The sequence below is a fragment of the Anastrepha ludens genome, chromosome 2, assembly GCF_028408465.1.
Source record: "Anastrepha ludens isolate Willacy chromosome 2, idAnaLude1.1, whole genome shotgun sequence".
Classification (NCBI taxonomy): Eukaryota; Metazoa; Arthropoda; class Insecta; order Diptera; family Tephritidae; genus Anastrepha; species Anastrepha ludens.
The window spans coordinates 130,208,081-130,330,103 of NC_071498.1; the positions used below are offsets into that span (position 1 = coordinate 130,208,081).

At 38.7% G+C, this 122,023-nt stretch overlaps 3 protein-coding genes across 10 annotated transcripts; 2 read left to right on the plus strand and 1 right to left on the minus strand.

The window, feature by feature from the left end:
* The first annotated feature begins 1,372 nt into the window (after window positions 1-1,372).
* Window positions 1,373-78,860, plus strand: LOC128855320 (mucin-2-like). Its single transcript, XM_054090126.1, has 3 exons — window positions 1,373-1,689; window positions 71,819-78,000; window positions 78,066-78,860. Exons 1-3 carry the CDS (start codon window positions 1,419-1,421, stop codon window positions 78,354-78,356), a joined length of 6,744 nt encoding a protein of 2,247 aa, XP_053946101.1. The 5' UTR covers window positions 1,373-1,418; the 3' UTR covers window positions 78,357-78,860.
* A 4,850-nt stretch (window positions 78,861-83,710) lies between these two features.
* LOC128855321 (protein TRC8 homolog) lies at window positions 83,711-92,438 on the plus strand. Of its 5 annotated transcripts, none has more exons than XR_008453710.1 (9): window positions 83,711-84,311; window positions 84,387-84,830; window positions 86,822-87,392; window positions 87,471-88,011; window positions 88,078-88,252; window positions 91,127-91,323; window positions 91,400-91,585; window positions 91,650-92,006; window positions 92,068-92,438. XR_008453710.1 is itself a non-coding variant. In XM_054090128.1 (9 exons), the coding sequence occupies exons 3-9, from the start codon at window positions 84,398-84,400 to the stop codon at window positions 91,824-91,826; spliced, it is 2,280 nt and encodes a 759-aa protein (XP_053946103.1). In that variant the 5' UTR covers window positions 83,711-84,143; window positions 84,209-84,311; window positions 84,387-84,397; the 3' UTR covers window positions 91,827-92,438. The 5 variants fall into 5 exon arrangements, 4 of the variants coding, with proteins under 4 accessions (XP_053946103.1, XP_053946102.1, XP_053946104.1 ...); XM_054090128.1 differs by having other exon boundaries at window positions 83,711-84,143; window positions 84,209-84,311; window positions 91,650-92,438; XM_054090127.1 differs by having other exon boundaries at window positions 91,650-92,438.
* Window positions 92,439-96,236: 3,798 nt separating this feature from the next.
* Window positions 96,237-118,759, minus strand: LOC128855323 (F-box/LRR-repeat protein fbxl-1). 4 transcript variants are annotated; one of them, XM_054090135.1, is made up of 9 exons: window positions 118,701-118,759; window positions 118,551-118,583; window positions 109,200-109,314; window positions 102,353-102,677; window positions 101,670-102,288; window positions 96,911-97,078; window positions 96,746-96,853; window positions 96,566-96,661; window positions 96,237-96,491 (listed from the first exon to the last, which is right to left on the minus strand). In XM_054090135.1, exons 3-9 carry the CDS (start codon window positions 109,284-109,286, stop codon window positions 96,356-96,358), a joined length of 1,539 nt encoding a protein of 512 aa, XP_053946110.1. In that variant the 5' UTR covers window positions 109,287-109,314; window positions 118,551-118,583; window positions 118,701-118,759; the 3' UTR covers window positions 96,237-96,355. The 4 variants fall into 4 exon arrangements, with proteins under 4 accessions (XP_053946110.1, XP_053946109.1, XP_053946111.1 ...); XM_054090134.1 differs by having other exon boundaries at window positions 118,643-118,747; XM_054090136.1 differs by having other exon boundaries at window positions 118,706-118,732.
* Between the last annotated feature and the right edge of the window lie 3,264 nt (window positions 118,760-122,023).

Here is a 122,023-nt window from a genome sequence, read left to right on the forward strand (position 1 = left end):
TTACCAATCGCCCAAAGAATTAGTGAAGTCCACAGTGCGTCGGCCTTTGGGAATCGCTGCGGATAGCAAAATAAGAAGAAAACACTAAAACTCTGTAATTAAAATGTTGACGCATGGAAAATAAAATGAAATCAAAGACAGCAGCAGCAATCGCAGCACAATGTCGTCGAGTTGACTGAATGGCGACAGTCCATAAAGCACAGCGGGCAACTGGCGTAAAATGCTGTTCGCACTACGACGCTTGCAGCTGCAGCTAAAATGCGGCAACTTTTCTCATTTGCAACTCAAGAAAATCAAAGACAGCACAAACGACAGCAATAAGAAATGGGCAAGAGAGAGCGACCCCAGATAGAGCAATAACTGATGACTTTGTTGTAGTGAAAATGAAATGAATGCGCGTGGAAGGAATGGAGGAGCGTGCGGTTAAATGGTGCACAACACAATTCAAAGCCGGATCAGCAAACATACACAGCTAAGACTGCATGCGGAAAACTAAAAACTGGGCACAGAGAGCGTTAAACAATTTAAGTGTAGAATTAACAGTTAAATTATTGAAAGCGTTGTTAAAATGTTGTACAACGCCAAAGAGGCAATGGAGTGGAAGTGGGCAAGACCAAGTGCGGAGGCATAGCTACATTCTATGATATGTATTTATGTATGTAGGTCTATGTGTGTGTGTGTGTATTTTGTACTTAAAAAGAGCGCACTATGCACGCAGGGAAATGAGGAAGCTCTACAGCTGGAATTTAGTGCCGTTGAGTGGCTTTGCAAAGCATTTGCGTAAAGCAATTATTTCATAATTCATTTATGCAGTGGATGATGGCGGCGGCGACGACGACGACGACGACAATCAAAGGGCAGCAGGCAGGACGGTGTTGTGTTAGTGCTAGTCATTTCCCGATTGAGAATGCTGCGAAAACAAAAGCCGACATCGAAGTGCCGCTAAATTTGTGTGCCATTTTCCGCACTTCAATTTTGTTTCAATGATTTTTACCCACTTTTTTTTTTTTGTTGTTTTCTTTCTTTTCCGCTTTTGATGTCACACGTTGGGCCTGCCATTGTGCAGAGTGGCAACTTTTTAATTAGTAAAATTGATGGGAAATTTATTGCGCGCAAAATTATTACGAAATATTGTTTACGCTACTCGGTAAAATGTGCGGCACTTTGCCGTATCGGTCGCTGGCCCATTTGCTTTGTTGCCAAAGCAGCCACTGCGCACAACAAAATGAACTTTTAAGCGTAGCGATTCGAGGAAAATATGCATTTTATTGAAATTTTTGGCAATACACACTTATTTAGTTCACACACAAACTCCGATTTTTATAGTGTAATTTTTGTGTTTCTTTTCAATCTTTACAGCCAACACATTTACTACGTGCACGAACTACATTTGTGGGTACTGCATTTTTCGCACCATTATGGCGTCACCAACACAAATGGCGCCATTTCCGCATCCGCTGCACAAAAGCAACAACAACAGCAACAGCAACAACATTGCCGCCAACAAACTGCAGTGCCACACGAAAACCTCATCACAATCACACCTGAGGCGTCCACAATGCATCACCACCACCACCACCACTGCCACTACCACTATTAGGGCCACACTGTTATTGTTTTGCCAGTTTCTCACGGTATTCTGCATTCTTCTAATGGCGACCGGAAGCGTGCGAATGGCACAAGCACAAGGTAAGTTGCAGCACAAACGAGAGGGGCACGGGTGAATGGCGCATAAAAGAGGCAAAATGACAGCGAACAGGAAATCCTTGCTCTGCCACTGACAAAACACTAACTTCTAGAACGAACGATGTGTGCTTTTTGTCTCACATTTTAATTATACTGTTTGTAATATTAATGCAGTGCAGCAAAGGATGTGAAAGGACGTGAAAGGGTGACAAAAAAGCGAAGTAGTTAGGTGGTGTGTAAAAGCAATGCAGTGAAATGTATTGTATAGTAAGTGATAAGTAGAAGGACAAAGTGTTAAGAAGCAGCACAAGGACATTGCCGAAAATGAAGAATTTTTAATTATTTTAGGGGACTTTGGAAGAAGCAGAACTGTATGCATATTAAACTCATATACGAGTATGTAAACTGGCGCATGAATGGCATTGTTGAATGTTCAAGCGAGTTGCTCTGCCAATTTGTGATGCTCTTAAGCAGCCTTCGAAGGTTGGTAGGTGAAGTAGAGTGGTTGTCGTAGTGACACACTTAGACCATTCGGAGATCCATTATGATACCACTGGAACTTATCTTTACACTATGGGTTCCTTTTTAAACCACTCTGTAGCTTTTATAAGCGAGCAAAGCTTCATTAGTTGTAGATGCGTTTTATCCGCTACATCTAATGAGAATGCAGTACCAAGAGAATGTACGCAAGAGCGAATGTTAAGAATGTAGGCAAGAGCGAACGAAGCCTCCTGGCCTCTGGCTAAGCCTACACACTCACATAGTAAATGTCTGATTGTCTCCTTTTCTTCCGTGTTAAGACAGCTTCTACAAAAATCGTAGTATGCGAGTCCTAACCTTTTGGCGTCGTTACCTATTAAACATTGACCAGTTAACTAATGACAGTTAAGTTAACACCTGTCATGTTTCTTGTAACTTCTCCATTAAATCTCAATAGGCTTTTTGAGCGACCGCGGTCTATTTCGGCATGTCTGTGCACTTTGATTGAAAAGTAATGAGCCTTATTTTTTTAAGCAGTTTTATTAAACCTTTTGGCTTATACACAGTTTTTTGGATCGCCTCGATGGAGTCAAAACGCCTCCCCTTCAGCTTTCTTTTCAGGCGCGGGAACAAGAAGAAGTCCGGAGGGGACAGGTCTGGGCTGTATGGAGAGTGAGGAGGCACCGGAACCCCCATCTTGACCAATGCAGAGGTGCAGAGGATGGCGGTGTGTGCCGGCGCATTGTCGTGATGAAGGGTCCAATTGTTGACGAGGTCGAGCCGAACCCGGGCTACGCGGTTTTTCAGCCGAAGGAGCACTTCTTTGTAAAATGCCACGTTTACTGTGCTTTCTGGATAGGTATCAACAGTTTATCCAATTGGATATCAAGAGTTGCACCAATTCGAGCAAATTCATTTGCTTTGCAGTTGCCTGCTATGTTCCCGTGGCCTGGCGCCCAAATAATGTGTACTTTGTCGTATTGAGATACGTCATTTAGACGTTTAAAACATTCTGTGACTGCTTTTCACGAGTGTGCTTTGGATTGTAGCACTTTTATAGCTGCTTGATTGTCTTGGGTAAATAAGGACTTCATTTGTGCATAATTTTCTCGTTTTTATTACCGTAAGTCCTTCTTTCATAGCAGTGACTTCCGCTTGAAATACACTGTAATGATCAGGTAGGCGAAATGATTGGCTGACTCCAAACTTATCGGTTTACTCCACCTACTTTGTTATCTAGTTTTGAGCCATCTGTATAGATGTTTATATCTTCGTTAACAATATGTCCGGCCCCGACAAAGGCCCCGAAGATGCAAAGGCTGGCCACCTTTTGTTCATGTTCCATGGTCTTTTTGATGTATTTCTTATATAAAGCCGGTCACTGTACTAGGGCACTCGAAGTGTAAACAACTTCACACCACTCACGCAGCTGATCCCCAAAGGAGTTGCTTCGCTTGGCCGAAAGCGGTCAATTTCCGAACATTATGTTTTCTGACGAGAAAATTTTCCAAATTGAGCGATATGGTTTATTTGATCGACCGTTCGTACGAAAATTTGAGTCATCGATTGGCCACCAGGAGGCAGCACCTGCCACAGATAATAGTTTGGGCCACTATAACTGCAGATGGGTACTCTCCTATCGTTTTCATCGAGCCTGGCGTCAAGGGATATTATCGGGAAAGTATTCTGGAGGTTGCTTTGAAGCCGTGGGCAGACAAATATTTCAGTGGTAAACCATAGACGTTTCAACAGGACTTGGCACCGTCCATCGCAACATAATCGATGGTTAGGTTAGGTTAAAAATGGTTAAAAACTGGTCAAAAGCAAATGGGCTAAGCGTCAACTATAATGAAACTGAACTCATCTTATTTACTAGGAAACACAGAATTCCAAAAAAAATTTAAATCCTTTGACGCTAGGTGGTACCATCGCAACATCATTTTGGGTGTAACCTTTGACAATTTGCTCTCCTTCTCAGCGCACACAGCCGCAATTGCCACTAAAGTCCAAAACCGCAACAAGGTCCTCAAATCGCTTGCCGGCAGCACTTGGGACAAATACAAAGAACTGTTGCTATCGACATTTAAGGCAATTGGTCGGCCGGTTCTGAACTATGCAGCGCCTGTGTGGTCGCCTGGAACTAGTGACACGCAGTGGATAAAGCTACAAATATGCCAAAATACTGCCATTCGGACAGGGACGGGATGCCTGCTGATGTCCCCGGTTCAACACCTACACAACGAGGCACAAATACTTCCAGTAATGGAGCATAACAAACTGCTCAGCAAGCAGTTCCTGCTGGGATGTTACCGCAGGTTACACTCCTGTAGACACCTGCTTGAGCCTGAGCCTCCTCCCAGGCACGTCAGGAGACATCTCTTAAACTACGCTGTCGAAATCCAGGACAAAACTGACCGAAATCTACTGGACCTGACAGTGTTTAGACAGTCAATAAACGACATCCACCGGGAGACCGTCTCCACCTTCTTAAGCTCCCGTCCTGTGAATGCCGTAATCGGAGTCCAACCACCACCTACAGCAGATGAATAGCTCCAGCTTCCCCGTGAGACTCGTGTAACACTGGCACAATTACGTTTTGGATATTGTAGCAGGTTAAACTCCTACTTATCCAGAATCGACCCCGACATACCAAACACATGTCCGGCATGTGAAGGCACCCCGCACGACACTAACCACCTTTTCACATGCCCCTAAAACCGACTCATCTAACACCCCTCTCCATCTGGGCCCATCCCATCGAAACAGCATGTTTCCTGGGCCTACCTCTAGATGAGCTAGACGAAGACGACCGGTGATATGCCCGACACGGGCGGGGCGGGGCTACTATTACTGTTAACAAACAAACAAACAAATCGCAACATCATCCGCATAGGCTACGATGTGTGTCCTCTCTTCTCTAAGCTCTTCAGCAAGAAGTTTATTACCAAAACCCATAGCAGAGCGGATAGCATTCCGCCTTGAGGTGTTTCTCTACTGACTCTATTCCTGATCTTCAAGGCTCTTAGGGTTGCGATCACAAATCTACTCATGAGCATGTTTTTGTTGAACTCAACCACAGCCTCAGAGATTCTGAAATTGGTCAGTGCTTTATTATTGTGGGACGTTGTTGAACGCGTCCTCGATATCAAAGAAGGCGACCAGTGTGTATTCCTTATTATAGATTGACTTTTCAATTTCTGTAACAAGTGGGTTAAGTGCGTTTTCTGTGGATTTTCCTTTACAGTACGCATGTTGCAATATCTAAGCTGAGTGGAGTTGGTATTAGTAGCTTTAATATGCTCTACTATAATTATGTTCTACGAAAACAACTTTTACTTCTCTCCCTAAGGATGGAACGCAATTGAGCTTGAAAGTAGCATTGAATGTAACAGTAAACCACTCCATAATATAGTCGAGTAAGTTTTGTATTTGAGCCGGGAAGAATCCGTATGGACCTGGTAATTTAAATGCTTAAAATCGTTCTCTGCCCAGGTTAGCCTAGTTTTATTGATTATATCATCAATGGCCCAATTAGATTTTTATACCAGATTTTTATCTAATATGTTAGGTAGGTCCACTAGCAGTTTTAAAGTCTCCTTGCTCGAGATATGCCAACTCTTATCCAGTTTTCGAAGGTATCCGGAGGAATAATGATTCTTTGTTAGGATTTTACGCTGTCTAAATGCTTCTGTGGTTCCTTCGATTTCTCCACAGAACGTTCTCTAACCAGACCTTTTCACTCTCCTAACTTTCTTTTTATATATTTTAAATTTAATGTAATAGCAGTCCCAGCCTTTATACTCTCGTGTTGCTTTCGCTATATTAAACTGTCTTCTGCAATAAATTCTCAAGGTTGTTAGATCTTCAGACCACCAGGGCGGTTTTTTCTTTCCCTTATACTTAACTATATGACAGATTTTATTTAGCGCTGTTCCACATACAGAGGTGAGGATTTGTATGTGTTCATTCAATGATTTTCTATTTTCAATAGTGATAGCCGCCGAATAGAATATGATTTTTTTCGTCCGTTTTTTGCGAACCTTTTTATGACACAAACTCAACTGGGCTCTCGTAATTGCAAGCCGGTAGCAAAAATTTATTTTAGTTCCATTTCAACAGTGGGCAGCAACTGTCCGTAAAGCACAGCGTGTCCGCTGGCGTAAAACGCTACTCGCACTACGACGCTTGCAGCTGCATCTAAAATGCGGCAAAAAAAAATTTGAAAAATTGTATATTATGTCAGTTTTTATGCTGAAAATTGCAATAGACCTCGCAGTGGTAAACCAGTCAGCCACTGAAATATTGAAAAAAAAACAGTTAAACCGGCACATCAGTAAAAACTACAATGAGCAAATAATTTTGAGGCACTTGAAAAAAGTTGGATATAATAACAACATTTGTGAATGATTTTTTTTTTTTTGTCGGGACAACTTGCAAGTACAGCACTCAGACAACATAAGTCCAATGCACTGCGCCTGGATTCCAATTTTAATTTTCTTTAAATCTACCCGATTTCCGAAGAAATCTATGTAGATCTTGCGGTGCCCAGGAGCCAGCATGGTCGCTTCTTAACACTTCAATGCCAAAGAGCTCAAACTTGATTTGAGCGATGGCCGGGCAGACGCACGGAAAGTGACCCGCCGTCTTATCCTCCTCTCCACATGGCAGGGTGCACTGTCTGAGATGCCTGCCTTTTCCATGTGCTTCGCCCATAGAAAATGTGCCCATCATCAGCCTACTCAGCTGCCTACAGTCCTTTCTATTTAATAACAGGAGGCTGAACTGCGACAGCCGGTCGTACATGATAGGTAACATCACTTTTGTCCATCTGCAGCATCTCTCAGCCTGCCAAGCCGCTTGTAGGTTGAAGTGACCCGTTTGCTAACCGTGGCTTTGATGACTGCAGAAGGGAGTGATAGAACAAAGTGAAGAAAATGTTTATAGATAAGACTTAAAAGTTATAATTTTCAATTCCATTAGTTTAGTTTGTAACATGACCGGTATTAACAAACAGACTAGAGGTATACTATTCCCCTTACTTTCAATGTAAATGTTAACAACAACTCCCATACTTTACAGTCTAGAGGTATGCAATTCCACTTACTACCAATGTAAATGTTAACAACAACTCCCATACTTTACAGTCTAGAGGTATGCAATTCCACTTACTACCAATGTAAATGTTAACAACATCTCTCATATCTCTCAATTCTCCTTACTGCTAATGTAAATGTTAACAACATCTGCCGTAACAGCGCAATATATGTAAACTAACAGTAGATAGCGTCATGCTGCGATTACTGCCCTGCTCAAGGGTGGATGCGCAAATTTAGCATCCGAAAATGAAAAAATATTTCGTTAAAAAACATGAGATGATAATAATAGATTGAAACAGGCTGCTTATGACTACATTGAAGGCCTATACCATACATTTTTGCTTTTAGATGATTTAAATAAATGTTATTTAAAAAAAATTAGAAAATTATTAAGCTTAAAATAATCATACATAGAAGGAAAAATAATTCCCTTCTTAATTTTACACCGCTTACTCTTCATTTTAGTTCTACAAAATTCTTTAAAGAAACATAAACAAAATATTTAAAAATTAAATCAAAATTAAGGGGGAACCCCCCAGTGAGGGGTAAAAAAATAGTCGATTTTTTGGAATTTTTTTTTGTAAGTAGGAATGATTAGTCGAGGATCGGACAAAAGGCAATTTAGTATATATGTATTAAACTATATTGATGTAAATTTTTATTAAAACATATTGAAAATTGACAAATTTATGTAAATAAACGTAACGAGTTAAAAAAAATGACGTCATCTGGTGGCAGCGGTACAGCAATGACTAATCATCTGAAATCAAAACACCAAAAATTGTATTAAGTTTTTTAGTGGCTATCGTTGCACGTAGCCGTTTTTTCGTTTGGGTTTTTTTTTTTGACAAAATGGTGGTTATTTAATTTCGATGTGTGTTTGTCACCATTTTTTTGATTTTCAACAGGCCCAAAATAATAGTTATTTTAAAAATTTTGAAATTCGGCTCCGTACAACGATAGCCAATGCGTTAACAAAAATTATGAAAAAAAAGAAAAATAAAATCGGCTCAGTAGTCCTCGAGAAATCATTGCCACCGTATCAAAGAAAGTCGTTTCGAGAAATACGCGTTTGAAATAAAGCATCGTATCGTAAGCGCCAAGGGGCCGAACCAACGGGTGCACACTTAAGTGAACATATAATCGGGATTAAAGCGAATTTTGCTTTTAAATTTTTACCACATTTTCTTTTATTTCTCTTTCTAACAATTTATGCAAAAAAAAAACAGTTTTTGAATTTTCACAGTGGCGTTCCCCCTTAAGAAATAAATAAAAAATAAAAGCGATCATTTTAACTTTTTAAGCTGGTGGAATTAAAATGTGTTTCACAAAAACCTTAAACTATTTTTAATTGCAACATTCAAACAAAAGCGCATCACAGATTTGATGATATAGCATTAATTTTTTTAACATGTTTTTACACATAAAAATCCATATATGTAAATAATTTTAATATTTCTCCCGCTTAAATAAATAATGAACGCCTTAAGCTCGCATATTTAACGGTATTATCTTATAAATTATACAAATATCTATGAATTATCGCATAAATTGTTTACTCAGTAATATTTAGTTTGCATCGGAGCAGCGGAGTGAATGGATGTAGTATTGGGCACTGACTACTGGTATTAAGTGCAGGCCCATGCATTTATTTATATGTGTATGTACAAATGTATATATGTATGTATGTATGTACTAATATGCGGGATTAAATTATCATGCACGGTGTGCAAATAAATGCAGCATAAAACGGTTGAGTTTTTATGTAATTCGAAATGAAAACTAGCGAATGACTCGAAATTCATACAAAAATGAAGTAAAAGAAAAAATTCGCTCTATTTGAAAGTTCAAACAGGCATTGGCCGTTTTGATATTTTAATTTAAAAGTTTTAGTTTTATACTTTAAATTTTTACTAATAGGCACGCACACCTGCTTGTAAAAAAATTGGCTCAATTCGCCATACTCTGCAATCAAAGAAAACCTCGAACCAAATTAACTAAGAGTTTCAGCAGAAAGCAAAAAAAAAAAAAACAAAAGCAAAATAAACCAACAAATTTGCTGTCACACATTCAAATTTCACGCCACGCTGGCATTACGGCATTCCGACGCCAAAAGTATCACCAAAAGTGCAGCACATCAGGCGTGCCAGTATTTCCAATGAAATCTATAAATTTGTTTCCTTTTGATTTACTTTATTTTTAACTGCCACGCGTTGGCTTTATTTTATTTTTAATTTGAAATTCTTTTGCAATGTTGGCATAATTTAACGCACCAGCGAAAATGTTCAATGAAATGTCATTCATTTACAAAAAAACAAAAAACGAAAAGAGCTTCAAAAAGAAAAAACGGTAAAAAATGTAAGCGAATAGATAAATTGGACGTCAAAATAAAGTTCGATTATCGGCAACCAGCACCGTAGAAACAGTAGGCAATGTTTTTGTGGTGTTGTTGCTTTATGAAATCATTGTTGTTTTAACATCAAACAGGCCCTCCCCAACAGAGTGGTGGGCGGGTATCATGCAACGTTTTTTTCGACAAACGTGTAGCAATAAATTTTAAAGGCTAAGGACCAAAATTAATGAAATGGGAAAAAATGAGTAAACGTTAATTAATTAAAAAAAAAAGCGAGAGTTTAAATAAAAAAAAAATTTTTTTACTTTATAATTTGGCTTTTTTTATAATCCCAGCAGATTTTATACTTTCAACGTTTGTTTTTTTTTTCTTCTTTTTCCTGCGTTTTTACGAAATTTGTTTAAAATTAAATGCAAATAACCTGGCATCACAACAACAAAATGTATGGAGCCCATTTTAACTTGTTTTTTATGAAGTACTACTGGAAACACAGTTTCGAACAGAAGTGAATGCTACGGAGCCACAACTACCATTTTTTGTAGACTGCACCAGAAAACTCGTGCGTTTGGCTTAAGTCGAGTAAATTGACGTGCTGTGCGGCAACCAACCTGTTGAGCGATTGGTGCTGGAATGCTAACATCAAAGCAATGACTTTTTAAAATCCAATGTTTTAATTAATAAAAAAAATGGCATACATTCACAAAAATTCGACTTCTTGCCACGAAATCCGACTACCTAAAATTGGAAGAACCCACTTGCGTATAAATCGGCGCTAATCGAAGTAAGCGAGCAGGTAGCCTAATGAAAATTAGCATTACACAAGGGCTAAAAGACCCCGGGCCTAACAAAAAATCACTCTTTTTATTCAAAATTTGTTTTATTCATCCACGCTGCTCTACGATTTCACTATCACTTTGTCGAACGATTTATCGTTTGCCTCAAAACAGACCTCAGTTTCAGCGATAACCTCTTCAGTCGGGCGTAATTTCTTACCGGCGTACATTTTTTTTTAGATCTGCCAGGTAGGAACAGCTAGTTGAAGTGGGAGCAATTCGAAATTCAATTCATGTAATTTTGCCATTGCTTCGAGCGACTTGTGACTTCTTATTTTTGGTCAACAGCGAGCAAATGCGGCACCCACTTTGAACAGAGATTTGTCATAGTCAAATGCTTATGCAATATAAAGTCAAAAGGTTCTTTTGATGTCTTTACGACGTCAGTTAACTCTCGCAACTTCACTTTGCGATCAGTCAAAACTATTTAGTGGATTTTTTTTTATGTTTTCTGGTTTTACCGCCTCATTTGGACGTCCACTGCGTTGTGCATCATCGCTGTCTCAGCGACCACGTTTGAAGTCAGCAAACCTTCTTTTTATTGTTGTTTCTGACGGAGCGAATTGAGCGGACACTTTTCAAGCCATTTCTTAACTTGAACGGTATTTCACCCACCAAGAAGCAGTGTAAAATTAAAACACGAAATTATTTTTTATCTTTTGTTTTGAAGATAACAAAGGAGCTTCATTCGGTGTTTGCCAGAGCTCCTCCTCCTATTTGTCGTGTGCGTTTTGCTATTGTCCCACAAATGGCTGGATCTGCGGTGTAAAGCAGACTCCGAATAGCAGATATTTTTATTAGCAGGTTTCTCGTTACAGAAATACCCGCAGTGGTTTGCCTTTACCTACTTAGGGACGACTGCTATTAGAAAAAAAAAGTTCTATCATTTGGTGTTTGCAGCACGGAAATTCGAAGCCGAGCTCTTCTGAATGGAAAGTCATGCCTCAATCCATTCGGCCGTAGCCGAATTCAGTGTTTATGCTGAAATAAATATAAGTGGTGGCTAAAGTAAGCTTCAAATTAAGTAAAGATACACTAAAATGCCTAACCGAAGATTCCATGTATTTGAAATACTAGGTTGTTCAATAAGTTTCGCAGTTCGATAAGAAAAGAACAATTTCATGGTTTGAAATACAATACATGTCTTCCTGAACATTAATGCATTTCTTCCAACGAAATTCCTATTTATAAATTCCATACCTGAAGTGAGAATTTCGAAGAGCTACAAAATGCACTTCCACAACTGTTATGACCTCATCATTTGATGAAAAATGCCTTCCACACATGCATTTTTTAGGTCTGGAAACAGATAAAAGTCGCTAGTGACCAAATCTTGTGGATGCTCCCACAATTCGAACTTTAATTCATGGATTTTAGCCATTGTCAAAATGCTCTTGTGATGCTAAAACCTTCTAATAAAGCCAATCTTGTTATATGAGGTCGTTCTCTGGTGGAACTCACTGGAGAGGATGACATCAGTTAAAAAGCTAGAGAGAGTTCAAAGGTCTGCACTCATTGGAATCAGTGGGGACCTTCGAAGTACCCCTACTCTAGCGCTTAACTAATGTTAAATGTGGTACCTATTAGACATCGCAGGCAGAATTGCCGCTGCACTTATCGCAATCAGACTTAGGGGCTTGGGCTATAAGCTCAATCTCACATATAGGTACTCAAGCATTCTCAGAAACTTCGAGTTCATCCCCTCGTCGACGGATCAGTGTGTGCCCTCGCTCGGCCCTCGGATGGCTCGAAGTTGGGCGGTAGGGTTGGAGGAGGAGTATTCTGCAAAGAGCTCCCCATGGAACTCAAATTCAGGTTACCGGATCACTGCAGTGTGTTCCAAGCAGAAGTGGCCACAATCAAAGAAGGAGCTGACTGGCTACTTACTTGCGTAATAACTGTTTAGAAGGTAAATATTTACTCCGATAGCCAACTGGCAATTAGAGCCCTAGGCTCTATTATGGTGGTCAGGGAATGCCTGGTCTCTCTCCCGATTGCATCAGAATTCTTCGATATAAAGATAATTTGGGTACCAGGTTACACTGGCATTGCTGGAAAATGCGAAGCCGACGAGCTGGCCAGACAAGGGACATGTGAGGTAGTATGCCCGCGAAAGGAGAGGATCGAGATCCCCTTGACAACCTGCGCTGTACTCCTGGTAGGATGGGCCTTGCACCAACTCAGCGAGCGCTGGGCAAGTACACGAACGCGCAGTTCTTCTGACCATGTTTGGATGTGAAGCGTTCCGAGGGGTATACATGCCATGAGACTCGGAATTACTTCGATTCCTTTGGTGGAATCATCTCAACACCTTCTCTTTAGCTGCTCAGCTCTCGCGGGACTAAGATTCAAGCAGCCTAGTTCTCCCTTCTTTTCTGCGCCTGCTGATATATAAGGTCTTGATAACAAAAATCTGATGAACTTCCTCAGCAGCATAAAGAGGCTAACACAACCGCAAATTTGTCACCGTTCATAGTCCACAAATACTCAACCCTCTCCACCCCTTTCCTTTTCGTCCTATCGTTATTTTTTTCCCTTCACCTCTTTTCCCCTCTTGCAATGGTATCACAAAGGATGAACCAAACTTCTTTCATCCAAGTGGGCCCACTCTCTGGGCAACCATTACTACCTAACCTTCTTGGCCGATTTCTGAACACGAACTCTTTTCTGAACCGAAGAACCATTCTTTAGCCTTTTTTCTCGATTTAGGGTCATGGTGATAGACCCAAGTCTCGTTCATAGTTATGAATCGATGCACAATCAATGCACAAATGTTGCTCAGAAAGCCGCTGACGCATGTGTTTTTGTGCACACAGCTTTCTGAAACCCAATACTTCAGTAGAAATATTGCTTGCACTGCCCAGTGAGACGCCTAGGACTTCTACTACTAAATCTCTTTCAGTCATTCGACGATTTTTCAAGACGATTTCTGGTGTTTTTGCTGTTGCTGTTTTTGGACGCCCTTAACGTGTATCATCTTCAAGGCTTGTACGGCCTACGATTTAAGTTCAGCAACCTATCTTTCTGCTGCACTAATTGATCGCGAAAAGTCATTATACACTTTCAACATTCGTTCATAAATTTCCTTTGCTTTTAAACCTTCCAAAAATAAAAATTCAATCACCACACTATTCTAATAGAAACAACAAAACTTATTGAAAAACTTAGTAGATCCCCGCTTTCATTCCAATTTAATTTCAAGATTATCCGTTGTCTAAACGATTAAAATCAAATTTTCATCATTTGTAGATTCTAGAGAAGTTTATTCCAGCTAGAGCTATGAAATCTCCCACTGTTGACTGAATAAGATGCTCACATTAGCTATAAAGCCCTAATAAGCCGTAAAAAAGGTTCGTTTCTTCATTTCCCAAAAACAAAAAAAATATTTGCAGCTGATTGTAGGCATTTAAAGATTTAGCTAAGCTTTACTCGGTGACACTATTCGTGATATTAGTATTTTTGAATAATCATTTTCAGTTTGAATTCAAACCCTTGCAATCGATTGCATATTTGAAATTTGGAAATAAATGCATCCAATTTAATTTAAATTGAATTCTCTAACAATGCAGCTTCTGCATTTGCATAAAAAATACCCAATGCGCTCTAATGAAATATGTTTACCAAAGAGATGTGTCACTTTTAACAACGCAACTAAATACAATCGTTAAAATAAAATCGCTATTTTCCTTAAAATGAAATACCAAAAATGTTTCATAATTTTTGTCACAAACAAAAAAATGAAAAAAATAAAAATAAAATGAAAATGAAAACATTCACTTGATGCGAAAAAAAACGAAACGTTGGCGCCGTCAATGTTGAAACTGGCGGCGCCACAATGCATTTGCAAATAAAATAAATATGTATATGAAATAACAGTAAATCAAAAAATATTACTAAGCATTGAATAACACTACGGCACAAAAATTGCATTTCATATATGAAGATATGCGCAACAGAAGCCCTGCAGGAAAACTTAGCAGTTCTTGCTACTTGCGCAACTCCGCCAAGGAAAAAAATTATAAAAATTAACGAGATATCTTAGCAACTTGAAGCTTGTATTTTGTTATATACAACTTGATAAGCCATACAGCTGCATACCAAAAGTATTTCTAGGAATTCCAACTAAAACCCGTGGAATTTGAAATTAAATTTTTTTGGAATTTTTTCGAATTTTCGCATAAATATGAATATTTTTCCTACTTGGTTTTCGTTAGACCGAGAGTTATACTTTTATACAAAAAAAATTACCATCCAAAAACAAAAAGAAGTAGCCAACATTGGCTGTTTCTTGCATTACATTAAAACCAAAGGAAAACTACGGGCTTTCCTGCTAGTTTAGAATATGTTTCTGATAATATCCAAAGTTCATGTAACTTATTTGCTACATTTTTTCAGAAAGTGTATGATAGATATAACACCACGTTATCTCCTACCCTACCAGCTTCACATTTGTAAACTATCAGCTGCTTTGAGATTAGTTACGATGATGTGCTTCTGGCGTTTTCTAAACTAAAGCCCAGCGCTAGGTCAGATAGTGAGGGATTCTCACCACATCTTTTTAAAACTTACGCCGATTTACTAGCTCCTCCTCTTTTATTGATATTCAAAATGTGTTTAAATAGTTGAACTTTTATCAATACATGGAAACTTTGCTGGATTGAACCAGTCTATAAATCAGGGAAATGACGTCTGCAACTATAGGCCTATTGTCAAACAGAGCGCTATTGCTAAGTTATTCGATCAAATAATACAAATGAAGTTATTTGATCATATAAATTAGGTTATATCACATTGCCAGCATGGATTTTTTCCCGGCAGGTCTACCTGCTCTAATCTTCTTTCAGCTACAAATCAAATAATAAGTGCGTTTAAAAACTGTTCCCAATTAGACGTAATTTATACGGACTTTTCGAAAGCCTTTGACAATACTTTTATATAAGTTGGAACACAATGGGATTGATGGAAATCTTTTCAAGTTCTTCGCCAGTTTCTTAAAAGGTAGGAGACTATTAGTGAAAATCGGCCCATTGCGTCTAAAGTCATAGTCAATGCATGGTCTGGTATACTGCAAGGAACTCATTGCGGGCCATTTGCAAATGACTTACCTTAACATTTCAAGTTTCCAAATTGATTGATAAAACTCCTGTACATAACTTAAAAGATAATCAAAACTGTTTAACAATCGGATTTTGTTGCCTTTCAAAATTGGTGCTCATCAAACCATTTATTTCTGAATGTCAATAAATGTTTTATTTTGGCATATACCAGGAAGCTAAATTACTTTTCTGTTAACTACAAATTAAGTAACTGGATCCTAAGTAGGAAATGGGAAATGAAAGATCTTGGTATTATTTTTGATACTAAACTTTCATCCTCTAAACAGACTGATTATGTAATATTTAAAGCATTTGCAGTGGGTGGTTTCATCAGAAGAAATTCCACTAAATTTAGAGACCCTCAAAAGGTTAAAATCTCTCTATATTGTCTTAGTACGATCTCGCATAGAGTAGTGTTCATTAATATGGAAACCATACTATGAGGTTTATTCGAGGAAAATCGAAAATGTACAAAAGATTTTCACAAAAACAGCGTTGTTTAAAATGGGCTGGCGAGATTATTCTGCCCCATATATAAGTCGCCGAAAATTATTTGGCTTACAGTCATCACATGTTGGGCGAATATATCATACTTCTCAATAATCTTTGTCTATAATATCATTAATTGCAATATCGATTGAAGGGAGTTATTAAGCCAATTTCAACGCGATATTTCTTTTTTTTGGGCTAAGAATTAATCATTTATTCAACATTTCTAATAATACCACTAATTATGCATTTAATGAACCTCTTTTGCGATCTGCGCGATTGTGTAACAATTATTGTAACAGCATTAACTTTAATAATAATATTGCAAAATTTAAGCTTGAACAAGAAGAACAACTTTAACTTATATCGCACTTGTCCACTCAACACGTAGAAATAAGTAAATTATATAAACCGGAAAACAGAAGAACAAAGTGCCACATACGCCAGGCTTTGAATTTAACGTACTGTGAGGGCGTGTTTTTTTCTTTTTTTTTAGAATTACATTAATAACTGCAATTCTAACATACGTATCAAAAGCCAGATGTTTGCTAAATATATGTACATATGTGGTATTGCTAAAATATATAGCTTTAGCGCAATATTGAATGCAAAAGCAAATGCATCAGCCTTAACATATCATTTTTACGCCTCTGCTACCTTAACTTACATGCTAAAATACCGCCAATGAGAAAATGTTATTTCGTACATATACACAAAAACAATAGCAGTGTTGTAGTGAGTAAGTCTCTCATTTAACACGCCGCCTGTTACCATCACAGGCTTATTAACATCAACATACACATGACCGGTAGTCGGGTGAAACGAGCATATGTTTGGAGAGCAACAAAATTTTAACAGAGTGTTTGGTGTTTAGCATGTGCGAATAAAAATAAACAAAAAAAACAGTAAATGAAACACTTATCACTTTGCTGCGAATTGGACTGAAACTTTGACATATCACCGTCCAGTAACAGTAATATAACTCGCTCAGCTTTGCTTTGAAATTTCAAGACGTAATTGCACAAGCATCAGACTTTCTAAATATGTGAAAATCATGCAAATCAATTGTCAAACACAAAAACCGTCAAATCTCCTCAGAAAAAGTTCTGTAACTCCCTCAATTTTGCTCTGATTGGGACTGAAACTTTGACATATAACCTTCCCGTAAAAGTGCTGTAACCCGCTCAGCTTTGCTCTGATTGGCTTGAAATTTCGAAACTTAATTACACAAGCGTCAGGCTTTCTAAATATAATATGTGAAAATCATGCAAATTAGTTGCCAAAAACCAATACTGTCAAATCTCCTCGAAAAAAGTTATGTGTACACTCCGCACTCTATTATATTAGTTGCAATTATTACATTTTTATTTGTACTTTATTACTTAGATATCATTTCTTCATAACCCAAGCCATCAGCTCTTCGCTTATGCTGTGTGAAAGCTTGATTAATAGTAGCTAACATAATTAGTAATGTTATGGAAGCTATGAAATTCTTCCAGCAAACAACCGATATAAAACCAAAAAACAAAATAAATAATTGGCGCGTACACTTCTGTTAGGTGTTTGGCCGAGCTCCTCCTCCTGGTGTGCGTTTTGATGTTGTTCCACAAATGGACCTACAGTTTCAAGCCGACTCCGAACGGCAGATATTTTTATGAGGAACTTTTTCATGGCAGAAATACACTAGGAGGTTTGCCATTGCCTGCCGAGGGGCGACCGCTATTAGAAAAATGTTTTTATTAAATGTTTTTATTATTTAAACAACCGATATACTTATGTATATATTCTATATACCAGCTAACTGTTTTTTCACATTTCGTTTAAACACCTGACTCGGGTTCAGTTATATTGATAATGCGTACAGCCGGTAGTTGTATGAATTAAAGAATTGGATTTATATTTTTGTATTAATGACTCATAGTTCTAGTTTCGGTATGTTTTTCTCTATGTATTTATTTAGCTTTTAGATGGCGTTTTACTTGCAAGTGGTTGAGCAATAAATCACTCTTTTGTCACCGTTGCAGTTCATAGAGCGAGAAATTTGTTTAACATTCGATTCGTCGGCCTGACAAATACTAGTTTGATCGAAACGTTCTCGGAACAACCGTCAGGTGGCGCTCTAAGTTAGTTGACTTCAGTGCTGTTTTCCCCCTTTTTTTTGTTAGGTTGCCACATCTGTGATTAACATTCCTACAAAATTTGTATCGCTATTGCTTGACATTTGTAAAAGTTACGCCGTCTTGAGTTAAGCTACCTCTGCACGTGTTTCGACTTTTCACTCTTCATTTGAGCTGCTAAAACTCAAGTATGAACTGCACAGAGAGGAAATGTCACTTCTCGCGGCAAGAGTAGGTGGGTAGGTAGATGGCTCACAAATTGCGATGTATAGAAGTGAAAAAGTCCTTAATCAGAATTTGTTTCTTCAGATAAACTTTTCCCTGCTGGGAAGTTGAAATAGACCCATACACCCTATGTATGTGTATGCGCACGTACTAAATATATTTGGAGCCGATATATTTTCATGTATGTGTAGACGATTAGAAAACTGTCGATTGCCGCCGCGATATATATTATTTAATTTTATTAAAACGCTCTCACTGACCATTTTTGATTACAAAACTTTTAATTTTTTTTCTTTTTACAAATACTCGGTTTAAAACTTTAATTTATTTGTTAAGTGGAGCTTATCCTATGTGTAATATTTGAACTCGGTTAAATGTTTTTGAAATATTCATATGAAATGCTCACAAAGTTGACGAGACTTTTACATCCAGATAAGTCTACTTTGATTCTTCTTCTTCTTGATTGGCGCGATTTTGACCGAGTTTAATAAAGGGCGCCACTAGTTTCTTTCTCATGCTAACCGGCGCAAGTTGGAAACACCAAGTGAAGCCAAGTCCTTCTCTACCTGATCTTTCTAATGCAGAGGAGCCTTCCTCTTCCTCTGCTACCACCAGCTGGTACTGCGTCGAATACTTTCAGAGCCGGTACGTTTGTAAATGTACATTCGGACGACATGACCCAGTCAACCTAGCCACTGAACCTTTATTCCCTGCACTATGTCTGTGCCGTCGTAAAGCTCGTACAGCTCATTCTTCCATCGCCTGCGATACTCCCCATCGCTAACATGCAAAGGTCCAAAAATCTTCCGCAGAATATTTCTCTCAAGCACTCCAAGGGGCACTTCATCGCATTAAGTCAGACGTTCTAAAATCAGCAGAAAGTTTTAAATATTTTCTACTTAGCGAACCCAATACTTCGATGTCAATTTTTGTGTACTCGTATATATTTCATTAACCCCTGCATCGACATAGCCATAGATGGCGCTTTCAATAATATTAGGGCTGAGTCAATTGCCACTGCACTAAACAGGCAATAGGTAGAAATACCTAACCATCTCTGGGTATCGTCCCTGCTAGGCTGTAGGGAAATTAATGTTGTAGCAGGAGGGGTCAGAATCACTAGAATCACTCTCCCCTCTCCTTTGGCTAGTAACTATTGACGAAGTTCTAACTCGCCTAAACAGGGGTGGTGTAGAGGTGGTAGCATACGCTGATGGCCAGTAAGACGGTTTCAGGACCCTTCCATTCAGTCATGGCTGAAATTTTGGAACGAGCATTGGCTGTACTCAGTCGATGGGCTACCAGTTGCGGTCTTAGAGGCAACTCTGATAAAACGGAGTTCATGCTGTTCATCAGGGAGTACAAATCTCCACATTTTAAACTTCCTAGATTAAATAACCAGTTTCTTCCGTTCTCGTCGGAAGTCAAGTATCGTGGTGTAATATTTAACCCGAAGCTCCATTGAAAACTGCACATCGAAAATGGAGTTAAGAAGGCTTCCTCCTCCTATTCGTAGCGTGCGTCTTGACATTGATATTGTGCAGTTTCAAGCCGAATCCGAACGGCAGATTTTTTTAAGAGAAGCTTTTTCATGGCAGAAATACACTCGGAGGTTTGCCATTGCCTGATAAGGGGCGACCGCTATTAGAAAAAAACTTTTTCTTCACTTGGTGTTTCACGAAAATTCGAATCTACGATCTCTGAATTCTGAATGTTAGTCACGCACCCACCCATTCGGCTCATGTTTTACCATGTACAGCAAAAAATGCGGTCTCAAGCCATGCGTCGCACTCTGTCTGATGTGGTTCTACCAATTTGACATACGGATGCCGCGTTTGGTGGGTAGCTCCTCGGAAGGGCTATAACACCTCTAAATTAGAGAGCGTGCAGACGACTGCATATATTGACATCACTGGGACGTGTAGTACTCGCCCCCTTAACACCATTCTGCACTTACTTCCCGTTCAAGTTTTCAAGTTCAATCCATTGCTGCTCACAGCGCTATTAGTTTGAAGGAGGATGGCCTCTGGATGCAATCTTCTGAAGGACATAGTATCAATTTCCTTCCTTCTCTATACTTCGTACAGATCTCTCCATCCGCAAACTGGGTTTTGAGGATTGTGTTGGGACTATCTTTCCAAGCAGGCTGGATTGGAAAGAGGGGAGAGTCTTCACGGATATATGTATATCTTTTTTCACCGACGGATCCCAGATGAAATCTGGTGTTGGAGTGGAGGGGAGAGTCTTCACCGACATATATACCTCTTTTTTCACCGACGGATCCCAGATGAAATCTGGTGTTGAAGTGAAGGTTTTCTCTCAGCCGAAATCAGCCAAAAACTAGTAGTGTTTTTCAAGCAGAGGTATTTGCGATCCTGCAGGCATCCAAAATGCTTAGGGATCGCTGTTGAGAGGGTGACATAAATATCTTTGTAGGTAGTCAAACTGCGCTCAAGGATCTGTCGTCACCATGTTGCAGCGCTCTTCTAGTCATAATGGTATCAAAACGGTGCTTTTGTGCTGCTCGGGGAGTGTCAGCGGTGTACCTCAACCATTTCACCACTTACCTACCTACAAAGTGTGTGGCTATACGGCCATGAGGTTCAGAACCGTTTTCAATGGGTTAATGCAATAGAGGTGCGAAAGAAGTAGAGTTCCCTTAGAACGTCCTGCATTGCACCTCGAAGAAAATCCCATTTTTTGGGCGATCTGTACAGCTTAAGACAATACAAAAATTAAAACGTCAAACTGGTTTTAACGTATTTCATAAGTGGAATCATCATCATCATCATTGTGAGTTTTGGTTTGTCGCACTTGGGATCTCCATACATCTTGATCGCTTTCTCTCGACTTTTTTCCAATTTCTTATCCCAAGTTTATTGATGTTCGTCGACCCATCTTGTTCTCGGTCTTCCTCTTGCTCTAGTGTTGAACGCTCTGGCTTCTACAATTTTCTTCTGCGCCCTGGTACCCAGCCATCTTAAACGGTGCATTTTGATTAAACGTATAACATATTCGCCATTATATTTCGCTGTTCTAGCTCGTCGTTCCACTTTATATGTCACTCGCTGTGATCTTTGATCGCTCCAAAAATATTCGTCTGAAGATTTGCAGTCTCAGTCCACGATTGAGCTCCATGGCATAAGACTGGTCTAATGATGTTTTGTGGATGAATCAATTTGCATTGTCCATAAATAGAATAGTATCAGCATTCTCTTCCTACTAATATAGAGTAAGTGGGTGCTGGAAATAACAGCAAAGGAAAAAAAATCCAAACATTCGATTCGTCTTTTGGCTGTCAACGTATAACTACAGCTCTTTTACTCTCAACTTCCAAAGGCAATGCTGCCATTGCTTTGATTAGATTTGCTTCACTTTGCCCGAACATCGTTGTTGCTATTTTTCAATTTCTAATTTACTGACGTGCAAGTGGTCCTTCACACAGATGCCACTACATACATTTTCGGTGTGCGAGAAGATGCAGCAGAACAAGAGCGGGCAAGCGTTGAGCTAAACACACATACATTCGTATAGGTATGTAAGCATTGAGTATAAGTGTTAGTGCGTGCAGCTAATTGATAGCAACAAGCAGCCATTTGCCAATTGTGCCACGGGCCAAAATCTGTGGCATGTTGCGCGCCACAAGACACATTCACACAAGGCAACACAGACCACCAAACGCCATACGCCGAAATGCAGCACTACATTCACAATTATTTTTTCCCCCCCAAAATAGCACTCGTACGTATGTAGGTACTTACTCACACCACCGTTACCAACAATGAAATTCTGAAATTCTTACAATACTCACGCAGCCACTGAGTTCGAACCCTGACGGCGTCCGTGTATTTGTATGTGTCGTCCGATTGCTAAGGCAGTTGTGGTAGATGATAATGGAAAAGCATCGACTGGCTGTTGAGTTGGACATGGCAGTAATGCAGTTAAGCAGTGGCTCGCCGCCTGGTAGATTGTCACTTTTATAGCGCAACACGAGGCAGCAGCGGTGACGCGTTGAAGGCACTATTGATGGTTGGTTGACGCGGTGGCTGCTTGGTTGATCGGTTGGTTGGTCGGTTTGCTGTCTGTTCAATGGTTAGTCGCATGGCTGAAGTCGCATCAGAAGGATTCCTACCGAAATTTGCTAATTGAATTTTAATTTGTTTAATGTTACATGACAAGGACCAGCAGCGCTTTAGGGCTGCTGCTGCTGCTGCTACTTCTAAACGGTGTCCGTAGTCAACGAAAGTGGCTCGCGAAATTAGCGCGCGAAGGAATGACAACTATGGCAAGGGTAATGAAATTAGCGAGAAACAAAATATCAATTGTTCACTAAAAAAATTAATTGCTCAGCCAACGTGAAGCTGGCACGAATGCTGTGTCAATGCCGCTTCATTTTGCCATTTTAAGAGATTTCTTACGTGTCATAAAATCTGATTTAGTACTCACTCAAGACGATACGAAGCGCCTACGGTTATGCTTTTACATGCCGTAAGTTTTGATGTACAAAGGGTCTTTCAAGTGCGAGTTTATTTTTTTAAATTAATTTGTTAGTTAATTTTCAATTGATTTATGAATTTAATTAGAAACTGGCGAGTGAAAATAAGTACCGTACGGAATAAAACCCTTTAATATTTTTTGGAACAGATTCTTCTAAAGGTGTTTTTGAGCATATTTTGTTTGATAACTCTATTGTAAATTCTTTCTTCATTTAATATTTCCAATTTTCGCTTTTTAGATAGCAACCTTTCAAAAATGTATGTACAAACCGATATATTTTATAGGCGTACTTCTATATTGATTGATTATACCACAAATTTTTCAAAGTATTTTTCGTTCGAAAGCTTGCAGTTTTATGGTACTTTATCGGCTTTAATTAGCGTCCACGATTCAGCTCCATGGCATAAGACTGGTCTAATGCTAGTTTTGTGCAAAATCTATTTGCATTGTCTATTTAGTAGTTACGATTTGAAGAGTTTCGTGAGTGCCGCGTATGATCTGTTGAGTTCTCTGCTTGAGGGCATCTAGGCATCATCATACACTTCGTCTTATGTTCATTGATTTTAATGCCAATTCTACCAACTGCAATTTCAATATCCAAAACCACACATAGGAAATTTATCTACAACGAACTGGAACTCATTTTAGTATATTCTAGTGTTTCTACTTAGAATCTGACAAAATAAACTTGAACTTGAAAGTCCCTCTACCTTACAGAACAGCACAGGCAGACTCAACCAGAGTTACACAGTTCTATAATGGCTCAAATAATTTGAAATTTGTGACGACTATTAGTGTGACAGTTGGTTCGAATTTAAGTGCAACGCGGTGGAATGCCTCCATTTGTATCTACTCACATACAAACATAAGCAATTAGACATTTAGTTAAATAGAAAAGAAGGAAAAAGCTCCTCATAAAAAATATCTGCCTTTCGGAGTAGGCTTAAAACTGTAGGTCCCTCTATTTGTGGAAAAACATCAAGACGCATGCCACAAATAGGAGGAGGAGCTCGGTCAAACACCTAAAAGAAGCGTAAGCGCCAATTATTATTATTATTATTTTATTTTATTTTTTTTTTATATAAAAGAAGGAAGTGGGAGAAAATTACAGAACGATTTCAGTTGCACATAAAATATTTTATTTAACTGAACATAAACTTAAGCAGCAGTCTTATTTTGATACGGTCAAAATTGAGCCATCTGAATTTGGAGAAAAATTGTGAGCACCACAAAAGTGTGTCAGAAATGAAAACTGCTCATAAAAAAAAAAAAACAAAGCAAAATAGTTAATGTACCTAATTAAATAAATTTATCCCAAATTTTCTTTTTCTCAAAATGAAGCTATGTTACTTGGTGATCTAGAAATGGATATATAAAAGTACAAACATTTTTTCATATTAAGTGATAATTTATTCCTCAAACTACAACTGATTAGATTTTTCACATCAAGTGGCATATAGAGGACATCGGACGCACAAGTTTTTCTACGAAACTATTTAAGATTACCGCAAATATCTGGAATATTTGAAATAAACGCCAATATTATTGGAACATCAGAAGAAGCAGTAGATCATTTTTTTTAAGGGTTCCTTTCAATTTTAAAAGTTTTTAAATTAATTCTTTTGATGACTACCTCCATGACGTTTCGCGTAATGTAACGCGTAATGGTGCGCTAAACAAAAACTTTATTTACTTTAAAGTGATCGAGCTCACGAACAATCGCTGGCTGTGATTTTCGAGCCAAATATAATGCAATGAGACTATTACGTTTGAAATCCATTTCTGATTGTCTTTTTTCGCGTTTACTCTCGACAAAATGCTTCCGCGCGCTTGTGAACAGTACTCTGGACTGTCATTTAGCCAACTAACAGACAGCTGATGCCCAAGCATCAAGTTGGTTATACAACGAGTGAAGTTGGTTACACTTCGAGTGCCGGACCCTATATAGAATGGAATAATTTTGTTATCTCGAGATTTTGTTATCGGCGGCTTGATAGATAGATAGCTATACACATATCTAAGCGCACGAAACTAAGAATATTCGAATCCAATGTCAAGACGCTTACCTTATACGGATGCGAAACTTGAAACATGTACCCAGAAGGAAAGGAGAGCTCGTTTTAGTAGCCACACGACACGACGCAGTAGACGACGGTCGCTGTAAGTGCGAAGGCAATTTGAGCCCTACCTCACCCACCAAAAAAAAAACTAAACAAATGACCTACAAGTTTTTATCAACCGCAGCCTTCGTACGGTCATGCAAATTTTTTGGCCTAATACCGTCTTCAACAACAATCCCTGGGGCTATGAAATATTATGCATTATGGCTATGGCCATACTTTACGGAAACACAATGAAGACTTCTCCGAAACAGCACCAGACTGAAATTCACAAGGAAGCCGCAGATGCGGCAGACCATCGAACACGTGGAGGCGGCTATTCGAAGCAGAAGCGCTACAAGCAGACCACTTATGGCGACAAGTGAAGTTTCTAGTTTCATTTAGGAATGACGGGGAAAAAAATATATACAAGGTGAAGTCCAAAATAACCATCTTTTTGATGAGTTAGTGCGTTGGAAGTTACATCCCTAGCTGACTTCTGACTATTGCGTCTAAAGTGTCGGTAGGTTTGTGTTATCGGTATAAAAATGAGTTTCGAACAAAGAGCTATTATCAAATTTTGTTTTAAAATCGGTAAAACGTTTACCAAAACATTTGAATTGATGAAAAAAGTTTATGGCAGTGATTGCTCGTCCCAGAGTTCATTAGTGGCTTACAAGTTTCAGAGATGGTTGTGAGGACATAAAGGTCAATGAATATGAATGAAATGGGCGGCCCGTCCAAAGTCAGTAGTCACTGAAAACTCCATTGTTCCTAAATGTATCAAAAATTAACCGAAATCGTCGTTGAAATTCATGGAATCGGAGTTCAATATCTCCAAATCATTGATTTATGGCATTTTAACTGATCATTTGGGCTTACAAAAGATCTCTGCACGTTTCATTCCGCACAAGTGAACTGGGGACCCAAAAGTTGCTCAGAATTCAACATTCGAAAGTCCTCATTAAGGAGGCGAGAAAAGACGAGAACTTCCTTTACAACATTGTAACTGGTGATGAAACGTGGTTTTTCCAACATGAACCTGAAACTAAGCTTCAAAGTGCCGATTGAAAGACCCCAGACGAGCCACCACCCAAAAAATCGCATTTGGACAAGTGAATGCTGATTTCTTTTTACGATTCCAAGGAAATTGTCCACAAGGAGTTCGTGCCAACGGGCCAAACCGATTTTTTGACTAGAAATCGCATTTTAACCATCAATCAGTCAGCGAGTTCGCCTGATATGGTGAGGTGCACCTATTCGAAAAATGACATTTAGCCATGAAAGGAAAACGTTTTGCGTCCGTAGAGGCCATCCAAAAGGCTTGTACCGACATCCTGAAGGACATTCCGGATTCCCGAATGACCTGAAACACTCTTTCAAAAAGTTTTTAGATCGCGCAAAACAGTGAATCGAGAATAAACGAATTCAAAATTATCAAAACAAAGCTCGTGTCGTTTCTATTTTAGCTCGGTCTTGTTTATTTTGGATTTCACCTTGTATGTACATATAAAGGGTTTTCCAATAACAGGTGTTACAGGTGAATGGATTGCGCTATCGAGAGATGATTAACGATTTTTTATGACCGGAATTGGATGTCATTGATCTGGACAACGTTTATTTTCAACAAGATGGCGCTACATGCCACACAAGCTACGAAACCATTGATATTTTACGGGAAAAGGTCCGGACCGTGTTATCTCTCGAAGAGGTGATCACTATTGGCCACCGGGATCCTGTAATTTAACACCTTGCGACTTTTTTCTTTGGAGCCACGTGAAAGAGAAGATCTACGCCAAAAGCCCAAGGACGATTCAAGACCTCAAACATGGAATTCGTGAGGCTATCGAGGGCATAGGGCAGCAACTTTGCAATTGGGTTATGGAAAATTTCATGAAAAGGATATTGTGCTGTAAGCGTGGTCGGGGTGGTCATTTGCCTGATTTTATTTTCCACTATTAACGGCATACCTTCCTCCTTATAATGAAATAAACATCCGATCATTTATATTAAAAGATGGCATTTTTCTTTAAATATCAAAATAACACCTCTTATTGGACAACCCTTTATAAGAGCGCTTTCACCCTTTATTAGGTGATTGGCCGAGCTCCTTTTCTTATTTGTGGTGTGCGTCTTAGCATTTTTCCACATTGCCGCCTCCGAGGGGCAATTGATTTTTTGTAAGGCACTTTTTCGTAGCAAAAATACACTCTAAGGTTTGCCATTCGAGCAGCAACCGCTTTTAGAAAAATCTTTTTTGATCATTTGGTGTTTCATGACTGAGGTTTCAAACCCATGCACTTCTGAATGGTAGGCACGCACCAACTCGTTCGGTTACGGCGGCTGCGATTAATTAAGCTACTGCTCAACTTGAAAAATTTTAAACAAAGCAAAACATTTTTCTTATTTTGTAGTTTACAGAGCGAATTATTAAACAAGGTCCTTTGAATATTTAAGTTTCTGTGTATTGTACAGCTGTTTGTTGTGTTTTTTTTTGTTTTTTTTTTTTTGGTTTTTTTTGTTTTTTTTTTGTTTTTGCCACCTCTTCACATATAAATTATTTTTGCGCTGACATTTTAGGTCTAAAATTTCTTTGAACCCAATCAAAGCTGCGTGTTTCCACCGCAACCTAATGTCGTATTGTAATTCATGGCGCGAATGCTTAATCAAAGTGGAAGATTCACAAGAAAAAAAGAATAACAAAACCTCAAGCAAATACCACAGCTGCCAAGATCACGGTCAGGATCATGGTCAAAGCCATTTGTAAACATTTTTCAATGTTATTCACCACCGACAAGTCCGCAATGCAAGAGACCAAAACTCTCGAAACCTATGCATGTATATATGTATGTGTGTTTGTATGTATATCAAAACACACACATATACAAGCTTTTGTAACGCATTTTCGCCACTCTGCACCGCTTTACTATTTATAGCCTCTTTCGAAACTACGCGGCTTTGCTGCAACTCCTTTGCGACATACGTACATATACATACGCATGTATGTATGCGTGTACAGTCTGCACCTATTTATCTGAATATTAGCAACGCATCTCAGCTCGTACGGCGCATGTGCACACGCATCGCAGCCTGTCTTGTGGCAAGATGATATGGCAGCTGCTCACACGCAAGTCGACAGCTTCAGGTGGCCTTCTGTAACTAAGTATGTAGTAATACAGCTTAGCAAAGCAAACCCACAACCAGAAGACAGCAATCGGCAAATGGCAGTCAGCAGTCAGCAGTCAGCGGTAGGCGCAAGCGAAACCAATGCAAAGTCTTAATTTAATCGTCGGTTGTCTGTGCCTTAAGCTGCAACAGTCATTAATGATAAAGTAATACTCAATCACACACACACACACGTAGGTGCACTGCAATTCACAGGCGAAATCCCATTTGTGCCGCTTCAAAGTGGCAAAGCAGTCAGTCAAAGGAGCTGCTTGAACACTGCTCAACTAGCAAACAAGCGTGTAAATACCAGATAATAGCAAAAACAATAACAACAGCAGCTATATTCGCCTGCCACTTAAGTTAATGATCAGCTCTGCAAATGCTTGCTGACTGCGGTTTGGTGTTTCATTAAATCAAGGCCTGTTGCATGTTGCATGTAATTGCGTGCAATAAGCCTGGCTACCGACCAAGCCACCGATCAGTGAAGTCCTAGTATGGCGCTGCCTACTTACAACACTAATTTGTAAATACAACCATCCAACAACAATAACACTAATTCGTACACGTAAGCAGTAAATTCGATTTGTGGAATAGTAATTCTGCTTCGAGTTGCCTTCAATTGTGCAACAAGCAAGAAGAAGCTAAGAGTTATAAGTCGAGTAAGTAGTTTATTGATTTTTAATGCGCTTAAATAACGAAAGACTTAAGCTGGGAACTCTATGTATTATGAAAACACTCATGAGATGGCAGGGAAATTGATTATCAATCATTCACGCACTTCAAATAGTCAGTCACCCATTTGGAGGTAGTCACGAAGTCCTTTAGAGAGATGAAGAAAGCCCAACCACCACCATCAATGGTGATGGGTATAGAACCATGCTCAACGAACTTTTGTAAGAACAAAGATGCATGAAAATGGTCTGCAAGGCATCTATTCTCAGCAGAAGGTAGCCTCCACGTTTCTTATGAGGGTTTACCCTTTTTTGCTCGAAAAATATTTTTCTACACATCTAAATATTTTCAATTCACTTGTGCCGACAATTTTACCATTCTCCCGAATCACTGCTAACGATGCGACCAAACATTTCTTCCTATGACATGACAAAAAAATCGTGCTTGGCGACTTCAACGCCAGGCGGGCCAAGGAGGGAATTTTTGATCTCGCAGTCAGCCTGCCCAACGAAACATCCGATAATGGAAAGAGGCTGATCAATTTCGCCGGGGCTCGAAACTTGATAGTCTGCAGCACAGGATTCCAGCATAAAAAATACACTCAGCTACGTGGCTGTCTTCTGATCGAAAAACGCAAAGCCAGATCGATCATATCACGATAGATGGAAGACACGTTTCGGGTGTTTTAGATGTACGTATGATCCGAGAAGCCAACATCGACTCGGATCATTACCTTATTTCAGCCAAACTGCGCACTCGCCTCTGTGCAGCAAAAAATGTTAATCTAACTACGCAAAGAATTTTCGACATCGGAAAGCTGCAATAACAACAGACAGCCAGAAGATTCGCCTCTCGACTCTCACTTCTGCTCTCAGAGAGTACTATCCAACAATCCGATAAGCACGAGCAATGGAGCAACATTTCTCGACCTTTACGTATTGCTGCTGAAGAAGAATCCGAAAGAATAATTGGTACGACGAGGAATGCTATGCTACCGCTCAAAGAAAGGATGCTGCCTGTAGAACCACGCTGCGATCGGACGCAACGCGAGCTATGAGGGATCGATACCGGGAGCTAAAAAAGGAACAGAGACGTATTATCAGAAAGAAGAAACGAAAGACCGAAATATGTGACGTTTGGCCGAGCTCCTCTTCCTACTTGTGACGTGCGTCTTGATCTTGTTCCACAAATGGAGGGACCTATAATTTCAAGCCGACTCCGAACGGCAGATATTTTTATGAGGAGCTTTTCATGGCAGAAATACACTCGGAGGTTTGCCATTGCCGGCCGAGGGGCGACCGCTATTAGAAAATTGTTTTTTTCTTTTTCTTATATTTTGGTGTTTCACCGAGATTCGAACCTACGTTGTATCTGTAAATTCCGAATGGTAGTCACGCACCAACAAAACGAAGTACCTCCTATCTTCAAACAAACAGTCGGCGCACTTGCGTATCGGCACCCATGTCACTGTAGACAGTTATAATTTCGAGGTTGTAAAAGACTTCGTTTATTTAGGAACCAGCATTAATACCGATAATTATGTCAGCCTTGAAATCCAACGTAGAATCTCTCTTGCCAACAAGTGCTACTTTGGACTAAGTAGGCAACTGAGCAGTAAAGTCCTCTCTCGACGAACAAAACTAACACTCTACAAGACTCTCATCATGCCCGTCCTAACATATGGCGCAGAAGCTTGGACGATGACAACATCCGTTGAAGCGACGCTTGGAGTGTTCGAGAGAAAGATTCTGCGCAGACGATGGAACGATGAGCTGTATGAGCTTTACGACGACATAGACATAGCGCAGCGAATAAAGATCACGCGGCTTCGTTGGCTGGGTCATGTCGTCCGAATGGATACAAACGCTCCGGCTTTGAAAGTATTCGATGCGGTACCAGCTGGTGGTAGCAGAGGAAGAGGAAGGCCTCCTCTGCGTTGGAAAGATCAGGTGGAGAAGGACTTGGTTTCACTTGGTGTATCCAATTGGCGCCGGTTAGCACGAGAAAGAAACGACTGGCGCGCTTTGTTAAGCTCGGCCAAAATCGCGTAAGCGGTTATCGCGCCAATTAAAAAGAAGAAGAAGTCACGCACCAACCCATTCGGCTACAGCGGCCGCGCTTGCTTACGACAGCTTACAGAAGGTTTTAAGACCGGGGCGTTTTCCTGTTAGGTCAAAGACGACGATCTGGTGACTGACAACCAGCTCGTACTTAAATTATGAAGGGCACACTTCTGAAACCTGTTAAATAGTGACAGCTGCGCATATCACAGAGAATGTGAAGATCCCGATACCCCAATCGTTGACGACGGAACTTTCGTTCCGCTACCCAAACATGATGAGGGAAGAATAGCAATAAAGCGGGTAAAAAAAGAAACAATAAAGCTGACGGGGGACGAGGAGCTGGTAAGGTGCATGTATCAGCTTCTATGCAGGATATGGTCCGATAAAAGCATGCCTGCCGATTGGAATTTAATGGTGCTTGGAAAAATCAGATGGAGAAGGACTTGGCTTCATTTGCTGTGTCCAACTGGTGCCGGTTAGCACGGAAAAAATAGCTGGCGCGCTTTGTTAAACTTGGCCAAAACCACGTAAGCAACTATCGCGCAAACAAGAAGAACGGTATACCAACGTTGAAAATGTTAACGCCTTTGCCGGATGAAGCCAAAAAAAATTGCCTCTCCAAAGCAAGATCAGAAGGTCATTGATTGGTTTGGTGACAAAGCCGAACTTATCGTTGCGTGAAACTGACATAATTTTGAAGAAAATTCGTGTTAATATTTACGTACAGAAGACGTCAGTTCCAGAACACATTGAACAAACTGCTGCTCCCATTAACCCACTTTGAAAAAAGACTTGTGTGAGCTAAGACAAAGGCAGAACGGAATTAGGCAAAGTTAATTTTCACGTATGAATCTTCGTTTTGAACGGGTAGTTGCATACGTCTGTCCTGGTGTACTGTTATAATCAACAACTTCAACGAGCTGTCAACCATCCAGTTAAAGTTAATGTTTAGGGCTGCTTCTCCGAAAAAGGATTTGGCTGTTTATTTTATTTACCGCCAATTTGAATGCAGTTTTGATGAATAAAAGTTACCATAAAGCATTATTACAGCGTGAAAAATGCCGCGTATATTGAATTTAGAGTTGATTTTCTTAAATTAAAATGCAATTTATAATTTATGGAGTAATTATTAACGTCCTGCCGTGCTTTAACGAGTCTGAATCGTGATGAAAATTTTAGCCCAATCTTGAATAAGACGAGACAGGCTCGTGAATAGATCATCGGGCCAAACGTAAATATCACGAGCCGAGGTCGTGTACTATACAGATAGTCGGTTCAAACATAAACATCTCGAGCCTGTGTCATGATTGAATATTAGTTTCTATCTGTACACCACCAGAGCTAGTGACGAGTCTCATAATTGCTGTTACATCCTCTCGCGGATCAGTCTGATCTGTTTACCACGCGTTGACGCGTAACACTTGGGTCCGTGGTACGTCAAGCTAAATGGCACAGCAAGGGGTTAATGTGTCTTTAAATTGATTGAATGCATGGATAAAACCTTTAATGTGAAAATGAAGAATGTGAAGTGAACTCTAAGGTGGAATATGACAATTTTATTAAAATAATTTAATTAATCATATACCTAATTTGCATGCACTGGCTTGCTTTACACCCTCTTTCTATGAATGGTGAAGTGTTGCCAACAAACAATAGAACATTTCAATTAGGATTCACATATATGTGTGTATGTATGTGTATATGTATGTATGTATTCTTGCCCATATATATCTCTCAACTCTGTGGCGGGCATGCTACAGTTTTCCTTTATGGTTTCCCAGTGCGGCAAATGCTCCTGTCAGCCCAGCTGTCCACTAGCCCTACAGTCATGTACCCGTTACTACAGGCTTCAACTATTCTCTCAAACAACGGCGCTCCCTGCTACCGGCGCTCGCTGACTGTCTGACTCTGACTGGTTAAGATACGCTGTGCTGCATTATGCATTCGTGCTGATTTTGCTTTGCCATATTGAAGACGCCACACAACGTTCATTCCAAGCCAGTGCGCGTTGCACGGCACGTTACAAACTGCAGGGGTACCATTTGATCGCATTTTATTTCAATTTCCATTTATTTAGCGGAAATACAAAAAGCTACAGTTGTTGCTACTCAAATCGCTGTTGTTGTAGTGCTTCATGACTTCTATGCCAGAAAGTGTGTAAGTGTATGTGTGTCAGTTACTGTTCGATTCATATAATCGCCGCGGAGTAAATTGAGCTGCAGTACGGCACCTCAAAAAAAAACTGCGTATTTGCACTTGCGCTTAGCAGCGCGATTCACAAAAATTGGAGTAGATTTGAAGCGCTCACGTACGCATACAAATGTGCATATAAATATAGGGTGATTCAAGGGTGGGGTAGATCATTGACAGCAATTACAATACATATAATTATTTCATATTCTTTTTTAGGCGATTGCTACTGCAGGCTTTCAGTTAGGTTAGAGTGAAGCGGTTGTCCACTATAGGACACACTCCGGCTCATAGCCCATTTTAATGCCGCGCCGGAAACTTATTCTTATCTCTCCTAAAACCAGTGTATACTTTTCAAAAATTCGGGAGGCTTTGGCGAACTTAGTCATAGAGCGATACTCAGTTGATCAAGCGCAGAAAATTTATGCAAACATTTTATGAAACTTATGATTCTGCAAGATATGCATTTTATTTTTTCTTGGCGGTGAGGTTGGATTAAAAATGCCTTCGCATCATATAGTAGCCGTCGCTACTACGTGTTTGGTGATTCCACTAGAAATATCCCTCCTCTTCTCTTGGACTTTTTCCTCCACCCCTGGACTGTTTCCGCATTGCTTCGAGATAGAGGGCCAAGACGGCGTCCTAAGAAGGACTCTTACTTACTCATCCTACTGCGTACAGGGTCGCCTGTTTGGAGAAACCTATGCTCACCATAACTTTCCATTTCACGCTTATTTTTTCGGATAATATCCTGCACGAAATTTGCAACGGCATTCCATTTTTCTTCGTCTATCATCATTTTATCGATAATTTCTTCAGGTGTAAATACACCAATAGCTCGTTGCAGACCTGTTCTCTCTACGTTTCACCTCTCGCATTTAAAGAAAGTGTGCTCCGCATCATCATACTGAATATCTCCATATATGCAGTTTCGTAGGCTCACTTTACCCATTCTCACAATTACTTGCGAAAGGACCAATGTCCGGACAAAAACTGTGTGAGGTAATAGTTAACCTCACCGTGCTTTCTTTCTACCCACTTTTTTAGATCGGGTATTAGTCTCGCTGTACATCTACCGTACCGTTCAGAGTTCCATCTTGCCTGCCAAAGAGTGAGCGTTTGAACTCTAATATCGGAGAAATGTGGTACTGGGATTCCTGTGTTTTTTGCCTCCCATCTCCGTTTGCGCCCCTGTGCTAGAATGTCTATAGGGATGGTTCCGCTGATAACTACCACCGCTGCTTCAGATACTGTTCTGTATGAAGGAGCCACTCTGAGAGCGCAGGTGCGTTGCACAGACCATCGACTAATAAACGAGTTGAAATAAAAAAATATACATTTCGACCAATTTTGTTGTTTTTCATTTATAAAGAAACAACTCTGGAATTTTAATGGATCACCCTGTGCATACGTTTTTACTCACATAATTAAGTTATTTCATCCTTTTGCAATATTCGCAATAAAGCTCACACTATAATAAATAAAAGGTTTATAAATCCAATTTAAAAGCTTATAAAAAAATTTTACAAGCTCCAAAAATTATTATAAAAATGTTCAACTTTAAAATTAGAATTTACAATAAAATCTGATTTATGCAGTTTTACAGTCCATTAATTTCAAAAAATGTCTTAAATTTTTTTCTAAACCAAAGCATAATTAATAGTTTTTGTTCATTTTTGTTCTTAAAAACTTATTTTAAAAAATTTTCTTAAATTTTTTTTTTTCTAAAATAATTTTTTTTTATAACCTTTTCTAAGAAATTGGCTTAAATTTTTTTTTTCTAAACTAAAGCATACTTAGGCATTAATAATAATTATTTTTTCATAAACTTTTTTTTAAGAAATTGTTTTAAACCTTAAAGCATACTCGAGCATTAATAATAATTTTTCTTTAACTTTTTTTACAGAAATTGTGTTCAATGTTTTTTAAATTAAAGCATAATTTAGTAATTTTTTGTTTTTAAATACTTCTTTTAAAAAAATTCTCTTACATTTTTTTTCTAAAAATATTTTTTTATAACCTTTTTTAAAGAAATTGGCTTAAATTTTTTTTTCTAAACTAAACCATACCTAGACATTAATAAAAATATTTTTTATAAATTTCGTTTAAAGAAATTGTTTTAAACTTTTTTTCTAAAAGAAGCCTTAATAATTAATTTTTTTTATAAACTTTTTTTAAACAAATTGTCTTACATTTTTTTTAAACTGAAGCATAATATAATAATTTGTTAAGCATTAATGATAATATTTTGTTTTTAACTTTAATAATTATTTATTGTTTTTAAAAATATTTTATTATTATTATAAAATGTCTTAAATTGTTTTTTTCTAAAATACACCATACTTAGGCTTAATAATATTTTTTTATAAACTTTTTATAAAGAAATTATTTTAAACTTTTTTTCTAAACTTAACCATACTTAGATTTTATTATTATTTTAAAATTTTTTTTAAGAAACTTTCTTAAATTTTTTTTTGTAAGCAAAATCATACTTAGTTATTAGTTTCACTCGCACAATTCAATATTTTATGAATTCAGTATTTAGCCGTCAAAAAGATTTGCTCCGAAGGTCCTAGTCGCCTGTGTGCTAATTAAGTTAGTTAAGTTACAAATAATAAAAATTTTTTTTGTTTGTTTTTTATTGTTTTAAACCTTTTTTTCTAAACTTAACTTCACTATTCATGAATAGTTCGTTTTTTTACAATATAAACTTTTTTTAAAGAAATTATCTCAAAAATTTTTTTTCTAAACAAAATTCAATATTTTATGAACTTTTAGCCGTGAAAAAGATTTGCTCGCATTGGGTACCATAAAGGAAAATGCTCGTGTCGATTAGCATAAAAAGGGGCAAAAAATTGATTAATTTTAACTTTCAGTGCTTGGTGCAAATATTATTAATGATTTATATTAATTGACATAACTTTCAACTAAAACCAGAAGACAAAAAATCGAACGCCTGAGCTAGCATTAAAAAAGTGGACGCACAAGGAAAAACACAATATTTCTTTGAAATCAAATAACTCGAAAACGGTTAAGGTTCCAAAACTTGTCATGTCATATAACCAAATTAAGCTAAAATTACCTAAATAATAATGTATTTAAATATCTAGGCCGACTTTCCCCGTAACCCTTTATACATAAATATGTATGTCCGTATTCACACTCTCCTGAATACGAGTAGTTTAATGAGTAAATATGTACAAGAGGAATGTTTTGTATTACCTTTAAATTATTTCTTTGACACTTGCAGCCAACAGTGCCTCATACAATCACACACAAACACAAGTAAATGTTGCACATTGTGTAACTTTTGCCTACTTCAAGGCACTTTCGATCGGAACTATTATGCTTACTGTTATAGTGCGGCACAATTAAATTAATTATTCAACATAATTACATTGCAGGAAAAGCTTTCAGTGTAAAGCGCACGGATACCTTGTATTGTTTTATATGTAAATTAAATCGTATTGTATGTGCACAGGTGTATGTATGTATGAGTATGAGAGTGCACTGGTATTTGGGTGAGCAAAGAAAATTATTCAAATAAGCCCACACCCGCTCTCATATTCATCCTTACAACTTTAAGTGCGCAAATATTCATAGAGTGATTGTCATAAAATGTAAGTATGCTTTTACTCATTCGCTCAATGGCGACCACTCATGCTTACATATATATATACAGTGCGTTTCATAACTATAGCACAGAGACCTATTAAGACAAGTTTTGACAATTTATTTGTCTCTTACTTTATTTTAATACTCTTTTTAGGAAAGTATTGTGCATTACCGGCGGCCGCCGTAGCCGAATGGGCTGGTGCGTGACTATCATTTGGAATTCACAGGAACGTAGGCTCGAATCTCGGTGAAACACCAAAAAAACAAAAAAAAAACAAGAAAACGATTTTCTATTAGCGGTCGCCCTTCGACAGGCAATGGCAAACCTCCGAGTGTATTTCTGCCATGAAAAAACTCCGCATAAAAATATCTGCCGTTCGGGGTCGGCTTGAAACTGTAGGTCCCTCCATTTGTGGAACAACATCAAAGCGCACACCACAAATACGAGGAGGTGCTCGGCCAAACACCCAAAAAGCGTGTACGTGCCAATTATATATATACATATATGTAGTATAAGTATTGTGCATTTCACTACAAAAATTATAAAAATTCAAACTTCAAGTATCATCAATATATCAAATTTTTTTCCAGAACATTTAGAAAAATGTCGAATATACAGGATTATAAGAAATTGAGTCTTGAAGTCACTGAAGCATTGCGTTAAATTTTGATATTTTCTTTTTTTTTTTGAGGGTGCTGAATCTTTTCGTCAATATAAAAATGCTGACCTTGAGTTCGGCTGAGGCCGAAGCCGATAGCGTTAACTTCGACCGCCCCTAGCCGATGCTGTTATCGATGTTTACTCAGGCGTTCTTTATATGAAGAAAATGCACAAAACCGCCAAAATTAAAATATAGTTCTTTCTATAATTTGTTTTTTTAACTGCCTGAGAACTATTGATATCGATAACTATGGTTTGACAGCACCTGAGAATAGCAAAATGTGTTGACATTTCTGTTCAGTGAGGCTTGGCAAGTCGTCATGAATCATTTAACACCAGAACAGCGCTGCCAAATTGTGGAAATTTATTTTGAAAAGCATAAATCTGTTCGTGAAGTGTTCAAGAAAATGCCGAAATGTCGATTTGTCGACGTTCTTAACTCGGTTGCCTTTGTCCTTTTACATAAGGATCTTGGCTTACGGGCTTATAAAATGCAGCTCGTGGAAAAATTTAACCCGAATCACCATCAGGATTATGCAGGATTATGAGAAATTGAGTCTTGAAGTCGCTCACCATCAGTTGCGTCGAATTTTTGCAGATTGCGCTCATTAAAATTTATTATACAGATTTATTGGAAAAAGTAGTGAAAAAATTAGGCTGCTCGAATGGGCTAAGTAACTCGTAGCCGAGGCGGATATATGCCGGATGTTCAAAAAATAAATTCCATGAAATTATCTACCAGATTATATTATAAAAAATTCACTCCAACAATATTTCTATTTAGTATTATAATTTTAAGTTCTCGATCTCTTAAAAAAACAGCCGATACAACAAAAACTATAAAAGTTCAAGTTTCCGCTTATATTTAAAATCAAAGCAAAAAACCAACAAGTTTTCATCAAAATATCAAATTTTTACTCAGAATGTATATAGAGTTTTGGTCTATGATTATAGTCCATCGAATTTCGGTTTAACAAAGTTTGAGTATAAAAAAAATCGAGCAAAAGTCTAACCCATTTTCAATTTCCAGCCGATACCAATGCCTATTAATCGGTCGGAGTTATGTTGAATATTCGTTATGGGAAAAAAATCCACAAGACTGCCGAAAAAAATGTTTCCAAAATCAATTCACTTTTTAAACTTTTGAACACCTTCTATGTCCTTGCCCTGCATTAGCTACAACCCGGATGAAATGCTTAGGAGTTCTACAATAGGAGAGGTTAGAATGTCTCTCGGGGTTAGAGCTTCAGAGCTTACTTAGATTCGCAAAAGAAGCAGGCTTATTACAAGAAGCTTACTACAAGGAAATGTAAGCGTCAAGCTCCATCTGGTACCACTTAGGTCCAATAGGTCTGTGGGATGGCTTGCAACCAGCCAGGTCAACCTAACCTAATCTAACCTAACCTAACCTAACTCACTTTTTGTGCATTTCAAACCTGCTCTTTAGTAATACCAATATTCAACGGGCTTTTGCTCTGTGTATACAAAATTGTTCAAAAAAATTTCAAAAACAATTTCAATATTTCGAGTAAATTTTGTTTTTTTTATATAATTTCATACAAAGCTTGTAATTTGAATTCATATAATTTTTTTAGTGTAATATACTATATTTTAATAAACGAATCAAAATTAAATAATAAAATTAAAATACATGAATCTTATATAAAGGGTGGTTAAATTTCAAGGGCCGATGTTGAATGTGAACCACACCTAAACGTCAACGACACCGTTGAACTTCTTTTTTTTGGGTTATTTGAAAGAAAAGGTGTACGTCGATGAGATAATTCGGCACATTAACGGCATAGAACCTCAATTATGCCTCAGCGGCATCGAAAATTTGGACTATCGGATGGAGGTGCGCCGCCCAGGCCATGGCGGCCATTTGACCCATATTTTGTTCCATACGTAATTGAGCCATACCAGTATTATCGTAATAAAGAGAAATGACAATAATTTCTTAAAAAATTGTATTTTATTCAAAATCAATACCGGCCCTTAAAACTTAACCACCCTTTAGATAAGGAACTAAGGAACTTATTTGCATTTGGTGGTCTTTGGAGGTATGCCTCCTAAGCCACGGCGGCCATTTGGCCGATATTTGCTTCCATACGTAATTGAGCCATACCAATATTATCATAATAAAGGAAAATGACAATAATTTCCTAAAAAAATTGTATTTTATTCAAAATCAACACCGGCCCTTGAAACTTAACCATCCTTTATGTAATAAAAAATAAATTACAAAATCTTGTCAATAAGTTCCTGTACTATAGTTATGAAACGCACTATACATGCACATATACGATATGAATGAATAGAGTCTCATCCACCTGCGCATTCTCTTTCAAACACACACCCATGCATACATTGCAGAGTGCAAAGTTTTACACTGCAACAATTAAGTGTAGCATGATTTTTGGCGCATTCTCTACTCAACTCATACAATACTTGATAAAGACATGCCATTTGCAAGTGCTCGCACTGGGAGCATATGTGTACACATACATGCATACCTACATATATACGTTACTACACTTTTTGTTATATTAAGGTAAATTTAATGAATTTTAATTGAGACATAGTGAGTGTTTTGCGCTAAAATTTCGAATGAATATCACAGTGAACTTCTCCATTGCACAAGTTTCAGTAACGTCAAAGCCAAAGTTCCAAACTACTATAGCAGGGCGAGCATTGAAGTAAATCATTTTTGTGGTTGAATTGTAGTCATTCAATAAAGAATTTTTTCTAGTCACTCTTCGCACAGCATTGTGCGCTTTTATATTGTTTGCATGAAATTGCGGATCATAAAATGCAAAATAGAAATTTTGGAATTGGCTTGTCATGAATACTCCCATAAAGTCTAAGTAGCTGCTTTCAATTTTTATGTGTTAAACAGCAAAATGTCTGGAAAACAAGTCGATTTCAAAGATGCAGTGACAGAGAAGCAAAACAATAAAAAAAGTATAAACTAAGTACACATTTTTATACCCAGAACAATTAGTTATTGAGTTATAAGTGAGATCTAAAATGATTCACGGCGAAATTCGCAGTGGAATTAAGTAATTCATATTTACCACTTCAATTGGCTTATCACTAACAGGCGGCACATTGAAACTACAACTACTAAGTTCCAGTCAAAGCAGTGCACTAAACTTTGAATCATGAAACATCAAAAAATATGCAATCCAACCTCGAAGAAAACGTCTACTAAAGAAAAATTAAGTTTTGATCCATGATTAAGTTGAACGCTAAGCAAGGAAAATTATCATAGATCATGATGGAAAAGATGTTATCCGTTTATGGGCACTCTTACCCGGAAAACACAACAACTCCTAAATGGCATTCTCTCTCAAGCGAAGTAGAGAGTCAATTCAAGGGGATCAGCGCTCAGGCAGGCGGATTGCTGCCGACAAACATGTTCCGAAAAATGCATGTCTGGAAAGGACACAAATCGAAAATAATTGACGTATCATACCCGACCGTTTTCAGGATCCTCCATCCTTCTTCCTTAGCCAAGGCGCCTTGGAGATCCTACAGTTAGTAGTCAGAGACCAGCTTATATTGGTTTCCGTGATTGCGCTCAAGTACGCATCCGTTCTTTCATTTCCTGGGTCTCTTCATGGCGCATAACTTTAAGCTAATACTCCTGATTTACCGTACGATGTTGTGGTAAGAACTCCCGACGCTCTACGCCATGCTAATCGAAGAATGTGCAAAACCTTGACATTTTATCGAACTTGGCGTGCTTTTTTCGGTCTTGGCGCTCCTGGACTCTTCCATTGGGGCGATTGGGCTTTGATTTCGATGCCATGACCATATACCCATGATTCGTCATCCGTTATGACCCTTCTAAGCAAATCTGGATCATCGTTGACGTCATTCCTGAGAGATGTTCATGCGACGTTGTTTTTGGTCAAAATTCAGCAATTTCAGAACGAATTGGCGGCCACACGCTTCATGCCCAAAATTTCCGAAAAGATTGCATGCTGACATCCTCATTCTCCAATTATTATTCTTCCCCATAACAATTTTCTTCCCTTTCTCAACATTTTCATCGGTTGTTGCTGTACTGGGGCATCCAGAACGAGCGTCGTCATTCACATTTTCTCGACCTTCTGTGAAAAGCTGATACCAGTTCTAAATATTTTTTTTTACTCAGAGTACTTTCATCATATGCCACTGTCCACATTTCAAGTGGCTTTGAGGACATAATTCCATTTTTTATATAAAATTTGATGCAACTTCTTTGATCCACTTTTTTCGGTAGTAGAAAATCGCCAAACACGCAAAGCACTTGTCTTATTTATGCCTCTCACAAACAAACTAGATAAAAATGCTAGATTGCTAAACCCGTTAACATATCTTCGAGATGAGCGCACCAACATAAAAAAAAATATAATAATCGAAAGTCGAATGTACGTAGCCCGCAAAATTGGAAAATTCACCTAATTTTTTGAACACGCCTCGTATCCTTGGCATGACTTGCCAGGGAGAGATATGACGTGGCTTTTATTTAGATACTCCAAACTGTGAAATGAATCAAAACTTTTTTCTTACTTCCTTATACGAACTAACGAGAAATTCATCTTTCATCCATTTTCACTTTACTTTCACTTATTTGATGTTTTATAAGTTTTCGATGTCGACGGCCTGCCACTATGTTCGTCATCGGCAATGGACTCACGATATCTTCTAAAGGGTTCATGCCCCTCGTAAGCACCTGTTTTCTTTAACGTATCATTACCAAACAGTTTCCAAACATTTCTAAGGTTTTCGCCCCACTGGCACTAAAAGCAGATCGGTAGGGTCTGCCTTGCATATTATTGTTAAAGATATCAAGGTGTTCCTCTCTCTGAAAGAGTTCATGGAGGGCGCCTTCGTTGGTATTGAGGGGGCTTGTAGCAATGCCCTCCCGGAGGAAATCACCCGATCTCGGGATAAAATAGGGGTTGGAACCGACCTCACTAGGCTAATACATAAAATGCTTAGCGATAGAACGGTCGCAGCAGAGTGGGGCGGCGCCTCTCTTCGTCGGTAGGTAAGCAGAGGCACACCACAGAGAGGGGTTCTCGCCGCTTTTCTGGATTGTTGTGCTCAACGACTTGCTAAAGGAGCTGGAGAGGAGAGGCTGTAAGGTTATTGCTTTCGCGGATGACGTGGATCTTATTGTCAAAGGAAAATCTTTAGAAACTCTAATGGATCTGTATGTAGTTGTGAAATTTACCGCAAATTGCAGTCTCTCTATAAATGCTCTATAGACGGAACTCGTCTTATTTACGAGGAAATATAAAATTCCTAGAGTCTTCTCTCATCAATAGCAGGCACCCCGTTGATGCTCTCTGACAGAGTTAAGTATCCGGAACTTGTCCTTAACATAGGGTTAACGTGGAAGCTCAACATTGAGAAGCGTATTAGGAAGGCAACAGTCGCCTTGTATGGTTGTAAGGGCGCTATTGGCAAAAGATGCTGCCTTTCGCCTAAAGTTACTTTTTGGCTTTATAGCACAATTATAAGTCCAATTCTGCTGTACGGAGTCCTTGTCTGGTGAAACTGGCTTCAAAGGATGACATCAGTTAAGAAGCTTTAAAGGGTTCAAAGGTCTGCTCTCATTGGAATCAGTGGAGTGCTTCGGACCACACCTACTCTAGCACTCAACGCTATGATGAATGTGGCACTTGCGGACATTGTAGGAAAAACTGCTGCTGCGCAATCAGATTGAGATTTTCGGGCTAAACTTAAGTTACGGACACTCTAGCATTCTTAACAACTTTGAGTTCATCCACATGGTGCTGGATCATTGTACACCCTCGCTAGGTCCGAACGGAACTTTTTCCATTCTTATTCTTTGAAGGGAAGAGTGGGCGGGGTGCAACATTTGGAAACAGGGCAAGGCAAATATGTATACGTATGGCTCGAAGCTAGACGGAAGAGTTCTGCGAGGAGCTCTCCATCAAGCTCAAATTTAGGCTTCCAGACCTCTGTAGCGTTTTTGCAAGCAGAAGTAGCCGCAATTAAGGAAGTTGTGGATTGGCTGCTCGCTTCTCTTATTGCAGTAAAAGAGGTAAATTTCTACTCCCACAGCCAAGCGGCAATTAGGGCCTTGGGCTCGCTGTTTGTGCCTGACTTCCCTATCGATTGCATCGGAATACTTCGAAATTAGGATGTCCAAAACGCCCTTAACTCGGCATACTGGTCCCATATTATGAAGACTCTCGAAGAGAAAAAAACGCCAGCATACCTAGGACGGGTTATAAACAGGTATCTGACGGAAAGAGTACTTCTTTACGATACAGATGAAGGTCCTAAGAAATATGCAGTGACGGGCGGAGTACCGCAGAGATCTGTACTGGGCCCGATCCTATGGAATATGCTATATGATGGAGTACTGCAAATCTCAATGCTGAGAGAAGTGCAAATAATAGGATACGCAGACGACATTGCGACCATAGCCGCCAAAACAATCCCTCAGAGCATCTGCAGCGAGGCAACAACAAAGGTCAGGCAATAGCTAATGGCGGTTAAACTCCAACAAGCAGGACAAAAGACAGAAGCAGTTCTCATTTCGAGTAGAAAAAAGTTAGAAACGAACTAACTAAACATTGATGGGTTTAACGTCACAACACAAGCAGCACTAAGATAATTGGGTGTAATGATCGATGCTCGACTAAGCTTCAAAGAGCACATTAAAAAAGCATGCGGAAAAGCAGACATGATGACGGCGGCACTGTCAAGAATTATGGCCAACATTGGGGGTTCCACTCAGAGTAGAAGAGCGCTCCTGGCTAAAGTTACGCAGTCTACACTAATGTATGCAGCACCTATATGGGGTAAAGCCCTGATACAAAAAACATACGCGAAGAAGGCGGAAATAGTTATTACACTAAGTGCCCTTAGAGTTGCGAGTGCTTTCCAGTGTCGTTTGAAGCAGTATGTGTCATATCGGGTATCATGCCACCAGATATAAGGGCCTCTGAACTGGATAGTGTCTATGACGAAGCCAAAAACCTAAACAGGCGACTAACGGCAGAAGAGCGTAAGGAAGAAAGACGGGAGAGCATAATCGTGGGGCAAAATCGCTGGGACATAGCGACAGAAGGGAGGTGAACGCATAAACTTATCAGAAGCGTGCAGGCTTGGGTTGAGAGAGGACATGGTGGCACATGAGAGAGGATTTCTGACACAATTCCTGACGGGACATGGATACTATAGAGAGTATCTTTAAAGACTCGGCCATGTCTTCTTCTCCTTCTGGAAAGATGGGTCTCGCGTCGAAGGGGCGCTATCAGAAAATAAAATGTTCTATCATATGGTGTTTCATGCCCACAGTGGGTTTTGAGCTCTGGCCTTACTGAATAGTACGTACGCACAAACCGATTCGGCTACGATGGCCGCCATCTCATCCTTTAATTCAGAATAATTCGGTGATTCTTCTATCCGAAATATCTTCAGTCGATTATGTCTGGCTCTTAGGCTACGTCATTCATGGCTGAGTAGTAAAGTTCTAAGATGTTGGCAGTTACGAAGAAATATCCTCTCGACTTTATTTTTTTCGTTCTATAAAAAATAGGAAAATTATTTTTTTTTCGTTTATACCCTTACAAACAATAGCTTGCATACTTATCTTTGAGGAAATCGAAAGAGGAGTGAATGAAAGATGGCGTAAAGAAACCACCTGTAGAATAGCCCGACATTGTGGCCGATTCTCAATGCTCTCAAAGCCAACATAAGCAAAGTCTTAGCGCACTGATCACTGCCTTCTGTAGAAGCTGTCTAGATGAGGAAAAGGAAAAAACGATCTCGCATCTTCTGTGCCACTGTCCTGTTCTATCCAGACGAAGATTTACAATTTTAGGTAGACAATTTTTTAATGAATCGGAAGATCTAAGTTCTGCGGGGATATTCTAAAATTTTTGAAAATCACACACTAGTTTTAGGGAAGCTAAGAACGAGTTCCCCACGCGACATCACAATGGGCTATGAGCCTGAGTGTGTCCCACAGGATAACCGCTTCAACCTAACCTAACCTCAATTTTTTTTAGAGTCCAGCTAGTTTTGTACTAATACAAGAAACGCTTACATGCTTTCATGGATGAATCAAATTACGTGAAAAATATTATGCATTGGGTGCACAAAAATAATAATAATAATAACCGAGTACCACTTCGTTGGTTGTCAGCCAATGTCATGCGAAAATTTCAAAAATTCCTTTGAATTACCAAATATTCGCATGAAAATAAGATTTTACATTACGAGTATTTCTGTTGTTAGTGGTTTTGTGGTGATGCTGCCACTGCCGCTGCTGCTGCTTCTGCTGTTACTGCTGAAACTGGTGGTAATGGTTCCTAGTATTAGCTCAACTCTCTTAGCACTAACGGCCAGTAGCATTGGCGCTGTCTTGTGTTGCTTTAGTTTCGTGTTGTTGTTGTTCTTCTCCTCTTATATTTTACTCTTATGTTGCTATTTGCACTTGCCTCTCCTTGCTTACTAACTGGCTGTTTTGCTGCCTTTTTATGTGGTTCTTCTTGTTGACAATTGTTATTGCATTTTTGGTTATCTGCTAGACGTTACGGGCTTTTTGCTGGAGTGTCTTCATAGATGTTTTTCCTTTTTTGATGTTTTGGTTTTATTGTTCTTCTTGCAAAATATTTTTGTGATGCTATTTTGACTTGCATTTGTCCGCAAATAGTATTTGCATCGAGTATGTCCATGACACTTTTTTCGCTCTCACTCACTTCCTTTTACGCGATTTACTTAAATGTCCTGCTCCTTTTGCTTCAGCGAATTCCAATCATTTCCGGATTCTAATTGCATTGTTGGTTGAATGATGTTTTTATTGCTGTCAGCTGCTGGTTGTCAGTACGGATAGTGAATTTTTCTGATGTGCATACTTTACATGTTTTTGAAGTAATTACCTTTTTTTCTTATTGCGTTAATAATTTTTCAATAAGTAATTTTCAAATTTCTCATTAGTAAATTTAAGCCTAACAGTAATTTCGCAAATCCTAATCTAATTTATCTGCTTGCATCCCGTTGCGTTGCGCAGATCTGCCAGTAGAGGTACTCCTGAAGGCAGTGGAACTTCCCCTCTTCTCTGGAATTTAACAGAAACTTAGATTGAAAGCAAAATTCAAGTTTAGTAGTTGTTGTTAAACTTAATTCGTTGCTTTTCAAATATCATACTAAAAATAAGAGAGTATTCGTAATAAAATAACTTTTTTTTTGCCTTACTTTGATAATTTGTAAGTTTATTTAACAATTCAAGTGCAAAATTTTTTCATAATATGTTTTATAAGATTTTTATCAAAATGCCAAAGGGAAAATATCTTATTGATTCTGGAAAGGTCTAAATCAACCTGTACCATAGGTGCTGAGTGGGGCAATGATCTGTTCTCCGATGAAAACAACTTCAACCTAGATGGACCAGATATGGAGGAAAGTGAAGGTAATATTTATTCCTAACGGAGGTAACAAACCAATTGATTCTCCGAAACCCTACAGACCAATCAGTCTATCGTCGTTTATGTTAAAGACAATGGAAAAACTACTTGAATACCATCTAAGAGAAGAAGTAATCTTCAAAAAACGCCTCCATAAGCTGCAATTTGCTTACCAAAAAGGTAAATCCACAGTCACAGCACTGCACACACTCGTTGTCAATAAAGAAAAGGCTCTAAATCAAAAAGAAATAGCCCTATGTTCCTTTATGGACATAGAGGGAGCCTTCGTGAACGCAAATTACAAATCCATGGAAACAGCACTCGAGAAAAGAGTGCTTGCTTAATCAGAGTTGATAATCCTCTTAATCCTCGTTAGGCCAAGCTGAACTTAATGTAACAACAGTAAAGGGATGTCCGCAAGGAGGAGTTCTTTCTCCACTGCTATGGTCCCTACTAGTTGTTGACTTGGGCAGCACCTAAACAATAAGGGATTTATAACAATTGGTTATGCAGATGACATATCTGTTATAATAAAAGGCAATCATGAAAGGGCACTAACAGATTTAATGCAAAATGCCTTGAACGCATCATGGGAGTGTTGTAAAAAGGAGGGGCTGTCGATCAACCCTAACAAAACCACAATTATCTCCTTCTCAAGAAAAAGAAAGTTGGAATTTCCTATATTGAAAATAAATGAAACAGTGATAGAACTAAAGGAAGAGGTCAAGTATCTAGGTTTAACCTTAGATAAAAAACTCACTTGGGAGTCACATATAAATAATATAACAAAACAAGCCACGAAATCTTTGTGGACAGCCAAACAATTACTAGGGAGATCTTGGGGCTTCAGCCCTAGTATGGCCCTCTGGATATACACCCAAATGGTTAGACCAATCATACTGTATGGGGCACGAGTATGGTGGAGCAAATCTATTCAAAAAACAGCGGTAACCAAACTGGGAAAAGTACAAAGGCTTGCTTGCCTATGCATCACGGGAGCTATGAGAACTACCCCAACAGCTGGCATGGAAGCACTCCTTAATCTCCCACGACTTCATATAGCAGTCCAAGAGGAAGCTGCTATGCAAGCACTCATGCTACACATGAAAGAAAATTTCAAATTAGGCAACCTCACCGGTCACCTAAGTATCCTAAATATAGTCAAAAATGCCATAAGCAGGGCTCAAGTTTCAGACCACACTGACCCAACCCTCTGTTTCACAAAAGAATACACAGTTACCTTTCCTGAGAGGAACGAGTGGAAAACAAACCCAAAATGGATGAATGATGATTCACAAAAATGGTACACGGATGGATCAAAAACACCTTATGGTGTAGGAGCAGGAGTAGTGGGGCCCAGAATCCACAAATCATTCACTCTCACCAGGCACATCACCATCTCCAAGCGGAATTATACGCAATAATGGAAGCAACAAACATCATGCAACGTAGAAACCACAAGAGAGTAAAGATTGGAATACTCTCGGACAGCCAATCAGTTCTAAAAACTTTAGATAGCTATACCTGCAGCTCAAAAACTCTCTTAGAATGCCACAAGGCACTCAATAACCTGACATCCAAAAACAATGTCTCATTAATTTGGGTACCAGGGCATGAGGGATATGACGGCAACGAAAAGGCAGACTTTCAAGCCAAAAAAGGGGAAGATGTAAATTTCATCGGACCTAGTCCCATGTTTGGATTTAACAAAAACAGCCTAAAACAAAAAGTTAAATACTGAGCCAAAACTCTAATAAATCAGCATTGGAACAACGTAGAGGGTCTTAGACACTCCAATTGTTCTTAAGTTTCAATGCTAAAAGAGCTAACATGGCCCTCACGTTAAACAAAAAGAGCATTCGCACTCTCATAGGCGCCCTCACGGGTCACTTCACCTGCAACAAACACCTACATAAACTAGGCATAACTAACACCAGCACCTGCAGATTCTGCTGCGAGGATGAGGAGTCTATAGAACATCTCATCATCGAATGTCCGGGGTTGACGCATAGAAGGAAAAAGTTTTTAAATAAGTGCATGCTTACATATGAAGACCTTCAATCACTCCCTCAGAAGGAGCTGGTACAATTCATAAGCATACTTAACAGTCAATAGACAGCATAGGGTGCACAATAGATCAATATGGTCGCAGTGCTAAAGGCCTATACCTTAACCCTTTACTACCATTAAACATTAATCATTAGATGGACCAGACGCGTACAGTTGTTATTCGTACGATTGGCATAACAACGACATACGTACATGTGAAATAGAAACTTTGTTGGTGGCAGAGTTATGGTGAGGACGGTATCTTCATCAAGACCAAAAGCAAATATTTGCTTTAAGTCGCACAAAATGAATTCTAAACATGCAGAATTTTTAGACGATGAATTGTTAAACGATGCTCTCTTCTCATTTTTGGATGATAAAATGGATAAAGAAAGCATTTTCCAACAACATAACGCTGCCATTCACGTTTTCAAAGAATTGTTGAAATGGGTTGAAGAGCACAACATACCGCTTATGAAGAGACCTGCACACAGGCCCGATTTGAATCCGGTGGAGAATCTCTGGGCTTGCAAATGGAAGAACAATTCATTATTAAAAGTTCTGTAAATATGTATGTCTCTATTACGAATTGAGTTGATGCGTTTATACGAATACGTTCTTATTTTTCCGCTCCTTTCTTTTCGAAGGTAGCTTTATTAGTGATTCCAAGGTTGAATAATTCTTACAACTAAGTTAACAAGTAGTAGCTTAAAAACTAATAATGAGAGTCAAAATGTAAATTTTTGAAATACATATTGTATATTGGTTTAAATAATGTCATTAAAGAAAATATCAATTAGTAAGGGAGCAAATTAAGAAACGTGAAGAAGACAAGTGAGAATATAAGTAGGAGAGGTATGGAGAGCATGAGTAAGGAAGTGTGTGTTGTTGGTAGTGTGAGCGTGGTTTTGTGACTATATTTAAAATGCAACGATTTAAATATAACAACAACAACGAAACGTAGATTTTATATGCAATCTTAATTTCCGTTAGTTTGACAAATAATATGAACTAGAAGTTATTGAGCAATGCATTGAGAAAAGAGAGAGAGAAAATTAACAGTGCGCCTATATGAATATGTGGTAATGTAGATGTTAAAAGAATTCAGCGTTATTTTTATTTCTATTTTATGAATTGATTCTTTTTTTTCATTATTTAATAATTAAAACGTAATTAAAATATGTAAGATTTTATAACAAATTAGGTAAACTTTTTTTAAATTTCTTACTTAATTATTGTACTTTTTGCCATTAAATATGCATATGCGAGGAATTTAACCAAAAAAAACAACGTTTTTTCAACTCAAGTGGCCTTGAGAATTGGGAGTGGTAAAAACACAGTTTAAGCTTTTAGAAATAAATTTTTAATTGGAAGTTAAATTGGCATCCCTACAATTGCTTACCTTCTTTTAAGTTTTTTAAAAGACCTGAACTAAACAGAAAATTACCGATATTTTCCTTAAAACTTAGTATAAAGGACCTGAGACTACTGGTGGGTGTAATCACAGCGCACAATGCCTGTGGTCAGCATATGGCTATCATGGGAATCATTGACGACCCAATATCTTTATCTTAACTTGAGAATTAAGACACTGTAAAGCATTTTCTCTGTAGCTGTCCGGCATTTTCTACAATAAGATGTAGGCTGTTGTATTGCGATGTACTGAGCATGGATAAGGTCATACTCTTCCTCTTCCGGATCTCTTAAGATTCATGATTAATTCCAAAAGTGACCTCAAACCAATTTTTCCGTGTTACCATCCATATAGTATCTAATATTTCTCTCTATTCTTTCTACTATAATCTATCGGGTTGGTGTTATTGTTGTTGTAGCAGTAAACTAACCCTGTCAGTGTTATGTAGATCACCGATCATCTTCATCTAGCTCATCTAATGGTAGGCCCAGGAAATTTGCTGCTTCGACAGGTTGGTTTCAGAGGGAGAGGGGCGTGAGACAAGTGAGTTTGAAGGGGCATGTGAAAAGGTGATTAATGTAGTGCGAGAACGTAATTGTGCCAAGGTTACGCAGGTCTCACAAGGTAGTTAGAGTTCTTCATCTGTTAAGGGTAGTGGTTGCACTCCAATAATGGCGTTCGGAGGTCAGGAGCATAAGAGGGTGTTAAGTGCCTCCCGATGAATGTCCTTTATAGTCTGTCTAAGCACCGTCCGGACCAGTAGTTACCGATTTGTTTTGTCCTAATATAGATCGCGTCGGCGTCATTAAAGAGGTGTCGCCTGACGTGCCTGGGAGGCAGCTCAGGCGCCTGCTTGAAGGTGTGAGACTGCGGCTTGGGTGAGACCAGCGGTAGCACCCTTGCAGAAATTGCTTGCTGAGCATCTGTTGTGCTCCTTCACAGGGAGCATCTGTCCCTCGTTCTGTAGGTGTTGTAGTGGGGACAACAGGAGGCATCCCGTCCCTGTGCGTATACCTAGCAGTGTTTTGGCATGGCTGAAGCTTAATCCACTGCGAATCACTAGTTTCAGGTGACCAGACAGGCGCAGTGTAATTTAGAACCGGGTGCAGTACAATGGCCTTCCTGAGTGAGTGCTTCAACTTCTTCAACCCCCGCAAATCTAATATAATCCTATTGTAGCTTAATGATAACAAATCCCCTAGCAATTTTTCGTTTTTTTTGTTTTTTTTTTTGAAGCCAACCGCCAACCAATTTCTTAGTCCAATTCTACTACCAAAAATTAGTTGCCATATTCACCAACGGCTTCCTTTTACCCAATTACATAATTGAGTGAAACTTATAGTAATTTTCCAATCTTCCTTTTTATGTTAAGCAACTAAGTATATTAAATTTGCAAGACCGTGGGGAACACTTCAATCAATACAAGCTGCCAAATTATTGAGCACTTTTGCATGTGCAAGTTTCAAGCTGCTTACTCGCGCTTCGTCACCCTGCCACTCCTCTCATCTTTTGCCGCACTAACTTAATTTACTTCACGCACTAAAAATTTCCGACACATTGTACGGCGAGAAAAATTTTTGAGTGCACATTTTTTGCAAGCTTTATAAGTAGAAAAAAAAAGCAGAAATTACATTTATGTTAAGAAAGCAAACAAACAAATGGTAGAAAATCTTCATGAAAGTACGAAAAATACCAGTTCAATAATAAAGTTGCATTCGCCATTGGTAGAGTAGAGTTGGCAAACTCAGATTGGTGAAGTGTTCGCATATTTATTTGGGTCTGCATGTATGTATGAGTCTGCCGAGAACCGCTCAATGCCACCATGCATTTGTATGAAAGCAAGTATTCAAGCGTGACGGTGTGACTGTGCATGTATGTATGTATGTGCTTTTTCGTGTACGCCGGTGATAACACGCCAAACGGAGAACTCATCTCGAAATTTCAACACGATTCACAATTTTATGCGATTTTAAATTTTACACTTTACTGCACTTGAACGCACAATTGTCCACCAAGCAATGCCGCCCACCGACTGCAATACGCCAAGCATCGCCTGCAATCCAACGGCTGTGTAGGTGGCTTGTGTGGCTAGCTGTGCGACTGCGAAAGCGAAAGCGAGCTACTGAGCTACGCTACCGCAACGTATGGCAGCAAACACTACATTTCACTGCACAGCATTCATTTCGCACCGACTTTCATTCAGCATTGCCTGCACTTCTTCCAACTCTTCGCGCTGTTTGCGATCGACGCATCGGCAGCAGCGGCAAGAACTTTGGCATGCACTCCACAGATTCATAGTTGCAACTATTCGGATAAGTGCCTTCCCACTTTCGGCGGCGAATGTACGTACCTAAATGCGCTGCGGAGGGAGAGTGCGATTGCAGCAAGGATTTGCCGAAAGTGGATGTGCAATTTGTTTCCTTTTTCATTCATTTCCATCTCGTTTGGCAGGGGAATTTTAACAATTTCTTATAAAATTGCGTTAGGGTGAGCAGGAGCGAGAGAAATTACTTTGTTGACCAGCATTTTCACAACTTATCCTGAATTGTATTTAACATGCATGGAAATTTTGCTACTTGCCGATCAGTATATCTGGATTAGATGTAGAGATAATAGCAGCACCGCATCAACATTCTTATGTAACATTTAGGATTATATGGACGAGGTGAAGTGGGGACATCTACATATGTAGTAGGTTGGGGAATAAGTTCGTAGCGTTTTTGCTGAAGACTTTTATTTGAACAAAAAACAATCAATCAACAAGTTAATCAATTATATATTCGCCGTTGCTGTTTTAGGGTGGGAAGGGATCCCTCGACCAATTTGTTGATGCCGTTTCGCCAAAAATCGCCTGGTCTGGTGTCAGAGAAATTGTTGAGCCAGTTTTTAAGAACCTCTTTGTTATCGAGGGTAACGCCCTTCATGTGGTTTGATACTGAGCGGAAAGGATGCTAACCGATCGATGCAAGATGCGGAGAATACGGCGAATGCTGAAGGACTTCTCTTTCGAGCTCTTGGAGTGCGGCTTTGACGACTTATGCAACATGGGGCTTGGCGTTGTCGTGAAGGAGTATGGTTTGATTAGGACTTTCCAAATAAACTGTCGCATTCACGCGGTATAGCTGAGTAATGTAGAGCTCCTTGTTAACCGAGGCATTTTTTTCGAACATTTCTCAGTGCACCATGCCCTCCCAGTCCGACCAAACACATATCATGATCTTTTTTGGATGAAGATGCGGCTTGACTCTCGGGTTTGGCGTATCTCCTAGGGCCACCAACTCCTTTCTTTACTTCCATTTCTCATCTCCCGTGACTATTCGGGCAAAAATCGGTATTTATAATCGCGTGTTGCTATATGGCGGGCGAGATGCTGAGAAACAATTTGAAGGCAACTTTCTTTGTTTTCTTCGTTGAGCTCGTAAGGCACCCAGGCTCCCAATTTTCGGTGAATCTCATTGAATGCAGATGATTGAGAATCATTTTATGATTGCAGCTCATTTTTTCCGTCAATTAACGACTGGTTCGTTCTCCTTCAAAAGTGATTTGCGACGTTTTTCATCGAATTCAGAAGGCCTTCCGCTGCGAGACGTGTCATCGACATCAAAGCCGCCATTCTTGAACTTTGCAAACCATTTCCGTGCTTTAGACTCGCCTATGACACCTTCTCCATACACGGCGCAAATGTCCCAAGCTGTTTTGACAGCTTTTGCCTCTTAGATACTCCATTTCTAAGCCCGAAAACAAATAAAAAATTAAATAACTCAAAAATACAATTAACATAGTTTTGTAGATCAGAAAGAGTTCTTCCGAATGAATATTTACGCCTTGCCAAACAGCAAAGAAATCGTTGTAAAATAAAAGAAAATATAAAAACACTATGAACTTATTCCCCAACCCAACAAAATCCAGACTACTCTCGCGCAACTGTAAATACATTTAGATAAAGCTAAAGCTCAACCCGAGTTGCAACGCTGCCTGATGATGTGGAGTAAGAAACACTTGGTGAAAAATCTTAAATTCAAAAGTTTACCAAGCAGCTGTCAGGGATTGGTTTAAAGTGTATTGATGATTTTTTTTATTAATTGATGTACCTCTTAACGAAAAACAGAAAACATTGAAGCTCTAAACTAAGCTTAATTAAAATGAACGTACAAGCAATAAAATCATAATTAAAAAAAGTCTTTAAAATCGAATATCTCATCATGTTTATATACACATGCCCCTCGAAGTCTGCGTTCACCCTACAACAACTTTTTAGTGAATGAAACACACAACCTGATTTTATAATTTTTATAAATTTGTATATATTTATATGTTTATTATATGTTTAAGTTTCAAAAACAAAAATAAATTTCAAGATTCCTCACATAAGTTTTTAGATAACGGTGAATAATGGCTATAACAAGTAAATAAAGCGACCATAAAGTCTGCGTTCAGTCTTAAAGTCTAATAAAAAACATGATATGCTATATGCAAAAATTAAATCTAATATTTAGTTGGATATCCACGTCACTTCAGGACTTCACTCAGCCTATTTGGCATTGAATTTACTAGTTTCTCTGTTTCCTCTGCTGTTATCTTCCTCCATTCTGCCTGCATGACACTCCGCAAAACCTCTTTACTAGTAATCACTTGCTAACGAATTCTTTTTTCCAATAGATCCCACATATGCTCGATGGGGTTAAGATCTGGGGACTGTGGCGGTATTTTAAGCTGTTTTGGGGCGTTGTACAAGAGCCAAAGCTTAACGATCTCGGCTGTGTGCTTCGGGTCGTTATCTTGTTGAAACCAAAATGTTCTTCATAAGCCGAGATTTTCTGCACTTTGCTTTAAACTCCGTTTTAGTATGTACAAGTATCCCCATTTATCCGTCGTCGAATTAATAAATATCAACTGACCCACCCCATTTGCCGCCATGCAGTCCCAAACCATAACCCCGCCACCTCCGTGCTTAACCGTGCCAACTAGATTTTGCTTTTCAAGAGCAGTTCCAGGTTTTCGCCAAACAATTTGACGGCCTTTTATACCGAATATACAAAATTTACTTTCGTCTGAAAATATTACTTTTTTCCAGAACTCGAGAGGCTTATTTATGTACTCATTAGCAAACTGAATGCGTTTACGTCTGTTCACAAGAGAAATGAAAGGCTTTCTTCGGGCGACTCTACCATGGTATCCAGCTTGACGTAGAACTTTTCTGGCAATTTCAGCGCAAATACTTTTTTAAAATGTTTGATTTATGTTTTCACCTAATTTTGAGGATGTAATCCGGGGGTTAACCTTTGCCAAGTTGATTATAGAACGCACTTCCCGGGTCGATAATTTTTTCGGACGCCCTGACCTGGACTTAGATGTAAAAATTCCAGTTTTATGCCACTTCTGAACGACAGAAATATACTCGACGGTTTGTCATTGTCTGCCGAGCGATGAACACTATTAGCAAAGAAAACGTATTCAATCATTTGGTATTTCAAGCCCACAGTAGATTTCGAACCCGAGCCCTGCCTAATAACAATGACGCCCAACCCTTTCGACTGCCGGCAGTCGACGCATTTCACCTTTAACCGATTTCTAGGCAGCCAATGCAATAAATCTTTCTACAAATTGGTAATATTTGATTCTGGCACTACCGAAATACTTCCATAGTTGATATGAGTTGGTGTTTATATCATTTTCGTCAAAGTTATATTTTCACGGCCTTTGCTGGCGTGCCATTGCAAAAGCTTTTTGCTCCTTTCCAAACTGCTGAGCTAAAATATGGCGAAAGTATTTCAAGTGGGTTAATCCTGACACAGATCTGGGTTCAAGGTTCAGCCCTAGCCATGATTTTCTGATTTCTCAAGGAATTTCTGCGAATTTGCTCTCGCACAACTTTTATGGCTCTACTCATACGAGGAAATTACGATATTCCAAATTACAATCTACATTCATATAGAAAAAAATATTCCAACATTGCAGCCGAAAAATCGTATGGTATTTAGTGCAATGTAAGCGATATACTTATACACGGTTGTTAATATTCGACGGACCCATCTGGCAACCCTGTATCTTTTGACAGAGACGTCAGATCGCTTAATGACATGCCGCGTTGGAAGCATCAGTCCAAGCAGATTTTTACCATGGAACAGTACACGCCACGCGAGCGCTCCCAAATTGTTGAAATTTACATTCAACAAAAGAAGTCAATTGTGAAAACTTAACGTGCGTATAAAAAATTAAATAACGTGCCTTCTAAGAACACCATTAAACGTTTGTACGAAAGGTTTTCGACTGGTGATGCGACCAAGGCGACCAAGACGTCGTCAAGGACATCCCTAAATCGCCGTTCTCAGCAGTTTGGCATTGCTCGGACCACTTTACAACGAATTATCCGCATTGATTTGCATTTATTCCCGTATAAGATTCAATTGGCGCAAAGATTGTTGCCTGCGGAAAAGCCTCGTCGATTGGAATGGGCCCAAAAAACACATGGGTCCGTCGAATATGGGCAACCCGTATACCTATTACATAATATAAATCAAGCTAAAAATGTTATCTATAAAAAGTGGAGTTCTTGATACTGAAGTAAAAATTTTTTGCTTGTCACTAATACGTATTTTCTCTCAATATTTTACAAACTCAACGCCAACAAAACTACCGAAAAATGTAAAGTTTCATATTTCCTTTTATTACCATTACTCTGTTTAATGACGTAGAATACATCTCAACTCACTTATAACCAAGAAGCTCAACTTCCTTATTCATCACCCGTCAAGAGGCTCTCAATATCGTTAGCTTATATACATATGTATGTACATGCATACAATCGTATATGCAACAATAAAAAGTATCAAAGCACAAGAAAGTTCATTCGCCCAAACTGCATAACTCAAGGGCTATGCAAACGACCAAGTACTATACTGTAGAAGTCTCCCTTCAAAAATCAAGTGCCAAATCAAAACATTGTATACTCGTACTAGTGCAACAACTACACTTTTATGAGCAACTAAAAATTGTTTTTAACGCCGCATTCATGAATTGACCTCTCGCTCTCTCTCTCTTTCTTCAATACTTGACATGCACATAAATATTTTATGTACGCAATCAATGTTTTTAAGTTTAATTAAAATTCTTGCTCACATACTACCATGCACATGTGTTGTATGTGGTGCATACATACATATATACATACATGAAAACGCTCTCAAATATGAATTTCTTAGTTAAATGTTGATAAAATACATTTTGTTAGTGTAATAAAATCTTAAAATGAAACTAAGCAAGGACATGTCACAGCTCGAAAAGCACAAACAATTACCAGAGAGCACATTTGAATGGGTGGACCCCTACAATACAAATGCATTATCTTCATAGTGCATGCAACTACATGTAAAAAGGCACCTCACAGACAATGTAAATTACGTTAGTGAAGGCGAATAATATAAACTTATAAATTAGTTAATTTTTTATTAACTTTCGAGTATACTCGTATTCTTGAGGGTGTCCTTATTTAAACGCATATTGTTTATGGTGTAAAGCCACCGGTGATGTAAAGTATTAACATATCTAATGCAAAATAAAAGCAAACGGATGGATATTGAGAAACTTAAAGGTTAAATTAGGTTAGGTTAAATAGTGACCCGACAAAAGGTAGTTCATTTGTACCAGAAATAGTCCTAGGGTTAACACTTAATATTGTTTCAAGCAAGACTGGCAAGAATATTTATATTGCTAGGCTTCAAGTGACTTTTGTAAGTGGAAGATCATATAGCGAAGGCCATCGAATTATCTTAAGACAAAAAGAAAAACTGTTTCTGAATTGATCATGGACCCATATTTCAGTAACGATCTTACCTACAAAAGTTTTAAAAACATTTAAGTAACATATGAATTATTGCATTTTTTGCCACCAAGAGCACCTTTGACCAAATACAAGCGCACCTCTAACTTTGACAAAAGTGGCGCTAATATGAAGATGAAAATGAATGCATAATTCATAATTCAACAAAATTATATGCTTGTTCCAGCCATATATGTATAAGTATGTATGTTATTTTAAAAAACGACTGAAGAGTTCTTCATGAAAGGATATCATTTTATAGCCCTTAAAAGTTAAATTTGTTTATATAATATACTTATACAGGGTTGCCCATATTCGACGAACCCATCTGGCAACCATGTATCTTTTGACAGAGACGTCAGATCGCTTAATGACATACCGCGTTGGAAGCGTCAGTCTAAGAACATTTTTACCATGGAGCAGTACACGCCACGCAAACGCTCCCAAATTGTTGAAATTTACATTCAACAAAAGAAGAAGAAGAACAACAAAATCATCATGTCCGATGAGGTTCATTTCTTTTTGAATGGGACGATAAACAAGCAAAATTGCCGTATTTACGGCACTGAAAATCCTCACGAATTTCAAGAGGTACCTCTTTACGACGAAAAAGTCACTGTTTGGTGCGGCGTTAGTGCGAAAACGATTATTGGGCCGTTTTTCTTCGAAAATGAAGATGGTCAAGCTATTACCGTCAATCAGGAGCATTATCGCGATATGATGACCACTTTTGTGATACCAATTATTCGTCGAAAGCGTATGAGGCAGTTCTGGTTTCAACAAGACGGCGCTCCACCACACTCAGCTCGCACCACAATCGATTTTTTGAATAAATTGTTTCGTCGTCGTTTGATGTCGAAAAATGGCGATTTTGACTGGCCACCGCGTTCGCCCGATTTAACGCCACCTGACTTCTTCTTGTGGGGATATTTAAAATCAATGGATTATATTAATAAGCCAAAAACCATAGAAGAGCTCAAGAACAACATCCGAAAGGAAATAGCCGCTTTGTTAGCTAAAACTATGGAAGATGCTGCAAAACGGGCACAATACGCCGTACAGGCTCAAGGCGGCCATTTGAGAGATATCATATTCAAAAAGTGATGTCAACAAATCTACTGGAACCAAATAAAATGAAATCGTCAACAGAAAAAAAAATTGTGTTTTTCTTTGATTTAAAAAAAAAACATGGGTCCGTCGAATATGGGCAACCCAGTACATATTTCTTTATGTTATTACATTTTTTAATAGTCGAAATACTACCTGTTTCATGTGCAAAGAAAAAAAAAAAAGTACTTACATGATATTCAACACAAACGGTTCATTTAATCTTCTATGAGTTGTATTAATAAGTTTTTCGTTCTCTGAATTATTTATCTTATGTCTCACACCTGTGTTAAAAATAATAAGAGCGAAATGAATTACCGAGTTGTAACTTATTTTGATTGTTTTTTTTTTAATCTAATTATTTTTACATTTTCTTTTTCATTTTTTTTTTTTAAGTATAGTGTATTGTACAACAAAAACCTTATAACTCAAAGCTCCTACGTTTGTACAAATTTCACAAAAATTTTACAAATTAAAAAAATGTCATCAAAATTTTTAAAATTTTAATCAAAATCTGTAGAAAACTTCATAGTATGCAGTTTTACATCCCATTTAATTTTAATATAACAACGTGTAATTTGAAGTGGCTCAAAAATTGGGTTTATTTTTGGCAATCTTTTATGCATGCCAGAATTTGAAAATTTCCTTCCACATAAAGCACATGTTCGGAAAATATTTTATATCGAAAAAAAATTCTCAACACCTCGGCGAAAAAAAATTGTCAAAAATAAAAAAAATGTTTAACCACTTCAGACTTGTACTTTATTATATATTACTAATATTAAATGGGCTCTCGGGATATCTTGAAATTGAAATTGAAATTTGAAAATGTCGAGCCAAGGAGCACCAGGAGATTTGGTGGCTCCTAAAACACTCAGGCTTAAAAGCCCATTGTATTTGAAGCCCCCTGGAAAGGGGGTAGATAGTTAATGAGGGAAGGAGAAAAGTATCAGAGAAAGAGATGGGAAAGAATAGAGACAGAGATAGAGATAGTTATTCCTGTGAGAATTTTCCAGATTCTTTGGCAAATCTGTAAATATCCTCCAGTTTTAGAGAACGAATATTACTCATTATCATGACATCGGAACCCAAAACTTGTAGCCGTGCTTTAGCAAAGGCAGGGCACTCACAGAGAAAATGCTCAGTGCTATCCGCCTTCTCCAAGCACGACAGGCACATTGGGTCCTCAATGATTCCAATGGTGGTCATATGCTGACCCCATGAGTTGTGTCCTGTAATGATACCGACCATCAAACGAACGTCTTTCCTTCTAAGTTTTAGTAGAAAGTTTGACAGTTTTCTGTTCGGACTTGTCACAAAACAATTTGCAATTCTGCAGCGTTCTAGACCGGACCATCGCTCTTTATGTAGATTGCAAACATAGTCGCTGATCCAATTCATGATTCCTGCAGAACTGATTCCGATTATTGGCTCTGGCCCCTGTGGGGGCACCGCTGATCCACGATTGGCTAATTCATCGGCATATCTTACTACCATTAAAAATCTCCACACAAAAAGCCATACCAACCGTTCGGAAGCGACTTAAAACTGTAGGTCACTCCGGTTGTGGAAAACATCCAGACGCATAAAACAAGTAAGAGGAGGAAACACCTCTCGGCCAAACACCTAGCAAAGGCATTATGTACATACATATAAGTATATAAAACTGCATAATTTGAATTTTTCTAAAGACTTAGTACAAAAAATTGGAAATTAAAAAAAAAAAAATTTTCAAAGCTTGGAGCTTTGAAAACTGAAAAAATTTCAATTAGGTACAAAAAAATTAAGACTTTGTAATTCGTCGCGCTCCTATTATTTCAAACACAGGTGTACATATACATACATACATACAATTGTTTCACTCGTAGTCGAGTAGCTCATTTTTATTAGCTTTCACTTTTGCTTCAGACTTGCGAATGATACAAATCTAAGCAATTTTGCATAGCTCATTGACTATTAGAATTTGGCATTTTGATTCAAAGATTTTCCGGATGTGCCGAAGTATAAGAATATTTCGATGAAATAATACTGATAGTCACACACGCACACGCACGTAAACACGAAATGGGTAAAAGCTCTAGCTATGCAAATATGTACATATGTACTTTAGGGTGCTTCACCAAAACAAAGTTGCGTATTTTCACGCGAAATTATAAAATTTATTATATTTCAAGTTTAATTATTTCAGATTTTACAACGAAATTACAATTCCGACAGACAAATTAGAGTTCTTACAGACTACATAGTTACAAGTGAAATTAAAACAGATAAAGGCACGGCTACTGTTGCCGTAAATAAATAAGAACAAGGCAAAGGAACTGCTTAGCCTTTCAAGATAGGATATCTGGAAGGTCGTGGCTTGTATAGCCAGTCATTGGCTATTTGGCAGGCATTACTTGAGATTAGGAGTTAGAGTTAGTGAATGTTGTAGAAGTTGTAGAGATGATGAAGGAGAATGGAACAGCTAAGCTATTCCTTTGCGATTGTCAGCCTTTGTTAAAATCAGAGCAGGTTTTCTAGGTAGATACTTCTTCAATTCGTTTACGGAACTGTCCGGCGTGGGGATGGGATCAATTCTACGCTTCATAAAATCGAACACTGGCATCACAACGGACTTGTAAGGTCTAAGTGAGTTAGTCGTACAGACCGACTGCCACTATAACCTAACCTGCAAGTAAAATTAAATCATATTACAACTGCATTTAATTAAGAATTTAAAAAGAAAAATTAAAGAGCAAGACTATCACATAACATGATGGAAAGAATAATAAGATGGCACCTATCGTGGTACCGTTACTTTGCTCTCAGCAAATTTGACAATGAGTTATGTCGTATGGCCAGATCAGCATTTTCGAAACTTGATTTAGCATTTTTTTTTTGTTATTTAGTCTCGGAGTCTTAGTTCTTTCTTCATAACATTTTTCTAGTCTGTTCTAATTAAAAGTAATGTTTATAATTTTGTAAAATATAAATTTTTTAAAAATTAGTTCAATAATTCACTCAGTTTTATTTAGCTTTACTTTTTCTAACATCTGGTCATATTGCCCGCGATTGCAGTTGTTGTTGGTGTTCTTCTGCTTTCAGCAGTCAAATCTCTCTCTCGCTACTGCAGTGGTGTCTAGCTTTGGATATAAAAACGCACTAAAATGCCCATTTAAAGAAAATAAAATACCAAATTTCTATTGAGTCACTTAAAGAACTTTGTATGTGTGACAAATTGTCTTTAAAATGTGCGTTTTTTTTTTAATAAATGTGTTATGGTTGTGTACAATTTAGTTTATGAGTTTTTTGTTTAGAGAAACTCTTGTGTTAAGAGAACGACTTTTTTGTTATATTTGAGGTTATGTAACAGAATAAGGTACTCTTTTTGTAAAAAATGCCGTTGTAGTTTCTTCAGTAGTATTTTGTTGCTTATTTTTACCATGAATACACCTTTTGATGCCCTATGTCCCAGTAAGGATTGAGGACAGGAACAAACGATTACACCTCTATGGTTTTAATTCGCATTCAGTAAATTCAAACACTTTTTAAAATGTGTAAAAAGGTTTTGAAAGTTCAGAAGAGTTGAGAGAAGACGATTTAATATTCTAACATAACCTTAAAAAGGAGCAAAAAATTAAATTTTCACTTTCAAAATATCAAATTTTATAAGAATCAACAAATTTGCATTAACACTAAAATCTTCTCAGAGTGAATTTTATTTAACATTCTATTGTTTAATAATAAAGTTTTTTTTTTACTTTTAGTTTCGGTAGCTTTAAATTAAAAATAAGAAAGAAAGGCCAACTTAAAAATGTTCGCATTTTGATATATAAAAATCACTTAATTTATTGCGAAGAGCAAATGGTTGGGTACACTGCACAACTTGGCAAAAGTAACGTCACGCACTCTCTGATGGGCGCAATCTTCTTTCTATCATTCTTCATCACATAACAATGCTTTTAATTGAGAGTTAAAACTAAATTTAGTAATTAAGAGATCAATGTCCAATGAAACAAAGAGCTTATTCGACTCGGAGAGAGGCGTTAAAACTATAAACAGTAAACGTGGGGCAGATTGAAATACCACAAAACCTTACAAGGCACATTAAAATTAATTTTATACAACAGAATGGGACAATCAACGGAACCGGAGACTATACCAAATAAGAAAGATACTGACAAAAAAAAATCATATATTATGCAGTGTCATTAAATTATTGATCAACTAGTATCGAGAATTAGAGGCAGGCAAAGATGCTGAGAAATAAAGAGAGCGCAACGCAAACTAGATAGGCGCCTTTCTGCATAGATTCCAATCGATTTAGGTCATTTAAATTTGTTTTTAAGGCCAACAAGCCGATATAATAAATAAATGAAATGAATTCGAACGGGCATAGGTCGAATACAATAACCTTGGAGTACACGGATCTGAGAAAGAAGAGCTAACTTTTTTGTCATACAAAAGCAAGCATTTTAAAAGACTTAAAAATAGCATAACTAATGTGCGTGACAATACTAAATTTTGAATTAAAATACCCCCCTGGGTCTTTAATTTCTTTTAATTCATCTAAAAATGTAAGCGAAATGCCATAAGAAGTACAAATTGGGCTATGAAGTTTAGAAAAAGTTGTTTAATGGCTTTTTTTTATGTAAAAAGGTAATCGATTTTTTATGCACCATTCGATTTTTTTATAAATATAAGTGAATTTTTAAATAAATATAAGTGAAATAAAAAAACGGATCTAATAAACTACTCTAAGGTACACCAGAGCTTGGCACAAATGCGTTGGAATAGGATCCATCAATGACTACAAAACATTTTCTACCGTAGGAGGTATGGTTTAATCAACAGCCAAAAAACTGAATGAAGTCCCAGATTGAAAAGTTTAGTCAAAAGAATTTAGTGAGAGATCCTGACAAAGGCTTTTGAGAAATCCGTATCGATAGTACCAATTTGTTAATCCTTTTGAAAAGCAACCATCGGAAAAAATTGTAAGATTAGTTATAGTAGATACCTCAGTTACAAAATAACACCTATTTATACAAATTTAATGGTTTAAGTTAAAAAACAGTTTATTATATTATAAAATAAATTTTTTAAATATTTTTTTTCAAAAAAGTTCCTCAGATACACTAAATTAGAGCATCCTTCATGACCTAACGGAAAAGATCAGTAAGACTCTGAGTGTAACTCTTTTTGTTTCTATGTTTGTGCATACGATTTGCTAATTTCGCTCTCTTTCTCCTGTTAATGTATTTACATACATCTCTTCTCCATGCTGTAATGTAAATCATTTCACTTACTGTATAGTTATTGTTGAATGAGAGAATGCTTACATGTGTGTATGTTAGAAGAAGAATGCTAGGCCACCATTTTACGTAGTCCTGCTATATACAAATACGGCTAATGAACATATTTTTTAGCAGTTGTCAAAATGAAGACGAGAATACAACAGGTTTTTAAGCTTTCTACTACACGGCAATAAAAATTCTTTTATTTGATTAATTTTTAAAACTTATATTGCAGATTGATGATAAGTGCAGCGCAAATATCTTAAGCAACAAAAGAGTTTTAGCTCAAAAGGCCGCATAAAAATGTTTAATAGTTTTATTAACAGAATTAAAAATATTACGATTTTTGAATGCACTCTCAATTCTATCCAGCTCATGTAAGCTCAAACACCCTAATGTGCTTACGTGGGTATAGTACACACATACCTACATATGTATGTGTATAGTCTCTCAGTGAATTAAATCAGGCATCGCCATAGCATAACTACACCAACAACACGAGGTAATATAATCAACCACAACGGCGACAACCAAATTATTTACAATTTCCGTGCACTATGCACTTCAATGAATATAATCACATTTTATTGCCATAAACTTTCTAATTTCGCTGATAAATTGCGCGCGTGTCGGTTGAGAAGGCAGGGCACACAAAAAATCGTTACAGAAAATCAGCAAAAAAAAACATTCTAAATTTACTCATAACGGCATTAGGCACGAGGTTACGGACCAACAAGTCAATGAGCCAAGCTTGTGAGACTATCGAGCCGTGCGATATTAGCAGGAATGCGAGTAAATGTACAGACATATATACATACAAGGGCACACATCCACACATAGAGGCACAGGCACAGGCACAGTAAGGGCCACACATAAAATAGACATGTCATTATTCAGCATTTATGTAAACCAAGCCAAAATAAATTTGGCAATTCATGAGCACCAAATAGCAGAATGTAAATGCAAATGAAAATGAATATAAATTGATGCTTCATGGAAAACAGTTAACGCACACATTATAGCTCTTACGTATACCTATGCGCAATACATACAAGCGTACACATATATTACATACATACTTATGGAATCACACACCAATTGAGTGCCTCTTAATGCGATGTAATTAAAATACATTTACATTTCATATTTAATATTTGCCTAAACGAAATGCATATATGATACATATATATGTAAGTATGTATGTGTGTATGTATGTATAAATATTCTCCAACATGCAAAAACCAGTTAGACTATTCATTTTATTTTGCCTACGAACAAAAATTGCGGGCACACAAATCAAAATTATATTTAACCATAAATATTCAATATGCGAGTGATGGCTGTAGTGAAAAAAAAACAAACAAAAAATGCAGAAACTCGAAAAAAATTTCAAAAAAAAAAGAAGCTGAAGTATACTCGAAAAACCACAGTTGCAGTGGTAGCCGCGCCAGCAGTTTTTCGGACGCACTCACAAAAAATGCCGGAAATCATAATTGAGTAGTTGATTTGCAATAACTGACATTTTTACAACTTCCTTCCCCCAGCAATATCTGCACACAGCTCCTAGACACATTGCGGGAAAAATAAATAAATCGCATGCAACAAAAATGTTACCAAACGGTGGGAATGTATGTCAACTGAAGTGCAGGAATATACCCCGCGGCTTCCTTCTCATTCTCTCAATGCATTAGTTAGTTATATAAAGAACGCGTGAGAATGAGAGAACGGTTGAAGAATTTATTATTTGCTAGAGTTTTAGTATTAATGAATATTAAGTGTTGAGGTTCCAGGAAATTTCTATTTGGTATATAGTGAGTGCGCCTTGTAGCTCTGCGGCCCTATAGGAAGCGATTTGTTTTGTGGAAACCGACATGTTTATAATATGCTAAGGAGCGTGCGCAATCACATTTTTTTCTTAACCTAGTTTAGAATTGCGTCTCCAACGTGCGACGAAAATATAGCACCTCAACCTTTGGACAAAGTTTTAGCTATTTATTTTTCAATTTAAATTATTTTTTTTATAAAAATATAATTCACTCTATAATAAAGGCTATTTTAATTAAAGTTTCAAAATAATATATATTAGCACTTCAACATTTAGACAAGTTAAGGCTATTTATTTAATTATTTTTCAATTTATATTAGAATATTTTTTTCCAAAAATAAAATTCTGTGTATAATAAAAACGATTTTAATTCAAGTTTCAAACTTTGTACAAGAATTATAAAAGTTATATAAAATGTAATAAAAATAAAAAAAACACAAGAAATTATACGCATTCCCACAGATTTTCTCTCCACGGCGTCTTCTGCATAAAAACGCAAAACAAAAAAAAAGATTAAAAAGTGCGTGTAGCGTAGTACACATAACAGAAGTGAAACTTTCAAGGCAGACAAAGAAAGAGGGAGAGACCCGAGTGAGAATGACAGAGAGAGAGAGAGAAAAAAAAGAATATATATCTAAATAAATGCACAACATTTGCAGGAAGTACAAATATTTAAGATTTACAAAAAACGGAGAAGGATCGACCGGTGTAGGTAAACGCCGGACACAAACCATGGCAACAACGCGCACTACTCCGAGCGTTTATCACCCGCAAAAACGCAGCGATTCCAGCGACCGCAGCAACGGTACAAATTACCGGAAGGTAATACCAATAAATCCGACGCCGGAATGGATAGCACTATACAGTAAACACAAGCACTAGCCAGGAAACGGAAATAAGCGCCAAAAAGTAGGCACCAAAAAAATCGCCAATAAAATTGGGACCAAAAAACGCTCCAAATAGTAGGCACCAAGAAAATATAACGCCAAAAAGTAGGCACTAAAAATATATTTGCTATAAGTTTGCACCAACAAACAGGCGCCATAAAGTAGGCAGTGTTATTTCTCACTAGAAATTAGCAACCTCAAGGAAAAACTCAGGAAAAATAGCCTAAAGTGTATCTAAGATATCTATAAGGTATATCTCTCTCTCTCTCTCTCTCTCCTTTTCCCCTACGTTATATCTTTTTTCTCTCTCGCGGAACGAAAATGCCCAAAACCTTGCATGGCCTTGAAATTTTACTCTCCATTCTCGCTCGTTCATCGACGCCTAGGAAGTTTCACTTCAAAAAAATATGGGTACTCAGCTTTTTAGACAATTAAATTTTAGTGTAAAAAAGTACAAATGAGGTGGCTCAAAATTCGCATTGATTTTTGATCATTTTTTTTCACTGAAGGTGTTGCATATTTTCTCATGTAAAAGAAAATTTCGGCGATGCAGTTATATGAAGAAAATGCGCCACACCGTCGAGAAAAAAAAATTATAAAAAATCCACGAGATTTTGTATTCACTTTAAGCTTGCACTTTGTTGAACTAAATTTTAAAGGGCTATACAATTGCGTACCCAATTTTTTTGATGCTAATTAAAAATCTTTAAATTTTGATAAAAACTTGAGCGTTTCAATAAACTTTTCTTGAGCGTATACTCAGTGCCTTTTCACATTGCTGCATTCATTTAGGCAGCACAACGGATGAATTGCAATGACAGCTTCAAAATTACTAACAACACTTTTCGCGGAAGTTGCCCAGTAAAGTTCAGCTCAAAACTATTCCACATAGATAGGTAACTGGCAAGTGTCACAGCCTATAACACCGTCTCGTAAAATAGATTCCTGAATCCATTTATTGGTTCTAAAGCTGAGATTATTAAATTCCCCAAATGGACTAGTCTCCATCCATTATACAGATGGTACGATTTTCTGCTTGGTAAGCGCATTTTCACATACATATCTTCTTTATATATTAGAGGCATGAGCATCAATGTATGTGCATATGTATGTATGTAGGTCAATTGTGATTATTTCGCTCGCTTAGAGATTTATTAGTTTTTCAGTTACGGAGCGTAAGTCACATACAAATTTAGTGCAGTATTCAGAAATGCGATTCACAGCCATAGGCGGAACCAAATGAATGAGATTAAATTGCATTAAATTGCAGAAAAAAAACTTTTGTTTTGTAGAAATTTATTTTCAGCATAAAATGATTTTTATAATTTTTTTACTATAAGCGCGGACTTGTTGAAAAAGTAAACATGTTGAAGATGTAGTAAATGCGAGATGTTATATTCCAAAAATTTTTAATTTTTCCTTGACCACTCTAATTTAAAATGTCATCTGTCATCTCTGTTGGTCCCAAAGAGAGTGAAGTAGCCCTCTTTCCCAGTATCTTTCTGGTAGAGTTGCTTCAATTTCAAAAATAATAAATAGATAAAAATAAATTTGAAAAAAATATTAAAATGAATAATAAATTTTTTTTACAATTAATTACCACCAAATTTTTCCTACTATGCCATGCCAAAGAAATTAAGCAATAAATAAATAAATATTTAAGCTTAAGTTACTATACTAAGTTGTTCTATAAGTTATGTTGTTCGATAAGAGAAGGCGTTGCTACTAGCCTACATTTCAATTAATTCTGTGTTTACAAGCCATTTAGTAACGACGTGTCGCAGTATTTTCTAGGATCGAATAAATCAAGCACCAATCTTGTGTGATTGTGATTGAATCTTTATTTTTAGAAGGTTTAAAAACAAAGGAAATTTATAACGAATTTTGAAAGTGTATAAGGACTTTTCGCTATTAATTAGTACAGTAGGAAGATGGGTTGCTGAATTTAAATGTGGTCGTACAAGCCTTGAAGATGAACCACGTCAGGGAGACTATACTGAATAATAAAGTGTATTTCAAACCGTAAATATTTGTTTTTGTTATGGAACTTATTGAACAACCTAGTATCTTGGCATCAAACTTTTTAAAACGCTCACTTGGAACTCTCATTTTGAGAAATTTTACTGCAAAAGCCACATTATTTGCCTGTAAATTAAGCAAAAATAACTGCGTCACCTACATAAACTCACATGCGCTGTGCTGTCTAACTAGCGAACATCATACACATACACACTAAAACATCCCATGCAGTTGCTAAGCAAGTGTGAGTCGACTGCTGGGAGAGCCAGTGCAGTTAACACCAAAGATCGTACGCATCGCTCGCAGTTGGTATGCAAGTGGGAGTCGACTGCTATGAGAGCGAACAGAGCAGTTAACAGTAAAGAGCAATGAAGTGTTAAGTTTACCTTCATCCGATTAGATTCGGTTAATGGGAGTTCTTTTCAAATGGACCAGCTTGGAGATGGCTACGATTGCTAGCTGTGCTAAACTTACAAGATTATTGTAAATCTTTTGTTAAGAAATGGAGGCCTAAATTTAAATAAGGAAGGCGGTAAATGAACTCAACAAATTGTACTGCCTTGCCTGGAGCAGCCCAGCTGACGCATTAAGTGACGCTTTAATTGAAAAATAAGCTCGTTTGAAGCTTTAAGATGAAAAGGCGCTTACGATTCAGTGGGAATTTGAAAGGACACTTGAAGATCTTAGAAGACTTTCGACATACTCCTATTCTTTATAGGGTTGAAACATTATCCCACTTCTTTACATTTCCCATTCTCTTCAGGAACTTTCAAGTTCTTGTTAATGAACGTACGACCTGGAGAAATAAATCTATCAGCTTCGAACCAGGCTCCCAGATATGGTTTACTGATGGGTCGGGTTTAAATGATGGTAGAACAGGGGCAGAAATCAATGGGTCTAAATTCAAAAAATCTCTTCTAATTGGTTTTTAACCAACTATCTTTCAGACAGAAATACCTGCCATTGAGATATGTGTGAGGGAATATCTCCGTAGTACAAGAAATGAAACGCACATTTACATTCTTTCAGATAGTCAGGCGGCTTTGGAAGCCCTTGCATCAACTATAATCACCTCAAAAATGATAAATGACTGTCTGAACCTTCTCAACATGCTAGGGCACTTCAACACATTATTATTACGTTGGGTTCCTGGACACGAAGGACATGAGAGAGATGAAATAGCGAGCCATTTAGCTAAAAAGGGGCGAGCGTGCCTCTAATGGGGTCACAGCTTTTCTGTGGCCTGTCAAAACGCCACATTAATAAATTTCTCGGAAAGTGGGAGAAGAATAAATTCGTTGAACACTGACGACAGCGAAACAACTTCTAATGCCAGGCATAGGATTTTCTGATAAGCTACTTTCGCTCAGCTGAGTAGATTTAAGACTTTTTACTGATTACTTTACCGGCCACTGTAGCCTAAGATATCTTCTTTTTCTTGGTTGGCGCTATTTTGGTCGAGTTTAACAAGGCGTGCCAGTCATATCTTTATCGTGGTAACCGGCGCCAATTGGACACCCTAAGTGATCTTCTCCACCTGATATTTCCAACACAGGGAAGGCATTCCTCTTCCTCTGCTACCGCCAGCTGGTACTGCGTCGAATACTTTCAGAGCCGTACCGTTTGTATCCAATGAAGCTTAATCGCTGCGCTATGTATATGTCGTCGTAAAGCTCATGCAGTTCATTGTTCCATCGCCTACGATACTCGCCGTCGCCAAGGTGCAAAGATCCATAAATATTCCACATAATCTTTCAAGGGGCACTCCAAACACTCCAAGGGACACCTCATCGGATGTTGTCATCGTCCAAGCTTCTGCGCCATATGATAGGATGGGCAGGATGAGTGCCTTATAAAGCGTTGGTTTTGTTCGTCGAAAGAGATCTTTACTACTCAGTTGCTTATTGGCAGGAGAGATTCTCTGTTGGATTTCAAGATTAGGTTAGGTCGGGATAAATGGCTGCTGTAAGAGCTCACTTGGACAAAGAATGAAATTCATCCATTGTGATGCCATACGGAGGAAAAACAAAGGAAGAAGAACCGAACAAGGACGGAAAGAAAGCGGAAGCTTTGGAATAAAGCGTGCGGTGAAACGATGGCTAATTACAATTCCGTTAGCCCATCTATAGGATATAACTTATTTCTGAATTTTGCAAAATAAAGTAAAGGTTTTCTTTAGAGCTTATAAAGAAAAAAGTGGATCTCTAAATTTTTTCTCCCACTTGTCTTTAATCTCATTGCAAATAAATATGAGGTTTCGAACAATTCTCCGATTCAGTAAATGAATATTTGAACGTGCTTGTAAATGTCTGCAATTAATGTTTTATCTGAACGTTATTTTTATACAATATAACTTTTACCTTAAAACCCCGACAACCATTTCCGCTAATCTACATAATTTTGAATTTTATTCGCCTTCCCTCTCATGATAACTTAGTCTGTCACAGCGGCCAGTCAATCTTCACCATAAAACAAGCAACGCATCCTTCCTAAAATCACTTCATTCAGTTGCCATAAAAATTTGAACAAATCGCTATTTGCCTTTAGTACCTGCAGCGCGCATTGCATCCATACAACACAGAAATATTGCCTCACGTACCATACAACACATCAACACTTACTCATTGCATCTCCTCTTTCCATTGCAGATGATCCGCTCACCGCGACGAACGCCGTCACCGCACCTGGCCACCATACGCAACCTTCATATGCAGACGCCGTGCCGAGCGCATTTTATTGCCCTGCCGAGGGTTTGTTCGCCGATGATTACGACTGTCGTATCTACTACCGCTGCGAAGCGAAAACAAATGACTACATCAAAGCGTATGCATTCGCTTGCAAACCGGGAACCGTATTCTCACGCAACCTGCGTCTCTGTATGCCACCCCAGCTGGCGGGCCGCGAGGAATGCAACGATTACATGAACGAAATTGATACGGACAGTGGCGATAATGGTGATGATGGCCAACAACTGCCACTACTGACATATGGCATTGCCAATAACGTTAATGGCTTATACGCGACCGCAGGCAATGCTGGCGTTGACGCTGCCCCTACCACTGTCGCTGCATCTGCCGCAGTAACGCGTGGTCAATTGCAAAATTATGGCTTGTCAGGTTTGGGTGGCGTTTCCGTCATTTCCTTTTCCACATCAGCGGCGCGTTCGGCTGGCAGTGGCAGTGCAATGGCCGAACAGGGACCACCTTGTGAAGATGATGGATTTATGAGCGATCCAGACGATTGCACAATCTTCTATCGGTGCATTTCGAATGGGCGCAGTTTCAATAAAATCGGATTTCGCTGCTCGGATGGCACGGCCTGGGATGGTGCATTGGAATCGTGTAATCATATACACAGTGTACGCGCAGGTGGCGGTTGTAGGGGAAAAGCTGATAATTTAGTATTGGCTGACTACGCAGCGGACACAACTCAATCAACGCAAACCAACTACCAGAACACAACGGCATCGAGCAGCAGTAGTCAGCAGAGCTCCACCAGTTCAACTTCCACCTCGTCCTCTTCATCGTCGTCGTCATCATCGTCATCGAACTCTACAAGCTCAAATGCAACGAGTGCCGGAGGTGCTGGCGGTAATCAGCAGCAAACAAGCACTCAATCAAGCAGCACAGAAAGTAATTCGTCGAACTCACAGTCGCAATCGAGTACACAGAGCTCGAGTTCCAGTAGTCAACAATCATCCACTTCTAGCACAGGCTCAACCTCCACTTCAAGTGAGAGTGGAAATGAATCGAACAGCAACAATCAATCTAACTCGAGCAATCAATCGAGTAGCAATAATCAATCTGGCAATAATCAATCTAGCAATCAGTCAAATTCTAGCAACCAATCGGGATCTAATAACCAGTCAGGTAGCAATAATGAGTCCAGCTCTAGCAATCAATCTGGCTCAAGCAATCAATCAAATAACCAGTCAGTTAGCAATAATGAATCCAGCTCCAACAATCAATCTGGCTCAAGCAATCAGTCAAATTCGGGCAATCAATCGGGATCCAATAACCAGTCAGGTAGCAATAATGAAACCAGCTCCAGCAATCAATCTGGTGCAAGCAATCAATCAAATTCTGGCAATCAATCGGAATCCAATAACCAATCAGGTAGCAATAGTCAATCTGGCTCAAGCAATCAATCGGGATCTAATAACCAATCAGGTAGCAATAATCAGTCCAGCTCCAACAACCAATCAGGTTCAAATAATCAATCAAATAGCTCCAACACCAACAAACCTGGCTCGGACCCCGATTGCGAAAATGACGAGACTTACATCCCCGATGAGAAAGACTGCACAAAGTTTTATCGCTGCCGAGATAATGGAATTACCGGTTTAGAAAAAGTGCCCTTTACATGTGGGCCAGGTACAGTGTGGAACCAAGAAGAGAAAGTTTGCGACATCCCCACCAGCGCACAAAAAGAGAAATGCAAAGCAATGTTAAATATAGGTGGCTCTACGAACACAACTAGTAACAATCAGCAGGCAAGCAGCGAACAATCAGGCAACAATCAACAATCTTCCAACAATCAAAACGCCTCCGGTAATAACAATCAGCAGTCAAGCAATGAACAATCAAGCAACAACCAACAATCTTCTAACAATCAATCCAACTCCGGCAACAACAATCAGCAGTCAAGCAATGAACAATCAAGCAACAACCAACAATCTTCTAACAATCAAACCAACTCCGGTAGCCACAATCAATCATCCAACAGCAATCAGAATACATCAAGCTCTACAGGAAATCAATCTTCTTCATCTAGTAATCAATCGACTTCCTCAAACCAGTCAAGCAGTAATCAATCAAATCAGCAACAGTCGAGCACCACTCAAAAACCTCTCAATCCGGAGGGTGATTGCAAGGATACCGAGACTTATTTAGCCGATAAGACAGACTGTCGTCGTTTTTACCGCTGTGTGGATAACGGTAATGGAGATTTTACTAAGGTATCTTTCGATTGTGCACCCGGCACGGTATGGGATCCAGATGTTTTAGGCTGCAATCATCCAACCGATGTACAAAAGGAGCAATGCCGAGTTATGGCCAGTGGGGGTAGTGGTTCCAATACCACGTCAGGTACGGGAACAAGTCAGCAGACTTCGAGTAATAACCAATCGGGATCAACAAGTACAAGTAGTTCAAATCAGCAGGGCTCATCAAGCTCTAGTCAACAGTCATCAGGAAGTAATCAAACTGGAACAAGCTCGAGCGGTTCAAGTCAACAGTCTTCTAGTAGTAATCAGTCATCATCATCAAGTTCCGGTCAGCAATCTTCGGGCAGTAATCAAACGAGCTCATCAAGCAGTACAAGTTCTAATCAGGAAACGTCGTCTAGCACCAGCTCAACTAGCACACAAGAATCAACTACAAGCACTCAAGGCTCTAACACTCAAGGCTCCACTACAACTCAAAGCTCTAGCGGCAACCAGACCTCCACTGCAACACAAGGATCCTCTACAACACAGAGTTCTAGCAATAATCAAGGCACAACAACACAACAAGGTTCCTCCGGGACGCAACAAGAATCTTCAACATCAACAAGTAGCAGTAGCAACAATCAACAAGGCAGCTCTACAACACAAGAATCAAGTGGTTCGCAGTCCACAACAACCAGCCAAAGTTCGACAACCACGCAAGGCACAACCACTATAGCTCCTATCCAATCGAAGCCATCTGGCAACTGCGATCACAATACACAATTTCTGGGTGATGAGAAGGATTGTGCAAAGTTCTATCGCTGCGTGGACAATGGCAAAGGCAGTTATGATAAGATCGCTTTCACCTGTGGACCAGGCACCGTTTGGGATAGCACGATTGCAGCTTGCAATCACGCTTGGGCAGTGAAGGATAAGAACTGCGGTGCAGGTGGCGTAACTCAAAAGCCACAAACTACGCAATCACCAGCTACTCAAGGCCCTACTACACAAAGTCCTACCACTACTCTCCCGCACCAAACTACGAAGCCTCCCACACAAGTACAAAAACCTACTACTTCACGTCCATCACAAACAACCAGTCGCCCAGGTGATAGTACGCAGTCACCTCTCCCACCACCACCCACTGTAAGCACCCAACGTCCCATTCTCACTCATGGTCTGTGCCAAGAGGAGGGTTTCATTGGCGATCCCAAAGACTGTTCTGTGTTCTATCGTTGCGTAAATAATGGAAAAGGAGGATTCACGCAATATCCATTTAAATGCGGAGACGGGACTGTTTGGGATAACGAATTGCAGACGTGTAATCACGACTTAAAGATGTGTAATACGAATGCGGCTACCAGCAAGCCAACAACTACTCAAGAACAAACGACTACAACGTCAACGGCAACATTACCCACCACCACTCAAGGGCAATCTTCTACGCAGACTCCCACCTTTGATTCTACAACAAGACCACCATCGACAACTACCACAGATGAGGGCAAACTACCAGAAACCTCCACTGCACCAGCAACAACCACAACATCAGGCACCTACCCAACAACAAAGCCTGAGTATACCACCAAGTATCCAAGCTCAACCACTCCAACCAGCGCAACAGAATCCACCACTTCTTCTACGCTAGAGTCCACCACAAGCGGTGAGTATACAACAACCCTAAGCCCAATACCAAATTTGCCACCCGGCACTAAATGCGAGGCTGAGGGTTTTATGGCTGATCCGTACAACTGTCGTAAATTCTACCGCTGTGTGAATACTGGAGATGGATATGTAAGACACGAATTTAAATGCGCTAAAGGCACGGGATGGAGTGAGGAAAAGCAAACTTGTGATCATGCCAGCAACATCGACAGGTGTGCAGGGCAAACGGAAGAGCCCGAGCCTGTCACCACAACGGAAGTGTACTTTGAAACAACAACAGACAGTGCATATCCAAGTGACAAACCTAGTAATGAGAAGCCAACCACCACACAATACCCAAGTACAACGGTTCAACAGACTACAACAGTCATAACCGAAAAGCCAACCACATCTGCACCTGCAACCACCACACAAGCTACAACCACAACTAGTGCTCCTACAACATGGACCACAACGCAGGCACCTACAACAACAACAAGCTGGCCTACAACACAGCTAACAAGCACAACTGCTTCTCCGACTACAGGTTCGCCGGAAATAACAAAACCTACGACAACCGCGCCAACGCAAGAATCAACAACTGAAGGTGACTCGACCACAACATTGCAGCCCACTTCGACTACACCTGTGCCGAACTTGCCACCGGGCCAAACTTGTCAAGGTGAAGGTTTTATGGCGGATCCTATGGATTGTCGGAAGTTCTACCGTTGTACCCGAAACGGAGGCGCGTATGTGCGACACGAGTTCACTTGTGCGAAAGGTACAGGCTGGAGCGAGGAGAAACAAACTTGTGATTATGCTGCAAATATTGAGCGTTGCGGCGGCCAGACTGAAGAACCGGAAACGTCGACCATAACTACAGAATCATCATTCGAAAGTTCAACAACGACAAGACCGAGTGAGTGGTCAACAAGTACGCAGGTGCCACAAACAACAACACTGCCCAGTTCTACTACACAGCAAACGACCACAATAGAATCTTCAACACTGCAAGAAAGTTCCACCACCACTGAGAAGCCTACAAGTACACCTTTGGGACCAACAACCACACAAAAGCCCATAACAACCACAACCATTCAAGCAGAATCCACCACATATCCATCCACTTCGAAACCAGGCTACTATCCCACCACTCAAGCCACCATAACCACAGACAAACCAGCCACAGATTATACCACAACTCAATCCACCACGACTGAAGACTATCCAGGCACAACTGTGGAGCCTGTCAATCACGTCTGCACCAGTGAAGGTTTCTTCCCCGATCCACAGGATTGCAACCGTTACTATCGTTGCGTTGACGCGAAAAAGAATGGCAAATATCAAATTTATAGTTTCCGCTGTCCAGCAGGTACTATTTGGGATACATCGCTAGAGATTTGCAACTTCCCCGAACGTGTTTCGGGTAACTGCTCAGATGCAGGCGGCATGGTAACCACAACTGAATGGCCAACTACGACCATTGCCGAGAAGCCAACTGAAAAACCTAAACCTACGAAACCAACTGAAAAGCCGACAACGGAGCAGACAACTACGGAAACAACAACGCAGCAGCCAACTACAACCAAACTGCCAACAACACCAACAGCGAAACCAACGAAGCCAACTAAAAAGCCCACAACAGAGCAAACAACTACAACAGCGAAACCAACAAAGCCAATTGAAAAGCCCACTACAGAGCAAACAACTACGGAAACAACAACACAGCAGCCAACAACCGAACCTCCCACTACTACGCAGCCTACAACAACCACCAAACCAACTACTGTGCCAACAACTACCACTTCCGCACAACCAACTACAACCACCGAGCAACCAACTACAACTACCGAACAGCCAACTACAACCACCGAGCAACCAACCACAACTACCGAGCAACCAACTACCACTACCCAATCTCCTACAAATCCGCCAACAACAACGCCTGAAGCGATAACAACTACCCCAAGTCCAGCAACGAACGACAGTAAACCATGTCCTGAAACTGGCGAAGGCCAAAATGCCTTTGTCTGTCCGACAGGTTTCCGTCGACATCCGAAGAGCTGTGACCTATTCTATCAATGTACCGAAAAGGCCGATAGCTATGATCTAGCGATAACAGTATTCGAGTGTCCCAATGGTACGGTGTATCAAGAGCAAAGGAATCTTTGCGACAAACCAGTCAAAGGCGATACCTGTCTGGATAAGGCGATGACCCGCTCGGCATTCTATGAGGATCAAATAAGGCGCATGAATATGGTAAGTGCAGGAGGTTTTAATTCAAATACGAAATTTTCAAACACTTTTTGTTGCAATCCAAACAGGTACAAATACGCACCATCGGCGAGCCACTTTGTCCCGCTGAAGGTCATTTCGCACTGAATAAGGATGAATGCAGTCAGCTTTTCATCAAATGCGGTTACTCAACAACGACCGGTCGCTTGGAGGGTCAACTGTTCCGTTGCCCCCAAGGATTTGCCTATTGGGCAGTGAGTCGACGCTGCGAACGCGCACAGAAGTTGCTCAGCTGCACACCAACTAAATACGAGATTGGCGGTGATCTGCCAATGGAATGGGCGAATATTGGAAATAGACGTAGAAATTTAAAAATTTAGATTTAGATTTCGTAAGAGATGACAAGATGATCACGAATAATGGGTACTAAATAAGTATTAATGCAATTCATTCGGTTAAGTTAGTTTTTAATAAACAATATTCAAATTGTTTGCTGCGCATGCGCAATGAGTGAAATGTGAAAACTTAGACTTCAGCGTGCGCTGCAAATGATGCATGAATATTTGCAATATTTGGCCAGGCCAAGACGCACTCCTTTAAGTCTGCAATTAGTTTCTTTTAGTTTATTATTATTATTTATATTTATAAGTGCTTAGATTTGGGTCAAACTCATTTTGTATGCGGTGTTGGTATTTATTGAACTGAAGATATAAAATATCAGAAATATATTTGAAAAATGTATTCTTAAGATAACCAGTTAGAAACTCTATGTGGAAATTCAACTGAAATATTAATTAAAGACCTACTACTTAATTAGTTATAAATATTTGCATATGAACAGATGAAGGTTTGAACGTTTGAAGCGTCATGAATGTTCTGCCTACATACACAAATGCCATATAAAGAGAATTTCGGAATAAATGAATAAAATAATCTACAATTCAAGTACTTTTATTCAGTCCTGATGAAAGTCAGCAAAGAGAAAATTCGGTACATTTTACACCAGGCGGATTTATTACAGGTGATCGATCCCCTCAGCTGATTTTTTCGCCGTAGATATGAATAACGTCAAAATTATTTGTTTTGTTTACATCTCTGTGTTTACACTTGTGTACATTGAGGATGTATAGTTTATGATTCCAATAATATTTAAAGTGAAATATTACAAAACAAAAGACATGAAAAAGTGTGTATTGGGCTTGAAAAAAGTTAAGCGCGATAAAGAACCATTTTCTGGGGGGAACCGAAATGGCAAGTGTGGAGGAAAGCATGCTGATTTCGACGTGATGCAATTCAAAACGCAAAAGCAAAATACACCTAAGTCATCTGTAATAAATTCGCCTTAATTTTACAGTTTATCTTTGATAAAGGCGAAAATGCTAGCCATTGTGAATTACGTGCAATTTTGGTTTCGTCGATCCCGTTCAGGCATTTTTGATGTTAAAGAGCTTATAAAATCACAGAAATAATCTAAGTTGACCGTCATGTTAGTGGTGTTAGCATCGCCCAGGAGCTAATGATCGACCATAAAACAATTTTAAGCCATTTGCGCAAAAATTTTACGCAATAATATTAAATTGAATAATAAATATTTGGCGCGTACACTTCTGTTAAGTGTTTGGCCGAGCTCCTCCTCCTATTTTTGGTGTGCGTCATGATGTTGTTCCACAAATGGAGAGACCTACAGTTTTAAGCCGATTCCGAATGGCAAATATTTTTATGACGAGCTTTTTCATGGCAGAAATACACTCGGCTGCTTGCCATTACCTGCCGAGGGTCACCGCAATTAGAAAAATATTTTTCTATTATTTGATGTTCATTCACGGAGATTCAAATCTTCGCACTCCCGAATGGTAGTAACGCACCAACCTATTCAGCTACGGCGACCGGCTTAACACTCGATTCGTAATTGAAAAGCGAAATTACCCATACAAAAGGTATCCCTCAAAACCCGGGATTATAAAATAATCTTAGATTATAAAGGTACTTTTTTCGATAAAACTCTGTGTTTTCTGTGGTAGCGATAGGTAAAAACCATGATTCAATGATAAAAGGTTTGCTCAGTAAGCAGCTTTCTCGTTCTCTCTTGACAAATCGGTTGGTAGCTCTACAAATTTTTAGTAAAAGAGAAGGAAAAATAAGATTTGTAGAAAAAACATTTAATTTTCAAAATGGTCTGCTTACGAGCAACAACTCGCGCAAGAGTTTTCATCGGTATGTTCAGGACTAAGATAGTATGACATGGAATACATACCGCTTAAGTCAGGACATAATAGAGTATTTGACGTAATCCAAGATCGATGAGTGGAGAATTCACAAAGCTTTATTTCTTGTGATGTGTTGATTTAGAAGGAACTCATGAGGAATTCATTCAAAGAGCTAGCATTTCCCAAAGATTTACGACAGGGAGAATAATTGGATAGTCCCGACGCGATCGATAACATTGCATACCACATTATAAAAAAGTTGGGATTGACGGAGCTTGTTTTGAATGAGCCCACCTTCCCATGAATGGATGAAGTGTCCAGAGGGGGCTTAGCAAAGCACAGTACCAGCATGAAAAAGCTTCTCATAAAAAATCATCTGCCGGAATCGGCATAAAACTGTAGGTTCTTCCATTTGTGGAACAACATCAAGACCTGCGCTACAAATAGGAGGAGGGTCTCGGCCAAACACCTAACAGAGTTGTACGTGCCAATTATTTATTTATTTTTAACAAAATAGTTTCATATTGGCGAAATTTCGCAACTTCGCGATCGGTTTTAAATTTAAACACTAATTCACAAAGTAAAATCTCGGATTAAGTGAAAAAAATTTCTTGTTTTAATATTATTATTTCTGCTAATACTTCTATTTGTACCATTATTTACATTCAAATATTTTATTAAAATTTGGTTTTAAACCGTTCACAGTTTGTTTCCATTTGAGTAAGAAAATATTTTCTTGCTACCATTTTTCCAAAAAGGATTTAATATTTTCCACTTTATTCACCTTTTTAAATACAACCTTTGGTAAGGGAGTGTCAAAAATTGAATATCACTACTAAGGAAACCTTTAATAATTGAATCATGGATAAAAACTATACAAAATGGTCATCACCAGAGAATTACAATACTATCAGCAAATTGCGCAATTAAATTAACTATTGGTTCTATTCGTATTTTCTTCCTACGGTTAATAATAATTAAACAAAGCAAAAATACCAAAATATTCCAACAAACCAATGGCTGATTAAGCGCTCGACGAGCTATCGGTAAACTGACAACCAATACAAAAAATGGCAGCTGATACCACAGCAAAAATAAAAAATTTGTTTCGCCATCGCTTTGTAATTTTGCAAAGACTTTTTTGACGTGATAACGTCTTATAATTTGATTTAGCCAGCTGCACGCACGAAAAAATGTGTCGTTATCTTGCTCAATCGTCGTTACCTTGCTTGAACTGCAAGCAAGAGCGCGGAACGAACGACAAAGAGCACAATCGGTCCCCGCGTTCGGCAACGTTCGACATCTGGCTCTCTCCTACTTGCGTGAGCATATATGTATATGTATGTATATGTATGTGTATGCGCATATGGATATAAATTCACATATTTGTATTTGCATATGCCTTCTTCCTGTGTGCATGCATGGTAAACCATTTCTCTGTTGAGAATAGGAGATGATAGGAAAAATAGGAAATGAAAGGGAGTGTTTCGAGTGTAAAGTGTCTTGAAAAAGGCAAATCGATGATGTTGCCTCTTAGTGTTGTTGACTTATTAACGCCTGACGCACAATCGAAATTGAACATATCTTTCATGAATTTGATAAATGTAATTTTTCACGTTTGTGTAAATGTAACTTGACCTATTCCATTGCGATTCCAAAAATACAATGGAATACAAAATATCTATCAAACAAATAAAATAAAATTTTGTTTTGAAAATTGTAACCATTACATCAGTATTTTCTTATGACGTTGTCACGTTAAACTATCGTCAGTAAAACGCCTTTACAGACAACCTCTTTTTCTTTAAAATAACAGAGCATTTGGAGTGAATTCACCTTCTATTAATCACCGTAATGATTTTACTATTTCTCTCAGAGTTATTTTCAATCGGCGCTCTGGAAATTGAATAGCCCATTTCTTGCTTCATCTTTTAAAAATTTCATTTTCATTTCCTTTTTCAAGTAATTTTGGTCAGCAGCAAGTAAAGAGCCATCCTGACAAAAATTGAATTAATTTTCTCTAAACATTTCGAAACACTATTTTTAGTTTTAATGGTGTCTTCATTATCGGGAAATTTTTTACCAAGAACGAAACGGCCATCGAATTCACTTGATATGACTCCCTGTGATTTTTTTTTTTTTATTTTTTTTTTTGTTTTTTGATCAAGTCAAAAAACCACGCCTTCTAAAAGCCGAAAGGAAAAATCGAAGGCGGCTCTGGTGGCTATACCGAAAATAGAGTTCCAGAAATGTATTTTAGGTTAAGTTTTCCTTCATTCCTACTTACATTTAAAATATGTACATCCTAACCTATAAGAATTTTACACGATTACCTCTTTTCTTGGCATTTTCAGGAATGAATTATCGTCAATATCGAAACTTTATTATTTTCGAACATCACAAGAGTATCAGCTTATGTTATTTGCAATAGGGCTGCAAACATTGATAAGTGCTGCAATATCGCCGCTTTTATTACGTGCCTCGAACTAGCCCTAGTCGCTCGTCAATAGCATATCTATAGGTCAAAAACAAAGAAAACGATGTCTGTAGCATTCAAAGCGATCAGCCGGTTAAATATGGCCAATAGTCATTAGTGTGACGCAGCGGATAAAACTTCAGACCAGAACGCGTCCACGCGTTCCCACGTCAGTCGATTCTACATTAACGGAACGACCGGATTTATAAGCAGCTCAAGCAGCATTTTCCGTACATGTATAGGGAATGTGTATACTAATACAAGAACAACAACAATAATAAAAATAGATCATAACGCCAAGCTCCACCGAGCCGCATTCCAGGCAGATTACTTATTTGCATTAATTATAATTATATGTGAACTTCATGGGCGAAATTTAGCGAACAAATGTTAGCATCTCCTATTATGATTATCTGGAAATGTACACTTTTACAAACAATAGGTGTAGAGTTTATGTATGTACACCAAGTGCAAGTGCTATAGAAATAAATAAAACCGTCTGGTTAATTTAAGTTTTGCAGACTTACTAATTATTGGTTGCCCATACATGAAAGTTAATACTGTTGGTACGATCGAGCACATATTTAACATTTTGTCTAACTCCATAGTTTTGAGCGTTTCACCAATATAACGGCACCGGAAATATTATCAACCGGTCAGAAAATTTCACTTCAAAAATAACTTGCTGTGCAAGTCCACTGTCATTCACAATAACATGTATTTAAATTGCCCTTGCGCCATCTATGTGTTAATCCCTGAACTATGGCGTTCACATGTAGTATTATTTTTTATTTAAGTCAGCATAATTAGAATAAAAACTCCACTCACCCTGCAACGAAGGTTGCTAAACGATGTTGTTAGTGCAATGTATTAATACACATATGAGTTTTTACTTGAATTTTCTATGCAAAATAATGTAGTTTTTTTCATTAAGACGGTAGCTCTGAAAAATTGCCAAATTTTCGCCAAAGTGACAGTTCTTTGTAAACCAAAACAAATAAAGCTCTTTCATTTCGATTCATACACGTATGACAGAACGAGATAGATACTTTGAATTGTAGCAACAAAGGGAAGAAAAAAACATTTTACAAAAGTCAATTCACGACACGAATGGAAAGAAGAAGCGTTAATAATTCACTACGTCAAAGAGCAAAGCAAAGTTCGGAAATAAAAACACTTGCAGGACTTTTGGTCATTACTCGAATTTTGCGAGTAAATAATTGTAAATAAACGGGCTATAATCTGTATCTGCAAGAATCTGAAGATTCAAAAAGTGTTGAAGTGACGTGGAACCCGACTGGTAGAACGAAATAGGTGCAATACTTCATCGTCCACAATCAGTGCTTGAATAAATTAATAACAGGGGCGAAGGTGTAGGCACAAACACACCTACGGCTGCGATAAGGCCACGAGAATCGTTTGCAAATTTGTAAAACGCATCGAAATTTGTAGAACACCCTAAGTAGGAGCATCTCAACAACAAGGTGAATATGCAATTAATATGAAATTTTAATGGAGCACAAGTCAACAGCGTTTGCCCATTCGAAAGTTTGTTGTTAAACATAAAACAACTGTAGTTCAAAGCGTCAGGTGCACGTCATTGGTCACTGACCCCTTAACTGTTGCCCCCACGACGATCGGTTCTTCGGATGGTAATATCTACAAAACGTTATTTATAAACTAACCAAAAGAATCTACAACCATCAGTTACTTAAATATTTATATAGACCCCCTAAATATGTCTGTGCGCACCAAAGTCCTCGGTTTAGTGGATGTAATGATGCGCGTGCCGCCCATCTTGGTCATTGATGAGGTACTCAAAATCAGTATGGGACTACCAACGCGTTTCTATCCCACAGCCACCGATCAGGGACTACATATTGACGAATTCAATGAAAACCGAACACATAGTGACGCAGCCAATGTCCCAAGCGATTCAGCATCTAGTTTTCCTGATATCAACCATGCCAGCCTTGCAAATAACACAAGCGGAGAAAGTTCAGGCGGTGATAGTGTACTGGAGCGTGCCATAGTCAATGCATCGGCTACAGCCGCTTCAAGTGGTGTGCTCAGCAGCTCTTTTGGCCTCATGATGAACGATTTGGCGCAGGACACATTTCTCTCCGATGTGCTGTCAATAACTTCGGTCAAATTTGTTATCTGCTTAATGGGTAAGTAAGAGCAAAAATAATTGCAATTAGTACTATTTCTTTTTTAATCGTTGTTTCATGTGATAATAAATTATTACGGTAGTAGGTTGAAGTAAAATAAGCGAAATGTCGTTTTATGACATACAACTGGGTTCCAAGCAGGCGAATATGGAGTATAATTACTTTCGACCACGTTGTACCAAAATCAAAAACAGTAGATATTGTCATAAACTTTATACTTATACTTCTTGTAATCATTTGAAAATGCTCCCCGCGCTTCAAACTGCTCACTCGTCATGACTCAGCGATTTCATTTCGTGTTTGGTTTTTGTTTTTGTTGTTAAATGCTAGTTAGTGTGCGATTAACACTTTAAGCAATCAAGAAAACGAAAAATTATGATGAAAATTCACTAAAAACCTTGAGTGGGTAAAAGTAGAGCAATAAAGTGCTAGCGAATAAAGCTACCGCAGTGCATTATGAATATATATATACGTAATAATTAAGCATAAAGTTTATCGAACGACCTCTAAATAAAACAGTTATGTACTTAGCGAATTTGAGTTTAATTGTGCTTGCAAGTTATTTACTAAAGGTAGACATTTGAACGCAGATTTGCCTGTCATATTATTTTAGCCGTTTTTTTGGCAAGCATTTAAATATTTCATAAAGTAAATAATGCAGTCATTCCACTTAAAATAAATAGCAAAGGTGCGCATGTTAATTGAATTATGTTTCCACATACGAATTGTAAGCCAGATAGAATCGAAGTAGACATTTTTGACCAATGGGACACAAAACATCCTTAATTCTTGAAATATTTGTTTATACCTGTTTTTTCGTAGTTTGTTAGCAATTATTCAATTACACTGGTCTACATTTTTTTTATATGAAACTGGTTTCCGATGTGCATTGGTTGCGTTGGACACGTGCCTGGCATGAAAAATCGGAGATAATAACCCATGAAAGCGTGATTTTTTTGTGTTTTTGCCTCTACTATTGAAGCCAGAGATTCAACCTATATTTAAATGAAAACTTGAATCTTAAACTGTAAAAACAATATACGAAAGTAAAAAGACAGTTTTGAATAAAATGTGATTAACACTTTCAGGTCCATTGTCTACGAACGAATTCCAAAGTATTAAACTTAATTGAGGCGGCTGCAGTTGTTGTTGTTGTTGTAGCAGCATAAACATTCCCCGTGCATATACGAGGAATGCTGCTGAAGTGGCAGTGCTTGGCCGGATATAAATCTGGGTGGTTCCAATTACGTAGAACCGACTGTCGAGGGAACGACTGCGGTCGCAGTAGTTATTGTTGTTGTAGCAACATAAACATTCGCCGTAGAAGTACGGGAATGGTGCTGGAGTGATATAAATCCGGGCCTTTCCGGTAACACAGAACCGACTGTCGTAGTCGATTGAGTTGATGCGTGTCTACCATTCGGGAGTGCGTAGGTTCGAATCTCCGTGTATGAAACAGCAAAATGATAGAACAAGTTTTTTTTCTAATAGCAGTCGCCAGGCATTGGCCTCCGAGTGTATTTCTGCTATGAAAAAGGTCCTCATAAAAAACATTTGCCGTTCGGAGTCGGCTTAAAACTTTAAGTGCCTCCATTTGTGGAACAACAACAAGACGCCCGCCACAAATAGGAGATGGAGCTCGGCCAAACCCCTAACAGAAGTGTACCCTCCAATTATTTATTTATTTTTAATTGAGTTAAGCTTATAAAAATAGCTACTCGGGGAGAAACTAGTCTCATATAAAAAATAGAAATTTTGTAGGCTATTTTGTATGTTATTTGCTTGTAATTTGGCCTTCTGCCCAAACGTAATTGAGCTAAAATTTAGGATTGCTGTATCAAATGCATTGGTTATGCGAATATTTGAAAATTTGTTGCACTCCGTAATCATAGATTTCATAATTTGTAGGCATAGTTATCGGACAGAAATACATAGCACACCAATTTTGAATTTCAATATTTTACTCAACTATCAATTCACTTTCTTTGCAGTATTCCTAAGTGCTGCTTGCATATTTATGTTATGGACTCGACATCTGGTGATGGTCTACATGTTTGTGATTTCGTTGGGCCTAACCTTTCTGTCGTATTGGTCGAACGTATCTGCATTGGCCGTTATGGAGAAATCGCCATGTATATTGGGGGATTTGCTTTCGTTTAACACAACACGGTTGCTGGACACAAGTGGTGTTGCGATGTCACTCGTTCCACATCTGGTAGCTCAATGGTTCATGGGTATGCTGTTCGCGTACGTGCATTTAGGTCCACGTTATTCAGCCATACAAAAAATTATGCCAGTCGTGTTTGCCAGTCCCATCTTGTTGGCAATGTTGCCCCTGCCGCCGCGCATTGTCAAGGATTTGCCTGTGCTGGCCGGCGCTGTGCCGCTGATACTAACCAAAATTACAATGCTGAGCAGTGCTATAGACGCGGCCAAGACGGTTTACAATGGTTACCAGTATGCAATGAATTTTGTATCGAATTTTGGCTTATCCGCATTGATTGAAAATGAATGGCAAAGGCTGAATGTGCCGAGTGTGCTGCGTGTGTTCTGGACTATCAGGTAAGTGCAGCAGTGCAATGTGGAAAGTGGGCAATGTGAGTCACAACAAAAATGTACATATAATTAATGTCTCCACAGAATCGGACAGGAATTCATTTCAATTGTGTTGTCCGATAGCAACACGGCATTGAGTTTCTTTCCCACCGTGCAAAAATTGTTGGTCGATGGTTGTGAAACACTCACCGCTGTGTTGGGCATGACTTCGATTATCTCGGTGATTTGCCACTATATTGGACGCGCATTTCAATGGTACCTACTCACGTTCGACAACGACGAAGAAAAGTCACTGGGCACTGTTTCCGCTGTACTCTTCTACATACTAGCGCTGCAGACAGGACTCACATCATTGGCACCCGATAAGCGCTTCGTGCGCTTGTGTCGCAATTTATGCTTATTGATAACTGCATTACTACATTTCTTACACAATATTGTATCGCCTATATTGCTGTCATTGAGTGCCGCACGCAATCCCTCACGAAAGCGTCATGTGCGTGCGCTCACCGTGTGCGCCTTCCTGGTCATTACGCCGATTTGCTTGCTCGCCGCACTCTGGACACGGCATTCGCCGTCTACCTGGTTACTCGCAGTTACGGCCTTCTCCGTTGAAGTGGTCGTAAAGGTATGCGTAGTATAATTTAATAATTTGGCTTAACGCTTTTAATGCGGAAATTTCTATTCCTCCCAGGTACTTGTTTCGCTGGCCACGTACACTCTATTTTTGCTCGATGCAGGGCGACAAACTTTCTGGGAGAAACTGGATGATTATTTGTACTATGTACGGGCCTTTGGTAATTCGGTTGAGTTTTGCTTTGGTATATTGCTTTTCTTTAACGGTGCTTGGATTTTAATTTTTGAGTCTGGTAAGTTGTTTCGAAATGATATCGCAAAAAAAGATTTGTGTCATTATTTTCTTTTGTTGTGGCTTGAGGGTAAAGCTGCAGCCAGATTTGTTGCGGCGATAGTCGAAAGGCCGCCGTATAATAGGCTGTGATATTTTTAGTTTTTCGTGGTGAGTGTGTGTGTGTAGTTTTCAATCTTGCAAGCAGTCCAATGCTCACTTTCCTTGTGTTTTTAATTTTTGCATACTTTTTTAAAACTTTCGGTTGGGCACTCGTGTCTGACTATGTACTTAAACTTACCATTAATTCTGTGACAAATCTTGCAATATAGACGGCGGGAAAAAATATACAAACAAAATTCCCTTATTTATGCTTTTGTTCGTATGCATTGCGCCCGCAAAAATTATGCCCAGTTTCCTGGCAAAATTCGCTTGTTGACGATGGAGTGGGCAGCTAAGGAAAATCGCATTGCATTGATTGCTTTGCAAAAGTGTGGTAAAAGTGCAAGTGAGATTTACGAATTGCTTGCATTTAATATTTCGAGAATTTTTGAGTGCGGCACGATCAATCGTTTTTTCAAACGTCTGAAGTGACAGTCAGAAAAAGAAGTGGTCGTCCTCGCGTTTTTCGAACCAGTGCAGTCATAAAAGCCATTCGACAAAGAATTCGCTGAAATCCCCTTAGAAAGCAGAAAATCACGTCCAGGGAAATTAATGTATCGGTCAGATCCATGTCAAGACTAATTAGAGATAATCTCCACATGGAAGCCTTCCGTCGCTTAACTGGCCATCTTTTGACAACGCGCTTGCAGAAAATTAGACGCGACAGATCCAAGCAGCTGCTTCGGTAGCACGCGGTTAACGGCCATGTAAATATTCTTTTGACAGACGAGAAAATTTTCACTGTTGAAGAACTTTTTAATAAGCAAAACGTCAAAATCTATGCTAAAATTTCTAAAGGCGCCAAAAAGTTGTTCCAAGGGTTCAGCATGGCCATCGCCCAGCCTCCGTAATGGTTTGGTGGGGAGTGCCTTGTAAAGGCAAAAAGGGGTGTACCAGCAGGAGGTCTTAGAAGGTGTGGTGAAGCAGTTGAGCAGTACTCTATTCAATGGAGAGCGACGTCAATATCTATGGAAACCCTGCGTGCTGCAATAGCTGAAACGACTAATCCTTTGAAGGTTTGTGTAAAGCAAATGGTGACCATTTCGAATGGAAAGCCGGAGCGTTTGTATCCATTCGGACGACATGACCCAGCGAACGTAGCCGCTGGATCTTTATTCGCTGCGCTATGTCTATGTCGTCGTAAAGCTCATACAGCTCATCGTTCCATCGTCTGCGATATTCGCCGTTACCAACGTGCAAAGGTCCAAAAATCTTACGCAGAATCTCTCTCTCGAACACTCGAAGCGTCGCTTTATCGGATGTTGTCATCGTCCAAGCTTCTGCGCCATATGTTAGGACCGGCATGATGAGAGTCTTGTAGAGTGTTAGTTTTGTTCCTCGGCGAGGACTTTACTACTCAGTTGCCTACTTAGTCCAAAGTAGCACATGTTGGCAACAGAGATTCTACGTTGCATTTCAAGGCTAGCATTGTTATCGGTGTTAATGCTGGTTCCTAAATAAACGAAGTTTTTTACAACCTCGAAATTATAACTGTCAACAGTGACGTGGGTGCCGATACGCGAGTGCGCCGACTGTTTGTTTGAAGACAGGAGGTACGTAGTTTTGTCCTCGTTCACCACCAAACCCATTCGCTTTGCCTCTTTGTCCAGTTTGGAGAACGCAGAACTAACAGCGGGGTTGTTAAGGCCGATGATGTCAATATCATCGGCATACGCCAACAATTGTACGCTCTTATAAAATATTGTGCCTGAGCGATTAAGTTCTGCGGCTCGTACGATGCTCTCCAACATCAGATTTAAGAAGTCACACGACAGCGAGTCACCCTGTCTGAAACCTCGTTTGGTATCAAACGGCTCGGAGAGGCCCTTCCCAATTCTGAAAAAATTTAAAAAATTTAATATTTACATGATGAAAACTAACTTCATTAAAACTTCGCCTCCGTAGCCGAATGGGTTGGTGCGTGACGACCATTCGGAATTCAGAGAGAACGTAGGTTCAAAAACGAAGAAACAGTTTTTGTAATAGCGGTCGCTCCTCGGCAGGCAATGGCAAACGTCCGAGTGAATTTCTGCCATGAAAGAGCTCCTCATAAAAAAGATCTGCCATTCGGAGTCGGAGTATTTGAATCTGTATGTCTTACCATTTGTGGAACAACATCAAGACGCACGTCGCAAATAAGAGAAGGAGCTTGATCACACAGGGTGTACGCGCCAATATAACTTCATTAAAAAAGTATTATAATTCATATCTACCTATAATGGACTTACCATGTAACACAAATTATGGCATAACTAAGATCGCGTGGAAGAAATTTGAGTGTTGATTATTATAACCGACTTTCTTTGGCCTTTGAGACTGATATTCCTCGTGGAAGTACAGATAAAGATAACGATGATGAAGTGGATCCAGACCCGGGTGCCCAGGCGAAGGTGTAACTTTTTAAATCCTTTTTCGTTCTCTTCGATTTTCGAGGATCCTTTTTAAAAGTTGATATCCATAAATCAAAAGAAAATACAATTTTAGGAAGCTACTCGCACGCTTAAGTCATGAGCTATAATAGAAATATGTTAAATTCGCATTCCAAGTCGAAAAAGCCAGTCTGGTCAGACCCGGGTGCCCATCGGAGGGTTAAATTTTCAAATAAGACCTCATTCATGTTGTTAAATTTGTTTCAAATGAGCATTTAAGTGTGTTTGTGTGGGTGTGTGTTTATGTTTCATTTCTTTTATTTTGTTGATATGTTCCCATATAATAAATACATATAACTTGATAGCCGAAAATGTTATAGGCGGTGCTATACGAGCCATCATGATGTGCATCCATGCCTATTTCAATATTTGGTGTGAGGCTCGTGCCGGTTGGTCCGTGTTCATGAAGCGACGTTCGGCCGTACACAAGATCTCCGCACTGCCCGAGGCGACACCAGCTCAATTGCACGCTTTCGATGATGTCTGCGCCATATGTTACCAGGTAATCAGTTGCTAAATGCAATATAATTCCGAGTAAAAAAGAGTGGAAGCATACTAACATTCCAACCATCCCACAGGAAATGTATTCTGCCAAAATTACACGCTGCCGCCACTATTTCCATGGTGTGTGTTTGCGTAAATGGCTATACGTGCAAGATCGGTGTCCGCTCTGCCATGAAATCATGATGTACTCGGACAAGAGTGAAGAAAACGACGCGCAGACGCCTGCAGATAGTCCCGCGCCTATTGTGCATCAATACAATGTATGATTTCGTATATTTTTGTATGTACTTAATGTCGTCTTATTCAACAAAATGTAACTTATAGAACGAAGGCGACGAAGAGCACACCTCCAGCTCAGCCAGCTCAACCCCCAGACTGGCGAGCAATACAGCTTCGAGTACTGCAGCTACAACGACGTCGGCTGCCGCGGTAGCTACAGCAGCTGCCAGTAACACAACACAGACATTTCGATTGTCGGCAGACATTGGGATACAGGAATAAAGTTTTGGGATATAGTAAAAAAACACTAAATTAAACGAAAATTAGAAAAAATCCAAACGAAATGTTGAATGTGGTTGCATGTGAAAACGGGTGGGTGTGCGTCAAGCAAAACATAAAACAAGTAAAAGACATGAATTCGCTCAACAATGCAAGTTTATTGAGCTATTAATGTGTACTTATGTATGTAAAGCATATGCAATACATTTGGTTCTTATGTAAACCTTTAAATTATATTATACAGGCTTGGTAAAAGTCAGTTTTCTAGCTCGTGGTTAAGCAGGCACCCAAACAAAAAGCAAAAAACATATAAATATTGTATAAAAAAGACACACTCCCGGCGGGATCGAGGAGGAAGGTTATGGAAGAAAGAGCAAAAAGCTCGACAAATGAGAGCAGCAAGGAGAAAAGACGTACTACACAACGCTATGCAGCCAAACAAATTGGAAATTGGTCCCGCAATGGTCAGTGGCATTAGCGTTCTACGCACGAGATTACATTGTTGAATTTGATCATTCGCGTCCTCTGTTCAAAAGGAGGCATTCGTGCTTTGCCTCTGTGGCGCACTATTTTACAGCTTGTACGATTTGTAAATATGTACTACTATTATGAAAACACTTAAAAAGGAAGTAGAGGAGAGAAAACGTCACCGCTTCACCAGGCCTCAAACGAGTTAGTGGAAATGTACACTAAGGCATACGTCCACAATAAAATACTTACACACGTAAACTCACACTCGTACATACAAACAAAATCCACAAAACGTGAATATAAAAAAAAACTAGAAAAATATGATAAACACCTAAGAAATTAGTCGAAATTTTAATAAAAACTATAATTTTGTATAATATGAAACAAATTACAATTGCGACTTTGGCGTGATATGGCAGGCTTAAGACGGCTGTGGGTAAATTATTTACAGTTAGTGTGTAAAATGTTCATACCTATATAAAGTTTTTAATTTTGATTTGTGAGTTCAACCGTTAATGCAATAATTATTTTTATGAATGAAGAAAAAAAAAAAGATATTTTTTAGTAATTGAATAAAGAAGAATCCTTTTTATTTCGCATAATCGGCAACTGATGTAGAGGGCAAGCAGTTCCGTTCTTAATCAGTGAAATAACATTTATTTTGTTTAAATTCAACCCAACATTATGTGAAATGTGCTGTTGTTGTTGTAGCAGCTTACTAAATGTGAAATGTGCTCATAATAACTGCATTATTTATACCTCAATAGATTGGGGCAGAGAAGGAAAAATGCTTGCTCTGTTTGCTGGGAAAATTGTAAATTGTAGTTTTCGGTTGTGTGTTTTTTTCTTGTATACAAATATTTCTAAAGTTTAAAAAAATTTGTTGTTGTAGCTGCAAAAACATTCCTCATACATGTACAGGTAGTGCTGCTGGAGTGACAGTTCTTAGCCGGGTCGTTCCGCTAACATACAACCGACCCTTCTGCAGCCATCAAATATACAGTTAATAAACGGGTTACTTCGACCCACAGGTAAATTTGGCAGGCTGAGAGAGGCTGTCGATGAACAAAACTGATGTTACCTGTCATATTCGACCGACTGTAGCAGATCCTCGGGTCATTAAGGGGTTATACGCAGTTATGAAGCAAATAAAAGACGGGTTGTCAAGGATTTATCCTGAAGAAACTTCAGAATATTTTAATTTGAAATTTTTTGGCGGTTATAAAAGCATCCTTCAAGAACGTATCAAAATTTTTTATTTATGAAAATGTTGATTATAGAGCGCGCTGCAGGCGATTTCTGGAACCTCCTTTAAAAAAAGACGATTTACGGTGTACATCGTAACTCAGGATTGGATTATCTGAAATCAAAAAACCAAACAAATTTTGTTACAATAATATATTAGATTATCTAGTAATTAATCGTTCGGCTAATCAAAATAGTGAATTTTCACAAAATGGCAGCTTTTAAAAGAAATTATTTAGATTTTTACGTTAAAATTTGGCAGTAAATTGATTATAAAATGGAAAATAAGTATCAGATTTACAAAAGGAACGATTAATTACTAGAAAATGTATCTTTAAAGATTGAGTTAGAACGGTTGACCGATCAAACAACCGTTTTCGAGATATCGTGTACACCGACTTGAAAAATGCCGTTTTGAAAAAAACACGTTTAAAGTTTCAATACCTACCTTAAAACGTGCCGAGGCATCTCTACATATTTAGGTATAACTCCGAAAGTATTGCTTAGATCTACTTCAAATTTCGTGCGTATACTTTTGAATATATGTACATTACAAAAATGCAATAAAAAATCTATTTTTTTGAAAGTCATAACTGCGTATAACCCCTTAAGCAGAAGGGACTGTAGACAGCTGGTTGAACTAATGATGGGCCACTTTCTGTGGGCGATCCACATGGAAACGGTAGGTATCTCAAACAGCCTTCGCATCAGGCTTGTAGTCTTTGGCACTGTTGTGTTAAGATGCGACCACCCTAGCACCACAAGATCTGCTCTACTAGATTTAAAGAAAATTTAAAATGGAACCCGAGTACAATACAATGGACTTAATGTTGTCTGAGTGCTGTACTTACAAGTTGTCCCGAGAAAAAAATTCTCTTAATTATTAATTAATCTTTAGTTTCAATTATTACTCAACTTACTTTCAGCCAAAAATCACAGTTGTTGCTCCTCGATAAGAAGATTGCATCTGTTAAAAATTAATAATAAAATAAACTGTTCGCCGAAATTAATTAACTCATACCAAATAAAAACACTTGAAAAATCAAAAGAATATTAAGTTAATAAATGAAAACAAAATGCATTAAAAGAAATTTCAAACCCGTGATTTGAAGTAAAAATTATACAACTCAATTCAAAATATTATAAATGAGAAATAAAAATAAGGAGCTACCACAATAACGGTACAGACAAGTACAGTGGCATGTCGAAATACAGTTGGTGATCTCACAGACGGTGGAATGCCCTGGTGTTTTATGAATGTTCATTATGCCATTTAAATAATTGTTTACAAAAACTTTCTTTCAGAAATCCATTTAAATAACTTTCATTGGGACCGAATTTTCGCTATCAATTTTTTCAAGGCGCATTCATTAAAGGTGATGGCACTAGACCAGTAACAAAGATTTAATCGAGATTAACGACTTAATTTGAAATTATCTCAGGAATCAAGTGCAACCAATGCGAATTAACAACTACACTCCATTCATATAATTTAAGCGGATTTGGAGAATTTTCGATAGCAACATTGCCGAAAAATGTGATTGAAAATAATGAAACTTTTAAAGAGAAGAACGAGGAAGACTGGACGCAATGCTAGTTTGCACTAACATGTTCGAGATTATTGTTTTGATATTTCGGAGCATTACAAGCGGCGCAGCTAATACCCATATTTGTTGCCTGCAGTCAATATTTTACTGACGAAGCTACTCTATAAGCAAATCAGCTGCTCACTAATCTGCGTAACAACCGTCTGTCACAATGCCGGTATTCCTGATTAGCGCCGCCGTCAGTCTAAGCTATAAGACCTTTAGAAAACGGATCACTTTTAGCTTGAAAAAAAAAAATTGACTGAACAACGTGTTGTTGAAGTTGAGCGTTTTTACCGAACAATCATCGATAAACAAGTTAATTTTCACGTCGGCGGCTACGTTAGCAAACATAATTGCCGCATATGGGGTTAGAAAATCAACACGTCGTCATGAAGAAGCCGTTGCATCCACAGCAAGAAACTATTGGGATTAAGGGTTTTGGTCAGGTGGCTTCATTCCGCTCATGTATGAAATATGGCTGGTCTCCAACACTATAATACCGAGGCTACAATCTTCCCTCAACAAATCCCTCCGCATCATCTGTAGAATATGCTGGCCGAACAACATCAGCAACGACGCGCTGAGGAGGTCAACGTATGAGGAGCCCATCTTATGGCAAATCAAAGTTAGTGGTAATCACCCAGATTACCGTCACCTAAAAGGCTGATTGAAGACTACTGGGCACACCGAAACCAACTAACTATTCGCTACATAAGTCAAATAAGAACTGTAGATGTGAAGGCTGGTGAATAAAAGAACAACGCATGGGGCGACTAACCCCAAATGCCGTCATCGGAGTCCAACCACCACCCATCGCATACAAAGATCTGGGTTGCTTTCGTTGTAACATCATTCATTATTTCCAAAGGATTCTACTTTTGAAGTGCTTATACTGCAGAAATGCAGTCATTGGCCATTAAAAGACAAAACCGACTGATGCGCAAGAATTAGTTGCTTCCTTACTTTTGAACTGATATTTAAATTGTTTACTTCTCTATTTCTTTTTTTTGCTCGATTTGACTACAAGTTGATCAAGGCTTTCCTGATCGCCAGTTCTATTTTTCACGTGTAATTTGTATGCCTACTGCCTCTAATGAATATCTTGTACTGCTTTTTGTTTACATTTTTTAATTTAAATTTTTCTTTGAATAATAACAATAATATCAAAGTGCACGAAAAATAGCTATTAAAACAACAACAACAGCATCGAATAGTTCTATCACTTCCTCAATTGAAAATCAGTTCATTGTAGTTGCGGAGCAAATGATAAGGTGAGACGCGACAACAAGTCGTAGTTCGTACGACAGTCACACGATCGGCGCGCTCGAAGTTCGCCTTCACCGTCTCGTAGTAGCGACCGTCACTAAACATTTAGAATAGAACAGATAATTGGTAAATCAAAATTTAGAATAAATTAATTATGATTCCAGAGCTCACCACAACACCATGCAACGCAGCTTGAGACACTTGACACGCAATAAATCGATGGCTTTCTGGCTCTTGTCTGAGAAACGCAAATTATCCGGATCCCATCTATGCAGAGGAAAGTTCGCAAATTGGAAAATTGTAATTCATTGTTATAGTTTTGTTCGTAAACTTTTCATATGTTTCAATCACCTCAACTCCAATCGTTCCAAATTTCCACAACTCGATGCAATCGTATCCATCAGCTGATCCACATGTATATTAACGCCGAGTTTTTCTCCAGTGCCCATAACAATGATTCTTTCGAAATTAAATAGCGAGTTAATTTTAGCGGAGTTTTCTGAATTCAACACTTACTTTGCATTGCTCAGAACTGGTAGGATACTCATCCAAAGTTGGTCGGTAATGTGTGGCATGCCGGAAAGACAACAGGCGGCCAACTGTTGGCCGTGACGTGTAAGGAATTTCTGCAATGCCTCATCCGAAATACTATCCGAAGAGTCCAAATCCAATGAGATGAGCGATCTGCAAATAAATTATGAATTATTAGTTCTACAGCTAATGCCGATCTCAGAGCAATGTCGGAATAATTCTTGGCAAGGGGTACAACATGTTGCAATATTTTCGCCCTCTGGTATAACTTGTTTGGAATTCTCAATCGACTTATTAACCAAATGTAGAAGTGCGAACTTTTACGAACAACTTTTTATCTTCAGCAACGGACGCCTGCACGCCTCTTGTAATAGCCATTCGAAAACTACCAAATAATTCCCTCATCGCATATGTGAAAAGAAAGAAATTAAAAAAAATTACCCTGTGGATAATTCGGCGAAAAATGGCCTTCAACTTTAGAAGATTTCCAAGCAGCTCCTCTACTGCACTGGTACTGGCCGCCGTAGTTGAATGGGTTGGTGCCTAACTACCATTCGGCGTAACGTAGGTTCGAATTGCAATCTTCCCAAAATACCTACAAATCGAGGATGGGAGCAGAAGGGACGACATGCAAAATCAGCAGAACTTTATGGCCCACCTACAACCACAAACAAACGTTAACATTGATAAATATGAAACGAAGAATACCTGGGAATACCTGCCAACTCACGGCAGTGGTAACTGGTTTCTGACCCATAGGTGAGCAAGCAGCCAAAATGGGTATTCCTTACAATTCATACTGTCGCAGTTGTAATCGACCGGAGAAAAGCAAACTATCTTCCACTTTCTCTGTGCATTCCCTGCTCTATGGAAGTCGAGATTGTTAACCCGTGTGAAACCACCTTTTGAGAACCTGGAATAGCTGGCTGGCTGGCTGGCAAAAGCAAAAGTATACAGTTTAGCTATCCTTATTTATTGTTTTTCATTTTCAATTTCGATGATTATTTTCAACGACTCAAAAGTAACACTCATGGAGACAAAAAAATTGATCGGATTCGGTATAATGTGCATTATTAACTTAGACTTTGAAACAATTTTATCGAATCGAAACTCAGATTCATTAAGTGTACATATACATATAAGGGGGAAAAAGAAAAGAAATAAAATCTAAACATCAACATTTGCTGAACGAGCGAAAATTAGTAGTGTGTTTTTCTCCTCAGCTCCAGGACTTCAAGCTTTCAAAGCCTGGGAAAAGTAACAGATGGGATTACAAATTTAATCGTTCATACGACAGGCCCAGCTCTATATCCGGCCAAGGACTGTCACTCCAACAGCACTCGATGTACATGAATGGAAAAACAAAAAACGACATTACAGACTTAAAAACTATGTTTTAGAGATCATTAAAATGGTGTATAAATAGAAAAGGGGATCTACAACTCAAGTAGCTTTTAAAATAAATCGCTGAAAAATTCGAGACCATTTTTTCTTGACTTAAATCGGGGTTTAAACGTGTTAATTTAACAGATATTCGAGGTAGAGGCAAGTGTGATAGTACCCAGACTCAGGAGGGCAAGATCTATCAAATGCCAATTGCTACTAAAAATTACGAAAACTAAACATGATTGATCAGTAGCTACGTCCAAAAAAATCCTTACTTTTAAACTCGAAGTACTGCGTCCGTACAAGCACAGCTTAAAACTGTGAGCAACTTTTGATCTCTTGTAGCCTAAAGAATTGAGAATGACCAGGTTTTTCAATAAGATTTACGGTACGATAAGAGAGGGCGCTGTTACTAGCCAAATTTTTATTTTTTTTTGATATGTTGGTCCACTCATCATATGAACGTATTGGAAGTTTCATTTCAATCTATTAATTCATTCTTTATTTACAAGCCATTTAGTATCGAAATGTCATGCATTTGAATTTTGCTTGAATTTTTATTTTTGGAAAGTTTAAAATCGAAAGAAATTTTTGAACGAATATTGAAAGTGTATAATGCCCTTCCAAGGTGGATTTATTAAGGTGACAGCATTCACCCAGCTGAATTTTTCACCGTAGGTATGGCTTGCGTCAAAATGATATGCTTTGTTTGTATGTATTGGTATGTTTACATTCGTATGTTTACATTTGCTTGCTGATTTTGACGTGATGGTTGGACCAAACGCAACAACAAATACATGTAGGATTTTACTTATATGGGTTTGTTGTCACCTGTAATAAATTCGCCTTGGCCCCTTCGCTATCAATTAGTACAGTAGAAAGATGGGTTGCTGAGACAACAGCAGTAATCGTAGAAAAAATTCAGGATATCGTAATGGAAAATCGTCGAGTGACCGAAAGAGATTTAGTAGAAGCAATGTAAACAATATTTTGATTGAAGTATTGGGTTTCAGAAAGCTGTGTGCACAATGGGTGCCACATTCCCTAACAATGGAACGAAAACACATTCGAAAACGACTTTCTCAGGAACATTTGGGGCGTTTTCGAAATGGTAAAGTGGAGTTTGTGCGTCGAATCATCACTACGGATGAGACTTAGGTCTATCACCATGATCCTAAATCAAAACAAGAGTGCTGTGAATCTGGTACTTCGGTTCAGAAAGAAGTTCGTGTCCAAAAATCGGCCAAGAAGGTGTTAGCATCCGTTTTTTGTGATGAGAAACGAATTTTGTTTGTGGATTACTTGCAAACTGATAAAACAAAAAAATGTTGGATACCATTTTAAACTTTTAGACCAGCTGAAGGGGAAAATTCGTAAAAAATACCCCCATAGCAAAAGAAAAAAAATATTTTTCATCAGGACAATGCGCCGGGTCACAAGAGCATTTTCACAATGGCTGCAATGTATGAATTAAAGCTCGAATTGTTGAAGCATCCACAAGATTTGGTCACTGGTGACTTTTATCTGTTTCCAGATCTAAAAAATCCTGAATAGCAAACGTTTTCCATCAAATGATGAGGTCACAACAGTTGTAGAAGCGCATTTTGTAGCCCTTCCATCTCGCTGGAACAAGTGTAAATGTTCAGGAAGACTATACTGCATATTAAAGTGTAGTTCAAACGATTGGGGTACAATTTTCCCAAAATCACTTTCCCAGAAAAATTTTTTCCCAAATTTTTTTTTCCCAAAAAATAATTTTCCCAATGCCATTTTTCCCAAACTAAAAATTTCCCAATAAATTTTCCCATAAAATATTTTTCCCAAAATATCGTTCGTCTGTAAAATATCGCATATACATTTGCAATGAATGGGCGAGTACATTTTTTATTATTTGAAAAGAAATGATTTTTTGCATTCAATTAATTCCGCCATAATTAGAAATTTTGACTTTAGGCAGTAAATTTTGGCTCATGAAATTTTGACACGAAAAGAATGACGTGAAAAAACTTGTTTATATGAGTGAAGTTGGATACATTCGTTACCTTGTCTTTTTATCCGAATTGAAAAATGTATATTGAAAAACTTTTTCGAATCTTTTTCGATTACTTAAGTATAAGATTTTTGATTATTATATACACTCATATTGTCGGAATCGTCGAAAAATGTGAAATAGTAGAATAATAAAAATTAATTTCAGTAGTATTTGTTCGGGAAAGCTATCTATTGGAAAAAAGTTATTTGGGAAAACATGCATTCGGGAAAAAACAATAAAGCGGGAAAAAATATTTTTGGGAAAAAAAATATTGGGAAAATTATTTTTTGGGAAAAAATTTTTTTGGGAAAGTGATTTTGGGAAAAATGACCCCCCACCAGTTCAAACGATAAAATTGTGTTTTTCTTATCGAACCGCAAAACTTATTGAACAACCTAGTCTAGTCGATAATATGTTATACTCGGGATAGTTTCTTTTATGGGATGGGCATCTGGCAACATTAATCCAACCAACAATTTTTGCATCATATAAGCTGCATTTCTAGGAACTTCTGCTTCATTATTATATATATGTATATATATATAGAAATACAGCTTATATGATGCAAAAATGTGTATATATATATATGTATATATATATATGTATATACCCGCATACACGCGTGTATCCTTTTTGGGTGTTTGACCGAGCTCCTCGTACTATTTGTGGCGTGCGTCTTGATATTGCTCCATAAATGAAGAGACCTACAGTTTCAAGTCGACTCCGCACGGCAGATATTTTTTATGAGAAGCTTTTTCATGGCAGAAATACACTCGGAGGCTTGCAATTGCCTGCTGAAGGGCGGCCGCTATTAGAAAAAACGTTTTCTGCATTTTTGGTGTTTCGACGAGATTCGAACCTATGTTCTCTTTGAATTCCGAATGGTAGTCACGCACCATTCCATCGGCTACGGCGGCCTGCTTCACTATTACCTCTTGAAAAATGGCGCTTGCTTTAAGAACTTCATCTACAAGTTTTTCACGATTCCCAAACGTAGAAAATCAGCAAGAAGGCAGTGTCTTGCATTTTATGAGACCAGCAAGGAGTTTTAAACTACATATAAGTTGCGAAAGACGGATGAGACTGTGGGAAAAGCTAGCACACCCACTGTATTCGTCAAACATAGCCCCTTCTGATTAACACTTATTCCATTAGATGGCGCATGAGTTGAATAGCGGAACGCCGAGGAAGTCGAAAGCTTGCGAATTCAAGTGGTTTGCCTCGAAAAACGCGTCGTTATACCAACTCGATATTCGTGATGGGCAGGCACGAAACGGAAATTTAATTGCACGGAAACTTACTCCTATTACACGGAAGCCTACTCACCTCGTCAATCCCGATTCCATCCACTGCTTCAATACAGTATCGTTAAATCCGTTAATTTGTCCTGCAGACAAGAACTTTAAGTTGGGTATTCTTGTTAAAAGATCAACCAAACATTCGGTGGACAAATCGGTAGCGGTAATATCAAGCTCCTGCAAGGCACATTTATCCCATTCAACCTGCATTACATACTCCGACTTCAGGCTAGTACCGTTCATCAGCAAGCAGTTCAAGCGCTTCGAACGCTGTATCAATGTCTTTAGTGTGCTGCCACAAACCTTATTGCAAAAGTTCACAGCCAAACATTCCAACTGAATGCAATTGGAGCTAAAAGCATCGATATGCGAGTCGTCAATAAAATTGATGCCATACAAATTGATCACACGCAAATTGGGCGTGGCTGATTTGAGTTTATGCACATTGATAACTTCGTAAATCTCCTCCTCCTCCTCTTCACACTTCTCGTATGTACCGATGAGATGCAACACCTCCAAACCGTTGATGAAGTTGTAAATCTTGCGCATGAAACCCTCCATAAAGATCACCTCCGAAAGGCAGATGCACATGTAGCGCAGTTTGGTGGGAAAAGCCTGCATCTCGCTGAAATCGTGCAGTTGCATAGCTGGCAAAAGAGTTGAACGGTCAGTATTTCAATACTCGGGATATGGGAAAATGCAATAACTCACCTGTGGAGAAGTCCAGCAGCATATGTGTGAGATTGGGGCACTTGGCTGAGAGCTCATGCAACACTGTGTGCGTAATCAACTCAATCGGCAGCTCGATATAACGCAACGTTGGGCCGAAACGTACTGAGATGAGGGCTAACAAAGATTCCATTGAACCCACATGTAAGCCGGACACCTCCGGACGTAGTGAAACATTTTTCCAGAGACGCGTATCGTAGGCTATCTGACGCCAGCGTCGGCAAATGCGTGCCAGACGACAAATTTCACGATGCGACAGGTAAGAGAAGATATGGAGCAGCACTTTGTCGGGCAATTTTTCGATTGTCTGGAATGCAAGAAAATATAATGCAGCGGTTACATAGTGCACAGGTTATAATTTGAATTTTTTGTCTTTTTGTTTGATCATTTTGTTTATCATTTCAAGGTTACTACGCGTATAGTAAATAGGCCACTTTACGATTGACCAAATGTATACTGCATACAACTGTGAATAAGATTTCGAATGCACCCCCGACAAAGCACAAAAATAGCAGAGTAGGTAGGTATGTATGTTTAATTGGACGAGTATTCATATAATAGGCTGTATTTTTTAGGTTTTCGTACTATGCATCGGATAGTGAAAGTGCAGTTCAAAGAAAAATGCTTTAACTAATTTGTGTTTATCGTACCGTGTCTGCGAAGGGCGTGCGTACGGTGCCATCGGAAAGGTACACTTGCGACGCCTCGACAGCGAGTTGACCCCAAATATCAGTGCCTAAATCCATTACAAATTTTACACACTTTTTTTATTTATTTACTTTAACTTGTTTGAAATACTTTAACTGCCTCAATATTTTTGCACAAATTTTTATTTGCCTTCAGTTGTCTTATGTAAAAATATTTCCTTCTTTAGTTCCCAATCTCAACACAAATCACAACGAGCGCAATGCTTCCTACGAACTGCTGGCATAGACGGATGCTCCATGATGCTCGCAGTAATAGCGATGAGCGCTCAGTGTATTTTATTTTTAGAAAATTTGTGAGATTGTTTGAATCTTCACAACAACAAACAACTAGCTTATGCCACTTTACATACATACCCTATGATCAGAAAGTACCGGGAATGTTTAAATAAAACAAAGCAGAGTTAAATTTCAGGCAAATTTATTTTATCTCCTTCAAAATATGACCCCTCTGAAGCAACACACATGTGCCAATGTTTAACCCAGTCCTCCATGCATCCCTGGTAGGCCGACGAAGGGATGGCCTTCAGCTCCTTCGTCGCATTCTCTTTGATCTCCTCTATCGACTGAAATCTCCTTCCACGAAGTGCTAACTTCAACTTAGGAAACAAAAAGAAGTCGCACGGGGCCAAATCGGGTGAATACGGTGTTTGCACGATGGTATTTACTTGGTGTTTGGTCAAAAAATCTAGCACAATTTGGACTCGGTGCGACGGCGCGTTATCTTCATGCAAAATCCAAGAATCGTTTGCCCACATTTCTGGCCGTTTGCGACGTCCAGCATCTCTCAAACGCTTCGAAACGCATAAATAGTGACAGATTGTGTCTTACAGTCCTACCAACATAAGAAAAGAATATTGGCCGGTTCCCACGTGAGCGGTTCGTTTAAATTAAACATTCCCGGTACTTTTTGATCATAGGGTAGGTGCGTACAATACATACATATATACTCGTATATTTGGCATGTAAATCCTTTGTTAAGTGTTTGGCCGAGCTTTTTCTCCAATTTTTGGTATGCATCTTGATGTTGCTGTACAAATGGAGAGACCCACAGCTTCATGTTTTTTTTTATAAAGGGGTTTCCAATAACAGGTGTTACAGGTGAATGAGTTGCGCTATCGAGAGATGATTAACGATTTTTTATGGCCGGAATTGAATGCCACACAAGCAACGAAACCATTGATCTTTTACGGGAAAAGTTTACGGACCATGTTATCTCTCGAAGAGGTGATCACAATTGGCCACCGAGATCTTGTGTTTTAACACCTTGTGACTTTTTTCTTTGGGGCCACGTGAAAGAGAAGGTATACGCCAACAGCTCAGGGTCTATGCAAGACCTCAAAGATAGAATTCGTGAGGCTATCGAGGACATAGGGCAGCCACTTTGCCATTCGGTTATGGAAAATTTCATGAAATTGTCCTGTAAGCGTGGTTGTGGTGGTCATCTACCTGATGTTATTTTCCACTATTAACGACATACCTTCCTCTTTATAATGAAATAAACATCCGATCATTTATTTAAAAAAATAGCATTTTTCTTTGAATATCAAAATAACACCTCTGATTAAAAACCCTTTTATTAACATTGCAGTTAGAACGAGCAATACGCGTTGAGTTTTGCCTAATAGAAAATGCAGATAGTTTTATGGGTGCTCGGAAAGATTATCTGGCTTCTTTTGTTTAAGCCTTGTCTTCCAATTGCTAATGTCAGATAGTACCAAAGTTTCGCCATTGAAGTCTATCCATGTATGAATTCGCATACTTTTGTATTGTGGCGGCGACTGATTCGATACCAAAGTCATTATAGCGAATATACCAAGGAGCATTTACGGTGCACCTTAATACTTTATTCTGAAATCTTTAAATCTGCAGTACATCGCTGGAACTTGAACAACCCTAAAGTTGTATTCCATTAATCCATACAGGTTTTATAATTTGCTTTTACACCAGAATTTTGTTGAATATTAATAACTTGGACCTTTTGCCCATGAACCAATAGAGATTTTTATATTTGTTTTCAAATTCTTCTACTTTTTCTTGTGTTCGTTGCACCTTAAGCTTAGCATCTACGAGGTGTGTTCAAAAAGTATCGCGAATTTTGAATTTTCGCAGGTTACTTATATTCGAATTTCGATTTTTTTGTGGCGATATGTTAGTACTCATGTCTCTCACTCATGCCGACAAGTTCGGCCATTTTGAAAGTTCAGATAATTGTTGACAGCTGCTGTGCTTGCACGTGTTCGGCTCGTCTTCGATTTTTACCTATTCAAAAAGATAGATCAAAGAACCTGTATAAAATTTTGTGTGAACAACGAAATTAAGTGCCCGGATGCATTCCGAATGTTGACTGTGTCATACGGAGAAGCTACTTCGGATCAAAGCAACGTTTATCGGTGATACAAAATATTTCCAGAAGGCCGAGAAGATGTGAACGACGAAAAGTGCGACGGACGCCGGACGCCCAAGCACTTCAACAACAGACGAAAAAATTGATGAAGTGAAGAAAATGGTATTGGCCATTCACCGTTAGAGAAGTTGCTGAGGACCTAGACATATGCTCAATTTCGACCAAAAGCAACATCGCATGAACATTGCTAATGAGATGTTGGACTCTGTCCGCGACGACACAAATTTGCTCCAGAGGGTCATAACTGGTGACGAATCATGGGTTTATGATTCATTTCAATTGAAGCTGCCGCACGAACCAAGACCTAAAATAGCGCGCCAAGTTCGGTCGAATGTAAAAGTTTTTCTTATCGTTTTCTTCGATTGCAGGGGCGTTGTGCATCATGAGTTCTGGCCACGGGGTAAAACGGTCAATAAAGAATATTACCTGCAAGTTATGCGCAATTTGCGCAAAGCAATCCGCTAGAAACGCCCGGATTTGTGGAAGAACAAAAATTGGCTCTTGCATCACGATAACGCCCCTGCTCACACATCGTTGCTTGTGCGCGACTTTTTGGCCAAAAACAACACACTAATGATGCCACAGCCACCGTATTCTTTAGATCTGGCCCGCTGTGACTTTTTCTTGTTCCCGAAACTGAAGAGACCGATGGAAGGACGACGCTACGCCACGATTGACAAGATAAAGACGGAATCGAAGGAGGAGCTGAACAAGATTAAAAAAAAATGATTTTTTGAAGTGCTTCAAGGATGGAAAAAACGTTGGCACAAGTGCATCATATCTCATGTGGATTACTTTGAAGGGAACAAAATAGATATTGATGAATGAATAAATAATTTTTGAAAAAACGTAAAATTCGCAATACTTTTTGAACACACCTCGTATAGTCATTCGGTCGCTACACTCAATTCGCCATGTTTCTATCCACGCAAGAATATCATTCAGAGTGCATTCAAGTTGTGTATTAGTCTCGGCTTCTGTGTTACCACCAGAAGGTATTGCTGTGTTATCGGCAAATGTTGAACTAACACAGTTTTTAATAACTGATAAATCACATATAAAAAAGTGTATATAAAATGGGTCCCAACACACCAGCCTGAAAAAATCCAGCTTCTATTTCTTTCAGTCCCTCTACTCATCTGGTTGAACCCGGAAGAAGCTATCCGACAGATATGACTTTAGTACATGATAATATTGGTCGGACAGCAGTGCTCTAATTTTATTTAGTAGACCGCCATGGCATGAAATGCTTTGTCAAAATCCTTTGAAACGTCGAGAAAGTTCGCAAAGCATACCTTCTTTTCTTCGAGTGAATTTTCTATAGTTCGGGTTATCCTATGTAGTTGGTCTATTGTTGAGTGTTATAATACGTTCACATATAAGTGGATTATCTACTTTTTCGACAGCTGATTGCCAATTTTGGAGGTAATCTGCCACATGTGAACGGGTAGATTCTTCTTCTTCTTAATTGGCGCGATAACTGCTTACGCGATTTTGGCCGAGTTTAACAAAGCGCGCCAGTCGTTTCTTTCTCGTGCTAGCCGGCGCCAATTGGACACACCAAGTGAAGCCAAGTCCTTCCCCACCTGATCTTTCCAACGCAGAGGAGGCCCTCCTCTTCTTCTGCTACCAACAGCTGGTACCGCATCGAATACTTTCAAAGCCGGAGCGTTTGTATCCATTCGGACGGCATGATCCAGCCAACGTAGCCGCTGGATATTCATTCGCTGCGTTATGTCTATGTCGTCGTAAAGCTCATACAGCTCAGCGTTCCATCGCCGCGATATTCGCCGCTACCATCGTGCAAAGGTCCAATAATCTTGCGCAGAATCTTTCTCTCAAACACTCCAAGAGTCGCTTCATCGGATGTTGTCATCGTCCAAGCTTCTGCGCCATACGTTAGGACGGGCATGACGAGAGCCCTGTAGAGTGTTAGTTTTGTTCGTCGAGAGAGGACGCCGCCATGTTTGAATAGCTCAGCCGACAGTCAGTCGGCGCCCGCGGCTTTTATGTTTTTTAGCCGTGTTATTGCTATTCTCACCTCGTCATGGTCGGGTAACGGAACGACAATTCCGTCGTCAACGATTGGGGTATCGGGATCTTCACATTCTCTGTGACATGCGCAGCTGTCACTGTTTAACAGGTTCGAGAAGTGTTCGCCCCATAATTTAAGACTGCTTTTTACGTCAGTCAAGAGTTCACCGTCTTTGTCTTACAGGAAAATGCCCCGGTCTTAAAACTTTCTGTAAGCCGCCGAACTTTCTGGTAGAATTTTCGGGCGTTGTTCCTGTTGGCCAGCATCTCAAGCTCTTCGCACTCACGTATTTCGACCTCTCGTTTCTTCTTCGGATAATACGTCTCTCTACCTTTTTTAGCTCTCTGTAGCGATCCCACATGGCTCGCGTTGTGCCCGATCGCAGCGTGGCTCTATAGACGGCATCCTTTCTTTCTGCGGCAGCATGACATTCCTCGTCGTACCAATTGTTTTTTCGGGCTCGCCGGAATCCGATTTCTTCTTCGACGGTGGTACGTAGGGAACGAGAAATGTTGCTCATTTGCTCGTGCATGCCGGTTTGTTGGGCAGTGCTCTATGAGAGAAGGAGTGAGAGTCGAGTGGCGAATCTTCTGGCTGTCTTTTGTGATTGCAGCTTTTCGATGTCGAACATTCTTTGCGTAGGTAGCTGTACGTTTTTTGCTACACAGAGGCGTGTGCGCAGTTTGGCTGCAACAAGGTAGTGATCCGAGTCGATGTTGGGTCCTCGGATCGTACGTACATCTAATACACTAGAAGCGTGTCTTCCATCTATCACAACATGATCGATCTGGTTTCATGTTTTTCGATCAGGAGACAGCCAGGCATTATGATTAAGGCGATTTATTTAAAGCTATACCATTAGCTTTAGAATCGTTGGAAGGAGAGATATTGGGCGATATGATGAAACGTCGTTTCCTGGGTTTCCTAGCTTTTTTTCAATAAATGGAGGAATATTTTATTTTAAACGAGGCATTCATAATTCGAGTCAGATTTGCCATTGTAAGGGAGCTGCTTCAAAATTTCACTAGTTTTAAGATCATATCTGGGTGACTTTTTATGTTTTAATTTATTTATCTCTTCAATTAGTTCTGTTACAGTGACTTCTGAAATGTGAGTATCATCATCAAATTGACAAGGTTGCATGTCAGCTGCTCGCTGTGCATCTTACGGTTTAAATGTATCTTGACGATACTTAGCAAAAGTGTCTGCCTTTTCTCCGCTTTATGTAGCCTCCAAAAGACAGATGGTTTTATGAGAAGCTTTTTTATGGCAGCAATCAGCACTCAGAGGTTTTACACCGCCAGTCATGCAATGGCCGCTATCGGAGGAATCTTTTCCTCTCATTTGATGTTTCATGTTCCCAATGGGTTTTGAATCCGGACCTACCGCACAAACCAAATTGCCTACAGCAACTGGTATACAGATATACATTTTTTGAGATCTTCTATTGAGAAAAAAAAACAAAAACGTTGCTAGCGACGTCTTGCTTTCATCGACGCTCGGTCAAACACCCCCGATCAGTGAGTGCGTGGCTATGAGCATGCATACGCACACACATACATACATATTTACTTACTATGCATCTGTTCAAAACGAAAACGATAAAATGTCTTGTACTCTCGTTCGTCACTTCCATGGACTCCCATCGGTGTTCATTTCTACTCACCAAGTAAACATACTCACCAAACGTTCCTTTGAGACTATAGTAGTGCCATCGCGCCCAATCGCCGAAGAGGAAGTTTGCACCGCCAAAACATTCCAATTATCCATCACCAAGAGGAGAAGTGTTGTTTAAGACCTTAAATGCATGAAGGGTTAAAATTTTCTTATTACTTTTTGTAAATATAAATTTGAACGGGTGTCTAAGCCCCATACAGCGTTTTTGTAATTGCAAAACAAATAAAATGAAGTGAGGAATCTGGTAATTTTCTTTTGCTTGTGTAACTTAATAATGTAATGAAAGAATAAATAAGTAATTAAAATGTGATTTCAACTATACATTTATTTTATGTTTTTAATCAATATAAAAATATTTAAAAAGCCGAAATCTTCCCCGACTTTCGTGTGATGGCCATTCTAAACTATATAAAGGGTTTTCCAATAACAGGTGTTATTTTGAATGGCCCGCTATTTCGGTAGATGTCACTTTTGAAGTTGTCATTTTTTGATATTTGACAAGTAGAAACTACGCCTGTAATAAAAATGGAACGATACACGCTTAAACAACGCATTGAAAGTAATAAAATTCACTATAAAAATGGTGAAAATTTGGCAGAGACGGTTAGTAAAACTCGAACATTTTTGGGTCAACGTGAAGCACCTTGTCTGACCGCAATACAGAAATTGGTGAAAAAATCGAGCTGTTGTGACAAGTTAGTGATGTGAAGAATAAAACCCGTGCACGTCGCTCAAGAACAGCCAAAAATAGTGCTGTTGTAGCCGAAAGTGTTGAAGAAAACCCAGGTTGGTCTATTCCTCGTCGTTCTTTGGAATTAGGCATTCCACAAACGTCATTACGTCGTATTTTGCATACAGATTTGGGTCTTCAGGCTTATAAAGTCCAGTTCACACAAGAACTCAAGCCGGCCGATCATCAACAACGTGGTGTCTTTGCTGATTGGATCACTGAAATGCATGAAAATGATCCGGAATTTCATCGAAAAATCATCTTGAGTAATGAGGCCCATTTCCACCTCGCTGGCCTCGTCAACAAGCAAAATTGTCGGATCTGAGGCTCAGAAAATCCAAGAGTTATTGTTAAAAAATGTCTCTATCCTCAACGTGTGACTGTTTGGTGCGGTTTATGGTCCGGTGGAGTCATTGGACCTTACTTTTTCGAAAATGAAGCTGGAGCAACAGTTACGGTGAATGGATTGCGCTATCGAGAGACGATTAATGATTTTGTATGGCTGGAATTGGATGGTGTTGATCTGGACAACGTTTCTTGTGTAGAACTGTTCATGACATTCATTCTTTGAAAATAATCCCTTTCGAATGATGGCCGCAACTGCCCCGTAATTCCGCCATCCGTAAACAGAATGAATCACTGGCGGACTTCGGTCCGTATCTCGTGAATAACTTTAGTAATTTTAGTTTCCTCAATGCCTCAGTCGATGCTGGTTTATCCACAAAGCATTTAGACTTGACATACCCCCACAAATACAAATCCAAAGGTGTGATATCACACGATCTTGGTGGACAATCCACTGATCTGAGACAAGAGATAAATTGCTCACCGAAACGACAACGCAGTAAATTGATTGTTTCACGAGCTGTATGGCAAGTAGCGCCGTCTTGTTGGAACCAAATGTTGTTGAGATCACGGGCTTCACTCTCCGGCATTCGATATCAAAAAGTCGTTAATCATGGCGCGATAGCGTTCGCCATTCACTATTGCATCAGCCTCATCTTTGGAAAAATATGGTAGCACCAAACGGTTGTTTTCAATGGCTATAATGGCTGTTCGGGTTGCTCTTCAGGCTAAATATGGTAATTTTGCTTATTGACGTAGCTATTAAGACCAAAATGGGCCTCATCGCTGAGCACCATAAGTTGGTCTGAGCGCGCAACAACAACTTTTCACAGAGCGTCGATTTTCGTCGTGCAATAGTACGTTTGTCAACGTCGTTGAGGGGTAAGTCGTTCCATGACGAAATGTCAATGAATATTGGAAAAAATTATGTATTTAGTTTGACAGTAGTCCTGCGTGATCTATCAAAACAATCCTATTGGAAAAAGTATCTCCAATCTGACCACCCTTTATAAATAGCGCTTACACCCTTTTGAGGTATTCAGCCCCCTATTTGTGGCGTGCGTCTTAATGTTGTTCCACAAATGGGGAGACCTACAGTTTTAAGCCGAACGACTCCGAACGGCAAATGGGTTTTTTATGAGAAGTTTTTTATGGCAGAAATACACTCTAAGGTTTGCCATTTTTGCTGAGGACCTCCCGGCGAATACGGTGGATGTGCGAGCTAATTCGAAGTATAATTCATGTAGTTTTGCCATTGTTTTGATTGACTTGATTGACTCTTGATGAAACAAGACAGTGATCAAACGCGGCACCCTCTTTGATCAGAGTTTTCTCATAGTCAAATGCTCATGCAATATAAAGCCAACACTTCTTTTGATATCTTTATGATGTCAGCTAACTCACGCAACTTCACTTTTTGATCATTCAAAACGATATTGTGATCCAATTATTCTACCAGCCCCAAAACCACACCAGACAGTGCATTTAGAGGGTATGGGGTAGATTTTTCGGAAATTACTCGAGGAGTTTCTTCTTCCCAGTTGCGGAAATTTTGTTTGTTGGCAAATCCATCCAGTGTGAAAGCTCATTTCAATCACTAAATATGATTTTGCTTGCATGAAAGACCTCATCTTCAAAAAACTAATTTACGAAATTTCTCCGCTGGTAATGATCTGTTGGCTTCAATTTTTGTGTTAGTTGAGTTCTGTAAGGATGCAAATGCAAACTCCTAGGTATGCCAGTCTTTTTTCTAACCTCGACAGAAACAGTCTCGTGAAATTTTTTCACCAGCCTTTAAACTGTCGCTTCATTCCACCAAACAAAATCACGAATTTTGCGATAGTTGTTCGTAATAAATTTCAATAATTTTAACGTGTAAACTTGTGCATCTATATACTTGACAAATGTCAAAGATGGCATAAAAAAGGTACCGTCTAAGAATTATTCACAACTAAGGTATAGGTATCACTTTTGAAAGACCCTTTACAACCTAACATCCTTTAGGCGCTTCTTATATGGAAAAATGTACGCGATTGTTTGTCATTGTCTCTCGCTTCATGAATCTTGTCCACAGTGGGCATTGAATACGAGACCACCAAATGCTAGGCACAATCACTAATTGACCACCAAGCCGTGGCATCAGTCGGGCAAAATCCAAATATATATAATCGACACGATACAATGCCGAAATATTCAAGAGTCTTTGCATAAAAAAGTAAACCCATAAACAGTTGGTAATTATCTGTATAACGCTGGTTATCATAGCAGAGTGGCACCGCAAGCCCTACATTTCAGAAATTAACAGAGTTCCCCAAACGCTATATAAATGGGACAGATTCTTTTTAGGAAAACGAATATTGAACGATAAGTTGAAATTTAATGTTTTCGCATCGAATGACCCTCTAAAAGTTTGGCGAAAAGAAAATACAGAACTGAATGAAAAAACCTTATTCCGTTAAGCATGGAGAAGGAAATGTAGTGGATTGGGGATGCATAGTTGCAACTGGAGTAGGAAAAATGGAAACATGGTTTTTATTGATGATAAAATGCACAAACATCTGTATTTAAACATAATTTGCATGATAGTGTCGTTAAACTTAAACTGGATGCTAAAGGCTTCTTGTTTCAAGAAGACAGTGGCCCAAAACACTCATCTTATCTCGTGCAAGAATGGCTTCTTTACCACTGTAAGTAACTTAAAACTCCACCTCAATCACCGGATCTGAACCCAATTGAGCGTGTCTGGGAGCTCTTAGAAAGGAGAATCATTAAAGACAGCTTTAAGTGTTGACTGGGAGAAAACTGCAGCTAATGAAACCAAGGTATTGGTATAACGTATGCATCGTCCTTTGCAAACAGTTATTAAAGCTAAAGGCGGCCCAACAAAGTACTGAATAATCGTTCTTTTCTACTATTTTTTAATAAAATATTCTTTGTATGGCTATGTACGAATAATATTTTTGCATACAATTGTGGCTTATTTTGTTATTGGCTTAAGTTCTCTAATTCCAGAAATGAATTTAAAAATTTTTGTCCATTAAACATTAAATAAAGATGATATTTTTACGAATATGTCTAAATTTTGCACAAATGTATGAACATATGTATGTGCATACACAGACATTTGCTGCAATTTTATTAGGTTGTAACCACAGCAATAAAAACAAATGTAAGTCTAAGACTCTAGTGAACTGGTTGTGTGTTGTACATAAAAATATTAATAAAAATAAAAAAAAACGCAATATGCATGGCAGACAGCCGGAAGCGGGATATTTGCATTGGCAAAGCGACAAAGAAATCAGCAATCAAAGTCAGCGCAAGAACATAGTTTCTTCAAAGAAAATGTACATGTGTCCATTAAATTTTATGATTTTTTGAGTTTTATTACATTAATTAGCTGTTTAAATGTGCTTTTCTTTTTTTTTTTTTTGATAATAATAACACTAATAATATTAATAAAAATATTTATTGGCGCTTACACTCTTTGTTGGGTATTTGGCCAAGCTCTACCTTCTATTTGTGGTGTGCCGTCTTGATATTTTCCGACAAATTGAGGGACCTACAGGCCGCCTTCGAACGGCAGATGGTTATTTATGAGTAGCTCTATCGCGGTTCAATTACGTTCGAAGGTTGGCCATTGCTTGCCGAGGGGGAACTGCTTCTAGAAAAAAATGTTTCTTTCATTTGGTGTTTCATGACCAAATTTTCGAACTCGACCACTACCGAATAGCGATTTTTATAAACCAACAAATATATTTTCTTCTCTTATTACTATTTCTCCTTCATACCCCCACGTCTCTGTGCACAAGGGTTTTATAATTTGGTTCACATACCGATTTTATGCATAAAGATACCGAGATATAGACTTATGTACTTATATACCATACTTAAATTTACGTTCTAAAATTTTTTTGACATACATATTCTTAAAGGATAATATTACAATAACATTTTATGAAAAAAAAAAACCTTTTTTTTCTGATAGATTCGTCCATCAGTCCGCGCTCACGATAACTCCAGCAAAAGTTAATATGTTTCAATGAAACTTTGTACACATTTGACTCTACTTAAGGTAGGTTCATATTGAAAATGGGCGATGTCGGTCAATAACCAATTCCACATCCCAATTGACGGTAATTTTCCAAAAAAAAAAATTAAACTGATATCTCTATGCCAAATTGCTCTATTGTAACAAATGATTCACTTAAAGGAATATGACGCAAGTGAAATTGGAAAAACTGGATGGTGCCTGTCCCACTTTTGGGTAAATGCGTATATCTCGATTCACCAAGCCCAACTCAGCTTCATCTTAGATGTATGGGGGAAGCTGGGTTGGAATAGTATACTTTCAGGAGTAGAAGACAGAAAAGAACTCAAAGTCGAAGCGCGGGTAATTTTCACTTTTTATTAATAGGACTATGAATAAGTTCGTGCGGTTTTTTTCGAAATTTGAAACTTTATTGACGTAAAATGGTTACAAATTTAATATTCAAAATATTGTCCATCGCTTACTACTACTTTTTCCCATCTTTCTGGCAATTCACGGATTCCCTTTGTGAAAAATTCGGTCGGTTTTGCCGCAATCCACGAATCGATCCATTTTTTGACTTCATCGTAATTACGGAAGTGCTGGTCAGCCAGGCCATGTTGCATCGATCGGAAGAGATAGTAATCGGATGGCGCAAGGTCTGGACTATACGGCGGGTGGGGTAGGACATCCCATTTGAGCGTTTCTAAGTATGTTTTGACCACTTGTGCAACATGTGGCCGAGCATTGTCATGTTGCAAAATAACTTTGTCGTGTCTATCGGCGTATTGCGGCCGTTTTTCTCGCAGTGCTCGGCTCAAACGCATCAATTGTCGTCGGTAGACATCCCCCGTAATCGTTTCATTCGGTTTCAGTAGCTCATAATACACAACACCCAGCTGGTCCCACCAGATACACAGCATAACCTTCAGGCCATGAATATTCTGCGCCGACGTCGATGTTGAAGCATGGCCAGGGTATCCATACGTTGCCCGACGTTTTGGATTGTCGTAATGGACCCACTTTTCATCGCCAGTCACAATTCGATGCAAAAAACCCTTTCTTTTGTGCCGTTGAAGCAGTTGTTCGCATGCCATAAAACGGCGTTCAACGTCTCTTGGCTTCAATTCATACGGCACCCAATGGCCTACCTTTCGGATCATTCCCATGGCTTTTAAACGTTTGGAAATGGTTGATTGATCAACTCCCAAAGTTTTTGCAACCTCTTCTTGCGTTTGAGCCGGATCTTGATCGAGCAATTCCTCCAATTCGGTATCCATGAACTTTGGCGGCGCACCCTCGCGTTCTTCGTCTTCCAAGCCAAAATCACCACTTTTAAAGCGTGCAAACCACTTCTGGCACGTTCGCTCAGATAGAGCATGCTCACCATAAACTTCCACCAAGATACGATGACTTTCGGCTGCTTTTTTCTTCATATTAAAATAATGAAGAAGAATTCCCCGCAAAAACACATTATTTGGCACGAAATTCGACATTTTCAAGTGTGGTAAAAATATTGTTGTTTACGCTTCAAATAAAAAACTTATACTGACGTTTGTGCCTTACGACAGTAGCTCTCCAATGAATGTTTGGAAATGTGGATCGATGGAATAATAATCAAGTTACGCCATCTGTTGTAAAACCATAACGAACTTATTCATAGTCCTATTATAATTTCGTCTCAATAATGACTTGATAGAACTCACACAAACTTGATACACGTGTTGCTCTCCCCACCTCATTTAGATCGGAAATAAATATTATTGGGATTGCTAAAAAAGAACCACACCCACTTCTTATATGTTAAGGCTAAATTTCCGTCAGTCCGTCAGATGTAGGTAGGTAGGTGAAATGGTTGAAGTACCAGTCTAAACTCCCCAAGTATTGATACCATTATGGCAAACCTAGCTTTTCCGCCTGTGTACATATCGTCGAATGATCGGTAAACACAGCTACGAGTTCGAAAATTGAATGGCGTAACGTCCCCAGGACTTACACGAAGAAATGGAGATCCATCTGTTCTGCGCTTTCCTGAGAAATAACAACAGTCAGCGTAATGCGGATGACCGAGTGGGAGACCTCTGAAAGCAATTCAGTCTACCCTTCCTAATGGGCTTATCAGCAATTTCATTTCCCTCTATGTTCTTATGTACTGAAATCCAGATCAGAGAAGTGTCACCTGCACACCCAAGAGATTTGATCTCCTCCTTACAGGAGCTGACTTGTTTGGATCTGCTCCATGGCATCGTCAGAGCCTCGGGAAAAAATATCTATAAATAATATCGCCCTGGCTCCCGCGCTCCCGCGTTCCCTAAGCATTCTGCATACCTGTAGGATCGCAAAGACTTATACCTGAAAAACACTAGCAGTATTCGGCAATTTTAAGGAAATAGATAAATTGGCAGATTTAGAGAAACCCCCTGCTCCAAATCCGATTAGATTTTGAAGCCGTCAGTGAAGACTGAGTTGCCAGCCTCGGTAAAGATTTCCTACTCGCTTCAATCCTGCATATTTGGAAATATCGCCCTGGCACGACTCTCAAGCTCCAGTTTCCGGATATAGAGATCTATACGAACTTCAGAGAAATAAATAAATACATTAAGATGCTACCACGTCCTTTAAAATACTACCTTCAGAGGACAACATCAATTCACTTCATAGCACTTTGAACAGCGATGGAAATAACTTGAAAGTCGATGGAAAGTAAAAGCAAAACGACATTAAGAACAGCACTGAGGCAAGTTCTACATACTCCGCTGATGCCAATGCAAGCAGACCTTTGCATCCTCCACTTGGATTATATTACAAGCTATAACTTTCATTGATTCCGGATTGCACTCAGCACTTCGTTGCTTGATTTTTACTGAGGTAGTTTAACGCCGGCCGCCGTAGCAGGATGGTTTGCTGCGTGACTACCACTCGAGAGTGCACTGGTTTGAAACCGTGGACACGAAACGTCGATTGACAGAAAAAGGTTTTTTTTATTATAGCGATCGCCTCTCTCCCTTTGTGTAGCTCGGCAAAATACCCAACAAAGAGATGTAAGTGCCATTATATGCATAAATAACACATGGGTTGAAAAGTGCCGGGCCTAACACATAGGTGGCACAAGCGAAGCAATGCCTTGAAAAGTGCTCCATCAGAAACAACAATAAAGCGATGGTTTACTGACTTCAAACATGGTCAAAGATACACCAATGATGCACAACGCAGTGGACGTCCAAATGTGACGGTAACAGCAGAAAACATAAAAAAATCCATAAAATCGTTTTGAATGATCGAAAAGCGAAGTTGCGTTAGTTAGTTGGCATCGTAAAGATATCAAAAGAACGCATTGGGTTTATATTGCATGAGCATTTGCCTGTGAAAAGCTCTGTTCAAAGTGGGTGAAAGAAAAGACGGTGTTGATGATTCAAAACCATGGCAAAACAACACGAATTGAACTTCGCATTAGCTCCCACATCCACCGTATTCGGCAGATTTGCTTCTCAGTGACCTAAAAAAATGCTCGCCGGTAAGGAATTTTACTCGAATGAAGAGGTTATCGCTGAAACATAGGCTTCAGTTTCAGCGGTAAAACGATTTATCAATCGTTTTTCGAAAAGTGATATTGACATGTGAGAGCCGCGATGGAATGATTGCATTGTTCTTGATGGAAATTACGTTTTTAAATAAAGCTAATTTTTAACAAAAAAAAAGAGATTTCTTTGTTAGGCCCGGGACTTTTTAGCCCATGTGTTAATTCTATTCAACACTAATTCACATTTTTGATTTCATAATATTTTTGTTTGTGGTGTTTTTTTTGCCCTTCTTGCTCTACACACATCCATATGTTAGTACTGTATATGAATTATAGGAATGTGCATGAACTTTCTCACTGGCAGTCCCACTTATGTTGAGCTACCAAATTGGGCTATTTTCATGCCCACAAATATTCCGGGCCAATAAATAGGTGAATAGGTTTGTTAAAAAATAATAATTTGTTCAGTTTTATCAATACAACAGAATTGTAGAAGTAAAACTGCAATTGAATGACTTAAAAAAAATTATTAACTAGCGCCATGTCACTGATATATGTACATATATATACGGATTTTATTTATTTATTTTTTGTTTTTTTTTTTTTTTTTGCTTAAGGTTCCCAAAAAAATTGTTCATTCATTTGTTGATACATACACACACTTTTATGTTTATATATGTACGCTTGTATAGATTTATGTATGTCGGTATTCTTAGTTTAACAAAGTTTAATTACCCTTTGAAATCACTCAGAAGTAACGGCCGAATGCTGCAATCGAGATGAAAAAGTAATTTTAATTAAATTCAAATGTATACTATTTATCTCACAATATTATTATTTTATTGCACTTATGCCGATTATTTTCTTTTTTTCTATGCTAATCACCCAACCCTGTTGATGTTGGCTGCACTAAAAATCCCGAAGAACTAAATGAATTTTGTTGGCGAAAATTCACAAATTTACATATTGTGCGATTGTATCCATTTTTTGTACATACGCAGTCATGTCCATACACATATACACACATACAAATACATATGTATGCCTGCATTTGCATACCAACTAGCTCCATAGCATCTTTGCTTTTAGCCTTATTCACATCGTATTCACTATGGCCCGATTTGCACTGTTTTGTGCCCTAATAGAAAGGAACAAGCAACTAACATCCGCCAGAGCATTTTCGCCAAACAACTCGTCAACACTTAAGTATTTTCGTCATTTGGCCAACAATGGCGATCATGCCGATCATGCCGAACATACGTACGTACATTTGTATGCAAAGGGTGATCAGATTGGATATAATTTTTCGAATAGGGCTTTTTTGACAAATCACACGTAACTATTGTCAAACTAAATAAATCACTTTTTCAGTATTCGTTGACATTTCATCATGGAAAGACTTACGTCTTAACAAAGTTTACAAATCGTACAATTCTATTACAAAAATCGACGCTCTATGAAAAGTGTTCATTGCTCAGGACAACTTTCAGATACCGAACGCACTATTCGGTAACCCATAGGCAAAATTGCCATATTTGGGCTGAAAAGCAACCCGAAGCCATTCAAGAATAGCCATTACATCCATTGAAAACAAACGTTTAGTGTGGTCTATGAGCTGGAGGAATCATCGGCGCATATTTCTTCAAAGACGAAGCTGGCGCCAACGTAAAAGTGAATGGCGAACGCTATCTCGCCATGATAAACGACTTTTTGATGCCGGATGCCGGAAATTGAAGCCCGTGACATACGCAACATTTGATTCCAAAACGGCGGCGCTACTTGTAATACATAAAATAAAAAATAAATAATTGTCGCGTTCACTTCTATTAGGGGTTTGGCCGAGCTCCTCCTCCTATTTGTGGTGTGCGTCTTGATGCTGTTCCACAAATGGAGAGACCTACAGTTTCAAGCCGACTCCGTACGGCAGATTGTTTTATGAGGAGCTTTTTCATGGCAGAAATGCACTCGGAGGTTTCCCATTGCCTGCCGAGGGGCTACTTGCCATACAGCCCGTGAAAAAATCGATTTACTGCGTTATCGCTTCGTTGAGCAATTTATCACTTGTCTCGGATCAGTGGATTGGACACCAAGATCGCGTGATATCACACCTTCGGATTTGTATTTGTGGTGGTGTGTAAAGTCTAAATACTTTGTGGATAAACCAGCTTCGATTGAGGCATTGAGAAAGCCAAAATATCTAAAGTTTTTCACAAGTTGCCGACCGAAGTCCTCCAGCGAGTCATTCCAAATTGTTTTTTACGGATGGCGGAATTACGGGGCAGTTGCGGCCAAATTTTGGGAGGGATTATCTTTAAAAAATTAATGGTTCTACACAAAAATAATAAAGATTGCCCAAACAATTTGAATTTTCGTTGTTTTATTTCAAATTCAAATCCGATACCTCTAAATTGATCACCCTTTGCATATCTGAACATCACCGACAATCAGTCGCCGCTACGTCTAATAGTCATTTCTTTTAATTTTTTTTCAATACAAATTTGTATGAATGTGTATGTAAAATAAAACACATTTTTATAAACATTTGCACTCAAATACTTTCGCTGGCATCTGTATTTATGAATTAAACAGAAAAATTTACTAGAAAATTGATTACATATGCATCTGCTGTTTGACGTCGCACTCGATTTTAATTTGTTAATCGGCAATGTGTGTCGATATTAAGGAATTATGAAGGAATATTTGAGGAAAACACAAATAAACAAATTAAATGGAAGCGCATAAAACGAATAGCAAATATTAACAACCGGAGATAAATTTCTCAACTAAGAAACATTTTTCCTACACTCCTAAACGTGTATCTACATAAGGCTGGCTTTTCATTTTTTATAGATGCTCCTTTCTAGAAATGTGCCATTTACTGTAGTATAACGTAATTTTAGACAACCAAAGACTTACTAGCAACTCATCAGATTTTACTACCTCTACCCTAGACTTTAGAATAGAGTTTAAGGTAAAGCTCCGCTCGCGAAAGGGATGGAATTTAAATTCAATAGTCGAAGAGGTTTCAACTTCACTTTACACTAACGAATCCAAGATGGACTGGGGTCCAGCATTAGATTCCCTTAGTTTGTTACCTGCTTTCTTTCCATACCTAAGGAGCCTCATGGAGTGTCACTCAGGTTTGTTCTGTTAACTTCGTTGGATTTATTGTATTGCAATATGGTTTCAGCTTATGCAATACCAGATTTGTGCCTCGTAGAACCACACTGGTTTTAGAACTTGATTATATACAAGGTGAAGTCCAAAATAAACAAGACTGAGCTAAAATAGAAAGAGCAATAGTTTTGTTCTGATAACTTCGAGTTTATTTATTCAAAATAGTCCCCTCTGGCCTCGATACACTGTTTTTTGCGATCTTAAAGCTTTTCGAAAGAGTGTTTCAGGTCATTGACCGGAAAGTCCTTCAGCATGTCGGTACAAGCCTTTTGGGATGGCCTCTATGGACGCAAAATGTTTTCCTTTCATGGCCAAATGTAATTTTCCGAATAGGCAGAAATCACAGGGAGACATATCAGATGAACTCGGTGAGTGATTGATCAAGTTCAAATGGGATTTCTAGTCAAAAAATCAGTCACAAGAGTGGATCGATGAGTTCTTTAATTACCATGCAATAAGTGTCAGCTTCCAATTCGTGGTATTCAGGTCGAATTCAATGAATGCGATGCAACAAAAGCTTCAAAACGACAAGATAAAAAATAACTTTAACGGTTTGGCCCGTTGGCACGAACTCCTTGTGGAAAATTCCCTTGGAATCTTAAAAACAAATAAGCATCGACTTGATTTTTGACTTATATTTTGGGTGGTGACTCGTCTCGGGCCTTCCATTTGGCACTTTGACGCTTAGTTTCAGTTTCATGTTGGAAACACCACGTTTCATCAGCAGTTGCAATGTTATAACGAAGTTCTCGTATTTTCTCGCCTCTTTAATGAGGTCTTTTAAATGTAGAATTCTGAGCAATTTTTGGTCCTCAGTTAACTTGTGCGGAATGAAACGTGCACAGACCTTTCGTAAGCCCAAATGATTAGTTAAAATGCGATAAATCAATGTTTTGGATATAGTCAACTCTGATTCCATAAATTTCAACGATGATTTCGGTTCATTTTTGATCAATTTGAGAACAATTTCTATGGAGTTTTCGGTGACTACTGATTTTGGGCGGCCCGTATGTTCATTGTCATTTATGTCC

Excerpts from the sequence above, each read along its gene's own strand:
- LOC128855320 (XM_054090126.1), top strand. The coding sequence starts at position 1,419 with ATGGCGTCACCAACACAAATGGCGCCATTTCCGCATCCGCTGCACAAA. Across the intron at positions 1,690-71,818 it reads GCGAATGGCACAAGCACAAG|ATGATCCGCTCACCGCGACG; the intron begins GTAAGTTGCAGC and ends TTTCCATTGCAG. Across the intron at positions 78,001-78,065 it reads AAATAAGGCGCATGAATATG|GTACAAATACGCACCATCGG; the intron begins GTAAGTGCAGGA and ends CAATCCAAACAG.
- LOC128855321 (XM_054090127.1), top strand. The coding sequence starts at position 84,398 with ATGTCTGTGCGCACCAAAGTCCTCGGTTTAGTGGATGTAATGATGCGC. Across the intron at positions 84,831-86,821 it reads ATTTGTTATCTGCTTAATGG|TATTCCTAAGTGCTGCTTGC; the intron begins GTAAGTAAGAGC and ends CTTTCTTTGCAG. Across the intron at positions 91,324-91,399 it reads TCTGCGCCATATGTTACCAG|GAAATGTATTCTGCCAAAAT; the intron begins GTAATCAGTTGC and ends ACCATCCCACAG.
- LOC128855323 (XM_054090131.1), bottom strand. The coding sequence starts at position 103,116 with ATGGATTTAGGCACTGATATTTGGGGTCAACTCGCTGTCGAGGCGTCG. Across the intron at positions 102,678-103,020 it reads GCACGCCCTTCGCAGACACG|ACAATCGAAAAATTGCCCGA; the intron begins GTACGATAAACA and ends CTTGCATTCCAG. Across the intron at positions 96,492-96,565 it reads CTGCGTTGCATGGTGTTGTG|TGACGGTCGCTACTACGAGA; the intron begins GTGAGCTCTGGA and ends CTAAATGTTTAG.